This window comes from Rhinoraja longicauda, chromosome 23 (assembly GCF_053455715.1).
Source record: "Rhinoraja longicauda isolate Sanriku21f chromosome 23, sRhiLon1.1, whole genome shotgun sequence".
NCBI classification, from domain to species: Eukaryota; Metazoa; Chordata; class Chondrichthyes; order Rajiformes; family Arhynchobatidae; genus Rhinoraja; species Rhinoraja longicauda.
The window spans coordinates 8,369,347-8,506,344 of record NC_135975.1 but is presented as its reverse complement, the minus strand read 5'-3'; the positions used below and the strand labels follow the sequence as shown (position 1 = coordinate 8,506,344).

Sequence of the window (136,998 nt, the reverse complement as noted above, 5' to 3'; positions counted from 1 at the left end):
AGTTTTCAAAAGGAAGAATTGATTCACACACAAAGCCAGACACAAATTGTCAACATGATTTATTTACAGGTCTGCAAATAAAAATTACAAATCAATCTTGTCTTTAAGTTAATTTCACTCTCTATGATTAAAGTTTCTTTATTGGTTCAAGGCCAACCACCATCTTCACACCTTGAGCAATAAATGCTGTATTTTCAGTAGGTAAAATTGAAACAAAAAAGTTATTTCTCATGACTAAGAACATAATAAAATATTTAGAGTGCAAAGCAATAGCCCTTTGAACAATTGAGGGCATGCAGCGTAGGTTTACTAGGTTAATTCCCGGAATGGCGGGACTGTCATATGTTGACAGACTGGAGCGACTAGGCTTGTATACACTGGAATTTAGAAGGATGAGATCTTATCGAAACGTATAAGATTATTAAGGGGTTGGACACATTAGAGGCAGGAAACATGTTCCCAATGATGGGGCAGTCCAGAACCAGGGGCCACAGTTTAAGAATAAGGGGTAGGTCATTTAGAACTGAGATGAGGAAAAACTTTTTCAGTCAGAGAGTTGTGAATCTGTGGAATTCTATGCCTCAGAAGGCAGTGGAGGCCAATTCTCTGAATGCATTCAAGAGAGAGCTAGATAGAGCTCTTAAGGATAGCGGAGTCAGGGCGTATGGGGAGAAGGCAGGAACGGAGTACTGATTGAGAATGATCAGCCATGATCACATTGAATGGCGGTGCTGGCTCGAAGGGCCGAATGGCCTCCTCATGCACCTATTGTCTATTGTCTATTATTAGCCTGGGGTATTTTTGAAGATAAACCATGAGCTTCTCAGCTAAAGATGAACCAGACAGTTGCCTTTAAGTTCCTGTATATGCATTTGAGCTATACATTTGCCTATTAAAGTGACTGACTTGCCTATACTGGATGAGGCCCCTTCTGCTTTTGATTGTGGGAAAGAGCTCTTTCAAGCCAATGAGTGTGAAGCAATTTATTTTTATTGCTATTTGCACAGGCACAATTCTGCAGACCTGTTTGGCTGGTTTGGGTTGAATACAGAATAGCCCAATCCCTCAGTTCTTTTGTAATCACTTTTGTACCTATCCCCTTCCCCCACGTCCCCAGCCCCCAGCCTTGTCCAAAACTCTGCAAGGCGATTTTTAATCCTTGAGGAACACATTTCAACATAAATTGGGAATCATAATTGGTACAAATAGTAATTGGTGACTAATAGCTCACAGTCTATCTAATACAGTCTTTGCCATCCCGAAATCTCATGAAACAATGACAATTCTTAATTCATTGAACAGTGGAGTGGTGAGCTAACTCGAACAAAAAGTCTTCAACAATTAGTATTCAACAGACTCAAACATGGTGTTCTTTGTGTCCTTCAGTTCTGGTTTCTTTCACAGTTCTGATTTTCCATTGTTTCAACCCAGATCCTTGACTCTGACTTTGTTGCTCTTTCCAAACAAAAAGGACTTGATGTTTCAGTTGGCAAGGCTCTGGATCAGCTTTAATAGATTGAAGGGTAGATAATGTCACCATTTCAAAAAGGACAGAGAATTCCAGACCATCACCTGACATTAGTGGTGGGAGAACAGTCTGAAGAAGGTTCCAGACCTGAAACATCACCTATCCATGTTCTCCAGAGATGTTGCCTGACCCGCTGAGTTACTCCAGCACTCTGTATCGTATTGGTGGTGGGGGAATTGCTAAAATCCAACGGTATACCAGGAGGGCATTGGCTAAACATTGCGAAGATCAGTCTAAGTCAGCATTGATTTAGGAAAGGGAAATTATGCTTGACAAATTCCCTGGAATATTTTGAGGATATAAAGCGCTAGAGGGGTTTGGTTCCCAGAAAACAGTTTGCACTGAGATTTGCTGTAACGTGTCGAGAGTGGTCAAGATAAGTACCTAAATGGATTTTTTAAAACTTTCAGCAGCATAACTGGTATATAAACACAGTACTCAAAAGGTCATAAGGTCATAAGTGATAGGAGCAGAATTAGTCCATTCGCCCATCGAGTTTACTCCACCTTTTAATCATGGCTGATCTATCTCTCCCTCCTAATCCCATTCTCCTGCCTTCTCCCCATAAGCTTTAACTCCCGATACTCAATATTATATTCAATATTATAGTATACAATATGATACTTATTATAAGAAAATAACTGCAGATGCTGGTACAAATCGATTTATTCACAAAATGCTGGAGTAACTCAGCAGGTCAGGCAGCATCTCGGGAGAGAAGGAATGGGTGACGTTTCGGGTCGAGACCCTTCTTCAGATACTTATGATACTTATTATACTCAATAGATAATATAATTAAACAAACACACAAAAGAAGATCAATATATAAAAAACCCAACATAATGCAAACAAACATAAAGCCCAAAGTCCCTAGAACGACCAAGGTAGTCATAGTTCGGAGTTTATAAGGTCATGGGTGATAGGAGCAGTACTAGGCCATTTGGCCCATCAAGTCTACTCCGCCATTCAATCATGGCTAATCTATCTCTCCCTCCTAACCCCATTCTCCTGCCTTCTCCCCATAACCCCTAACACCCGTTTAGTTGGAGTTCGTAGTGTTCAATAGCCGATGGTCGTTGGGAAGTTGTTCCTGAACCTGGCCGTTACAATTTTCAAACTCCTGTACCTTCTTCCCTATGGCAGGAGTGCAATAAGCGCGTGGTGGAGGTCCATGATGATGCTGGCTTTTTCAGACAGTGCCTCCCATAGTCCGCTTTGATGGACCAGGCAGTGTTCACCAATTTTTGTGATCTCCTTCGTTCCGAGTCATTCGAGTTGTCGAACAAGGCCATGATGCAATCAGTCAATATGCTCTTTACCGTACACTTGTACAAGTTCAAGAAAATATTCATCGATTAAAGCTGCATCATTGTTGCATATGTCGAAAAAAACATGAGTTGAAATAGATGGTGCTTAGTGTTCCTCCCAGGTTAGAGCACGGTTCCGTTGCTGTGAACTGCAAATCCATCTGCTAGTTGTACAACCAAATGGCCTCTGCATAAGTCAGGCGTTCCTAAGCTGGAGTGAACCTGTATTTACAATTTTGTCACATAAATTCTGCAAGTATGAATGTTATTTCTTATTCCAATTTTAGGTAGTGATTTATGAATTCTGTAAGGGTGAATTTCCATTGTCAGATCCCCTGTTATGTGAAGGTCACCTGTATAGGTATTGGTGAAAGTGGGAGGAGCAGTAACCAGTTGATCAAAAGTGATGGACGTGATGAAAGAAAATCGCCAGTTAGCGACAGAATTGTCTCTCGGTGTCAAGTTTGCATTTTGGGAATGTTGTCAAGACTTTGGAGAGAATGCAGACTGAATTTAACAGATTAGCACCAGGGATGAGAGTGCGGATGCTGAAATATTCCTTAGAGCAGAGGAAGTTGAGGGAACATTTAATTGAGAAGCTCAACATTATAACAAGGTGGTGATAATCAGAGAACAGACACAGGAGAGGTGCTAATCAATGGGTACAGATTTACAAAGGAGTCTAGGGGGCAGAACCCAATGTCTGAACCTAATACCCAGAACCTAATGTCTTGGTACATTAATGGGATTTCCTTAATGCACCAAGATATTAGGTTCTGGATGCACCATTTTAGTAAGTGACTGAAGACACTTCTAACAGTGAATTGAATAAATACTGATAGAAAAATAATGATTTGTAGGCTATTGGGAAAGCACAGGGAATTGGAGAGCCCACCAAAAGAGCTGGCACTGGAAGAAAAGGCTGAATAGTAGATGATTCTGTGATTCTAAATCTCTTTAGCAACAAAGAGGATGTCACTCAAGTATTACATGACATAGATAGATTATTACTTCGCAGCTGAATGAGAAATTAGGAGCTAAACAGAGAAGATGTAAACAGTAAATTTAAAAAATAGAAAGATTATGTAGTGCAAATTGATATATATTTGATATAACCTAATGGATTGACTGGTAGACTCAAGAATGCTATAATGGGAGAACTGGGGAGGAGAGGCGTGAACTTCTTGCTTTATTTTTAATCTTGACTGTTCTCGGATGAAACACTAGAGTACATCCAAGATACCGTTGTTTAAATGTTAAGGTGTTTTGACCAGAAGAGGTGTAAGATCAGCAGCAATTCCAATCCACTCCGGCCTGAAGGATGCCTCATACTTAAACACCTTTAAGAAAGGTGAATTTGGCAAAGTAAAGTTTGAAAGGTAGATAACCTCCCCACCAGCAAGGTAAGCAGCCCAGAATCCAAACGTACCAATGGTCATTATGGTATGGTTGCAGTGAGCAAGAATGGCAAAGTCTTTCTGCGGCTTTGCTTCATTCCCATCTCCTGAGAAATAGACATCCCCTTTCGAGGCATCTATATTCTTCCGACACCATTCGATTCCATTGCTTACCACTATGAATAAAGCATTCTTGTATTTATTCCTGAAGTAGGACATGGCTTGTTCCAAGTAGCTCTTGTCTCCAATCACACCTTTCCACGTGTTGGGCATTACATGGACGTAATCTCCTCTTCGAACATGAACGCCAATGTACGTAACGTTTTGGCGTTCTGCTGTTATATTCCATAAATACAAGTTGATTTCATTTGCAATGAACTCATGAAAAGAAAATTCACGCGAGATTTCTTCACGGATGTGGTGGTAGAAAGTCCAAGAAACTGGGTATCCTGAGAATTTAATATAATCTCCTGAGATTTTTTTATGCTTTTCTTCCATCCAATCAGAAAGGTAGTAGTTTTTCCAAGGAATCTTAGCCACAACCTCTTGTGTGAGAGTGGGGAGTGTGATCTTGAAGTTCTGAGGCAGGTAATTAGCCATTCTTGGGCACATGTAGGCTTGCTTTCTGTTTAATCTGGCTAAAGCAAATAAGGTTGCATATTGCCCCATCTGATTGCCAAACCTCCCAGCTGGGGAAATTGTCCACATGCCTTTAGAAGATCTGATGGCTTTGAGTACCTCATAGTCCTCATTCTGGACACACTTTGAAACTTTAATGGTGTTTTCCACCATGGTCATATTTTCCAACTGTTTGGAAAGATTCCTTCCCAATAATATTGACATATTGCTTTCTCGATAAAAGGCCATGAGACCAAATATATGTACAATGAACAGTGAAAGGGCTGAAAGGAGAAGCAATTTTAGAAAGCATCGTGGCTTGGAATTGAATGAATTTGTACAAGTATGTGCAAAGTTGGCCATCTTTGCAATCTTACTGTTATTCATCTGCTTTGGCTCTCAGTTCAAATGAAACTTCCATCAAAGTCCTAAAAGGAACAAAGAAAGAACATCAAATGTTTTGCAAAGTTAGCTCAATTCTGCTGCGCAACTCCCAAGGCAGCAGATGGGCTTTCCTGATGCCAGTGTAAAAAGCACATTAACTGTGCATTAGCAAACTTGCTTTTCCTGACTTGCAAGGAATCCAGTAGTTGAACTGTCCACAACAGATGGAGTTCTCAGTTCAACCACAGGGTTGGAAACAACTTATTTTCACTTTTCATTGATTCAGATTTATAAGGGGAGTCTGTATCCCAGTTAGCCAAGTGAGTTTGAATTGGGGTCCATTCCATTGAACTATTGGAATGTTAGTTCAATGTTAAAAGCAAATGTTTGAATGGTGGAAACCTTCCTTGCAAGTGAGTGTCTGTTTCCCATTACAAGCTCTTCATTTAGCCATGCAGGAATGGGAGGAAGACATTCAGAAGTTCAAGACTGTTCTCTTATTGAATGAGGTTAGGTGTAACCTGTGCCAAAACCCCAATCCACCTAATCCAGCTCAACATCCTTAACCCTATATTTGTCTAGCAAAAATATATCATTTTTAAAATCTAAAGTGCTAAGTGAGCTGGCAGGTTTGGTGACAGAGAGGGTCAATATTCAGTCTGAAGAAGGGTCTCGACCCGAAACGTCACCCATTCCTTCTCTCCTGAGATGCTGCCTGACCTGCTGAGTTACTCCAGCATTTTGTGAAATAAAAGTCAATATTCTACCAACCCTTACTTTGGAGAAATGTTTCTTAACTTTTCCCTTGAAATGTCTGGGTTTAGTCGCCCATTTATCCAATTAATTTCTTCTGATGTCTATCTTTCTAAACCCACCCCTTTACGATTTAATCTTTACTATTCTAGGAAACTAAAGTCCGGTTTATCATTTAACCCTTGTAGTTAAAAACCCTTAGCAGCATTCTTGTTAAACTACAGTACATTCCGTTCAAGATCAACATATTCACATGGAATAATATTCCTTCACTTTTGATTCCAGCCCTGGGTTAGAAATACTGACCACTATAAGATCATCCCTCACCCTCCTGCGCTCCAAGGAATAAAGTCCTAGCCTGAGCTACTTCTCCCTGTAGCTCAGGCCCTCAAGTCCTCGCAACATCCTCATGAATCTTCTCTGCACTCTTTGCAGCTTAACAACATCTTTCCCGGGACACAGAAGGGATAGCAGGCAAGTAAGTAGTCTGGAGGGGGAAACTCACACAGGCCGGCCAGAGATTGGAGCTGCCTCACGCCCATGGAAGCCTCTCAATCAGCAAAGCCCAGACTGGTGCGATGAGTTTGGATTGTACACGCCCAATTTTTTTTCTGTCAGTAAAACTCTCACAAACTGAACACAATACTCCAAATGTAGCCTCCTCAACGTCTTGTACAAATATAACTTAACATTTCAACTTCTATAGTCAAAACCCTGACTGATGAAGGCCAATATGCCGAAAGCCTTCTTCACAACCCCATCTACCTGTGACGCTGCTTTCAAGAAACTATGTACCTGTTTGACTTCATACACTTCACTTCCAATTTCCATCCTGCCCTTAAATATACCTGGACTATCTCCGACATCTCCCTCCCGTTTCTGGACCTCACCATCTCCATCGCAGGAGACAGATTAGTGACGGACATTTACTATAAACCCACTGACTCGCACAGCTATCTGGACTACACTTCTTCCCACCCGGACCCCTGCAAAAAGTCTATCCCCATCTCCCAATTCCTCCGTCTACGCCGCATCTGCGCCCGGGATGAGGTATTTCACACTAGGGCGTCAGAGATGTCCTCATTCTTCAGGAAACGGGGCTTCCCCTCTTCCATTATAGATGAGGCTCTCACTAGGGTCTCTTCTACATCCCGCAGCTCCGCTCTTGCTCCCCCTCGCCCCACTCGCAACAAGGACAGAATCCCCCTCGTTCTCACCTTCCACCCCACCAGCCAGCGGATCCAACAAGTCATCCACCTATGGCGAGTCCGAAAACTTGTTGGTTGCAGAAGAAGTTTATTGCAGCCGCAATATTCGAATACAGAGTTAAACAACAAGGTAAAGGACAACCATCAAAAACTTACTGTCTTCTTCGAAGACTTCGCCGAACTGAACATTTCGGGCGCCAAAAGCGCACATGACCACGCTGGCCAATCAGCGATGTCGCTCCCTGGACCAATCCCCATGGTCGCGTTCACACGTGACCTCGCTGGCCAATCTGAGGGTTCGACGACTTGGACCATTCTCTATGGTCGCTACATGACCCCCCCCAGAACCCGAGGTACGGAACCTAGCAGGGAGCCGGATTTCGCGACCATAACGAGTACGGAGAGGGACAGCCTGAACCACAGGAGCCGGGGGTTCCGGACTTGGAGGAACTGCCGGAACGGGGGGTCCTGGAGGAACTGTCGGAACGGGGGGTCCTGGAGGAACTGCCGGAACGGGGGGTCCTGGACTGAGCGGAACTAACGGAGGTCGGCCTCTCCTAGGGGTTTGACCGACCAGGACTGGTTGATCCGGATCCAAGTGTGCAGGTTTGAGCCGGGACACCGAGACGAGCTCACTCTTGCCGCACATGTCTAAGGTGATGGTAGCCGTTCCCTTACGCAAAACCCGGAACGGCCCTTGATAGACCCTCTGCAACGGGGCGCGATGGGAATCTTTTCGCAGAAAAACAAACTCACAGTCCTTCAGGGAAGGCGGTTCATGTACCATGGGACACCCATGACGTGAAGTCGGAACTGGAGCCAGGGAGCCCACCCGTGCCCGGAGAGATGCTAACACTGATGGGACTGTAGGCAGCTGGTCTGAAAGGTCCGGAAACAAATCTCCGGGTACTCGAAGTGTCGAGCCAGAGACTAGCTCCGCGGACGACGCACCGAGATCTAGCTTAGGAGCAGTCCGGATGCCCAGAAGAACCCAGGGGAGCTGGTCTACCCAGTCCGGGCCTTCAAGCCTTGCACTGAGGGACGCCTTAAGTTGACGGTGGAACCTTTCTACAAGTCCATTTGCCTGGGGGTGATATGCAGTAGTGGGTTGTAACTTGGAACCGTACAGTTCTGCGAGCGCGGCCCAGAGGGACGAAGTGAACTGCGGCCCCCTGTCAGTGGTAATAACTGCCGGGACCCCGAAACGAGCTACCCAATGGAGGGCCAAAGTCCTGGCACAAGACGCTGACGAAATATCAGACAATGGGAAAGCCTCTGGCCACCGGGTGAACCGATCCACCACCGTGAGGAGGTGGGTGTAGCCCCGGGAGGAAGGCAAAGGCCCGACTAAATCCACGTGGATGTGGAAAAAACGAACTGCTGGGACCTCGAAATCCTGTACGGGGGGCTGGACATGGCGCTGGACTTTAGCGGTCTGACAGGGAACGCAGGAACGCGCCCAACCCGCTACCTGTTTCCGTAGGCCATGCCAGACCAACCGAGCTGCTACCAAAGCAGAGGTGGAGCGGATGGACGGGTGCGCCAGCCCATGAATAGCATCAAAAACCCGGCGCTGAAGGGAGGGCGGTACTACCGGCCTGGGACGGGGAAGAGAAACATCGCACCAGACTTTTGTGCCTTCCGACCCGCAGGCTACCTGAGCCAACTTCAATCCCGAAGTGGTGGACTGGTATGCCGAAGCGGTATCCGCTAGAAGCTGTGCCTCCGCAAGCTCCTGGGGATCCACCTCGCAGTCCACCGCCGAAATAGGGGAAAAAGCAGGTCTAGACAGGGCGTCAGCAACGGCATTAAGCTTACCCGCGACATGACAGACATCGGTGGTAAATTCGGAGATAGCAGTCAGGTGCCGCTGCTGGCGGGCCGACCATGGGTCAGACAATTTGAAAAATGCAAATGTTAATGGTTTGTGGTCCGTAAAGGCCACAAATGGGCGGCCCTCAAGGAAATACCTGAAATGACGAACAGCTAAATAGAGGGTCAGAAGCTCTCGGTCAAATGCGCTATACTTCAGCTCAGCCGAATTTAGTTGCCGGCTGAAAAACGCCAAGGGCTGCCAACGGCCACCGACCTGCTGCTCCAAGACCCCGCCCACCGCCAAGTCAGAGGCGTCAACCGTCAGGGCCGTGGGGGCGGAGGGGCTCGGGTGGACCAACATGGTGGCATCTGCTAATGCTGCCTTAGCTGCTGTAAAAGCCGACTCTGCGGCCGGGGACCATATCAACTCTACTGGTTTTCCCGCAAGGCACTGGAAGAGCGGGCGCATGACCCGCGCAGCTGCCGTAACGAACCTATAGTAGAAGTTAACCATGCCTACGAACTCTTGTAGTCCTTTTACTGTGGTGGGCCTGGGAAATGCCCGGATAGCCTCCACCTTCTCGGGCAAAGGGGAGGCGCCGGCAGGGGTAATTCTGTGCCCTAGAAAATCAAGAGAAGGAAGGCCGAATTGACACTTGGAGGGTTGGATAATGAGCCCGTGGTCTTGGAGCCGCTGGAACACAGTCCGCAAGTGGACCTGGTGTTCCTGCACTGAGGGGCTGGCGACCAGGATGTCGTCTAAGTAAATAAACAAAAAGGGTAAGCCCCGACCCACACGGTCCATCAGTCGTTGGAAAGCCTGTGCCGCGTTCTTTAAACCGAAAGGGATACGCAACCATTCAAACAACCCGAACGGAGTAATCGTGGCGGTTTTCTGTATGTCCTCCGGACGCACCGGAATCTGGTGGTATCCTCGCACCAAATCGATTTTGGAGAACACCACCGCTCCTTCCAGCCCAGACGAAAAGTCCTGTAGGTGCGGTATGGGGTAGCGATCAGCCGTGGTGACAGCATTGAGACGCCGATAATCGCCACATGGTCTCCACCCCCCAGATGCCTTGGAGACCATATGCAACGGCGAGGCCCACGGGCTGTCGGACTGACGGACAATTCCCATTTCCTCCATCTTCCTAAATTCCGCCCGTGCCACCACCAGTTTGTCTGGCGGTAGTCTCCTGGCCCGAGCGAAAACGGGAGGGCCCTCGGTGCGGATGTGATGGACCACGCCGTGCTTGGCCGAAGGCGTGTCAAAACGTTGGATGAGCAGCTCTGGAAACTCCGCCAGGATCTCAGCATACGAGTCAGGGGCCGCGACGACGGCCTGGACAGTAGGGCTGGGCGGGGAGGCGATTGTCGGAGCGACGGGCTCCTTGCCGGCGGAGGGTTGGAGGTCGTTACCGCGGACATCAGGGACCAGTGAAAAAGCCCAGAGAAAATCTGCGCCCAGGATCGCTTGTCTGACGTCTGCTATGATGAATGGCCATTCGTACGTGCGGAGGCCTAACACAAGGGACATCTTCCGTATCCCGAAAGTGCGAATGGGGCTGCCATTAACCGCGATGAGGGTGGGACCTATCTTACCCGTTCTGGTTTCGAGGTCGGTCGGCGGCACTATACTGACGATGGCTCCCGTGTCCACCAAAAATTCTATGTCCGTGAATCGATCGTGGACGTAGAGGCGTCGGTTCTGGCCAATCGTAACTGCCCCTATGTACGATCGGCCGAGGCATTTCCCGCGAAGGTACAAGGTGAGCGGCAGTTGCGGGATTCGCTACCCCATCGTAGGTGATAATAGCACCAGCCGCGCTTGTGCGGATCTTTTTGGCGGGCTTTCGGAGAACTGGCGGGAGACGCGGCGCCATCTTGATGTCGCTGTGGCGTGGTCACTGATGTCGAGACCTTGTTGATCGAACCGCTTGCCTTGTTTTTAGCCACTATGAGCGCGTCCGCTTTCGCTGCATATGCTTCGGGGTCCTTAAAAGAACAATCCGTGAGCAGCAGTCGGACATCCTCAGGAAGCTTCTCTCGGAATGCCTGTTCGAACATAAGGCAATCCGTATGCTCACCGGCTAGCATCATCATTTCGGCCATGAGAACGGACGGCCGTCGATCTCCGAGGTCCGGTAGGTGCAGAAGTCTTGCAGCGCAATCATGCCTATTAAACCCGAAGGTTCGCAGTAACACTTTCTTCATGGCCTCGTACTTGTTTTCCGCAGGCGGATTAACGATGAACCGCATCACGCGTGTGGTCGTCTCCGGTGATAGAGCGCTGACGAGGTAGTAGTACATCGTCGAGTCGTCCGATATCTTCTTTATATGAAATTGAGCTTCGGTGTGGACAAACCAAGATTGCGGTGAATGTGTCCAAAACAACGGAAGGTGAACGCTTACCGCGCTTAACTCCGGTGTGCCAGGCGCGGCAATCAACAACGAGGCGTCGTGTCCCTGCATAGTCGGTGATCGTGCAGATCACGTCGGGGTCACCAATATGGCGAGTCCGAAAACTGGTTGGTTGTAGAAGAAGTTTATTGCAGCCGCAATATTCGAATACAGAGTTAAACAACAAGGTAAAGGACAACCATCAAAAACTTACTGTCTTCTTCGAAGACTTCGCCGAACTGAACATTTCGGGCGCCAAAAGCGCACATGACCACGCTGGCCAAACAGCGATGTCGCTCCCTGGACCAATCCCCATGGTCGCGTTCACACGTGACCTCGCTGGCCAATCTGAGGGTTCGACGACCTGGACCATTCTCTATGGTCGCTACACACCAACATTTCCGTCACCTACAACGGGACCCTACCACTGGCCATATCTTCCCATCCCCTCCCCTCTCTGCGTTCCGCAGAGACCGTTCCTTCAGTAACTCCCTGGTCCACTCGTCCCTTCCTACCCAAACCACCCCATCCCCGGGCACTTCCCCTGCAACCGCACGAGATGCAACACCTGTCCCTTTACTTCCCCCCTCAACTCCATCCAAGGACCCAAACAGTCTTTCCAGGTGAGACAAAGGTTCACCTGCACCTCCTCCAACCTCATCTATTTCATCCACTGCTCTAGATGTCAACTTATTTACATCGGCGAAACCAAGCGCAAGCTCAGCGATCGCTTCGCTCAACACCTGCGCTCGGTCCGTATTGGCCAAACTGAGCTCCCGGTGGCCGAGCACTTCAACTCCCCCTCCCATTCCCCGTCTGACCTCTCTGTCATGGGCCTCCTCCAGTGCCATAGTGAGGCCCACCGAAAATTGGAGGAACAGCACCTCATATTTCGCCTGGGCAGTTTGCAGCCCAGTGGTATGAACATCGACTTCTCCAACTTTAGATAGTTCCTCTGTCCCTCTCTTTCCCCTCCTCCTTCCCAGATCTCCCTCTATCTTCCTGTCTCCACCTATATCCTTCCTTTGTCCTGCCCCCCTGACATCAGTCTGAAGAAGGGTCTCGACCCGAAACGTCACCCATTCCTTCTCTCCTGAGATGCTGCCTGACCTGCTGAGTTACTCCAGCATTTTGTGAATAAATACCTTCGATTTGTACCAGCATCTGCAGTTATTTTCTTATATTGAACTCCTAGATCCCTCTGCTGGACAACACTCCCCAGAGCTCTGCCATTACATTTCACTCCTCTTCTTATCTGATATCCTTTTATCTCCTTTTCATCTCTAGCCTTTGTCACTTAGTCCTTCAATCTTCCAATCAAACCCACCTCACCTGCATTCACCTATCACTTGCCAGGCTTTGACCCATCCCCACCTCTCTGATACAGCTTTCTCCCCCCTACTACCATCAGTCTGAAAACGATTCCTGACCCAAAACGTCGCCTGCCCATTCCCTCCACAGATACTGCCTGACCCGCTGAGTTACTCCAGCACTTTGCATTTTGCTCAAGCTTCCAGCATCTGCAGTTCCTTGTGTCTCCCAAAAAAGATCCATAGCTAGTTTAAAAGGAAAATTGTAAAAGAGATCTTGCCTCAGGGAAGATCCTTCTGCTGTCTCTGAAAAACTCTGCAGCCCAGGCAACACAGCACAAGCTGAAGGTGATCCCGATACAGGTGTAACAGTGAACACAATGGCTTCTTATTTTCACACCAAGGTGCTTATTATATGGGCAGTGGGGTGCAATGACTGCACAGGCATTGATGCAGTGGCTGTTCAACACGGATGAATGATTTACATCCAAAGATGTACAGGTATGTAGGTTAATTGGCTGGGTAAATGTAAAAATTGTCCCTAGTGGGTGTAGGATAGTGTTAATGTACGGGGATCACTGGGCGGCACGGACTTGGAGGGCCGAAAAGGCCTGTTTCCGGCTGTAGATATATGATGATATGATGATGATAAAAAAAACTTTTCAACCTGACAGAATTATATAAGATTACTAGACCAAGTGGACCCGTTGGGCCCAAACCTCTCCTGCATTGATGCAGCACCCTTCCTCCCTCCCCCTCCCCTCTCCCCCTCCCCCCCTCCATCCTCCCCACTCACCTCCCCCTCCCTCCCTCCTCCCCCTCCGTCCCCCCTCCCTCACCCTTCCCTCCTCCCCTTCCCCCTTCCCCTCTCCTTCCCCTCCCCTTCCCCTTCCCCCACCACCCCTTCCCCTCCCCCCTTCTCCTCCCCCACTTCCCCTTGAAGATGGGTTAGACATTCAAAACCTTTTTCCGATGATAACGATATAACAAACCAGAGTAAAGAGTTTTAAGGTGTGACAAAGGAGTTTGAATGGAGATATGAGTGGTGAGTCTTTATTCACACTGAGAGAAGGTAGCATGCCCAGAATGTTCTGCCAGAAGATATGGTGGAGGAAGATACTTTCACGTCATCTAAGAGACATTTAGATGGAGACTTTAATTTAGTTTTGGGCCCTTCATCCCGCCGAGTCCGCTCCAACCAGCGATCCCTAACACTATCCTACACACACTAGAGACAATTTACAATTTTACCAAGCCAATAAGTCTACAAACCTGTACGTCTTTGGAGTGTGAGAGGACCCCACACAGGAGAAAACCCACGCAGGTCACGGGGAGAACATACAAACTCCATACAGACAATACCCTTGGACAGGATTGAACTCAGGTCTCTGGCGCTGTAAGGCAGCAACTCTGCCGCTGCGCCACCGTGCCGCCTTGAAAAGGCAAGCATATAAATGTACGATCCTATTGCAGGCAAATGGGATGAGTGTAGATGGGTAAATCGATTGGCATAAATGTGGTGTGCTGTACAACTCTGTGGCTCTAAGACTCTGTCAATGTGAGGGATGTTCAGGGTGGAGAATTCCCTCAAAATCTGCCAATGTTACACCAGTCAAAGGGATTTGCACATTTGTGTTTCTGAGTACGTTAAATATCATTGGTTGCATCAAATCGAAAGATTTTTGGCTACTTTTGAATGAGTGAACACCTTCACACCTGGCAGTGTCCCTCAGCACTCATTTACATTGCTGCTCTGTTCCATTGCACAGAGCTTTCCTGAATTCATGATTCCCACTGAACACAATGTAAGATTAAATCCTTCTTCCCAACACTAGCCACCCAGCTGCAGAAACCCATCTTCTGCCTTTTCATCTCTGGTCTTAGTCTAACCATCTACTTATCGAAAAATCTAGTCAAAATCTTTTGTATTAACCTATTACCTGCCAGACTTTGTCCTGCCTTCCAGCTTTCATGCCCCTCCCCCCACAAACAGTCTGAATAAGGATCCAAACCTGAAACATCACCTGTCCATGTTCTCCAGAGATGCTGCCTGACCCGCTGAGTTACTCCAGCACCTTGTGTCTTCTTCTGCAAAATAAAAATCTACTGGATCCCCCTATACATTCAAACAAGTCAGCATGAGCTATTGGACATCAGAACAGAGCATCAATGACAATGATTACAGGCTTCTGTGGAACTTTACAAACCACTTCATTCGTAGTTTTAACATTACTGCCATCTTCATTTACCACATTTCTTTCCTCTCTGCCCAGTAAAAGCTTTTGGAATGCTGAACTTTCTCAGTCCCCTCAATTACAGTGCATTCAGAAAGTATTCAGATCCCTTCACTTTTTCCACATTTTGTTACGTTACAACCTTTTTAAAAAATGGATTAAATTCTTTTTTTTAAATCATCAATCTACACACAATACCCCAGAATGAAGAAGCGAAAACAGGTGTTTAGAAATTTTTGCAAAGTAATTAAAAACGTGTGTGTGTGTGTGTAGGTTAATTGGCTTTCTGTAAATTGTTCCTGATGTGCAGGGAGTGGATGGGAAAATGGGATAACAAAATGAGTGTGAAAGGGTGATTGATGGTCAGCGTGGACTCAGTGGGCCTAAGGGTTTATTTTCATGCTGTATCGCTAAACTAAATCTAAACTAACTTGCGTGATTTTGGGATGTGGAAGGAGACTCAACGTGGTCACAGTGAGAATGTGTGATCTCTACCCAGGCAGTACAAGAGGATGGGGTTGAATCCACGTCGCTGCGATATGAGGCTGTGAGCTGCCCCACAGTACTGGGAAGCTTATTGCAAAGAATGGAAAGCCAGGTTTTTCCATTGGCCCTTTGCATGCTTGAGATCCCTAGTTTCTCTGTATTCCAATAAAACTGGCAGCTGAAAAATGATTGTCTATTTCTGAACCTTAGCACTTTGGAGAGTATCTGCTCCAAATTAATCGCCGACATTCAATGAGTTTCTTTTAGTCACCTTTTGGTGCCAAGTGCATTTCAGATTTTGTTTTATAAATGTGAATGTTAACCGAGCAAAAAGTTCCCAACAGAAACAACGAAGAATAAACAGGAACTTTCTTTTATTAGTCATTGCAATTTTATCAGTACAGTTAGAGTTTGAGAAATAGAGAGGGAGAGAGGGAGTAGAAGAAAGAGGGAGAGGGAATGAGAACAGAAATGAGTTGGAGGGAAATAGACCAGGAAGAGAGATGGAAATAGACTAGGGTGAGAGAGATGGGAAGATGAAAACACGTGCAAGAAACAGAAAACTGAGAGAAAGAGTGAGATCTAGATGGTGATGGTAATATTAATAAAGATAATTGCTGGGGAAGGGATGAAGAATTGGACGCAAAGATGAGCCAAACTGTGAAAGAAGTAGATACTGAGGTAGAAATGCAAGTAGGTGAAAGAAATAGAGTCAAAGTAGAGAGAAAAGCAAGTGAGAAATTAAGACAGCATTGAAATGAAGAAAGAGGAAGAGATAAACATAACAATGAGAGGAAAACTGAAAGACAGGGATAAATGAAACAATGGGGGAAAGATGTGAGAGAGAAATAGAGTGAATACTGAGATAGGAAAACGAGAAAAGGGCGGAGATGAGAGAATTATCAAGTGGGAAAACTTGACTTGCATCGTGCTTTGAGCGGGAGAATGCAAGTCGAGGTCAAGATAGAAACATAGTGTCAGGGAGATGTCTCAGGCTGGCCACAGTCATGGGTCGAGCTAAAACAACAACAAGTGAAATGGCGTGGTTTTAAATTCTCAAAACATATTGAAATATACCAACATAACCTTGGACAACATCTTATCAGCCAGAAGCATTGTGAATTCTGGGAAATGAGAATAAGCAGGTGGGGAGAAGAAAATACATGTGGGATAATAACATGTTTAACCAGGTGTTGTGTCCTCGCCAACTCTTACTGGTGAAACTTAGTGGAGTAATTATATTGTGGGAATTACACAGCAGGGAGACCAAACTCACACAAGGTACAGAGCAGTTCATTTATCTTCAATATTAATGTCAGCCAGATTAGATTACACCAAGGAAGAGATTGTTTATAAGCAGGCCAGTGAAAGGCGGTCCTTTTAGCCCCTATGTCCTCTTGAAAATGAGAGCCCTGTTGGTCCTCAGTGCCTTTCTCCTAGCTGTTTATAGCAAGAAGACATTCATTGGGTGAGTACTGTTTTTGTGGGGCATGAGAGTCTAGTCAAAGGATGAAGAAATCCAGTCTTCAGTGAAGGAACTGGCACCTCGTTGCATCATGTTGAATGATTGTTCGTGCACTCACTGTGGTTTTAGGCCCATTACTAATAGTTTTCTGGTAACCTGCAAGGTTCACTCACACCGACATCCCCACCACGTCTACCAGCCCCATGTTAGGGTGAATTTGATTAATGGCCACAGAGACAAAAGAGAAAATCCAATTCTTCTCCAGAGAACAAATTCCATTCTAAAACTTGCTGGTGATTCACACAAGACCCTCTGACCAAATTCACCTGACCTCTCCCCACCTCACCCACCCACCACTACAGTGTGAAGCCATATCTCACCCCAACTGTAGTTGTTTGTACCTCCATTAGACTTAGACACAGTGTATTGATTAACTGAGAGAGTCTCATTAACATGAACATCAACATTTAACATGAAGTTTGAGGTGATTTACAAATTTAATTTGTCTTTTCCTTTGCAATGTTTATGGTTAGGGACAGTGTGAGATTCCATCTTGTACTCTAGAATTTGTATTTTCTGGGGGGGGGTGGGTGGGTAGGAGAGAGGTACTTATTGATGGGGCAAGCTGTGTATGTATTATTTTACATCCAGTACTTACTAATGAAATCTTGGAAAAATTGGTGAAGATGTTGCGTTCTAAGAATAGGAATTATGTATAAAGCCTTGTCTACATATCGTAACTTTGAATATATAAAGAAGAACATGAAATAGAAGAGATGATTGTTCACCTGCCAAGTTAAAGTTTATCATTCTAAAATGAGGAAGGGGAGCAAGAAAGTCGGTTCACTGTGTGCAAACTCTGTCCTGAATGCTCTCTTTGCCTTATTGAGGCAGACCTGTCATGTAATTCTGCCAATACTGACTACAAGTAATACTGCATATTTTCAGCCACTTGACAAAAATGGTCCCTGAAGTGGTGCAATAAAGAATTTCAATTCAGTTATGTTCCATTTTTAACCTTTCACAGTGACCAGGTTTTTCGGATCACTACTAGCAATGAGGCACAGCTTAACCTGGTGAGCTCCCTCCAGGAAGAAGACCATCTGGATGTAAGTTAACATGCATAAATAGAAATACATTGAATCATCATTAATTAATGTAAATTAAAACGAAAACATTAAAGTTTGCTTTTTCTGCTTAATCGGGAACTAGACATTGATTTGTTTCACTTCTCTAGTCCTGACAAAAAGGTTTTTTTCTCCCTCCACAGAATGCTGTTTGAACTGTTGAATAATTCCAGGTGTTTGTGTATTTATTTCAGATTTCCACACTTGCAGGTTTTTATTTTTCACTAACTTGTTTCCATTTTCTTTCAACCTCACTTATATGGAGAGGATGTTTCCACTAGTGGTAGAGTCTAGGACCAGAGGGCACAGCCTCAGAATAAAAGGACGTACCTTTAGAAAGGAGATGAAGAGGAAATTCTTTACAGAGGGTGGTAAATCTGTGGAATTTATTGCCACCGAAGGCTGTGGAGGCCAAATCAATGAATATTTTTAAGGTGGAGATTGAGAAGTTTTTGATTAGTTAGGGTGTCAAGGGTTATGGGGAGAAGGCAGGAGAATGGTGCTTGAGAAGGAAAAATAGATCAGCCATGATTAAATGGCGGAGTAGACTTGATGGGCCGAATGACCTTATTCTGCCCCAACAACATGAATTTATGAACTAATGACTTGTTCTGTCATCTTTGATGCTTTATTCTCAGCAAAGCAAAAACACTTTACAGGTCAGGTCAGGTTAGTAAATAAAAATCACAAATAAGATGGACCAGTGAAGTCTTCTGCTCTACACCTCCTCCCTCCTAACATTAAGTACTGGAATAATGGTGATTAGGTTGAACTGTTGGAATAAAAGATTCCTGGAAACTTTTTTTAAAAAAAAAGTACAGTAATATTTGATTTACCGTACAGCCATACTAAAAAAAGCAACAAGACGCACAACAACATACAAGTCAACATAAACATCCACCATTGCGGATTCCCCACATTCCTCACTATGGAATGCAATAAAGTCCAATCTTCTTCCCTCTTTATTCTCCCGCGGTCGGGCAGTCCAACCATCCGCAGTTGGTGCGATCGATGCTCCCACAGCCGGCGATCGAAGCCGCCCCTTCAAGGTGATCGAAGCCCCCCCACCCCCCCCCGGTCGGGACGATGAAGCTCCTGCTGCTTGGAGCTCCCGAAGTCGTCCTCTAACCAGGGACCGTGAGCTCCACGATGTTAAAGTCTGCAGGCTCCCGCGGTTGGAGCTGTGGCCGAACCCCGGCAGGGATCGCGAGCTCCACGATGTTAAGTCCTGCAGGCTCCCATGGTTGGAGCTCCTGAAGTCGGTCCCCAGCAGAGGCCGCAGGTCATCGATGTTAGGCCGCAATGCGGACGGCGATACGATACGGAAAACAATTTGCATCTCCGTTGAGGTAAGAGATTTTAAAAAGTTTCCCCCAACCCCCCCCACACCACACCACACCCCCCACATAAAACAAGCTAAAGAACACTAACACATACATTTAACACATACTATAAACAACGAAGAAGGAATGGACAAGACAGACTTTTGGCGAGGCAGCCATTGCTGGCGCCACCCGTTTTTTCCGGAGTATTCTGGGCCTTTTACAAATAATATAAGGCCATTATAATCAGCGATTTAGTCTCATTCATTTCCCCAAGTCATTTACAAAATTTTCTGCAAAGTTTTGCTGTTATCCATTATTGACTCTCACTGGAGATAATCTCCCTTCTTCATTTTATCCAATCCCTCATAATCTTGGAAAAGTTTACCTACTTATGCTGTCGCTTTTTGCCACTCTAGTTATAGAAACCTTGTGTTTCGAGTCTCCCTCCATACTTTACCCTCTCAACTGTGATACAAGCATCAACCTACACGATACATTTTCCATCACCTTGACTGCTCCTCCCATAGTGAATAGCTCAAATGACACAATATTGAACAGGACTAGCCAAAGGAAAATGAAACAAGGCTTTATAATTCTATTACCAATATCGGGGCTTCCTGAGATGTTTTACAAACAACGGAGTAGGGTCTCGACCCAAAACATCACCCATTCCTTCTATCCAGAGGTGCTGCCTGTCCCGCTGAGTTATTCCAGCATTTTGTGGCTATCTTTGGTGTAAACCAGCATCTGCAGTTCCTTCTGCACAATGGAGTATTATTGCTGTGTTGTCACTGTAGGAATATGGAAAGTGCAGCAAGCAATCTGCACAATTCGATAATCATCACAAGTTCTGTTTAATTATTGTTCATCAAGCCATAAATATTTGCCAGGAGTAATTAATATCCACCTGAGAGGGAGATGTGGACTTGGTTTAATTTCCTACTCAAAGAACACTTCAAACAACAAAGATAGACGCAAAATGCTGGAGTAACTCAGTGGAACAGGCAGCATCTCTGGAGAGAAGGAATGGGCGATGTTTCGGGTGAAGTCCCTTCTTCAGACTAGAGTCAGGGGAAAGGGAAATGAGAGATATAGACGGTGATGTAAAGAGATATACAGAACAAATGAATGAAAGATATGCAAAACTAATGATGATAAAGGAAACGGCCATTGTTAGCTTTTTGCTAGGTGAGAACAAGTGGTGTGACTTGGGCAGGCAAGAGATGGAGAGAGAGGGAATGCCAGGTTACATGAAGTTAGAAAAATCAACCAATAGCAAATAATTCTCTTAGTACTGCAAGGAATGTGCCAGTGTGGATTGCATAATGCCTTGCACGAGGTCAACATACATTTTTATAAACTTTTAACTTGGTTTCAAATGGACGGCCCAGTGAGAAATTCTGCTGTGATTCAATGTGTTGCATTTATTGATTTGTATATTCAGTGCTCGAGATACAAAAAACAAACATTCCATTGTTTGCCGACTTTATTTTGCTTCTGCTAGGAGTCCACATCCAAGTCAATAACTGCTAGTTTCTCATCATTAGGTCGATTTCTGGAAAGAATCCAACAGCCCTTCACTACCTATTGACATCCACGTCCCGAGAGAAAATAGCCAATCAGTGAAAGCTTTTCTGGAGCTCCATGGCATTGATTACTCTATTTTGGTTGAAGATCTCCAGGTATTGTCATTCACCTGATGTCTATAATGAATTGTGCCTCATGTTTATCGTTCTGATCTGGCACAGACTCTGCCATTGCTGGGTAATATTAGCATGAAATTGCTAATGATCTGCTGTTGACTTTTCAGGCACTATTGGACGATGAGCAGAAGGAAATGTTGCTGTCTCAGCATAAGGAGCGTAGCACCCGCATGTTCAACTATGCTGCTTATCATACGTTGGAGGAGGTAAAGTCAAACAACAAATCCAAAAAACAGAATATTCCATTTATAAAATAGTGATGATTTTTTAAAAATCATCTCACTCCTGGATGACATAGATGATGCATGTGAGCATAATGCCCCAAAGGAAAGGCACTGATTTCAATTTTGCTCATGTGATGGACTGACTTCATTGACCTCCTCTACAAAACGCTCACATTGGCACTCTTCTGTTTCCACTGCATTAGTCAATGTCAACCATGGGTGTTCAAGGGACATGAAGCTTTCATGAATTCTTTATCCTGAGATCACACATTCATATATTTTTTACTCGGTTTCAATGATTACTCGGCCTGATGATGAATTCTGCTGAGATTCAATAGACAATAGGTGCAGGAGAAGGCCATTCGGCCCTTTGAGCCAGCACTGCCATTCAATGTGATCATGGCTGATCATTCTCAATCAGTACTCCGTTCCTGCCTTCTCCCCATACCCCCTGACTCCGCTATCCTTAAGAGCTCTATCGAGCTCTCTTGAATGCATTCAGAGAATTGGCCTCCACTGCCTTCTGAGGCAGAGAATTCCACAGATTCACAACTCTCTGACTGAAAAAGTTTTTCCTCATCTCCGTTCTAAATGGCTTACCCCTTATTCTTAAACTGTGCCCCCTTGTTCTGGACTCCCCCAACATTGGGAACATGTTTCCTGCCTCTAACGTGTCCAACCCCTTAATAATCTTATATGTTTCGATAAGATCCCCTCTCATCCTTCTAAATTCAATGCTCCACATTTAGTTGTAGGCAAATTCCAGCTTTATTTGGAAAATCTTGTTGCTGCCATGTTGTCAGGGGACCAGAACTGACCTCTAAACCAAAATAGTGACCCTCTTCCAGCTACTTTTATGCATGGTGGGCAGTGCATATACGAAGCGAGCTGTCAGTGGAAGTAGTAGATGTCTGTACAATTACAGCATGTAAAAGACTTTTGGACAGATACGTGGAGAAGAAAGGTTTAGCAGGATATGTGCCAAATGCAGGTAAATGGGTCTAGCTCAAACAGGCAACTTGGTCAGCATGGACGAGTTCGGCTGAAGAGCCTGCTTCCTTGCTGTATAACTTATAACTCTACTTTCCAGCTTCTCAGTGGTTGATTTCAGAGATGCGTTGATCTCCATTTTCTTGACTGGGTAGATATAGTCAAAGAGTCATCGAGTTATGCATCACGAAACAGGACTATCAACCTAACTTGTCGATGCTGAACAAGTTGCCTATCTTTGATAATCCCATTTGCTTTCATTTGGCCCATATCCCTCAAAACATTTTCTATTCACATACCTACCTAAATATCTTTTAAATATTGTTAATTGTACCTGCCTCTGGCTTGTTGCTTCAAAGGTCCCCTTTAAATCTTTCCCCTCTTACCTTAAATGTATGCCCACTAGTTTTAGACTTGCCTACCATGGGAAAATGACTGTGATCATTCAACCTATATGCATCTCTTATGATTTTATATACCTCTGTAAGATCATTCCTCAGCCTCCTATGCTCCAGGGAAAAAATACCAGTCTCTCCTTACAATTTATGCACTCCAGGCCTGGTAACATCCTTGTGAATCTTTTCAGCAATTGAGCCAGCTTAATTACATCCTTCCTGTAGCTAGGCAACCAGAACTGCAGACAATACCCCAAGTACAGTCTCACCAAGGTCTTGCACAGTTGTAATATGACGTCTCAGGTGTTGTATTCAATGCCTTGACCGATGAAGGCTGGTGTGCCAAATGCCTTCTTCACCAGTGCCGCGACTTTCAGAGAACTATACCTGTACTGGGATTTCTCTTTGCTAATACATTCTTCAGGGCCATGTCATTTACCATGCAAGTCCTGCCCTGGTTTAACTTACAAAAGAGCAACACATTGTGCTTGCCCGATTTAAATTCCATCTGCCTTTCCTTGGCCCCCTTTCCCAGGGGATTTCAACTCGCTTCTAATCTTAGATAACGCTTTTTACACTGACCACTATACCACCAATTTTGACATCGTTTGAAAATGTACCAATCATGTCAAATCAAGTCAAGTCAAATTTATTTGTCACATACACATACACGATGTGCAGTGAAATGAAAGTGGCAATGCCTGCGGGTTGTGCACATTCTCATTTAAGTAGTTAATATAGATAACAAACTACCGTTGACCCAGGGTCAATCCATACGGCACAGACCTCCAATCTGAAAAAAACAAGTGTCCACTGCCACCCTCTGTCTCCTACCACCGCCAATATTGTATCCAATTGGCTAGCTCTCTCTGGATCCCATATGATCTAATGCTATAGACCAGTCTACCATACAGGGTCTTGTCAAAGACCTTGATAATGTCCAGACAGACAATGTCTACTGCCATGCCCTCATAGCCCTCTTGGTCACCTCTGCATAAAACTCAATTAAATTTGTGAACTGTGATTCCCCATGCACAAAGCCATGCTGTCTATCCGCAATCAGTCCTGGTAAATAAATAAAGACACAACATGAGCCACCCCCCAGTCTCCCAGTACTTGACCCGTGACTAAAGATGATGCTAATATCACTGCCAAGGCCTCTATCTTCCCACAATGTCTTAGGATACATCCTTGGTCAGGCCTCAAGGATTTATTCACCTCCCTACACTTCAAGACCACCAGCACCTTCTGTTTTGAAATTGGGATAGGTTTCAAGGCATCAACATTCTCTTCCTTGAATTCCACAGTTTCCACGACCTTCTCTCTGCTAAATGTAGCTGAAGAAAATTAACTCAGGCCTCACCCATCCCCATAGATGACCACATTGATCCTTAAAGATGTATTCTCTACCCAGTTACCCTTTTGGATGATCCAGGGAAACAACACAAGGTGAACTTCTTGGGTAAACACAAAGTGAACTGAATAATGCGCATTATCTCTTCCCCAGATCTATGCATGGATGGACACATTTGTGACTTCAAACTCAGGTCTTGTCAGCAAGATACAGATTGGAACCACATTTGAAAACCGGCCCATCTACGTCCTCAAGGTTGGTATCAACTGGTGCTGATTCACCAGTGAATCATGTGACATTTCAACAGAACCCTCACCTCATCTGACAAACAAATATGACTAAAATTCACATAAAGTTTCCACAGTGATGAAAATAAAGTTTCCATTGTGTGCTCTCTAAGCTGCCTGAAGCCACTAATTAACTGAAGTGTAGGAATCAGGCTTCAAATTAGACCTGTTTTATGGGTGCAAAACAGTTGCAACAAAGGTATACAACGAGAGACATTGTGGACTGCCAAAGTACTCTGGAAGCACCCAATCTGATTTTGGATTGAGACACCTATCCACCGTTCTGTTATGACCATCTTGAACATATGGTCAATTGAACAAAATATTGGAGGCCACAGTAACCATCTGGGCTCATTTTGTACCTCTAAATGTTTGACGTCAGTATTAAAAGTGACTTTCTGCCCCTCAGTTCTCAATCCGTATCAGTATTTGACTCACAACACCAGGTGCTCAGACCTTTAGACTAACTTTCTGCATCAAAAACCTTTTTTGAAAAAGGTTTCAAAGGACATAACAACCACTGGTTGGACCTTATTTGTTCAGCTGGTCATGGCACCAAAGAGCTCCGGTAGATTATTCACTTGTTCTTGAATTGTGCTTTGCTCCCAGTCAAATGGACGGACACACTGATATATACTAATACTATCTGTTTAAAACAAAAGCAGTCGTCATTAACAACTCTTTGTGACATTGCCACTCCCCTGTCTTCCCACAGTTCAGTACAGGTGGCATCAAGCGGCCTGCTATCTGGATGAATTCTGGAATCCATGCTCGCGAATGGATCACTTCAGCGACTTCTCTCTGGTTTGCCAACAAGGTATGGTGCAGATGAATGTGATTGCAATTGTGCATTTCTAACAAGACTCTCTTCCTTGCCATTGCTTTACTTCTGTACAAAGTAAATACCCATCATAAGGAAAGGATGGAAGCAAAATGGGTCCTAAGCTCTATACTCCATCACTCATGTAACTTCAACAGTACCTAAGAAAGACACTGGAGTAACTCAGCGGGTCAGACAGCATCTCTGGAGTAACATGGATAGGTGACGTTTCAGGTCAGGACCCTTCTTCAGACTGATTGCAGGAGGGGCGGGAAAGAAAGCTAGAAAAGAAGGGGCAGGATAGAGCATGGCCAGTAATAGGTGAACAAGGTGAGGGGGTTATTGGATAGGCTGAGTTTACAGTTTTAAGGGTGATCTTAGAGAGCTATAACAGGTATGGAAGGTAGCGCTGTTCAATCTACTGGGAAATGCCTGTGTGGAATTCAGATGCGGTGATTCAACTTCACAGCTGAATAACCTCCTGACATCCACAACAAAAGCACAGGTACTGAGATTATGAGTGGCAAAAGAATATTGCCAGCCAGAGAATAGTGCAGTAAGAGAGGGATGGGGTGAATTTAGAAGGAACACCAGCTGTGGAAAGATCCCAACACTTAACAACAGTATTTTATTGTGTCTTTTATTAAGGTTGCCAGTGAGTATGGCAGTGATGCCACTATAACTTCACTCCTAAATACAATGGACCTCTACCTGGAGATTGTTACAAACCCCGATGGTTTCCATTTTACCCACACTAATGTAAGTACTATAAACAAGAAAGCAAACTAATACTGGTGTGTAAGTCTATAATGCAGATTCTGTAAAACAGAAAAATGATGGAAAAGAGGCAACTTAAGATGTTGTCCTTTCAACAAAGAAAAACCCTATTGATATTCAAACGCTTAAGAGCAATGATGTTGGAGCTTTGCAACAGAATATTGTTTTGTTCTCCCTTCTCCCTGCACTCCTTCTCCCTGCCTGTCTGCTGTCTCAGACAGAACCAAATTGTTGTAATCTTGCACTCAATACGGTGTAGAGCTTTCAATCCCATAATATCTCCATCCTGAAGATCACATGCATTCACTTCCTTGACATTGTCTGTTTCAGACTCTCCTTCGGTCACTGAACCCCATTGGGCAACTCCAAACCCATTTTCAGCCTCTCTAGAGGTGTAGAATGTTATAAATCAAATGTGATCAACCAATAATTCTTGCCTCCATTATCACCTGTTTTCCAACACCTCAGGTTGAAGTTAACTGAAGCATCTCATATTTCACTTGGGCAGCTTACAGTCCAGTGGTATAAATATTGATTTCTCTCACTTCAGGTAGCCCCGGCATTCCTCTCTCTCTATCCCACCCCTACCCAAGTCGCACTAGCTTCTCATTTTCACCCTCCAAACAGCTTACAATGGCCTGTTTCCTTTATCATCATTACTTTTTTGCATATCTTTCATTCATTGTTCTTTATCTCTCCACATCACCGTCTATATCTCTCATTTCCCTTATCCCTAACCAGTCTGAAGAAGGGCCTCGACCCAAAACGTCACCCATTCCTTCTCTCCAGAGATGCTGCCTGTCCCGCTGAGTTACTCCAGCTTTTTGTCTCTATCTCCAATAAACCTACAAACCTGCACATGTTTAGAGGAAACCGGAGTACCCAGAGGAAATCCACGAGGTCACTGGGAGAACATGCAAACTCCGTACAGACAGCACCCAAGGTTGAGATGGAACCTGGGTTTCTGGAGCTCTACGATCTGCGTCACTGTGCCGTGGAGCAACAACTGAAAGCTGGACACTTTTCCTTGTCACTGCTCTGCCATAGCTAGGAGACGGCTTTCTAATCTGTGAAATGGTTTCCAAATCAGCAGAGAGGAAAAAATAACTTTCCATTCAGAGATGCATGGACAGCCTTCATCAGCATTAGTTACCTTCAAAAATAAAAACAGAGAATTCTGGGAATGCGCAGTAACACCCGCAGAGAAACAATAATTTTTCACATTAAAATCCTTATGCTGTTTCTGGCATTTTCTTTTGAATTTCAGATATTCTAGCATCTGATATTCTTTTGAAATTCAATAGATTTTCAACTCAAGCTCATTGCAAAGCATTTGGCACATCCTGAAATCATGAAAAGCTCTGGGCAAACATTCTATCTTGTTTTATTTGATTACCGACACAGGATTCTCTTCTCCTTAGGCAATCCATGGGATCAAAAATGACTTGTTTCCACACCATCTCTGAGAGATCTCAGGTGACTGATGAGGCAAAAGCGGCAACTGGAGATTCTCTCATGGCTGGGGAAAGGAAGTGCCCAACTTCCCTTTTTTTGGTGGGCTTCTGAAGCATGGACTCAGTGCCACCCTAAAAGCTCTTCTAATTTTGAGGGATCATTGGGCAGGATTTACTGTGGTTCGATACTGATTTACTGTACTTCAGCAAACAAATCAATAATGATGCAGACTGGTACGATTTAAAAAGCCATGGCAAAACTGAGTTGGAATTGGGAAATTAAGAGTAGGAAGGTAAACAAAGAACAACTTTTTCAACCCAATGGGTTACAACAATGTGAAATATGTTATCAAGAGAAGCAGCTGAAGACGGCAAAACATTTTCCAGTTGTTTGATAACCAGGGTGAGATGCAGTGCCTGTGGAATGGGAAACGTGGACCAGAAAAACTGAATGGATCAGGAGAAAATAATTCAACCAGACAGTAGATTTGGCCCTGAAAATTGAATCGGGGAGAAAAGATTGTAAGGGGAAAATAGTTTCTGAAATTTAATAGATAACTAGACAAAGTGGACAAAGTTGGGCCCAAACCTCTCCTGCATTGGTGCAGCACCCTGTCCTCCCCCCCTCTCTCCTCAACCCCCCATCCCCTCTCCCTTCTCCCCCACTCCCCCCTTCCTCCTCCCCTCCCCCTCCTCTCCTTTTAAACTTTAAAATGTGAATAACTTAAAAAATATAATACCGATTTCAATAAAACTACCGTTTTGGCTGAAGTTCAGTCACAAATAAACAAACAAACGAGTGTTTTAGTATTTAGATGGGAAGATGGAATTAATTTATATTTTAGAAACTGATCCAATAAATATTATAATATTTTTTAACAGAACCGCATGTGGCGCAAGACCAGATCAAACCATCCTGGTGCCCAATGTATTGGTGTTGACCCAAATAGGAATTTTGATGCCAATTTCGGAGGTAAGATTACATTGAATAACCTGATGTGGCATTTATATAATGAAACAACAACTCCAGGACAGTCCACATGTGATGTTTTTAGATTTCATTGCATCTATATTACTTTTGCAGTTGTTCAGCTGTATAATGAGTAACAAGCAGAGCTTTTGTGGTTATTTCATGGTGCACAGATCAAGGCCAGTGAGTGCAAGGATCCAGTTCCTGTCCAGCCCAGATCCCGTGGACAAAAGAAGCCAAGCTAAGCCAAAGCTCATTGTTCACAGCTAAGCAGCAAAATGATTTACAGACTGAAATAATTATTTCCAAAATCTATTCAATAGGTTTCAATGGTTTATTTGAAATTTATTAATACCTGGGAGTAGAATTAATTTGTGATCCAACGGCAGTGTTCAGATTAGATTTGAATATTATTGAGGTATTTAAGTGAACGATGAATGAGCAAAAGATTTATGAGCAGAACAGATTTGAATAACTTATTATCAACTCATGACCCCAACACAACTCTCCACTATGCAGCGCCATTTGCAGAGGTTCAGCACCTGGTCACTATCAAGCTTCGATGAAGGGACCTCTAACTCTCTCCTGCCTCAAAACTAGTGAGTTGCCAGGTGGGACAGACGTTGTTCTGGCAGCTGATGGATGCTGGTGACTTAAGAGAATCACCCGAGCTGTAAAGTTAATGTCGGCAATGACATTTGGCAGATGATGTCAGCACTGGTCCAATTGTGATTGCTGGTCTTGAACATTATTTGCCTTCGCCCTTTGCCTAAATATTTCATTGTTCTTGAAAACTGAGATTGCAGAATATATATGTATGGAATTTTCAGTTTCATATTACTTAACATATCCATCCATTCCCCTTTAAAAATAATATACTGTCAGAGAGCAAGAAAATCTTAAATAAACCGGGGAGTCATGGAGAGGACCGACCTGTCAGAGCCGAAAGGGGTGAGGATTGAGAATGTATATCTACACGAGTTCAATCAAGCCATGCAGAAGTATTGAACACCTATCCTTTTACCTCTTTCCTTCTCACCATCCAAAGCAAAAACACTCCTTCAAGGCAAAGTAATGATTTACTCGTACTTCCTCCAATTTCATGTATTGTATTCAGTATTATATTGTATTTCTTTTAACTTTGAAGAAAACAAATCCAGAGTGGATAATGGGTTTGCAGAATACTTCAGTCTACAAGGAGGCCCTGAGCTTCAGGTCACCAATCACTTTAATTCTCCACCTTGCTCCCACCATTACTTCTGTCTTTGCCCACTTACACAGTATCAACAAACAATAATATAAGATTAAGGAATCTGACAAAGCACATCATAACTTCAGGATTCAAGATCGAGTCTGCAGATTCTACCATGAGCTATTGGGTATTTAATTCATTCTTTTTTATTTCAGATTTCCAGCCATGTTCTGTATCTTACAGTTCTAGTATTATCTTTTTTTTCTGCTCATTTATTTCCTTCCATTTACACCACCTTCAGACACATCAGCTGCAATTAACAAGAGTTCACTATCCCTCTCAGTTAGCACTATCATAATTTGCCTTATTCAGTTTTTCTCGGTTTCCCATCACAGATGCTCCTTTTTTTTCTTCATCACTTCCAATTTTCTACATTTTAAACAACATTTAAAAGACATTTGGACGGGTGTAGGGATAGGAAAGGTTGAGGGATATGGGCCAGGTGAGACTAATGTAGATGAGGCATCTTGGTCAGCATGGGCAAGTCGGGCTGAAGGGCTTGTTTCCGCGCTGTGACTCTATCTCTATAACTCTAACCAATCCTGGTGAAAGAAAATCCATTTGAAATGTGAACTGTTTCTCTCTTCACAGACACTATCCAACGCTGAGTATTTCCAGTGATTTTCTGTTTTTAATTCAGATTTCATGCATCAGCCATATTTTGTTGCATTTTAGAAAGGCTTCAATCTTCATTTTAATTAACAGGACCTGGAGCCAGTAGCATGTCTTGCTCATCCACGTACCATGGACCTTATGTCAATTCTGAGAAAGAAGTCAAAGCCATTGTTGACTTTGTCAAAAGCCATGGAAATTTCAAAGTCTTCATTGATGTTCACAGCTATTCCCAGCTCTTACTTTTCCCTTATGGTTACACCCAAACTGACCCAAAGGACTATGATGAGCTGGTAAGTCACAGTTTGCTCTACAGATACACCTCTTGGCCCAGGTTCCATTATCAGCCAACTATCTATTTAACTTTTGTTGTCCATTAATATCATTTCTTATGTCTTATTCCGGGGATGTTGACATTGGACCTGTTCTTATTTTCTATACAGGCAATATGTTGTCTCTTTATGGGAAAATAGATATTAAATTAGATCTAAAACAAGATGGTGATGAAATTTTGGAACAACATAACCGATAGAGAAATATTCTATGGCTATTTTATATCTGATTCTTAAGAAAGCTTGTGATAAACATGCAAACTAATGATTAATCATGCCAGGACAGCATTATGGAATAAAATAAAATGCTTGATTGAAATTCAATGTAAAAGGAGGACAGATTTTTACGGTTATCATTTGGATCGGAATAATTGACAAGCAACATAGCCAACATGCAGCAAATACACTTCTGTAGTTAAGGGAGAATAAACAAAAATTGGATAAGGGGTTAAGTGGAACATAGATCCATTAGAAAAAGGGGTCAAGACCTCTAGTAGTTCAATATATATTGAGCAATACTGTAATTATAATAATCAAAGGATAGCTTTATTTACAAAGCCACTAAAACCTAGAGATTAGAGAACATTCGGAGAATAATCTTCCCAATCAGCCAACCACAAGAATTCCATAATTTCCATTGGCAGGCTATGGATAAAATTTAAAAATGATATATGATTTCGTAATTTAATATTTGGTAAAGGTTGTCTTACATTCGTTGCAAAAGCGAGTTCATTTATATTATTGCGGGTACAAGTTAATTGGAACCTATTTACCCAAAGAGAAGATTTGAGGAGAAGGTTGATAAATGGGATTATTCTGTATTAACACGTTTTGCCTGCTCTTAAAATTGTCATAATTTGCATGTATATTTGATTAAATAGAAAAGAAAACATTTCTTTCTACAGTTAGAGCTCAGCAAGAAATCCATAACTTCATTGGCATCAGTGTACGGCACCAAGTACAGATATGGACCCATCATTACAACAATCTGTAAGTATATATCCACAGGGATGAACAAAGGCAATCAGATTAAAAAAGATTTGTTACAACCTTTGCCGAAAGTGGCCAAAATAATAGTTTGTAAACTTCCATGTTCCTGCAAAACTGGGCAAGTACTTGCTACAAAGCTTGATAGACATGTGCAGAAGATATATTATGATAATAGATTTGGACCATGTCCTCAACCAGATTGGCAAAAGAACTGGTTTATTCTTGGGCACATTATATATTAAAATAATTTTAAAAGCATCCAACATTCTCAAATGTACCAAGTCTTAAATATGAAATAGCATTTCCATCTCTTCTTATGTTACATTTCTAATGACAAGGAGGAAGGCCAAACGGTCTATCAAGTCTATGCTAGCTGCCAGAAAAATTCCATGTCACCCAATATTCTCTGTAACCTATTCTGTCTAACATAGCCATCAAATCTGTCCTGAAGTTCCTGCCACCTACCTATTTTAGGGATCGTTTTCACCAATTAACAATAAGAATGACAAAAAGATAGAGAATAAATTATAAATATAGTGACAAAGGGCAAATTCAAGATTATATAAAAACGAAAGATAAGATCAGAATGTGTCTTGACAATAATTCATGCTGGCATGATATTAAGAAATTGGAATAAAAGTATTTGATGTTAAAAATTCTTGGAATAACCATCTAGACACAGGTTAAGTCAAAGACATGTTGTTCTACTCACCATTAATCAGGTCAAATTTATTGTCATAGCCACACGCACAGTGAGGTACAGATATAATAAAACTCTTGCTTACAGCAACCTCACAAGCACACATTCAGATAACACACAAAACTGTCATTTATACAGAAATTACACAGAAATTCTACAAGACAGTGGAAAGAAAAAGACTGCAGTGCAGTGAAAAAGATATTTGTGCAAAAGGCAATTAGAAAGAGATGGTCCCTAGTGTTCTGTTATTGAGGTAGGATAAATGTTGTATAGGAATTTTTAAAGAAACTGATGGTTATACGAAAGTAGTTGCAAAGGTTTGATACTTAAATTTTTTACAATAACATCAAAGATAAATCTGGCCATGGCAATTGCATGACTAAATTAATCTCCAATTTACAACCCCTTGCATAGATGAAAATTGATGAAAATACTAGGTTGATACCAAGTCATCAATATATTTATTTCTAATGTTCTTCCATGCAAGGTAATAACTCTGTACCAGGACTCCAAAATTCAATACAGCTCTAAGGAAATACAAGTTGTTATTTTAGTGAAATGATGGGTATACTCGTTTATTTTAATTAATCATCTCAGACGCTCAAACATCCTGCTGGAAGCTTAAGAACCAATTTTCCAATAAGCTTATTTTTAAAGTTTAAAAATAAGAGTTGATTTAATCAGTGATTATACCATTGTGTCACCTAACATAGGTATTAAAATGCCACAAATTCCATTCTATGTTACTTTAAAAATTTCAAAAATTCCAATTCAAAGTTTACGAATAAAGACTTCTTAGCAATGCAATAACTATTACAATTGATTGCAGAGTCAACCAAAACGTAAATCAAACAGCACTTGTAACTGCTTTATTTTGTTTGCGGGTAGAGCTCAATATCCTTTCCCCAATGTCATCCTGTACAAGTCCAGCAGGTCATGAGATTTCAGTTACTCAAACAGGTATGTAGGCAACTTCTCCCAGAAATGGCTGCACTGTTATTGAAATTGTTCTATTGGGCCAAGAAGCAAAGAGAAGTGGACACTTTCACTGCGACAGAATGTTTCTCAAATTCACCAGAGGAAATAAGGAGATTGACTGCAATCTATCCTACGTTAGAAGGAAGGATAACAAATTCCAATTGCCCAAGTCTCAATGAGCTGTGATCAGTTTCTGACTCTTAAATAGGCCAAATTAGACATCTTTAAGAAACAGTTAGACCGGTAGATGGAATGGGCAGTTTTGGAGGGATGTGGACCAAACGCTGGCTGGTGGGACTAGTGTAGCTGGGACATGTTGGTCGGTGTGCGCAAATTGGGCCGAAGGGCCTCTTTCCATACTGTATTACTCTATGACTCTATCTTTCTGTAAAAAGGGATCTGCACAGGTTGTAAGTTTCTCTTCTTACTGAAACCTTCCCCGCTTTCAGGCGACCATCAATTAAATTGATTCTCTCATTCCAACAAACCACCACTATTCCATCTGACACCCCTTAACAAAATTACTTTTGTGGAAGTACAGGATGTTGGATTTTTCCCCAGAGCAAGATTATTGATGGGTAATCCAAAGACCAAATGTCAGAAGCATAAACCAGACCGTACCAACACAGACATGGTACATCATGGTAAACGGAGTTCTGTTACGACAATATTTAATCATGCGATAGTTAAATGTAAGTACTTTGTTTCCCCATTAGATCAATCGAGCGGTTCCTCCATTGACTGGGCTTATGACTACGGCATCAAGTATTCTTTCTGCTTTGAACTGCGTGACACGGGTCGTTATGGTTTCATTTTACCAGCTGATCAGATTATTCCAACAGCCGAAGAAACCTATCTGGGACTGATTGACATTTTCAATCATGCCAGCCAACATCCTTATTAAAATAAATTTTAAATATTGCTGCAATTCCACTCCTAGGATCTTATGCATCAGAACTGATTTTGATTTGTTCTTTTGAATAAAACATGCAGAATTTGATTGCTTTTATGGCTATTCTTTGCTATGAATCTCACACGGTGAACAATTGTGAAACACAGAGTGAAACTTTATTCTGCTTCTGTCAAGATCTTGCAAGATCAACATTTGTTTCCTTTTAGCCTTGTCCAATTTTTCTACATGCAGTGAAGCCACAGTTTCCAGACGGTAGCATGCTAAAGGTGTTTGTGTTGTCTCTGGAATCTTACTTTGTGTGCAGCGTGGTCTTTTTAGCCAAGTTGCCGTGCGTATCAGAGAAATCATGAAATAACTAAGTGGCAAATCAAACTCTGGAGAGAGTATTTTGTTTTCATGACATAGGTCTAATTTTATGTTGATACAGAAAACTGATCGTGTAAATAATAGAAAAAAACGTATCATACTATTGTCGCCTTCTTTGTGGAAGTAACACTTTCACATTCAGTCCCCAAATCTTTTTATTTTTGGGCACTAAAGGAATTGGTAAGTCTCAACTCAGCGCCCACAGTGATCCAAGATTCGGAACTTCAGATAATTACAGGTCTTTTCAATCTCTTGGACTGAGGCAACAACTGCTGAATTTAGGGTTTTTGATCGAAGGAAATAGCATTTCAGCATCAATCCTATCAATCAGTTTCAGAAACTATCCATTATATTAAATGAGATCATCTCATTCGTCAGAATACTAGTGTGTTTCGCTTAAATACAAACAGTGCAGACATTACTTCAAATGTGATCTTATCTGTATATTCTCAGCAAAGTCTCCTTCTCTTGTACTCCAACCTTTTGGCAAACCTTTCTTATTGGTTGCTGTATCTGGATAATTATTTCCTGCATTTCTTCAACCAGATTCCTTTGATTTTTCTCGGCTTCAATACTTACTGTTCTCGTCTGTTTTAAAAATATATGTTTTCCTTGTCATCCTTCCAAAGTGAATAGCCTCTTGGTTTCTCATAATGACGTTCTAACTGCCACGTTTTAGTCCACTCATTGAACCTGTATCCATTTGCAAAATCTCCAATTTCTCCCTAATCTCATTTTCTCATCAAGCTTTGTATCGTCAGCAATCTACCAATCTGAACATTACACATTTTCCCCATCTTTTAGGCAATATTCTATCCACACTGATACCTTACCTCCAACCTCTAGAGTTGGTACTTGTTTTGTAACACTCTAATCAAATGCCTTTAAAATAGCCAGATATAGTACCACCACGGCTTTCTGCTTTCCCCCCCGTTTTGGTCCCATCTTTAAAATAGTTAATAGATTCATTATCCCAATGTCCTTCCTAATGTTAACATTGCCTCAATCTGCATGATTTAAATGCTCTGTCACATTCATGATAAGGGATTGTGCCACTCTGCAACCTACAAATACTAATTGTAAGAAAATAACTGCAGATGCTGGTACAAATCGAAGGTATCTATTTCACAAAATGCTGGAGTAACTCAGCAGTTCAGGCAGCATCTCAGGAGAGAAGGAATGGGTGACTTTTCGGGTCGAGACCCTTCTTCAGACTGAAGAAGGGTCTTGTCCCGAAACGTCACCCATTCCTTCTCTCCTGAGATGCTGCCTGCACTGACGAAGGGTCTCGTCCCCGAAACGTCACCCATTCCATCTCTCCTGAGATGCTGCCTGACCTGCTGAGTTACTCCAGCATTTTGTGAAATAGATACAAATACTAATTGATTTGTTTATATAGCGTAATATTATTTTTTGCCTCCTTTTGTAAAAGCAATATTGTATTTGCTCCCTTAAAATCTGTTGGAACAATTCCAGAATCTAAGAAATTTTGGATGATCTGTGGAATCGTGGAACTCCGCCATTGACTAGCGGAGTTCCATCAGGGTCGGTGCTGGGGCCGCTACTCTTCATGTTGTATATGAATGATTTGGATGAGGGGATTGAAAGCTTTGTGGCCAAGTTTGTGTATGATACGAAAATAGGTGAAGGGGCAGGTAGTTTAGAGAAAGAGGGGCTCTGCAGAAGGACTTGGACAGGTTGAGAGAGTGGGCAGAGAAGTGGCTGATGGTTTATAATGTAGCAGTGTGGAGTCATGCATTTTGGTAGTAGGAATAACGGTGTAGACTATTTTTTAAATGGGGAGAGAATCCAAAAATCAGAGGTGCAAAGGGACTTGAGAGTGCTGATGCAGGATTCTCAAAAAGTTAATCTGCAAGTCGAATGGGTAGCAAACTAATGCTAGCAATTATTTCAAGAGGGCGAGAATACAAAAAAAGGGATGTAATACTAAGACTCTATAAGGCAACGATCAGGTTGCATTTGGAATATTGTGAGCAATTTTGGGCACCATATTCGAGGAAGGACATGTAGGAACTGCAGATGCTGCTTTAAACCGAATATAGAAAGTCTGAAGAAGGGTCTCGACCCGAAATGTCACTCGTTCCTTCTCTCCAGAAATGTTGCGTATCTCGCTGAGTTACTCCAGCATTCTGTGTCTCACTGAGGAAGATAGACACAAAATGCTGGAGTAACTCAGCGGGACAGTTAGTACCTCTGGAGAGAAGGAATGGGTGATGTTTTGGGTCAAGACACTTCTTCAGACTTATGTCAGGGGAAAGGGAGTTACGTAGATAAGAAAGTGGTGTGAAAATGGGACAAAGGGAATGGAGATCAAGAAAAATGTAGAATAAATCATTGTTAGCTGGGAGAAGGTACAACAAAACAAACAGATAAAATGTAGTCGGAGACAGTAAGACTGGTCGGAGAACCGGGAAGGGGGAGGGATGGAGAGAGGGGAAGCAGGGTTACTTGAAGTTAGAGAAGTCAATATTCATACCGCTGGGGTGTAAGCTACCCAATCGAAATACGAGGTGCTTTTCCTCCAATTTGTACTGGGTCTCACTATTACAATGGAGGAGGCCCAGGACAGAAAGGTCAAATTGGGAATGGGAGGGGGGAGTTAAAATGCCGAGCAACCGGGAGATCAGGTAGGTTCAGGTGGACTGAGCAGAAGTATTTAGCGAAATAATTGCCGAGCCTGCGCTTGGTCTCGCCGATATTTAGGAGTCAATAGACAATAGACAATAGGTGCAGGAGTAGGCCATTCAGCCCTTCGAGCCAGCACCGCCATTCAATGCAATCATGGCTGATCACTCTCAATCAGTACCCCGTTCCTGCCTTCTCCCCATACCCCCTCACTCCGCTATCCTTAAGAGCTCTATCCAGCTCTCTCTTGAAAGCATCCAACGAACTGGCCTCCACTGCCTTCTGAGGCAGAGAATTCCACACCTTCACCACTCTCTGACTGAAAAAGTTCTTCCTCATCTCTGTTCTAAATGGCCTACCCCTTATTCTTAAACTGTGGCCCCTTGTTCTGGACTCCCCCAACATTGGGAACATGTTTCCTGCCTCTAATGTGTCCAATCCCCTAATTATCTTATATGTTTCAATAAGACCCCCCCCTCATCCTTCTAAATTCCAGTGTGTACACCTGGAACAGCGGATACTCTAGATGAGGTTGCAGGAGGTGCAAGTGAACCTCTGCTTCACCTGAAAAGACTGTCAGGGTCCTTACACAGCGTCGAGGGGGGACGTAAAGGGACAGGTGTTGCATCTCCTGCGGTTGCAGGGGAAAGTACCTGGGGAAGGGGTGGTTTGGTTGGGAAGGGACGAGTTGACCAGGGAGTTGTGGAGGGAATGGTCTCTGCGGAAAGGGGTGGAGATGAGAAGGTGTGGCCAGTGGTGGGATCCCGTGGAGGTGGCAAAAATGTTGGAGGATCATGTGCTGTATGCAACAGCTGATGGGGCAGAAGGTGAGGACTCGGTGTCTCTGTCCCTGTTACGACTGGGGGAAGGGGGAGCAAGAGCGCAGCTGCAGAATATCGAGGAGACCCTAGTGAGGGCCTCATCTATGATGGAAGAGGGGATTCCCTGTTCGCTAAAGAATGAGGATATCTCCGATGTCCTGGTATGGAACACCTCATCTTGGCGCAGAGATGGTGTATACGGAGGAATAGGGGAAGTAGGGTGGGAAGATTGTGGTCTAGAAAGCTGTGGGAGTCAGTGGGGTTATAATAAATGTCAGTTGATAGTCTGTCTCCTGTGATGGAGACGGCGAGATCACGAAAAGGTAGGGAGATGTTGGAGATGGTCCTCGTGAAGCCGAGTGCAGGATGGAAATTAGTATCAAGGAGTTATACAGCACAGAAAAAGCCCTTCCTCAAATTATCCATCCAGCCCAAGTTTCCTACCTGACTGAGCTAGTTCCATTCGCTCATATCCCTCTAAACCTTTTCTATCCTTGTTACCTGTCCAAATATCTTTTGAACTTTGTATTTGTAATCTCCTCTCCCATTTCCCATAGCAGTTTATTCAACGTACCCACCATGCTGTGCAAGAAGTCTCCTTGAAATCTCCCCTTACCTTAAATCCAAACCCTATAGTTTTACTCTCCTACGCTGGGAAAGTTACCATTTCACCTGATCTATGCCCCGGTGATTTTTTTACACCTCTACAAGGTCACCCCTCAATTTCCATCACTCCAAGGAAAAAAAACTCAGCCTATCCAGTCTCACTTTATAACTCAAGCCATCCATTACCATCCCATAACTCTTTTCTGCTTAATGACATCCTTCCAATAGCTAAGTGATTAGAACTGCACACAATTTCTCTGTGTGGAATCACTAGCACCTTCTACATGTCATCCTATCAATTGTACTCACTACCCTGAACAACGAAGGCAACTGTGCCAAACACCTTCTTCACCACCGAGTCTGTCTGTGTCGTCACTTTCAGGGAACTATGTACATGTCACCTTAGTCTGAATTAAATTGGATTGGCTAATCCTCGGCCTACTTTCCCAGTTGATCTAGTTTGTGTTGCAATCTGAGATAACCTTTTTTGCTATCTACTTTCAGTGCCATCTGCAAATTTTGGTGTCAGCTGCAGAATTACTGACCATGCCTATGGAAACAGCTCCTTCATTCCAGCAACTCCATGCCGATCACTGATCACCCATTCTCACTGGTTCGATATTATACCACTTTCGTATCCACTCCCTACACACTATGTCCATGTAGACAACATCTACTGCGTTGCCCTCGCCTCTCCTCATATTTTTTGCATTAGCTTTACTACAATCTTCATTTATTCTTTGACTAATTTTCTCCTCAATTGTGTTCCCACTGTTTGGATGCCAGTGACTTACTCTTTAATTCCACCTTTTTTATTTCCTGTTTTTGGAGCAAGATCATTCACATCTTGAATCGTCTTGTGATTTCATCAACATGCTTTCATTGTTATCCCTGTCCAAATCTAGGTTGTTACCTACTCTGAGTGTGATTGCCTCTTGGAGCAAGGGATGTTTTGGTTTCTCCGTTACATTACAATATCTGAAGTTCAGACTCCGAGCCAACAATTTTAAGCTGGTTCATCAAGATACAAACAGTTCTTGCACACGTGATACTGGGGCTCCCACTAGTCTTTACCATAGTTTACAGTTATAACACATCAATTTAATTGCTTTCCTTATGAACCCCATTTTCTATATTGAATTAGCTGAAGTTTCTATTCATTTCATATTTAGCTTCACTTACTTATACCTACCTTTCAGTCAATTTCAGAACAAAAATAAACCACGTCAATAAACATGAAACAACATTTTAAATACTCACTGCTTTAAACTTACATGAACCACCACAAATATTGGAGGCACAATGTCACACCTCTAATCCCCTGTATTTAATGCCCATATTGATCAAATTCCCACATTAGCACTGTGTCACATTGAAGTACACACTTGGATAATTTTTAATGGTCTCCAGTTTGGATTATGCAGGCCAGTAACAGTGTCAATACCACAATTCAGGAGAGATTGACTGTTTCAATATCACACTGATCAAATTTCCTAACAGAGCCAAGTGAACAAATCACCCATGGCAAGAGAACACCTGGTTCTCTTAATAGAGGCAATAACTCTGAAGTTACTGGGCTATAACAGCTAAAATGAAACCTCACCTTAACAACACAAAAAGGTCATTAAATAGCCATGCAAACATTTCATAATTTAAAATATTTTATTTAAAAATAGATATACAGATTTTTCACTTTTAAACCTAAACCAACAGCACTTGATTAACTGTGCCACAAGTCACAATCATCCAACTAACTTTCAAAGAACCAAGAAACAAGAGTGAAATACGAGGGATACCATGTCCTTCTGAAAATAAACTGTGCAGCTTTTATAACTCTCCGATCTGCTCCACATTCTGATTATGGTGGAAAAACCTCTTGACATAGTATAATGAAAATTGTTGCAAAAAATCAGATTGAAGCTCCATCATGCTGTCACATCCGATTCTGCAGTGCACAATTAACTAAAAGGGGAAGAGATATAATGTACACCCACACTCTCAATGAAGGCAGTGTCCATCTACTGGATGTAAATGGCAAGGCACAAGTAAGAAATGCAATAGTTACTTCCCTTTTTTTCTGGATGAGTGCAGTTCTAACAAGACTATAGAAACTCACTGCTCTAGGCAAAGCAGCCCATTTGCTTGACACATTACTCACCAATACCAACATTCACTCCCTCCACCACCAGAACTACAGTTCTGATAATCTGCAAGATGTTCTGCACGAACTCCCCAGGAGTCTTTAATAGCATTTCTTAAACTTTGTGATCTTTGCCATCTAAATGGGCAGCAGGATAAATGGAAAAACAGTAAATCAAAATTACCCTCCGAGACACTTACACCAAGACATGGAACTCTCATCCATGCAGTCAAAATCCTGCAAGTTCTTACCCATTCTTCACTTGGTCAGTTAGGGATGAGCAATAAACACTGGCCTTATTGGCACTGCCAATATACCAAATTTATAAAACTAGCACATGGTATTGAAATATGAAGAGAATTTCAAAGCAAGAAACTGTTTTGTAATGACTATAGAGCCCAATGGTGTTCAATAACTATTGAAGAACATTTGCACTACCATAAGGATGACAGAGCTAGTAGCACATAAAGAACATAATTGACTAAAAATCAGGTTAAGATAGTTCCAAGACTTGATTTCTAATTAGTAGTCTTTGCTTTGAATTATGGTGACAAGGCAAGGCTTAACACTGCTGGTGGTCCTAGGTGAAAGGAGGGAATTAATCGCCCACAAATATTCTTTAAGACTGCACTTAGACTTAGTGTATATATATCATCAGTGCTCTTTTAGGCTTTCCCAACCCTAGTTCTAGATGTCAAATAATACCACACTTTAGAAAGCTTGACAGTGTTACCACACTTTAGAAAGCTTGACTTCATTGGGCTCTATAAACATTTCAAAATGGTTTCTTGCTTCAAAATTCTCTTTTGATTTCAATACCATGTGCTAGTTTTATAAATCACTGAGGACTTATATTTCTGACTTTGCTTTCGTACTTTCTGCCGAGTGTAATTGCTGGTAAGGATAGCTTTGCAAAACATACACAAAAGATAGAAAATATTTAAAGCATTTTCTAGCGATTTTGTCATGCCACTGAGTCACCACAAGTCATGACTGAGGTTATGCAAGACCATTCCCAGCTGGACAAAACACAGCTTGATTCATAACCTTTACATCCAACAGTCGTGTACACATTTACAACTCTTGTGCTCATTTGCCTTTCAACACTTTTAGCCAAAATTACTAAAATATGATTGGTTTGCTGAAAACAAGCATGCAGGGTGAAAATCTGTCTTCATAATTTCTGCTAGCCTTTCCAGTCCCAGGTTCATGTAGAACAGAGACAGAAAGTGCAGGCAACTTCAGTGTTAATCATATATTCAAGTATAAACATCAGAAGAATGTGAAGCTGTGTACAGGAAGGAGCACACTGACATCAGCATTTATTTATTATATCGCCAATGTATGTGCTGCTAATACCAGTCTTCTAAAATTGAGGCATCTGAAGGTTATATTCTTCAAAATTACATTTTCCATTAAAAAAATAATGCAACCTGTGCATTAGCAGGGAAGATAAATGATAATCGATCACAGAATTGTCTCAACATTCTCCCATTGAAACAACCACAGAGCAATATAGTAAAGAATCACTTAGTTACACAATTACAACATAATTTTATCCAAATGTTCCTCCACGATAGTTTGTTTGTAAAAATTAAAGTTGTGCAAAATGTGCCCTTATGTTTAGAATAGCCAACTAAATGGATTTCAAGAACTCCTTTGGGGGTAGTTAAAATAAACTAGCCCATTTATACTCTCTGTACATGTAAATCGGTTGCCAGATTGACAGGAATCTAGACAAGAAACTCACAATAAAATTAGTACAGGGTCATGGATAACTCAGAGACAGATAACTGATGGATGAGGTTCCCAAAGATTCCCCCCCTCCCCCTCATATGACACAGAACAAAATCCTTCCTTTATTGAAAAGACTTGTAGAAAGCAATTGTACCAGAAGTGCAGTGGGAAACTCTGTATATCCTCTAATTGCTTAGTTGTGGCGTGGGGGGTAGGAGGAATGGCAAGCTCTCAGAGCCAACGATTCACAGCACACATATCTATTACCATACCAAGAGCATTTTTCCGTAGTCCTCTGGACCCATAGGAAAAAAAATACAACACTCTCAATGGTATGAATTACATGCAAAATGCATAGTTTTTGCCAAAATGTATCAATATTGAGAATCTATTGTTTTTAAGGCCTTGATGCTTTGTAACACATGATTATTACATGATTATTACATCAGTAATTCCCTACTTCTGCTTTAATGCTTTTTTTTGTGGAGTTGAATGCTATAAATTAAATACATATTTTAAATCTTATGATATTGAATATCATAATGTTTTTACTTTCCACAACATATGAGCTATTGTTATCAACTGTGTTCATTAACTGATATTGCACCAGTTTAATTTTTGTAACCGAATGTCATTCATGCATGTTCTCCAGAGACCCATAGCACGATAGCAGCTGATAGTAAAAACAGTCAAAACAAGACTCAGGTTTAAAACAATTGAATAAATTATATTCTGCCTCTTATTTCCATGGCTTATTTTGTATACTGCTTGCCCGTGATCGAGCACTAATGGAGCCAACAATAGAAGAAGCATAGCTGCCAGATGTCTTCAGCTGTGTTCTTGAAGATGAAAGGCGGCTGAAGTTGCCTAAAAAAACATTAAATGAGCAAGGATTACAATAGTTCCACTCTTTACAAAGTAGTATGAAGCTGGAAAAATCTCAGATTGGACAGCACGTAAATCAAATCTGAGTATGCAATAAGCATATTTAGTGTAACAGTAAACGTAAATACACTTTAATGCAATATTACACTGTAGGAAAAGTTAGTGAGTTTAGAGGCTGATTAGGACTGAAATTCATTTGACCTTTACACAGGTGTCTTAATTCTTCCTCAGACATAGCCACCAACGCAATTTCCAAAATAAAACTTCAAAAAGAAATTATCAAAGCCACTGCCAGACATGTTACCATTTGAAAACTTACTGACAGTTTAAAAAAGTTGCGCAAGTACAGAAATAGCAGAATAAGTTCCAAACAGATGCAATATTTAAAAAAAAGATTGCTATCATTTTTGCAGTGGCAGCTTTCTCTCCTCTGATGATTTAGAGTTCAAATCCCATCCTAGAAATTGGGGAGCATAATCTAATTCAGCATTCTAGCAGTGTTTAAGAAGTATTTAATTGTAAGAGGGACTGTCTATGAGAAAAGATTTTAAATCTATGCCTTGTCTGTCTTCAGGTGAATGTAAAAAATATCTTGACACTCACAGTGAAGGTATTTCCCCGTTGTCCCAATCAATATAAATCCTTTAAGTACAATTGAATGAAATATCTAGGTGTTCACTTACTAGTTTATGTGAGCTTACCACATACTAATTGGCTGCCACCTTTCATATTTTAAACTTGTGACTACATTTATTTGTCTGCCTTTACTGTGGAGAAGGACATGGAAGTTAGCGAGTTCAGGGGAGGAAGCAGTGATATCCTGGAGCATATCAACATTACAGTGGTGGTAAGAATAGGAAGGCAGAGTATTATCTGAATGGTGTCAAGTTAGGAAAAGGGGACGTACAACGAGATCTGGGTGTCCTAGTGCATCAGTCACTGAAAGGAAGCATGCAGGTACAGCAGGCAGTGAAGAAAGCCAATGGAATGTTGGCCTTCATAACAAGAGGAGTTGAGTATAGGAGCAAAGAGGTCCTTCTGCAGTTGTACAGGGCCCTAGTGAGACCGCACCTGGAGTACTGTGTGCAGTTTTGGTCTCCAAATTTGAGGAAGGATATTCTTGCTATTGAGGGCGTGCAGCGTAGGTTTACTAGGTTAATTCCCGGAATGGCAGGACTGTCATATGTTGAATGACTGTAGGCTTGTATACACTGGAATTTAGAAGGATGAGAGGAGGTCTTATCGAAACGTATAAGATTATTAAGGGGTTGGACATGTTAGAGGGAGGAAACATGTTCCCAATGTTGGGGGAGTCCAGAACCAGGGGCCACAGTTTAAGAATAAGGGGTAGGCCATTTAGAACGGAGATGAGGAAAAACTTTTTCAGTCAGAGAGTTGTGAATCTGTGGAATTCTCTGCCTCAGAAGGCAGTGGAGGCCAATTCTCTGAATGCATTCAAGAGAGAGCTAGATAGAGCTCTTAAGGATAGCGGAGTCAGGGGGTATGGGGAGAAGACAGGAACGGGGTACTGATTGAGAATGATCAGCCATGATCACATTGAATGGCGGTGCTGGCTCAAAGGGCCGAATGGCCTACTCCTGCACCTATTGTCTATTATACTTCTAGAGGCCAAGGCAGATATTTCACATTTCTAAATTAACCATTTAAAAATAAGTCAGGGTTGAAATATCTTTTAGATAGACACAAAAAGTTGGAGTAACTCAGCGGGATAGGCAGAGAAGGAACGGGTGACGTTTCGGGTCGAGACTCTTCTTCAGACCCGGCATCAAATATTTTTGATGCATTCAATCTCATGTTCATAAAACAGCCCATTTATATTCTTACATCCACCAGAAAGGAACTTCGGCTTTCGACGTAACATGGACGAATATCAATGAGGTAAGCCTGACCCCTTTAGAAATACATAGATATGTCAGCCTGGATTCTATATTCTAAATCAGAAGACAATGTGCTACAAAATATTGACAAACTGAAAATGCTTTCAAAAGCTCTATGTCATCAGATGGTGTTTAGGGATCTATATGTAGGAAAAGTAATTTAGGTAATGCATTGAACGAGATCATGGCCATTCGGTGAACAAACGCACTCTCTCTCTCTCACAATGGCTTTAGCTAACAAAAATGAAATTGAGCTCAGATTTAATATTAACAAATCGTACAGCATCAACATTCCTTTTGCAGAAGAAAGTTCCAAACTTCTATCATCATTTGTGCATAAGTGTTTCTTTACTTCACTGATAAAAGACCTAGACCTATTTTTGTTAAATAATTCCCCCTATTCTTTCTATTAGCCACATTAATAAATCATTACAATAATTTTCTATGGTTTCCTTACTGGATACATTGGATGGTACTAGAATCTCATCCAGGTAATGCCGGATCTTGTTTAAATCAGCTTCAACCAAGCGGAACTTATCTTCTGCAGGGTGTGGTGGTTCTTGAGCAGTTGATCGCCTCTGACGAGGCATTGGGACAACTGGAGGTTGGCACGATGGTGGAATTGAACCTGTGGTTAGTCCTTCTGGGAACATTTGTGCAACTACTTTCAGACCTAGTAAGACATTAACATGATAATGGTTGAAGTCTGCAGTTGTATTCTTGTTCACAAGTAGTATTTCAACATTATAAAAACGTGAAGAGCATAGAAAACACCCCCCCCTCAAAAGTAACATTCTGTTAACTTACCTGGATTGTACACAAAGTCATAAAGCCAGAATTATACAGCACGGAAACAAACTGGCCAATTTGCCTCCTGAGCTAGTCCCATTTGCTTGCGTTTAGCCCATATCTCTCTTAGATTTTTCTACACATTTATGCAAGTAGTACTATATTGGGCATGCTTTTGATCATGCACGAACTTGCTTCATCACATGGGAGTCTCTGCACATCCTGCTCATAGCTCACATTTCCCTCCAGTTTTGTGTTGTCTGCTGACTTTAAATGTTACATTTAGTTCTTTCATCCAATATGTTTTATATATTGTAAATATTTGAGGCCCAAGCACTGATCCTTGCAGGACCCTACTTATCACTGCTGCCACATGGAGAAACATCTATTCATTCCCAATCTGTTTCCCGTTTGCCAAATGATTCTCTACAAGTGCCAACATATTAACTCCAATTCCCTGTTCTTTAATTTTGTACTCATGTACAACATTCGCAAAACCATCAGTTTTTCCTCCCACATGAATTTTACTTGTTACATACTGAAAACATCCCCACAGATTTGTTAAGCATGATTTCCCTTTCCTGCACCTGTACTAACTTTGTCTATCATATCATATCATATCATATATATACAGCCGGAAACAGGCCTTTTCGGCCCTCCAAGTCCGTGCCGCCCAGCGATCCTCGTACATTAACACTATCCTACACCCACTAGGGACAATTTTTTACATTTACCCAGCCAATTAACCTACATACCTGTACGTCTTTGGAGTGTGGGAGGAAACCGAAGATCTCGGAGAAAAGCCACGCAGGTCACGGGGAGAACGTACAAACTCCTTACAGTGCAGCACCCGTAGTCAGGATCGAACCTGAGTCTCCGGCGCTGCATTTGCTGTAAAGCAGCAACTCTACCGCTGCGCTACCGTGCCGCCCGTCCGTCTAATTCTGCTAATGCTTTCAAAATGTTCAGATTTACATCTTTTAGCATTTCCCTTGCTACTGATGGAATCTGACTGTTGTGATTAGATCTTTTGTTTCTCCTTCCATGTGAAATTGTTTCTAATTTCAACACTTTCATATTATGTGAGCTACATAAACATCTTGTTTTAATGCACATTTTACAAGCTAAAACATATCACTGTGCTCCAAACCAAACCTACAAAGATATGTATGACGTTAGGCTTTATTTAATCATTTTGGTATGCAAATCTCTCCCATAGGGATATGCTCCACTAAACCCAGAGAACTTGCGGCAAAGCTGCCAAGGGAAGCCCCTAGAGTTTGCGGTGATTGAGTACTGAGATGCTTAACTCTTACTTATGCAGCCAATGCCTACAACTTATTTAATAAGTTGGATTTTGAGATGAAATTTTAGGCAAGAAATTGTAAGTGAAATTTAATTTTGGTTGGTGAGCACATAAAATACATACAACATTGCCTTGCTTTGTTAATATTCAAGTGTATTCAACTGTTCTATTACGTCATGCTGAACAGGGTGTTAGTAGTCACACACTCACCTCCTGACAGCATGAAGAGATTCTCAAAACTTCTCTCACACAACGTTGTAGCAGCCAGACGAGCTATTCGCTCGTCTTCATCATAAAGAAGAATGATTTTCCCAGGTGCATTTTTCTAAGTGCAATTGTTAAGGCAATGAAACTGAATATTATCATTAACTGCAACATAACAACTGACTGATTTACTTTCTGCTGCAATCAAAACAGGTTGGAGAGGAAGGGGGAGGGAGGGGGTGAAGAGTGAACATTTAAGGGAGAAAACAGGTAGGTGTCAAAAGAACAGCTTATATATGATTATTTTGCACTTTGAATCAAATTTCTCTCCTCAACTACCACAAATTTCTGAAGTTCATTTAATTGAACATTGTAATATAACAGATGATGTTCAGCCGAATTTAAAGGCTGCTAGAATATTCCCATCCCCAGTGGGAACCAATAGCTTCACTAGTGCTATTTGAGTACCAATGTTAACTATTCCACCACCAACAACTTGGGTGTAATGAGATGAGATGCAAATGCATTTTACTAATTTCAAGTGGACCCGTTGGGCCCAAACCTCTCCTGCATTGGTGCAGCACCCCCTCCTCCCCCCCACTCAACCCTCCTTATCCTCCCTCCCCCTCCCTCCTCCCTCCCTAAGAGATAGATTTAAACTTTAAAATGTGAATAATTAAAAAAATATAACCGATTTCAATGAAACTTCTTTCATTAGCATCAAAGGGATGACAGTGAGTAAAGTGGGCCTAAAATTGTCGCGCTATCGTGTACCGTTTTGGCTGTAGTTCAGGAACAAACAAACAAGAGTTTTAGTATATAGATAACATATATGAGGTGAAGATTGCAATGTTTTACTTTTAAAAATGGAATAAAGACGATGTCATTCCTGTTGGGCTATAGCATAAAACTGCCCACAACTTGCCATTCAGATAGTATCATTGATAGGAAGCACAAAATTAGGTAAAATGCCTACTTATGTTTGCTATGGCTGGATTCAAGATCAGATTTTAATGTCCAAAGAAATAAAGTGACAAATTGTCAGATAAAAAAGGGAAAACGAACAGACAGACTGAAAAAAAACTTTCCATTTCTTTGCAACTGGAATAGTCGGAACAATCTTGCATTCAACTTGGGAGTGTGGCTCAATGCCCTTTAATCTGTGCTGCCAGGGTTTAATGTACCTAAAACTTATGAAATGAACATTGGTTGGCTATAACAATTTCAACTGAAAGAATTTAGGGAGTCTTAATTAATTTAATTGCAAAACATATGTTGTTGGACTAATAAGCATAAATTTGGAATCTCATTCAATGATCACAAGGATGGCAAATGTGCAAATGTTCTTATTGGTGCAGTACTTCCTCTTCAGGTGAGATTCGTGTAGAAGGGCAGTTGTGCTGTGAGTAATCCTGCTATTTTGGATCATAGATTGTTCAGACTTTGGAAAGGACAATCCATTGGTACTGTGTACCAACCATAAATAATAGTTTTACACTGCATTCAAGTAATTCCATCTTTATCTTTACCAGAAAGGAAGAAATTACCAAATTATTCAAGACCAAGCCCGAAAGTCAATGAAACACAGTTCAATTAAGCAACTCAGCCGTTCGGAAAAGGGAATGGTAAACTATTATAGTTGTTAATGAAAATCTAACTTCGCAATCTGGCCATTAATTTAAATATAAAACACAATTTGGTAAAAGGATACATATTCCAGAATCTCCTTTGTGTAAGGATTCATAGTCCTAGATAACATTGCTACAGGATAATTGTAGGCTGCAAGAAAAAAATAAAACAATTACAATCTCTATGGGCTGAGAAGTTTTAAGTAACTGTTACTTTACAACAGGAATTACAGCAAAGTCTTTGGATTTTGGCATGATACACACAAAATGTATGTCACAGTTTTGCAACACACTTGCTTAACCTACAAAAATGCAATTCAAGAAAAAAAAAATCAGCGGGCTATTTAACCTCATGATGAAGTCAGTCATGGAAGGGGCATTGTAAAAGTCAAGATAATAAAGGATTGAATCCCAACAACACTGCTATTTCATATATTCCAATTTCTTGAGGGCAAATGATTTACATGATACTAAATCTCTGTCAGCTACTGCAAGAGGTTGCAATAAAATGCTATGCATTTGTTTTGATGCAGTTTCAGATGCTTGAAGTAAATATTGGGAATTGAGGTAAAACACCCACGAGTCCCACTGATTTTAACCTCGTCTGAAATGTATTAGCCTTCAACTGCGGATTCCTGAAATGTACTGCAGGGAGACAAAGCTTTGTGTTAGAAGTGCAAATGCATTGGGTATGACCTTGTGCCCCATTCTTTATTTCATGCCATGTGTGGAGTCGTGATCTACATCTAAAACAATACACTTTGTGTTACCAAATAACAAACGGGGAGCGAAATAAAAGATAGATTCCATAAGTGGGTTGGAGCCAAATAATACCTAATAAATGAGGATAATTGTTTACACATTCTTTACCTACCACAGAAAGCATAGATCACATTGCTTCTAAATTTTATTAACTGTAAAATAATATGATTAACGAAACTCTTACATTGGACAACTGTACTGATATCTTTATGCATTACCTCCAATAACATGACACTGATCATAAGCATCACGATCTCGTACATCCAATAACAGGAAAGGGCAGTCTGGATAAGGTCTATCTGTTTTTTTAGGACATTCAGAGGGCTTAGAGTGAATCTCTTTTTGATTTCTCTCCAGGTCTATTTCCCCAACGCCACTTATGACACTTTTGAGAGAAATATGAAAATGGTCAAATCATAAATCATCAGACTTCAATGCAAATATTAAAAACGAATAATTCAGAATAGGTCAATTTAAAGAAAATACAATTGAAATATAAAAATAACAGACAAATTTGCATAAAGTAATAAATTTCTCAGAAATCTCCACAAAATCTCCTAACAATTTATTTAGTAAAGAAACTATCTAATGTGGAATTGAACCAAAAAATAATCAAGAATGTTCCCATAGAAAAGAAAAATACAGCCGATGATGGAAATCGGATACAAAAACAATATGCTGTGAATACTCAGATCAGGGAACCCTGTAAAAAGAGAAATTAATATTTCGTCAGCATGCATTTATCAGAAGAAAATAATTAATGCTTTAAGATGTAAACAAAAGAGCCAATGTAAGGTGCAAGGTGGAAGAGATTAAATGCCAGTAGTGGCAGTTCAGATCAAAGAAGGTGGCAATGGGAAACAAAGGTTTCAAGGAAGTGCAAAAATAGAATTATTTCCAAAATTGGGTAATAAATACTGGAAATCTGAAATAAGAATCCTAGAAAAGCTATTAATCTGAAACTGTTCAATTGAAGCATTGGGCTTTGAAAGTCAGAAGACAAGGCATTGTAGCTCGAACTTTAACAGAAAGGTTTAGGAGGCCAAGGATACTGGCAGCAAAATTATATGTATACAAGGCTACAAGGCCTGTGCTAAACTCCACGGGAGCAAAGATAAAGGAAGTACAATTACTTGCGAATGGGCGTTTTTATATGCGCAAAAGGAAAATAGGCATAAAATAAAAATAAATTAATTTCTGATCCTGATTACTTTCGAGTCCTGCTCAAAAAGTCTACTTTTGTGCTTGTCACGAAAGGACAAGTTTAGGCTCAGCACATAGTCAGATAGGTTTTGATTGTCCCTAACCTAAATCCACAGATGAAGACTGAGCAATGAGATAAAATAAGAGTAGGTACACTGGCCTCTAGCCCAGTAAAGGTCAACACCTCTCACAGGAGCTTGGAAATTTTGTAGCTAAATCAGCGGTAAAATTTTGCTAAATAAATATTAAGCCCAGCTTTCTTTAAATCTGTCCTGAAAAGTCCCATCTTCAACTTGAATAAAACAAAAAAGTCAGTTTCATTTTGCACTATCCAACATGAATTCTTAACAATATCCCAACATAGATCCTGATTTAATTTCAAATTTGAACAATGCACAAATTTTGAAAAATAGTCGTCATATATCTAATGTTTACACATGGATTTTCTTGGTAGCCATACAAAAATGAGAATATAAATTTAACGCATCATGTGGGACTGACCACAATGACGGTTCTTGTTGAAAAGCAAAGGAATCTATCCCTTCCAGGTATAAAATCATCCTGCAAATTAAATCCAGTATTATACTGTTTTTTCTTAAAATTACGAATAGTTTATTATTTGCTAAACCAAACTATAATTCCTAATTTTAAGTTTTTTCCTAATTTTTAGCCCGGTGCAACTAATGCTACGTTACAGAGAAAGAATTATAATCATGATCTTTTTTCAGCAGAGCCAGTCTTACCTTTGGAGGGTGGAACGAGCCGTAAATGGTTTTTCACCAGACCCATCATTACTTATTATATCAACTGGAGATTTCTGTAGAATTCCCACTGTACTTTGATCATTAGAGGCCTTTATTGCATTCAGCCCTGGCTCAGCTGCAGAGACCACAGAATTCAAATCTGAAGGGAACAACATTGAATTCAAATGCAGAAAGTATGGGAGATGAAAACAAGTAGAATACATGAGGGAGAATCATTCAGTAGATACAAAATGCTGGAGTAACTTTGCGGGACAGGCAGCATCTCTGGAGAGAAGGAATGGGTGACGTTTTGGGTCGAAACCCTTCTTTAGACAGATGCCAGGGGAGTGGGCGGGACATAGTTAGAGATAGAGATTCTATCTCTGTCCCACCCACTCCCCAGACATCAGTCTGAAGAAGGGTTTCGACCCGAAACATCCCCCATTCCTTCTCTCCAGAGATGCTGCCAGTCCCGCTGAGTTACTCCAGCATTTTGTGTCTACCTTCGATTAAGAACAGCATTTGCAGTTCTTTCCTACACAGGGAGAATCACTCGCTGTGGTGTATTTGGGCTTCCAGACCCAAAAAGAAGTTTGAGTACAAAATTAAAACATATGCGACTGGGGTAATATATTGATACAGAAAGACATACTGGGTAACATACTGGAAACAGGGGGTCTTGTTCCTGATGGCAAAAAGTGTTAGGTGGTGTGCCACAAGGATCAGTGTAGATACCATAAAGCTAAGGAAGATTGCAAACCGTGAGGGGGTTGCCCAAGTCGCCTTGGACAGCTATGGAGAAAGTGCAGATTGAAAAATGCAAGGACCGCAACAAGGTAGATTGGAAGATTCAAATTTATTTTTAGCATTTGAGTGGTTGATTTTCTCAAGAGTCTGATATTAATAGTGAAGAAGCTTTTGCTGAATTCATCAAATATACTCATGGAGGTAGATATGCTTCTTAATTCTATAGTGATCATTGAATATGGGGAGCATGCAGGAACAGAAGATTTAAATAGATGATCCGTCTTACTCGTACTGAATGGTGCAGCGGACCCAAAGGGTTAAATGGTCTACTCATGCTCCTATTATGTGTTTCAATATTTGCATTTCACAGCAGATTTCTCATTGGTAATGAATAGAAAACCAAAGTTAACAGATGTGATGTATCATCCATTATTCTGCCCTCCTCTAATAAGAAACATAAAAAAGTAATTGCCAAAATGTTAGTAAATTATTTTGTGGATAGTTCTGTATTCTACTTATAATCTATACAAACCCTCCTCCCGGTGCAGTTCTTCAAACACCCCATTGTCCTGATCATTCACGCAAGCCACCTGTAGCACCTGGATTTATCACAAAAGTAAATTAAAACGTGTAATAAACTTTCTGAAGAATAAATATATTTGTTAATGAATTCATTTTTATAGCTACAAATGGTGAAAAAAGTTGTGTATTTTGCATTATATTACACATGTAGACCATAAGTTTCATTTAGAATTCAGACTACATCATAAATCAAAAATGAAATTCGACTGGTTCACAGCTTTCTTTGGAAGATTAGATTTATAATTATAAAAATATTCCTAATTTTGTACTGTTTAATTCAGATTTGATTTGGAGATCTGAGGGATATCCCTTCTTAAATTACACCTGTCAATTCTAAGGAAACAGAACAATAACTATGCCTTATCTAAAATAAATAGGTTAGGGTTTTAGTCAGTGTCACAAACCATTTCCTTACTTATTCACCCTCAATAACTTTCAGGATGAAAGGTAGATGCTAATAATATTAAATATTACTAATGTAATCTTATAGAAAAATTGGTGTTCCTCTAGAAAATAACACAATTATATATTTCAAATACAAATTTAAACTCAAATCGAGGCTGGATCCTCTGGTCATAGTTTATATAAGTGGCTTGCTCTCCCCATAATAAAAAAATGCACTTACCAATTGGGCAAATGTTGTAACTTTCAATCTTTTGAATAATTCATCTCTTTTATATCTGTAATCTTTTGAAAACAATAAAATTGTAAGAGTGCAAGCACGAGAAATTAAGACGGCGTTTGCAAAATCATTTTCTTTTGGACCTAGTACAATCTTTGAAGTGTAAAAGATAGCATCCATGATCCAGATGTCATGTGTTGCACGGGACTATAGAAATTTAGAACACCTGAGCCAATTGTTAAATATTTAGTAGAGACAAAATACTTCATCTGTTATAATTCTAGTAGTTTGATAAAGTGATGTTTAATCACAATTATACACTAATGTGGTTTTCCAATCCATTTCTGTATTTCTGACCATCCGTCAGCTCTGAGATCCATACAACTTCACTGGTCCATTTAACAGAATTTACTGAAAATCAATCAATCCAGTTCCAAGCATGGGAAAACATCCATGACATCAAACAAACACTGCAATAAAAAAAGAAACTCTGAAAGCCATTTGAAAATTGTTATGGCCTTTCTTGTCGGTATCTATTACATAATTCTTCCCCTCAAGTTGTGCTACGAAAATATAGTAGCATTTAACAAATATTACACTCATAGAACAGTGCAGCACAGGAACAGCCCGTTTTTGAGCACCACGTCTGCGCCGTCCCTGAAGCCCATCTAACTACTCTCATCTGCCTGCACATGGTCCATGTCCCTCTATTTTCCCACCTCTTCGTGTGTCTGTCCAAACATTGCTCTGGTATCTACTTCTGTAACATCCCCTGCCAACGCATTCTCGGTACCTTGTGTGTAAAAAAACCCGGCAAATCTCCTATAAAAACCGGCAAATCTCCTATAAATTTTTTCCCTTTATCACTTTAAACATATGCCTAAGAGTCTTTTTCCAAGCTTGTAAATGTCATTTACAAGCTTGGAAAAAGACTCTCTCTCCTATTTATTTCTCTCATAATTTTATATAGTTCTATCAGATCGCTCCTTAGCTCTTGCACTCCAGAGAAACCAATCCAAGTTTGTCCATTTTTTTCCTTGTAGCCAATGTTCTCCAATCCAGGCAACATCCTGGTAAATCTCTTCTGCTCTCTCTTCAAAACCTCCATATCATTCTTCTAACTAGGAATCAATCTGAGTTTGTTCATTTTTTGTGTTAATATATTACTAGCCTTCTTTGAATATTTTTATATGCTTGTTCAGGTTCCACCAAATGCAACTGCACTTTTCAGCTCAATTACCCCGTGATAACAAGTTCACCAAGCCTTTTTTCCTCTCGTGCAATATTTTATACCTTAAACAATTTCTTATCCGAGAAGAATTAATTTGGGGAAGGGGTGAAAATCATCACTTACTTTTTCTTAAATCTTCAATTTTTTCCATGTACTTTGAAAGGCTATATCCTGCAAAAATAAAAAAGTTTAAATCACGGCACGTTGGGGCAATGGTAAAGTTGCTGCCTTACAGTGCTAGCAGCGTCAGAGATCTGGGTTCAATCCTGACTACAGGTGCTGTCGGTACGGAGTTTGAACGTTCTCCCCATGACCATGTGGGTTTTCTCCAAGATCTTCGGTTTCCTCCCACCCTCCAAAGAAGTACAGGTATGTAGGTAAATTGGTTTGATAAATGTAAAAATTGTCCCGAGTATGTGTAGGATAGTGTTAATATGCGCAGATCGCTGGTCAGCGCGGACTCTGTGGCCCGAAGGGCCTATTTCCGCGCTGTATCTCTAAACTAAACACAAGAGAAATAATACATTCAGATGATTATAGCTTAATCAACCACATCAAAATATTCTTCAGAACAGACCAAGTATAAGATTCCCTTAAAAGCATCAGACTGTTAAACACTACCTCTAATAGGCTCTGAAATATACAGTGCCCTCCAAAATGTTTGGGACAAAGACCCATCATTTATTTATTTGCCTTTGAACTCCACAATTTGAGATTTGTAAAAGAAAAAATTCACATGTGGTTAAAATGCACATTGTCAGATTTTATTGAAGGCCATTTTTATACATTTTGGTTTCACCATGTAGAAATTACAGCTGTGTCTATACATAGTCCCCCCATTTTAGGGCACCATAATGTTTGGGACACATGGCTTCACAGGGATTTGTAATTGCTCAGGTGTGTTTAATTGCCTCCTTAATGCAGGTATAAGAGAGCTCTCATCACCTAGTCTTTCCTCCAGTCTTTCCATCACCTTTGGAAACTTTTATTGCTGTTTATCAACATGAACAGAAATACAGAGACTCAAGATTTCAAGATCAGTTTATTGTCACATGTGCCAATTAAGGTACAGTGAAAAATTGAGTTATCATACAGCCATACTAAGTAAAACGCAACGAGGCACACAGCCACATTAAAATAAAATTTAACATAAACATCCACCACAGCGGATTCCACATTCCTCACTGTGATGTAATAAAGTTCAATCATCTTCCTCTTTGTTCACCCGCGGTCGGGGCTGTTGACCCATCCGCAGTCAGGGCTGTTGACCCATCCGCAGTCGCCACTGCCGACTGTCCGAAGCCCTCGCATCGGGATGATCGAAAACTCCCGCGTCGGGACGGTTGAAAAACTCTCTGCGGCATGGAACCCGAGTCGACCTCTTCTTACCAGAGACCGCGGGTTTCACGATGTTAAAGTCCACAAGCTCCACGGTTGGAACTCTCCAGTCGATCCCAGGCAAAGGATCACAGCTCCGTGATTATTAAAGTCTGCGCCGCGCCGGCGGCATGAACCCCAGGCCAGTCTCCAGGAAAGGCCGCCAACTCCTCGATGTTCGGCCGCAGTGACGACGGAGATACAATACGGAGAAAACTCACATCTCCGTTGAGGAAGAGATTGAAAAAAACTTTCCCCAACTCCCCCCTCCCCACCACATAAAACAAACCAAGGAACACTAAAACATACTTTTAACACATACTTAAAATAACAAAAACAACAGAAAGGGAGAAAGGGCAGACAGACTGTTGGCGAGGTAGCCAATGCTGATGGCGCCACCCGGTGGATCTCCCTGCATCTTGCAGTGTAGCCACTTTTGCACTGTTGCGTGCGTTTTCGATCATCCCGATGCGAGGGCTTTGGACAGTCGGCAGCGGATTGTTCAACAGCCCCAACCGCTGGTGAACAAAGAGGCTACACTGCAAGATGCAAACCACTGGTTAGCCACCAAAAAAGGATGGCTAGGTACAGTTTGCCAAGAAGTACTTAAAAGAGCAACCACAGTTCTGGAAAAAGGTCTTGTGGACAAAGTATGGAGAAGAGAAGGAACTGCCCAAGATCCAAAGCGTCCCACCTCATCTGTGAAACACGGTGGTGGGGGTGTTATGGCCTGAGCGTGTATGGCTGCTGAAGGTACTGGCTCACTTATCTTCATTGATGATACAACTGCTGATGGTAGTGGCATAATGAATTCTGAAGTGTAGACATATCCTATCTGCTCAAGTTCAAACAAATGCCTCAAAACTCATTGGCCGGCAGTTCATTCTACAGCAAGACAATGATCCCAAACATACTGTTAAAGCAACAAAGGAGTTTTTCAAAGCTAAAAAATGGTCAATTCATGAGTGGCCAAGTCAATCACCCGATCTGAACCCAATTGAGCATGCCTTTTATATGCTGAAGAGAAAACTGAAGGGGTCTAGCCCCCAAAACAAGCATAAGCTAAAGAAGGCTGCAATACAGGCTTGGGGGAGCATCACCAGAGAAGACACCCAGCAACTGGTGATGTCCTTGAATCACAGACTTCAAGCAGTCATTGCATGCAAAGGATATGCAACAAAATACTAAACATGACTACTTTCATTTACATGACATTGCTGTGTCCCAAACATTGCCCTGAAATGGGGGAACTATATATAAACACTGCTGTAATTTCTACATGGTGAAACCAAAATGTATAAAAATGACCTTTATTAAAATGTGACAATGTGCACTTTAACCACACCTGATATTTTCTATTACAAATCTCAAATTGTGGAGCACAAAGGCAAATAAATAAATGATGGGTCTTTGTCTCAAACATTATGGAGGGCACTGTATATGCGCGTGACACGGTGATGAAGCGGTAGAGGTGCTGCCCTACAGCGCCAGAGACCCGGGTTGGAACCTCGACTACGGGTGGTGTCTGTACGGAGTTTGTACGCTCTCCCCATGACTGTTTGAGAGAGTTGTGAATCTGTGGAATTCTCTGCCTCAGAAGGCAGTGGAGGCCAATTCTCTGAATGCATTCAAGAGAGAGCTAGATAGAGCTCTTAAGGATAGCGGAGTCAGGGGATATGGGGAGAAGGCAGGAATGGTGTACAGATTGAGAATGATCAGCCATGATCACATTGAATGGCGGTGCTGGCTCGAAGGGCCGATTGGCCTCCTCTGGCACCGATTGTCTATTGTTTGGATTTTCTCCAGGTGCTCCAGTTTCCTCCCACACACCAAAAGCAATCAGGTTAATTGGCTTTGGTAAAAATTGCAAGATTACACCAGACTTAATTATTCCTGCACAGTCCTGATGATCTAAAAATCGTGACATCCAGATTCAGGGACAGCTTCTTCCCAACAACCATTGTAGTTGAACGCTACAATGGCTTTTTCCCCACACTATGTCTGTCATCTACTTCTGTTCCATTATGTCCCTGTACTTCCCTGATCCCCAAAATTATGGACCTTCAAAAAACTCACATTTTAATCTTTGCAGGATTGGCAGCTGTGTTTTCTAATACTAAGACTCCACAATGGAAATCCCTCCCCGAACTTCTTTAGTTTCTCTTTCTTTTAAGATTTTTCTTGAAACCTACATCATTGATCCAGCTGTTGATTATAGGACCCGAAATCACCTTAAATAATAATAATAACTTTATTTATATAGCACTTTTCATGCAATTGAATGCAGCCCAAAGTGCTTTGCACCAAAACAAGCACAGGTCTAAAAGAAAATTAAAACAGTAAGGGTAGTTAATAGCATACAAAGCACAAATTTATATAAAAATATAAAATTGAAAGTGAAAAAGTACAAAGGAAGTAAAATCAGTTAAAAGCTTGATTAAAAAGATAAGTTTTTAGCTGCTGTTTAAAAATGTCAACTGAGTGGGCATCTCTCATAGCCCTGAGTAGGATATTCAACAGTTTGGGGGCGTAATTGTCACTGAAAGTAAGCATGCAGGTACAGCAGGCAGTGATGAAAGCTAATGGCATATTGGCCTTCATGACAAGAGGAGTTGACTATAGGAGCAAAGAGGTCCTTCTGCAGTTGTACAGGGACCTAGTGAGACCACACCTGGAGTACTCTGTGCAGTTTTGGTCTCCAAATTTGAGGAAGGACATTCTTGCTATTGAGGGAGTGCAGCGTAGGTTCACTAGGTTAATTCCCGGAATGGCAGGACTGTCATATGTTGAAAGACTGGAGTGACTGGGCTTGTATTCACTGGAATTTAGAAGGATGAGAGGGGATATTATTGAAACATATAAGATTATTAAGGGATTAGACATGCTAGAGGCAGGAAACATGTTCCCGATGTTGGGGGAATCCAGAACCAGGGGCCACAGTTTAAGAATAAGGGGTAGGCCATTTAGAACGGAGATGAGGAAAAACTTTTTCAGTCAGAGAGTTGTAAATCTGTGGAATTCTCTGCCTCAGAAGGCAGTGGAGGCCAATTCTCTGGATGCTTTCAAGAGAGAGTTAGATAGAGCTCTTAATGATAGCGGAGTTAGGGGATATGGGGAGAGGGCAGAATGGGGTACTGATTGTGATCAGCCATGATCATGTTGAATGGTGGTGCTGGCTTTGAAAGGCCGAATGGCCTACTCCTGCACCTATTGTCTATAATTGAAAAAGGCTGCTTCACCAATTTTCTTATTGGTACGGCATTGAATGGCTAACAGGCCAGCATCAGAAGACCTGAGTGTTCGAGTACGGGCATGGGGAAGGAGGGACCAGCTTAATCCTTGTCTCTTCTGTCACCTCCTCACACCTCCTAATCCATTTAGGGCTTTATATACAAGAAGGAGGACTTTATAGTCTATCCTGGATCTCACAGGGAGCCAATGAAGGAAGCATAATACTGGGGTGATATGTTCCCTTTTCTTGGCATTTGTTAAAAGCCGGGTTGCGGCATTTTGATGGAGCTGTAACTTGTTGGTGGATTTTGAAGGCAGACCAGTAAATAAGGCATGACAGTAATCAGGTCTGCTTGATATGAAAGCATGTATGAGTTTTCTTACAGTCATGTTCAGTTAAGGAAAGTGTCAATATTTTTTGTTTGGTAAAGCTTCTTTGTAGCATCTTTGGGATGTTTTTGCCACATTAAAGAAAACTATAATGTTATTGCAGTAAATATTTATCTGCTAATTGTTGTAAGATTATAAATCATTACAATACTCCTGTCATTTTTACCGGTATCAATCCGAGCTCGGACATATCTGTATTTCGGATTTGGTACAACTCTTTTCTTCAGAAACTAAAGAGAGGGAAAAAGATACAATGTCAAAAATAATTACAATAAAACTACAAAAAGACCAGACTACAAGCCTGAACTTTGGGCTACATTATAAAATCACAAGGGATTAAATGTCCAGGTGAAGAGCTGAACAGAAAGAACCTTGATCTGGGGGAGCAAGAAATTGGAAAAAGGAAAAGCACATCCAAGGGAAGGAGTGGCTTGAAGTACAGAGGAAAGGGGAGGGAGGGCAATAGGGTGAAGGGGGCAAGGAAAAGGGTCAGAAGGACATAGGATGAAAATCTAAAAGAGCTGGAAAGATAGGTATGTAGTGACAAGTGTATTAAGGGGCATGAAGAGACAAAAAGTGGAGGTAAATAGATAAATGTAGGCCTACAAGAAATGAGGTGTGAGAAGGTGACAGAAAAGCAGAGAAGTGAAAAAGTAGGAGGGTGAAAGGTTAAGGGTGAGAGCAGTGGCCTATGCAGGGAATAAGATGGATTACGGCGTAATATCTGAAGTTTGAAGAGGTATAGTTGGAGCAGAATGGGCTGAATAAAGAGACAAGGATTAAGCTGGTTAAAGAGTGAAGGTTGAAAAGGATGGCAAATGTTGCAGTTGAACACCAAAGTAAAGACCTGAGCAAAAGCAGATTGGGAACAGCTACTTGCAGCGATGTCTATAAGATGTCATTCAAAAGGAAAAAAATGAGAGGTTTAGGACCAATGTGTTTGTAAAGGTTGAAAGATGCCCAAATTCCCAGGGCCTTATGACTTATATACCAGGCTGCTCTGGGAGAAGACTGTTGAGGCCTTTAAAGAGATTTTTGTTAAATCTTTACTGAGCACAGAAGAGATACGAGATGTCACTGAATAAGGAGAGATGACGGGAGTTAAGGCTAGAGGCTGAAGACTTGGGGGGCGGCGGGTTGTAGGTGAATTTTATCTAGGTGGGTAGAAACAAAAGAACTGCAGATGCTGGTATAGCTCAAATGTCACCTATGCATGTTCTCCTGAGATGCTTCCTCACGTGCTGAGCTGCTCCAGCACTGTGTCTTCTTATCTAGAGGATTTAAGCAAGCGCAGCAGGAAGATGAGATGCAAAGGGTGTGACAAAAGGTTAAATGGGTTCTACAGCTGATCACTGCTGCTGTGTGGTTGACAGTGGGTGGGATGTTGCAGATGCTGAGGGTGGGATGTTCACTGACAAGGGTAGTTGGGATGTTCACTGACAAGGGTGAGTGGGATAACCATTCAGGAGTAAAGCCAAATGATGGTGTCGAGGAACAGGGGCCCAGCTACTGACTACTGGGACTGGGCGTGTTGGATTGCAGCCCTTCACTAACTTGGGGGGGGAGTGGGCAAGGTGGGCCAACGGTTTAAGAATAATGTCTGTTGAGCGTGGAATGTTGCCTCCCTTCACTGACTGGGGGTGGGGGTAACGTTCAGATGTAGAGGGGCAGAGGGAGGAAACCTGCAGCTGGTCACTGGTGGGTAGAATGTGGGGTGTTGTGAGTAGAAGATGGCATGTTGCAGATGTTCACTGACCGAGGGGGTAACTACTTAGGAATAGAGCCAGTTGATGTGGGGTGTGTGGGCAGAGGGTAGGATGTTGCAGCCCTTCTCTGTCTGGGAGGGGAAGGGCAACAGTTTAGTAGTGAGTTGAAGGGAGCAGAGGGAGGGGCCCCAAGGCTGGCCACCAGGCTTGAAATGCTGTGGGTTGTGGGTGGGATTTTGAAGCCCTTCACTGACTAGAGGTTCAGGAAGTAGAGCTAGTCGATGTGGGTAGAGAGAAGAGCCCTGCAGATGTTGACTGGGGCTGGATGTGGTGGGTAGAATGTGGGATGTTGCAGTCCTTCATGAACCAAGGATTCAGGGGGAGAGACAGTTAATGTAAAGAGAGGGGCCCAGGCACAGGGACGGAGATGCTGGGGGGAGGAGTTGAAAAATATTGCAGCTCTTCACTGACCAAGGGTTCAGGAGTAGAGCCAGTTGATGGGGGTAATGGGAGGGGCCCTGTTACCAGGGACGAGACACTGGGGGTGGGATGTGACAGATCTTCACTGACCAGGGGGTTCAGGAGTAGGGCCTGGGAGTGGCCCAGGCACAGGGACTGAGATGCTGGGGGTAGGGGGTGGGAAGTGGCAGCACTTCACTGACCGGAGGTTCAAGAGGAGAGCCTGTTGATGGGGGTAGAAGGGGGGAAGCTGTTACTGGGAATGAGATGCTGGGGGTCGGGGAGGGACGTGGTAGTCCTTCTCTAACCAGAGCCAGGTTCAGGGGTAAAAGCCAGTTGATGGGGGTAGTGGGAGGGGGCCCTGTTATATAGAAAATAGGTGCAGGAGTAGGCCATTCGGCCCTTCGAGCTGGGGGACGAGATGCCGGGGGTCGGGAGTTCCGCAGCGACACCAGATGCAGGGCGCCCTCAGCCTCAGGGGAGCGGCCGGCACTCGGTTGCCATGTCCACCCCGGACAAAGCGCCTCCTCCAGACCGTGCCGACAGCTCGCAGCCACAATGGGGGGCTGCCGGGACCCGCGCAGGCGAGGGTCTGAGCATAATCATCACTCATACTCACCTCGGGATTGCCGATAGACTTCCTCAGTGACATGTTTACAGCGATGGGCTCCCCGACGATGAATCTTGAACCATTCGCCGCGCCGCTGGAGCTGGCGGCAGCGGCAACCGTCGCCGACATTCAAACAGTCCCCCCATTGGCTCGTGTCTTTGAAAGCGGCCAATGAGAGGGCGGCTTATTGCGAGGTGAGGCGAGCAGCCGTTGCTGGTGGAGGGAGGCGGCGGTTGCCCTGGTGACGGCCGCCATGCCGCCTGCCACACTCCTGGCAAGTCTGTCCACCACAAGGATCAAAGGATTAAAACGATTATAATTATTAATTATTATTACTCCAGGATCCGAGCTACAGGGAGAGGTTGAGCAGGTTAAGATTCAATTCCTCGGAGCGCAGAAGGATGAGGGGTGATCTTATAGAGGTGTATAAAATCATGAGAGGAATAGATTGAGTAGAGGCAGAGTCTCTTGCCCGGAGTAGTGGAACCGAGGAGTGTAGGAAGGAACTGCAGATTCTGGTTTACACCAAAGATGGACACAAAATCTTGACGAAGGGTCTTGACCAGAAACGTCACCCATTCCTTCTCTCCAGAGTTGCTGCCTGTCTTGTTACATTTAGAGCATTGTGTTCAGTTCTGGGCACCATGTTATAGGAAAAGATGTTGTCAGGTTGGAAAAGGTACATAGAAATTTACGAGGATGTTGCCAGTTCTCGAGGGTTTGATCTATAAGGTTAGAGCAGGCTAGGACTCTATTCCTTGAAGCACAGGAGGATGAGGGGTGATCTTATGCAGGTGTATAAAATCATGAAAGGAATAGATCGGTTGGATGCCCAGAGTAGGAGAATCGAGAACCAGAGGACATAAGGCCGCATTTAGAGCGTAGGAAGCAAATGCAGATGCTGGGTTGCACCAAAGATAGACACAAAATGTTGGAGAAACTCAGTGGGACAGGCAGCCTCTGGAGAGAAGGAATGGGGGACATTTCAGGTCGAGACCCTTCTTCAGAATGATGCCTGGATTTGAGGCTTTTTAGCTACAAGGAGAGGCTGGACAGATGTGCATTGTTTTTTCTATAACGCCAGAGGTTGAGACATGATGGCATATATAAAATTATGTGAGGTATATATACAGTCAGTCAGAACCTATTTCCCAGGGTGGAAATGTCAAAGACTAGAGAGCATAGCTTTGAGGTGAGAGGAGCAAAGTTTAAGGGAGATGTGTGGGGGAAGTTCTTTTACATGTAGTGGTGGGTGCCTGGAATGCACTGCCAGGGATGATGGTGAGGTCAATTATGATAGAAACATAGAAAAAGAAAACATAGAAAAAATAGGTGCAGGAATAGGCCATTCAGCCTTTCGAGCCAGCACCATCATTCAATATGACCATGGCTGATCATCTAAAATCAGTACCCTGTTCCTGCTTTCCCCCCCATATCCCTTGATTCCTTTAGCCCTGAGAGCTAAATCTAACTCTCTTGAAAACGTCCAATGAATTGTCCTCCACTGCCTTCTGTGGTAGAAAATTCTACAGATTCACAACTCTCTATGTGAAAAAGTTTTTCCTCACCCGATAGTGGTATTTAAGAGGGTTTTAAATAAGACATGGGTATGCAGGGAATGGAGGGATATGGATCAGTGCAGGGCAATGCGATTAGTTTAACTTGGCCTCATGTTTGGCACTGACTTTGTGGGATGAATGGCTTATATTGTTCTATGTATACTGTAATTTTGGTCCTGGTGCTGTAATTCTTTGTTTTTCAAACCGAGTGTTTCCTGGGATTATTTTAGGGCAAAAAAATACTAGCTCTAATGCAAGACAGCATGTGCTGGTTCTGTCATACAGTACGGGGCCAGCAGGGGGGAGGTTTGTTTGCTCCAGATGGCATGGGGATGGGAAAGGAGGCGGGGTAAGGGTAGCGTCAGCGACGACGCGACCCGGAGACGATAGTGTCCTCCAGTGTGACGGGAGTTGAATATGAGAACTCACCTGAGTGCAGGTAAGCAGCGTCTTACACCCTGCACATCTACTGGCGGTCGGAGCAATGCGCATTACCCAGGAACTAAACTACGCAACATTTCCACCTTTTAGGATAATAATGACCGTTCTTTTTACTTTTTTTTTTTGCAATCATGGTTGATACTTAAAGCAACTCAGTTTTGTGAAAATAAAATTTTCAATTTGTTTACATTATGTTAAAGCTTTTTAAACCGGAGTTTCACGAAGACGCAGACTGTTTTTTAAAGATGGAGTAAAGTTAACACCGATTATGTTAATACAAATCTGAGTGATGAAGAACTGTACTAAAGACAGACAGGTACTCGGGATTTAGTGGAGAGCTGCAAATGAATGCAACGCAGGCCGTGGATCAAACTAAGTGTTATTCATTCGAGACATGCCAAGATGTTAAATTATGAAGTGTCATAACTCAGCCTGCACTTTACGTTCAGCTTTACTTGCTGATTTAACTTCGAGCATTAAAAGTTTTCCTCTTTGAACTTTTAAGTTTTAGCCATAATGTGTCTACAGAATTGGGAAGCTTTGCCTGTAGGGGGCAGGAGATTTACGTAATGTGCTGAAGGCAATATTCTTGCAGTTTAATTCCATTGTGTGTTCTTACCCCCAGTTTGCATATCAGTCTGCAAAGAAATCCCAGACAATTTAGTTGGAAGAATCCCAGTGTCTTTTATCTGTTCTCTTTTTAAGGATGAAAGAGTGGTGGATCCAAATTGCACTTCTTGCTGCACCGCTAATAGCAGTCTACCTTCATCTTCCTCCCCCTATTCTCTCACCATCTCTTTACTCATGGAGAACAGCTGGAGCATTCTTCACCTTCAAAGACTACCGCATATTTTACAGAGGTGAGTCTTGTATGGTAAATTGGGTTGATAAATGGCAGCCCAACACTGGAGGTTTCAATGGATCGCAGCAACTCTGAACATTCCTGCTGTAGTTAAAATTGGGATAACTGCAGATGCCAGAAATCCAAGAAAAAACAAACAATGCTGGGAATATTCAGCATGTCAGGCGGCATGTGTGGGAAGAGAAACAACCAAAGTTTTGGGATGAAGTCCCTTCATGAAAACAGGGATGTATAGGAAGGATTTGCAAATGCTGGTTTATACCGAAGATAAACACAAAGTTCTGACATAAATTGTCACCTGGCCTTTTTCTTCAGAGATGTTGCCTGATCCGCTGAGTTACATCAGCACTTTGTGCTATCGATGAAAACAGGGAAGTTTGTTAAAAGGGAAAAGAGAACATGGACGGATACTCCTCAAAGTGTCATAATGTGGTCTTTTCTATGCTTTGTTTCAGATTCCAAGGGTGCTTTAGGGAGTTCTGATATTGTGATACTTCTGCATGGCTTCCCAACGTCAAGCTATGATTGGCACAAGGTAAGGGCACAATAGGAACATGATAGGATTTGGACAGGAATGTTTTCACCTTGGTTAGGTTTATCGTGGGTTGGAGGAATTTAATTTGAAGAATGGGTGTTTGTGTTATGAATAAAGTATTGCATTCTCATATGGAGAGAATTCAGTTTAATTCAAAAAAGGGTGGAGAGATCCTCTTACATTTTTAGCATATCTAAAATCAAAATGTTTTGATCAATGACTCTTGTTACTGCACTTGCTACAATGCCATCTACCCCCTGTTGGTCATTGCACATATGTCCAACGGGATGTGTTAAAATTGGCCAGGACCATTTCCCCTAATAGTTATGGTAAACCAATTGACCATAATATCTACCATGATATATGTGTGTGCGTGCGTATATTATGTGTGTGTGTGTATAATACTTTTAAACTTTAAATTTGAGCTAGAATGTATTCAAAGGGATCTCTTTAATTGAATGATTTCCCCTTTTAATAGCTGAAATGTGTTGCTAGACTGTCAAAATATATTGTAGAATAATGGAGATCACTAAGGGGATTATAACAACCTTTTTATTTTAGATCTGGGAAGGCTTGAGGTTGAGGTTTAATCGTGTTATCGCAGTAGATTTTCTTGGCTTTGGATTCAGTGATAAACCTGTGAGTATGCAGTCTCTGAATTGTAGTGTCAAGCACCAAACACAGTGGTTGCCTACATATAAAAAATACTGATTGGAAGATGTCTGATCTAAGTGCATATGTCATTACATATATTGTTATGTACTTTAACAGAAGTTTGCTCAGTTTTTTAAACGTTTTTGATCAAGATCCATTTCCTCTTCTCTAGAGGCTGCACAGATACTCCATCTTTGAGCAGGCAGATATTGTCCAGGGACTAATGGCAGAACTGGGCCTAGGTCAACAGAAGATCAATATCCTGGCTCATGATTATGGAGACACTGTAGCGCTGGAGCTGCTGTACAGGTTAAGTTCAGTCGGGTTGGGACTGGGGTGCAATCCTAACTCAGCAAAAATATTGTGTATTTTCTTAAATTTCCATTAATTGCTCATTTTTCTCTTGAATAGAAAATTTGCCTTTTGAGAATTTCTGCTTAAACTGTTTCATTTACATTAGCAGTCTTTCTTGTACATAGTGCAGTGTTTTATGGTGTATTCTGTACAAGTGCTTTCAATTCTGTCTCATTCTATTCTTGTATGATGTCCTGCAAATCTTTTGGATTATGATAAGGAATGAGATCATGCATGATTTTCACCTTTCCTCTGAGGCAATCTTAAAGTGTTACTTGAGAAATTGGAGATGCTGGAATCTTGAGCAATTAAACGGGTCAGGCAGCATCTGTGGAGGGACTGAACAGACAACATTTCAGGCGAGGAGCCTTCTCAACCCATAACACTGTCTATTCATTCCCTCCCCAGATACTGCCTGACCCACTGTGTTCCTCCACCACTTGTGCTTTGCTCAAGATTATAAGATCATAAGTGATAGGAGTAGAATTAGGCCATTCGGCCCATCAAGTCTATTCTACATTCAATCATGGCTGATATATCCCTCCTAACCTCATTCTCCTGCCTTCTCCCCATAACCTGTTACACCCGTACTAAGATCGGCGAGATAGGTCTGTAATGATGAGCAAAAACACTGATCAAAGACTGAGCAGAACTCGGCACCCGAAGACACAAGGAACTGCAGATGCTAGAATCGTGAGCAAAAAACAAACTGCTGGAGAAACTCAGCAGGTCAGGCAGTCTGAAGAAGGGTCTTGACCCAAAATATTGTCCGTCCATTTCCCTCCAACGATGCTGTGTGGCCCGCTGTGTTGCTTTAGCTTTTTTTTTTTGCTCAAGAACTCAGCACCTCCTGTACAAACGGATGCAACTTCAGTGCTGTTAGCTTATCCATTTCAGAGACCAGCATTTAGAGCCAGTGCTTAATATGTCTATGTAATCCCATTATTGCAAATGTCTTGGTTTCAGTGATTATCTCTCCTTTGTGTTAGATCTGAACACGGTAATCCTGGACATCTGATAATTAACAGCCTGTGTTTGTCAAATGGAGGTATTCAACTATTTTGTTAACTTATTTATAAATCTGTTTTTTTTTAAAGTTACACATTTTATGGATGATGGTTTATCTCATTCTTTACATTGTTTCAGGAATTTTTCCAGAGACAAACCACCCACGATTTCTGCAGAAGGTATTATTTATGGATTAAAATAAACAATAGTATTAAAAGTGTTTGGAACTATTCAATGGAAAGAAGGCTGAATGTGCCATATCTATGATTTGGAGAAGTATGTGAAGGATAGAAGAAAGTGTTGATAGGGTAAAGTGAATTAAATAGAGTGGGAGGAGTTGGACCATAAATGCATGCATTGACCATTTGTATTTCTGCATTATAAACAATGTACACAATGTAAACAATGGTACTAGGCTGAGAATCTTCAGGCAGTAAAACCACAGCAAGAAATAGATCATCTCGCAGGATGCAAAGTAATTGCATTCATTTTATAAGTTATAATTTCATACAGTTTGGTCTCTGCATTTCAAAGAGGGGCGTGCTAGTATAGCAGGAAATGGAGAGAAGATTCACCAGGTTGGTCACTGGGGTGAAAGAACTGAAGTATAAAGAAATATTGAGAAGGTGGCAGTTTAGAAGAACAATAGTTGACCTTTATGAAACATGCAAGGTGCTAGAGAGGATTAACGGAGTGGATGCTGAAGGGACGATTTCCCTTATTGGAGTATCTAGAACAAGATGGTATAATTTCAGAATTAAAGATTTCCAATTTCAGACGGAGCAATATCTTCTCTCTCAGAGTGATGAGTCTGTCGATTCCCTACCCCTGAAAGATGTGAGGGCAGTGTCGTTGAATAGAATGAAAACTGACCCGTTCCATCTCAAGCTTATGTTATAGACAATAGACAATAGGTGCAGGAGTAGGCCATTCGGCCCTTCGAGCCAGCACCGCCATTCAATGTGATCATGGCTGATCATTCTCAATCAGTACCCCGTTCCTGCTTTCTCCCCATACCCCCTGACTCCGCTATCCTTAAGAGCTCTATCTAGCTCTCTCTTGAATGTATTCAGAGAATTGGCCTCCACTGCCATCTGAGGCAGAGAATTCCACAGATTCACAACTCTCTGACTGAAAAAGTTTTTCCTCATCTCTGTTCTAAATGGCCTACCCCTTATTCTTAAACTGTGGCCCCTGGTTCTGGACTCCCCCAACATTGGGAACATGTTTCCTGCCTCTAATGTGTCCAACCCTTTAATAATCTTATACATTTCGATAAGATCCCCTCTCATCCTTCTAAACTCCAGTGGAGACAAGCCTAGTCGCTCCAGTCTTTCAACATATGACAGTCCCGCCATTCCGGGAATTAACCTAGTAAAACTATGCTGCACGCCCTCAATAGCAAGAATATCCTTCCTCAAATTTGGAGACCAAAACTGCACACAGTACTCCATGTGCGGTCTCTCTAGGGCCCTGTACAACTGCAGAAGGACCTCTTTGCTCCTATACTCAACTCCTCTTGTTATGAAGGCCAACATTCCATTGGCTTTCTTCACTGCCTGCTGTACCTGCATGCTTCCTTTCAGTGACTGATGCACTAGGACACCCAGATCATGTTGTACGTCCCCCTTTCCTAACTTGACACCATTCAGATAATAATCTGCCTTCCTATTCTTACCACCAAAGTGGATAACCTCACACTTATCCACATTATACTGCATTTGCCAAGCATCCGCCCACTCACACAACCTGTCCAAGTCACCCTGCAACCTCATAGCATCTTCCTCACAGTTCACACTGCCACCCAGCTTTGTATCATCTGCAAATTTGCTAATGGTACTTTTAATCCCTTCATCCAAGTCATTGATGTATATTGTAAATAGCTGCGGTCCCAACACCGAGCCTTGCGGTACCCCACTAGTCACTGCCTGCCATTCTGAAAGGGACCCATTTATCCCCACTCTTTGCTTTCTGTCTGTCAACCAACTTTCTATCCATGTCAGTACCCTACCTTCAATACCATGTGCTCTAATTTTGCCCACCAATCTCCTATGTGGGACCTTGTCGAAGGCTTTCTGAAAGTCGAGGTACACCACATCTATTCTTTTCCTCTTTTCCTCTCCCCTGTCAATTTTCCTAGTTACATCCTCAAAAAATTCCAGTAGATTAGCCAAGCATGATTTCCCCTTCGTAAATCCAAGCTGACTCGGAACGATCCTGTTACTGCTATCCAAATGCTCCGCAATTTCATCTTTTATAATTGACTCCAGCATCTTCCCCACCACTGATGTCAGACTAACTGGTCTATAATTTCCCATTTTCTCTCTCCCTCCTTTCCTGAAAAGTGGGATAACATTAGCTACCCTCCAATCCACAGGAACTGACCCGGAATCTATAGAACAGTGGAAAATAATCACTAATGCGTCCACAATTTCTAGAGCCACCTCCTTAAGCACCCTGGGATGCAGACCATCAGGCCCTGGGGATTTATCAGCCTTGAGTCCCATCAGTCTACCCAAAACTTTTTCCTGCCTAATGTGGATTTCCTCCAGTTCCTCTGTCACCCTAGGATCTCTGGCCACTAGAACATCTGGGAGATTGTCTGTATCCTCCTTAGTGAAGACAGATCCAAAGTACCGGTTCAACTCGTCTGCTATTTCCTTGTTCCCCATAATAAATTCCCCTGCTTCTGTCTTCAAGGGACCCACATTTGCCTTGACTATTCTTTTCCTCTTTACATACCTAAAAAAGCTTTTACTATCCTTTATGTTATTGGGGGAGTCCAGAACCAGGGATCACAGCTTAAGGATAAGGGGGAAGTCTTTTAGGACCGAGATGAGAAAACATTTCTTCACACAGAGAGTGGTGAGTCTGTGGAATTCTCTGCCACAGAAGGTAGTTGAGGTCAGTTCATTGGCTATATTTAAGAGGGAGTTAGATGTGGCCCTTTTTGCTAAAGGGATCAGGGGGTATGGAGAGAAGGCAGGTACAGGCTACTGAGCTGGATGATCAGCCATGATCATATTGAATGGCGGTACAGGCTCGAAGGGCCGAATGGCCTACTCCTGCACCTATTTTCTATGTTTCTATGTTTCTATGTATTGGCTAGTTTACCCTCGTACCTCATCTTTTCTCCCCGTATTGCCTTTTTAGTTGTTGAGCAAACTCATGCCATTAAAATTGAGAAATGATGGCAGGAATTGCGAACGATAACTAATTAACGCACAACTATAACAATGTTCTGACAATAGAAAGTGAATAAATATTCCATATTCCAAACAAGATGTCTCAATGGTCACTGATGTACTCCAGGTATACAGAGAAAGGTGTTTCTTTTTTTTTTAAAACAATAAAAAATGGACAATCATTTCTAAATTAATTTCTTGATTTTCTTTACAACAGTTACTCAAAAACAGTGGTTGCCTTTCACCAATCTTCACCAGACTTATGAACTACTATTTTTTCTCAAAAGGGTGAGTGAAACTATGTGGATGTGACATGACATGGATCCAGCATTTACACTCTGAATAAGAATTGAGCAGGTTGTCCATTTAATTTTCCCAACCCAGATACGAATGGCATTACAGTTTCAGCTTTTTGCACAAATAAAACAATACTGATTTGAGCTTTCTGAATTGCTATTATGTACAGTAAATACTTTCCACAACCTTTGTGGTAATTCTTCCTTCATTCACCAGCTTTAAGCAGGTAAATATCAGTGAAGGGAAAAATACTGCAGGCACGTTGTCAACATGGCTCAATTGGACGCTTGTCTGTTGTTGGAAGCTTCAGCTTTAAAACCCATACCAGCATTTAACATAAAATGGAGGCTAACAATTCAATATGGAAGGATCTCAACTGATTCAGTCTTTAGAAATTGATGTCATATATCAGTCAGACCTACATTGCCCATCACACTATTCGCTCCTCAAAAACCCTCGGCAGGAACCACCAAGGAAAAGATTAGCCCACACTTAGCACCTATCCCATTTGATAAAATGGGTGATAGATGACCTCCATCAACAAACTTGGTTGTTGAGATTGGTCATTCTGAGAAAGAATGACAGAGGACAGGCTTGATCCTCCAGTGAACATTAATTGTATTTTTTATGACAGTCCAACAGTTTCCATGGCCACTTTATTGGTACTGTTTTTTATATTTATCATTCATGGAATTTTGGGTTCTGGTGATATTTCTTCAAGGGATTTTTCTCCTGGACTATTCTAGGATCAGTGCAGTGTTTGGACCTCACACACAGCCGACAACTGCAGAATATTGGGACATGTGGACTGCTGTCAGGATCAATGATGGAAACCTCGTCATGGACAGGTGAGTCAAGTGCCAGCCACTATTCAACTAGCTTGTTAAGTTTTCAACCAACAGCTATATGTCAGGAACTCAGTGGGTCAGGCAGCATCTGTGGAGGGAATGGACAGATGACGGTTCAGGTAAGTACCCTTCTTCCACAGATGCTGTGAGTTCGTCCAGCAATTTTTACTGCTCCAGATTCCAGCACCTGCATTTTCTCGTTTTCCAACTATGTATCAGGCCGTTGCTGGGTCAGAAGGCTTCAGGTATAAGTTTGAACATCCCAGAATGACACTTTCATCATCTCTCAGATGATCAAACTGCAGATGGTAAACAGAGTTTTATGGGATGTGTAAAACTGTTAGTTTCCCCAGTTGTAGGGTGTAGGCGGTTTTGTCTGATGTTGATTTTTAAAATGTTCAAAAGCAGCACAGTGGTGCAGCAGTTGAACTGCTGCCTCACTGTACCAGAGACCCTGGCTACAAGTGCTGTTTGTTTGGAGTTTGTACGTTGTCGATGTGACCACTTGGGTTTTCACTGGATGCTCCATCAGTGGTCGGCGTGGATTTGATAGGCTGAAGGGCCTATTTCCACACTGTATTTCTAAACTAAACTAAAATCTGTGATCTAGGATCACAATCTATCCACACATAGGAAATAATCTGGCCAGGCATTACTTGCTGCTAATTTTATACAGCCTCTTTACCTGACTTCAGTTTATTGCTATCTTTCTGTACCTGTCACTGTACCCACAAGAAATAATAGTCATTGACGTTTTCTGCTCAATAAATTTTGTCTGATAAATTTCTTATCCTCTCTCCCTACTGAGCCGATAGTGTGTTTAAGAAAGGCAGGAAACTACTAAAAGGTGGAACGTTAGTTATGTAAATTAATGATGATGTTAGCACAATAGAGAGAGGTGACGAGGAAGCAATTTGGAGCAAAACCAAACTGCAGGAGGAACTCAGCAAATTGAGCAAAACCTGTACAGGGAAAGGAATTCTGGAGGAAGCCGCTGATTGGTGGAAGCGGACTAGAGGAAGCAGCTGATTGGGCGTAACCCCGGGGTTGTAATTCTGCTTTTTGTTCGTGCTTTTAGTTAAGGGTTCTGTGAGTTCAGGGTTCAGTGAGTTAAGGGTTCAGTGATTTAAGGGTTCAGTGAGTTAAGGGTTCAGTGAGTTAAGGGTTCAGTGAGTTAAGGGTTCAGTGAGTTAAGGGTTCAGTGCTTTTTAGTAAAGGTACAGTTTAAAGGATTAAGAGGGATTTGATTTAATTTGGGGGTAAGACATGTCAGATGAGATCGGCCCCACGGAGTGCTCATCCTGCAACATGTGGGAGATCAGGGATATTGTCGGTGTCCCTGATGACTACATGTGCAGGAAGTGTGTCCAGCTGCAGCTCCTGGCAAACCGCATTGAACGGTTGGAGCTGCGGTTGGACTCATTCTAGAGCATCCGCGATGCTGAGAAGGTCGTGGATAGCACGTATAGTGAGTTGGCCACACCACAGGTAAAAGATAAGCGGACAGAAAGGAAACGGGTGGCCACTAGCCAGCGTAGCAGTAGGCAGGTAATGCAGGAGTCCCCTGCGGTCATCTCCCTCCTAAACAGATATGCCATTTTGGATACTGTTGGGGGAGATGGCTCATCAGGGGAAGGCAGCAGCAGCCAAGTTCATGGCACCGTGGGTGGCTCTGCGGCAAAAGAGGGGAGGAAAAAGAGTGGAAGGGCTATAGTGATAGGGGATTCAATTGTAAGGGGAATAGATAGGCGTTTCTGCGGCCGCAAACGAGACTCCAGGATGGTATGTTGTCTCCCTGGTGCAAGGGTCAGGGATATCTCTGCGCGGCTGCAGGACATTCTGAAGGGGGAGGGTGAGCAGCCAGTTGTCGTGGAGCACGTTGGCACCAACGATTTAGGTAAAAAACGGGATGAGGTCCTACAAAGTGAATTTAGAGAGCTAGGAGATAAACTAAAAAGTAGGACCTCAAAGGTAATAATCTCTGGATTACTACCAGTGCCACGTGCTAGTCAGAGTAGGAATAGGAGGATATTTCAGATGAATACGTGGCGTGAAAAATGGTGCAAGAGGGAGGGATTCAAATTTTTAGGACATTGGAACCAGTTCTGGGAGAGGTGGGACCAGTACAAACAGGACGGTCTGCACCTGAGCTGGAATGGAACCAATGTCCTAGGGGGAGTGTTTGCTAGTGCTGTCGGGGAGGATTTAAACTAATGTGGCAGGGGGATGGGAGCAGGAGCAGAGAGACAGAGGGGTGTAAAATGAGGGTAGAAGCAACAGGTAGCAAGGTGAAAAGTAAAAGTGGTAGGCAGACAAATCCAGGGCAAAAATCAAAAAGGGCCACTTTTCAACATAATTGTATAAGGGGTAAGAGAGTTGTAAAAACAAGCCTGAAGGCTTTGTGTCTCAATGCAAGGAGTATACGTAATAAGGTGGATGAATTAAATGTGGAGATAGTTATTAATGATTATGATATAGTTGGGATTACGGAGACATGGCTCCAGGGTGACCAAGGCTGGGAGCTCAACATCCAGGGATATTCTATATTCAGGCGGGATAGACAGAAAGGAAAAGGAGGTGGGGTAGCGTTACTGGTTAGAGAGGAGATTAAAGCAGTGGAAAGGAAGGACATTAGCTTGGAGGAAGTGGAATCGATATGGGTAGAGCTACGAAACACTAAGGGGCAGAAAACGCTAGTGGGAGTTGTGTACAGGCCACCTAATAACAGTAGTGAGGTTGGGGATGGCATCAAACAGGAAATTAGAAATGCATGCACTAAAGGTGCAGCAGTTATAATGGGTGACTTCAATCTACATATAGATTGGGTGAACCAAACTGGCAGGGGTGCTGAGGAAGAGGATTTCTTGGAATGTTTGAGAGATGGTTTTCTAAACCAACATGTCGAGGAACCAACGAGAGAACAGGCCATTCTAGACTGGGTATTGATTAATGAGGAAGGGTTAGTTAGCAGTCTTGTTGTGCGAGGCCCCTTGGGCAAGAGTGATCATAATATGGTAGAGTTCTTCATTAGGATGGAGAGTGACAAAGTCGATTCAGAAACAAGTGTTCTGAACTTAAAGAAAGGTAACTTTGAGGGTATGAGGCGTGAATTGTCCAAGATAGACTGGCGATTGATGCTGAAAGGGTTGACGGTGGACATGCAATGGAAGGCATTTAAAGGTCGCATGGATGAACTACAACAAGTGTTCATCCCAGTTTGGCAAAAGAACAAACCAGGAAAGGTATAGCATCCGTGGCTAACAAGGGAAATCAAGGATAGTATTAAAACAAAAGATGAAGCATACAGATTAACCAGAAAAAGTAGCATACCTGAGGACTGGGAGAAATTCAGAGTCCAGCAGAGGAGGACAAAGGGCTTAATTAGGAAAGGGAAAATAGACTATGAGGGAAAACTGGCAAGGAACATAAAAACAGACTGCAAAAGCTTTTATAGATATGTCAAGAGAAAAAGATTAGTTAAGGCAAATGTAGGTCCCTTGCAGTCGGAAACAGGTGAATTGATCATAGGGAACAAGGAGATGGCAGACCAATTGAACAAATACTTTGGTTCTGTCTTTACTAAGGAAGACATAAACCGTCTGCCGGAAATAGCGGGGGACCGGTGGTCTAATGAGATGGAGGAACTGAGGGAAATCCAGGTTAGTCGGGAAGTGGTGTTAGGTAAATTAAATGGATTAAAGGCAGATAAATCCCCAGTGCCAGATAGGCTGCATCCCAGAGTGCTTAAGGAAGTAGCCTCAGAAATAGTGGATGCATTAGTGATAATTTTTCAAAACTCTTTAGATTCTGGAGTAGTTCCTGAGGACTGGAGGGTAGCTAATGTAACCCCACTTTTTAAAAAGGGAGGGAGAGAGAAAACGGGGAATTATAGACCAGTTAGCCTAACATCGGTAGTGGGGAAAATGCTAGAGTCAGTTATTAAAGATGTGATAGCATCACATTTGGAAAGTGGTGAAACCATCGGACAAAGTCAGCATGGATTTACCAAAGGCAAATCATGTCTGACGAATCTTATAGAATTTTTCGAGGATGTAACTAGTAGAGTGGATAAGGGAGAACCAGTCGATGTGTTATATCTGGACTTTCAGAAGGCCTTCGATAAGGTCCCACATAGGAGATTGGTGTACAAACTTAAAGCACACGGTATTGAGGGTTCAGTTTTGAGGTGGATAGAAAATTGGTTGGCGGACAGGAAGCAAAGAGTAGGAATAAACGGGTCCTTTTCGGAATGGCAGGCAGTGACTAGTGGGGTACCGCAAGGCTCAGTGCTGGGACCCCAGTTATTTACAGTGTATATTAATGATTTGGACGAGGGAATTGAATGCAACATCTCTAAGTTTGCGGATGACACGAAGCTGGGTGGCAGTGTTAGCTGCAAGGAGGATGCTAGGAGGCTGCAGAGTGACTTGGATAGATTAGGTGAGTGGGCAAATGCATGGCAGATGCAATATAATGTGGATAAATGTGAGGTTATCCACTTTGGCGGCAAGAACAGGAAAGCAGAGTATTACCTGAATGGTGACCGATTGGGAGAAGGGGAGATGCAACGTGACCTGGGTGTCATGGTGCACCAGTCATTGAAAGCAAGCATGCAGGTGCAGCAGGCAGTGAAGAAAGCGAATGGGTTGTTGGCATTCATAGCAAGAGGATTTGAGTTTAGGAGCAGGGAGGTTCTGCTGCAGTTGTACAGGGCCTTGGTGAGACCGCACCTGGAGTATTGTGTGCAGTTTTGGTCTCCTAACCTGAGGAAAGACGTTCTTGCCTTAGAGGGAGTACAGAGAAGGTTCACCAGATTAATCCCTGGGATGGCGGGACTTGCATATGAGGAAAGACTGGATAGACTGGGCTTGTACTCGCTGGAATTTAGAAGACTGAGGGGGGATCTTATAGAAACATATAAAATTCTTAAGGGGTTGGAGAGGCTAGATGCGGGAAGATTGTTCCCGATGTTGGGGGAGTCCAGAACCAGGGGTCACAGCTTAAGGATAAGGGGGAAGTCTTTTAGGACCGAGATGAGAAAACATTTCTTCACACAGAGAGTGGTGAGTCTGTGGAATTCTCTGCCACAGAAGGTCGTTGAGGCCAGTTCATTGGCTATATTTAAGAGGGAGTTAGATGTGGCCCTTTTTGCTAAAGAGATCAGGGGGTATGGAGAGAAGGCAGGTACAGGCTACTGAGCTGGATGATCAGCCATGATCATATTGAATGGCGGTGCAGGCTCGAAGGGCCGAATGGCCTACTCCTGCGCCTATTTTCTATGTTTCTATGAATTGATGATGTTTCAGGTCTGGGGCCTCCAACAAAACTGAGAGTAGAGAGGTAAGATGGCTTGTGTAAAGGAAAGGGGTGAGACAGGGGCTGGTAGGTGTTAGGATGAGCAAAGAGGGGTGAAGGATGACTGGTGAATGGAGCCAAGTGAGGGAGGAGTGGAATTCAGAGGCAGGTGAATGATGGGTGGAAGCTGACAAGGAAAGAGAAAAGCAGATAGAGCCACAATTGTCAAAAAGGTATAACAATAATATTGGGGGATGTTCGAAATGGCAATAAACAGGCAAAAGAACAGATCTATCTAAAATGAATTGGCTTGATACCTTAAGGGTTAGGTCAGTGGAAAACTAAAGGCAGGCACTTGAGGGGATATCTCAAAATACACTAAATAGATACATTCAATTGGGAAAAATAAATCCAAAGGAGGACCTAGCATCCTATGTTTAGCTGAGAAAAGATGGTAAAAGCAGTGAATGTTCTTATGGATATTTTAAAAAGAAAAGTTAATGGACTGGGCATCAGTCCTGTAGAAAGTGAGTCTTGGTTCTTAATAATGGAAAATGCGGCGATGGCAGATAAATGAAATAGGTATTTTGCATTGTCCTTTGCAATATACATGCATCAACCCGGAAATAATTGTAAATTGAAATTGGAAGGGAGAACCTTGAAAGCTACAATCATAAGGAATAGAACTGAGCAATGTTGGAGCTGCAGGTTGACTAGTTCTTGGAACCTGGTGGGATTTTATCGGAGGATTTCAAGAGTAGTGGCCAGTGAGTTACGTTTGCTTTAATACTTAAGATTTCCAGAGTTTGGGCACGTTTCTATTCGATTGAAAAATTGCACATGTAATTCCTTGATTTAGAAAGTGAGGAGATAGAAAGCAGGAGACTACAGACCAATTAGTTTAATTTCTATCAAGGGGAAAATGCGAGAATCTTTTATTAAAGATGATTATTGCAGCATCAATAAAAAATAAAGATAAGCTGAATTTAGCATGGTTTTGTGAAAGGGAGATTAAGTTTGACCAATTGGATCTTGAGGGGTCTTGACAGTGGGAATGTAGAGAGGATGTTTCTTCTCATGGGAGCAGTTAGAACTAAAGGTCAGTAATGAAAATAAGGGGTTGTCCATTTGAGACATAAATTTCTTATTTTTCCTTATGTTTGAAAGTCTTTGGAACTCCTCCTCAAGGGGTTGTTGATGTAGTTTTGAATATTTTTGAGGTAACGGTAAATATATTTTTGATGAACAAGGTTCTGCTGAGTGTAGAGCTAAATTTACAATCAGATTAGCCAGGATCTTATTGAATAGCAGTGTAGGCATGAAGGGCTGTGTGACCTACTTCTACCATATGTTTGTAAGTCTCTTACCATTTATCCCAGCATGGGGATCTGCAATGCCCCAGAGACTAGATACACTAGTACCATGCTTAGCATTCAGTATGCCTTTCCAGGAGGGCAACACTTGTGGAATTTGTACTAAGAGTGCCCCTTATAGCATTATATACAGTGATGTGTTACTTTCAGTGACACCATATCAAAAACCTGACACAAACCCCTATTTTCCAGTCATAAATTGCTCACATTTGCCTGTGGAGAGGCTGAATGTGAAGGATGAAGTTGGGCAGGCTAGGGTTAGTGCTGCATCCTCTCCGTGTTGAGATGTGGGAACACAGGGATTTGTGTCAAGTTCCTGTATGGTGTAAATGGACCATTGCTGAGCAGAGGTGACACCAGCTGTGTGTTGTTAGACTACCTGGGTTTTAGGATCTCTCCCCTCCTCTCTCTCTCTCTCTCTCTCTCTCTCTCTCTCTCTCTCTCTCTCTCTCTCTCTCTCTCTCTCTCTCTCACTTTCTCGCTCTCTCTCTCTCTCTCTCTCTCTCTCTCTCATTATCTCCTGTTGGATGTAATGGAAGATGCCTCACCTAACCCTGAGATTTCTCTGCTGTAAGAAGCTCGGGAGAGCCAGCAGCTGCCGTCACGTAAGACAACATGAATTTGATGGAGCAGGTGCTGCCAGTCCTTGCCCTGGTCCTTGCTCGCTGTGACTATCTGAATGCTGAACAACTGTACCTCATGCCCACCAGCACCACCTTTCACAGGCTGCCTCTCCGCATTAAGTTATTGAGTGGAGAATTCCAAACATTTATCACTCTGAGTGAAGAAGTGCCTTCTCAATCTTGTCCTGAATGGCCACCTCTTTTTAAAAATAATTTATTCCCTGGTTTTAAACAACCCAGCATGTGTGCATCGATCCTTTTGTGCCCTGCAAGAATGGGTTAAAAAGGAATTGAATAAATGATTGAATATTAATTTTCTAGTTTAGTTTAGCGATACAGCGTGGAAATAGGTCCTTTGCCCATCGAGTCCTCGCTGACCAGCAATCCTTGCACATTCACACCATCCTACACACACTAGGGACAATTTACACATACACAAAGCCAATTTATGTCTTTGGAGTGTGGGAGGAAACCAAAGATCTCGAAGAAAACCCATACTGGTTACAGGGAGAACGTACAAATTCCGTATTTTCCTTTTAATTTTCCTCTCCGAATTGTGCAACTGGGAAAAGTCCCAGTTACAGTGGCTAATGTAGATTGCTGCCTCTATAAATGCAAAGCTGAATATCTGTATGGAATTGGATTAAGGATTGGTAGGTTAAGTACAGATAATCCAGTGCTGTCAGCAAACATGTTTGTCCCTGCATTGCTGGACCTTGCAAATATGCTCAGGCATGTCTGGTCAAAAATGTGCAAATACTGACAATTCGAATTAAGACTATGTTGTTGCAAAACATTTTATTACAGGTAATTAAATTGGTAGTCTTTCATGAAGCAGAATCTTCTGCCTTCTATAATTGCATCAAATCTTGAAAATGAAGTGCTTTTTGTTGATGGTGACTGAGTTTTGTAATGGTCTTGTGTAAACTGGGGGAAGGTGAAATATAAGATTGTAGAATGGATGTAGGTGATGAGGGAAATTAAAATGTGTAAGAAGCAAGCCCTCTTAAATACTCATGATGAAGAGCAGCCTTAATGGTATATCTCCAGTTCATTTTGTCCTAGCTCTGTCCTGACTGCAGGTATAACATTCTATAATTTAATGCTTTTTCAGTATTTTACAGTTCATCAATCAAAGGTGGACGTACAGAGATCGATGGGTAGGAGCCTTGATTTCTACATCTGTTCCATGTATGTTGAACAATGTTTGCCTTTTATTAATAGAGAAACGTTTCTAAAACTTATGAGAGTTGTTTACAAATAATCATGCACCATTAGTCTCTAACACCATTTGTTTCTGTTTGGCATCTGCTGCTCACTCTAGAGCAGGGGTGTCAAACTACCGGCCTGTGGTCCGCATCCGGCCTGCGAAGGGGTCCAATCCGGCTCGCGGGATGATTTGGGGAAAAGCCAGCGCTGTTAGATTATACACAGAAAGTGAGTTACATGACCACTTAAACTTGCAGAAAATATTAATTTTGCGCAGAAGGAAAAAGCAAGTCTGATCTGCAGCTGTTACCTCCCCACTCCCCAGCTCCCGGGGGTGAGTGGAAGCTACGCCCATATCCGGCCATGCGGTGACGGGGGTGGGAAGGTGCTGGCGCTGGGGAAGGCGGGGAGTCTCAGCGTTGTTGTGGGCACCAGGAGGTGCCTGGGCTGCCGCCACAGAGACCGCCACCGTGTACCTGAGACCCAGATGAGTGTGGATAGTGGCTGGTGGGAAGTCGCCGCACTGTGAATGGGGCCGCAGCCAGCGATCCAAAATCTGAGCTGCTCTCCAGGGCGAGGGCTCTGGGTTCGGGTCAAGGTTGGGTGGGATGTGAAGACGTGCTGGTAGTAATGCGGGAATAGGGAAGAGAAGGTAGTGGTAAAGGAAGGGGGGGGGGTGGCAGATGAGGGAAGGGAGGGTTTTTAAGGATGAGGAAGGGAAGAGAGGGTGTCGAGGGAGAGGAGTGGGGGAGTAGGTGGTAAAGAAAGGAAGTAGGGAAGGAGGAGGTGAGGAAGGGAGCAGATGAGAGAAGGAATGGTGTTTGGGGATGAGGGAACAGAGGGGATTTAGGGACGAGGTAAGGAAAGAGGATGAAATAAGGGAGGTGAGTGGGGGAGTAGTTGGAAGGAAGGAAGTGGAGATGAGAGAAGGAATAGGCTGTAGAAAGGGAGAGGGCAGGTGAGGGAGAAGGTGAGGGTAGGGAAGGACATGAGAGGTGAGGGGAGAGGATGTGAGGGGAAGGAAGACATAAGGAGAAGGATAGGGAGCGGGGCCTTCAGGTGAGATGATGGACAGACCATCTATCACCATGCCAGGTAGCTGCTGTTTGGCTGTTCACCACCCAGTCAGCCCATGGTGGGCAAAACATAAACACTGAAGGAAAACTATAAGGCAGGGGAACGGAATTCGGCCATTTAGCCCATCAAGTCTACTTTGCCATTCAACCATGGCTGATCTATTTTCTCTCAACCACATTCTATTGTCTTTCTCCCTGTAACCTAATGAAGACCTATCATTCCCTGCCTCAAAAATACCCAATGTCTTGGCCTCCACCGCTGTCCGCTGCAATGAATTCCACAGATTCCCCACCCATTCCTCCTCATCTCCATTTTGAATGTATGACCTTTTATTCTGATGCTGTGACCTCTGGTCCTAGACTCTCCTATTACTGGAAATATTACTTCCACATCCACTCTATCTAGGGCCTAAATACCAATCATAAAAGTAATGCTTGCTAGGCAATCTTCTTCATAAGAAACAAAATTCGTAAAGTGAAACACTTTGTAGTTATAGCAGAGACTGAGAAACATGAGAGAGCAGGTTGAAAAAACAAAGGCTGTGGGAGCACGGGCGCGCGCGTTCGCACGTGCACAACTGATCTGGCCCGCATGAAGTAGCATTTTCCCCATCCGGCCTGTGACCTAAAATGAGTTTGACACCCCTGCTCTAGAGAATTAAGCATAAAGACCTCGACTGACTGACCAGCACAGCATTGATGAAGCAATTGAATTGACAGAGGCTTTTCCGATAAAATATTATAATGCAATTAAGTTCTCGGGTAGACATAAAATTTTATGGTGCTGATTTGAAGAGGAAAGTTATCTTCTGTGTCGTGGCCAATATTTATCACTAAGATAGATTATTTAGTCATTAGCCCAATGCTTTTATAGAAGAATATTGTGCACAAATTGGCATGTCTGCTCCCAGAAATGTTTTGAAAGCTATTTAAGGCCTGCCCTTGGGTTTACTAGCTGTCAGAAACTGGATGCTTCTTATGTTCTCTTAATATTTGTAAAACATTCAAACCAATAAAATGAATATTCAACTTTTAAACATGATTAACTTTTTAAAACATAATTAAATGTATTTAACATTTAAATTAAAAAAAGTTAATGCTCCTGTCCAGACTTGTCTTTAATGTCAGTAGGTCTGTGGACTTTGTGCCAGGATAACCTGGTTCAAACCTGCTTGTGGACGTTTGTGCTACCCTACTCATGCATGAGCAAACTCTATCTAGAATTGCCAGCTAAAGTGGCAATTCTGAGCTATTTATCTTCTGTATTAAGGCTTAAAAATGATGAGAAAAAGAATCCAGGATCCTGCTCTCAATCGCTCTTCAATGAACTTTCACTAGTTTGGTCAAAGTTGCTGAGTACCTCGAGGATGCCTTTTTGTACAATTGTAGAAATTTAAGTTTGAAATATTAATGTATATTATTGAGTTCCTATTACAAAAAAATCCAATAGTTTCTAGTTTCACTTAATTGGAATTAGAGGTCGATAAATGGTGGGGTATTTTGTAAATGTAACCAGAGTGTTGCTGGTGTAACACAAAAAGGCTGTCGTTCCCTTTAACAGACATAGTTCCAAAACACACGAGACAGTGTGACAATGTCCTATTCTTTGTTACAGTACATTTAATCTATGGACCGCTGGATTCTGTGAACCCTTATCCTGAATTTCTGAATCTTTACCAGTAAGTTTTGTTCTTTTTTCTGCCTGTATTTCCAATTCGCTTAACTAACTGAAACCAGAATTGACTGAGATGATAAACTGAAGCTCTGTGATAGAACATAAAAGATCCTATGTCCCTATTTTGTAGAAAAGTAGGATGCATAAAATTATTTTAGTTATCCCTCATCCAACATCACTATAATTGACAATCAGACCTGACTGCTGTCAGTGTGATTTTGCTGTTCTCTGTCTTGTGGCAAGAATTGCCTATGTTATGGCTTTTAATTATCAGCAAACAGCTTTAGGGCATTTCAAAGTTTGCTATATAAATACAAGACATTCTTTTTGTAGCTAGTTTAGATGTATTATTGTCACATTTACTAAAGTACAGAGAGAAGTTTTGGACTACAATGCTGAGAACTATATTTTAGATTTTGTATTGTACTTGAGTTTGGCTTGATTGCACATATGTGTAGTATCTGTTCCAGTGTTTGTTTGTAGGAGAACAGTAGAGACTGTTGGGTGACAAGTGGAACCAAATAATGGAAGGATGATGGGATGATGGAACCAAGTGGTGGTGGAGAAGAGGGTGGGGGGAGGGGGAGTGTTGAATGGGAAAGATGAACTAAGGGGGGAGAGCATGTGGGTGGATTTGTGGTTACTCAAAATTTGAAAATTCGATGTTCAAACAATTGGGATGTAGACAATCCAGCAGGACGTGAGGTATTGTTCTTGTACAAAAAATACAAAATGCTGGAGTAACTCAGTGGGTCAGGCAGCATCTCTGGAGTATATGGATAGGTGATATTTTGGGACCCTTCTTCAGATCCCAAACACAGTTTGTTGTGTGGTTCTTCTAGTTTGCAAGTGGCCATTCTGTAGCAGTGGAGAAGGCTTGGGACAGACAGATTGGTGTGGGAATTAAGTTTACTTTGGGGTTGTTAAGTGAAGGAGTAAATCAGAACTGTTGGATGAGCTGATGTAGAAAGATATTGTTCACTCTAGACAATTATTTTCTTTCAGGACATTGGTACCAAAATCAACAGTGTCAGTCCTTGATGATCACATCAGCCATTATCCTCAGCTTGAAGATCCTGTGGGATTTGAACAAGCTTACACTAACTTCATCAACTCCTTCTGAAGTTTTCGTGACAACTCTGGACCTTGACCAATGAATGTTCACCAGCTTCTTCTACATTACAGGAATTCTGGGATCAAACAGTAGGCCAACAAACACTTTAATCCAACACGTCTGACAGATAATGACAGTGGTATTACATTCTGTTTTGCTTAAACAACATTTTGCAATTGCCATCTGAGAGCAGATGGGAATTCTTTTGAATGAGTCGTAGTGGAAAGGCTGTCCATTCTAAATATGAAATTTTGCAAATCACAGCAGATCAGGTCAGTATTTTGGATGGCACTTTCTTACATGAAATGTAAACTTTGTCTTTAAAATGCTGGTTGAGCTACTATTAATTTTCAGCATGTATTCTGCTTTAGGGTTTAGCTTACTGTAGTACAGGGATAAATATTTCACTGCCTGAACGTGTAACAATTTAGCATGTTGATTTCTTGAAAGGTCCATCTGTTGGATGCTTAATCAATTATAAATCACTCATTTTACAGATAATTAATGGGCAAATATTTTAAAAATTGGCAAATAGAACTCGAACAAATTAAGAGATTTTTTGGGCAAGTCAGATGATAGTGGTTTCTTCTGATTATTCTGAAGGATTTGACAAAGTATATGCAAAAGATGAAGATAATCAATGATAAATCAAGTAAAGAGATTTTGGGAGAAACTGCTTCACTGAGGTTAGCAGTCAATGGAGTTATGCATTCTCTGCACTTGTGAGGAAAAGCTCAGTGCCAGGACAGTCTGTTGCTTCCTAAATTTATTTTCCGTCCAATTCCATTTTATCCCTTTCACTCATGATCGAGTTAAGTTAAATTCATGTCACCTAATTTTCAACACAAGACTAAATTTAGTTATAAAGATTAGGTTTTTGTTGGTTATAGTTTTCTAAGGAAGGTTGTATTTGGAATACAGGAAGTATCCACTGGATTGATTTCTGTATGGGTGAGGCTAGATTGTCATTTTGAGCAGAGTAAACAAACTGGACCTCTGCTATATAGTTGAGAAGGATGAGGTGATCTCATCAATACATGCAGTATTCTCACAGGGCTTGACTGCACATTGCAGGGGTGCTATAAAACTAAGTGATGCAATCTTTCAGGATAGAAGTGAAAATAATTTTCTCTACCCAACATGACAAAGTACAGGGAGTTATAGAAAGAAAATGCAGAAGATAAAAGATCAGTCATGATATTGCTGAATGGCAGAATTGGTGTAAAGGGGTGATTGAGCTAGTCCTGCTTTTAATTACAACAAAAAAAATTAAGGGGTGATAATAATTTAGGTCTTTAGCAAGAAAGTGTATCCATTGGTTGTGGTGGATTGGGTTAGGCAAGGAGATCGAGTACAAAGGAATGTAACCCTAGTTACATTCTAGAACAAAAGTTACCTCTCCTGCCTTAGTTTAATCATAAGATTGATAAACAGGTCACAGTCTACCTGAATGGTAGAACAGGGTGTTGGTTGTAAGTGTTCTTTGTTCTTCTTTGTAATCTTTAATAACTCACACTTCTCATTCACCAGTAAAATCTGATTTGAATTACATTGCTAAGCAGTTAAAATGAGTGATCTTTTGTTACTGAATTAAAATATCTACAGGTACATAGTTTATAATGCCTATGAAAGAAGACAAAGTGCTGAAGTAACACAGCGAGTCAGGTAACATCGCTGGAGAACATGGATAGATGATGTTTTAGGTTGGGACCCTTCTTCAGAGTGATCTGGTAAAGTTAATGAAATCAATGAGTTCTGCATGGGAGCAGGAGGCCGCAACGCTGCAGTCTTCGATGTAGCAGAGAATAAGTTGAGGGATGGTGGCAGTGTACGTTTGGAACAAGGACTGTTCGACATAACCAACAAAAAGGTAGGCGTAGCTGGGGCCCATGGCTGCAGCTTTAACTCAAAGAAAGCGAGAGGAGTCAAAGGAGAAGTTGTTAATGGTAGGGACAAGTTTTGGCAGTCGGTGGAGAGTGTTAGTAGAGGAAAACAGATTAGGTTTCTGTTCAAGGAAGAACCAGAGGGTCTTGAGTCTTCCTGGTGGGGGGATGGGGGTGTAAAGCACAGTAGAGACCAGTCTGCCTGACTACAAAGCACCTCCCTTGTCAGCAGGTTTCATAACATTGTTGGGAATGTTGCTGAGGGAGCAGAGGATTTTGCGTTCAGAACAGGTGAGATTGGAGTGGGTAGGGGGAGCAGAGAAATCAAGGCATGATGTTGGAAATAAAAAGGTCCAGAGAGGGTAGAAGACCAGCATGGCGAGTGTGTAAGGAGGAGGAATGTTGGACATGAGAAGAGGCGATTACTAGGAGGCAGAGAAAAAGGCCTGGAGGAGGTGGTGACGAATAAGTGCTCGACCTCACGGTGCATTTGCTGCAGTTGGTGCATGGTGCGAACCAGTGGTGAATTCTCTGGCCTTCAGGCAGTCAGGAGCGTGGCTGAGTCGTGGACAATTGTTGGAAGGATTGGTCTGGAGGCAGGCGAGCTTGTGATCCCTGGTGGAGATCAGGAAAGCAAGGTAGTGCTTGTTGAATGTGTGGATCCAGGAGAGGATAAACTGATGTTTAAGTCCATTGCAGGTCTGGTTGATGAGGCCCAGAGCTGCGGGAGAGACAGAGCAGGGGCCTGCTGGTGCCAGCATATGGCAGAGTGTGTAAAACGCAAGACACAGATGGAGAATCGGTGCGACAAGCTGTGGATTGCGTGCAAGTACCTGAAATCCTGATTGGACCGAACTGGGAGGCCTATAAATGGAGCTGGAAGCCAAGAGGCACAAGATAGTGGTGCAGACAAGTGGTGAAGAAAGATATGTGGCTGAGGTAATGAGTCTGGCTCAGGGGAACCACAAAGGGAGAACAGTGAGAGAGTGTCTCGAAGAACTTGCTCCAGAGAGAGGAGAACTTCAAAGTGGGCATATCTGGAGGATATTTTGTAGTGGAGCAGTAAACTGGATAGGCATAGGTTATAATGCCTATGGTTGTTTTTTCCATGTATATAAAAAAACAAGTCCATTCTGGATTTTAACAGAGTTTAAACTCTTTCTTTGGTACAAATCTTTTCCTGCTTATTAACACCATAACTGCACATCAATATCAAAAATGAGCTGACATACATTTTCAAAATGTTAAACTGCTTAGTCAGCCTGTGTTCTAGAAAGTTAGGTCAACATTTCAATATGCTTTAAGGTTAATATTCTAGGTGGGATCCTATCTTTTAAAAGTGAAACAAACTCCTTTAGTTTCTAATTCAGATTAATCAGATAAGATACTTGATGACTTAGAAGATACACAGGATAAAAAAGCAGAATTTAATGCCACAGCTCCTTGAGGTTCTTGCCTATTTTTCACAGTATTTTGAGAGTAGCATTTCATTGATCATGGTTTGGTAAATCCATGTTACTTTGAAATACTTCCCCAATTTTACCTGCTCACTTAAACTCCCAGTAATTGTAAACTGAAACTTCATACCTCCTTCACTCTTGTTAATTTTGTGTGAGATCTTTGCCCTTTGTAGAGGTTAAAGTAAGGCAAATAAAGCATCCATCTGCTAATTTCTGTTTTTTTGAAGATCTTTTATATGTGGCAGGATGGTTTAGATTTTGCTCATTGGTGGTCTGTTTTCTCAGTCAACATGGTATTGCATAACAGTGAAAATTCACTTTCCATTAATCAAAGCGATGTGTAGATAACATTTTTCAATACAAAACTTTATATTACTTTATTTAGATGAACAACTTACTTGACACAACATTTCAAGGATAGCCAAAATTGAACAATGGTATCCATCAATACAGTAAACTCCAGTAATACAGCATGTTTGTGACTTTGGTGCTGGACTATTGAGAACAATGGTCATAGTGAGTTTAAATGGAGCATGGGTACCAGGGTGTGAAAAGGGAACACAGGACTCAGCACCTGGAGAGCTGGAAAATGAACCAATATATCATTGTTGTTTAGTGGATTATTGGAGGTTTACTATATTTAATTTAAATTATAATGAAACCGAATGTACAACTTTTGTACACAAAACTAAACAGGTCAAATCTTTCTGTAAATTTTCACAAAATTATTCTTTAAAGTAAATGATAGTTTTTAATTGCTTAACATTTGACACACTGTAAACATTTGTAAATATCATAGATTGAAGGAATATTCAGTCATACTCTGCATATACAGCAACACCTTGCTGATTGTAATTCAGACATCAAAAAGTGCACTTTTAGGATTTTTCCTTGCCTTTATTGCAATAACTATGAACTGATTTAAAAAATAATAATTCTTAAGGGAAGATAATGGTACATTTGGCTTTAGGATCTCCAGACGTTAAAAATTTAACACTTACAAATCACATACAAAAACAGCCCAAAAATCAAATTTCAGCAACATTGCTGTTCATGGGTGGTTCACCCATTGGAATTTTGCTATTGACTGGGGTCCAACAATGCTGCATGACAGTATTTAACTTGGTGCAAACTGAAAATTCTCTCCTGAAATCCCAGTTTTAACATTTTAAATATTATTTTCAATTCACTCTAATTTAGTCTCCATCAGAGTCCAGTAAGTAAAATATACAACATTTCCTAATGGGAGAAACTGAAATGGATTAAACCAGTGTGAACTTAACCAACAGAATTCAGAATAACATCCACAGCCATCTCTATTTTACTTCGGACAGTCACTTGCATTGTTATTCCTTCCGCCATTACTAATCTGGCACGTACAAGGACATCATAACCACCTCTGAAAACACCTGCAATTAGATGAGCATAAATATATTATTTTATTTCTTCAGGAAACGGGGCTTCCCCTCCTCCATTATAGATGAGGCTCTCACTAGGGTCTCTTCTACATCCCGCAGCTCCGCACTTGCTCCCCCTCCACCCACTCGCAACAAGGACAGAATCCCCCTCGTTCTCACCTTCCACCCCACCAGCCAGCGGATCCAACATATCATCCACCAACATTTCCGTCACCTACAACGGGACCCCACCACTGGCCATATCTTCCCATCCCCTCCCCTCCCCTCTCTGCGTTCCGCAGAGACCGTTCCCTCCGTAACTCCCCGGTCCACTCGTCCCTTCCTACCCAAACCACCCCAACCCCGGGCACTTTCCCCTGCAACCGCACGAGATGCAACACCTGTCCCTTTACCTCCCCCCTCAACTCCATCCAAGGACCCAAACAGTCTTTCCAGGTGAGACAAAGGTTCACCTGCACCTCCTCCAACCTCATCTATTGCATCCGCTGCTCTAGATGTCAACTTATTTACATCGGCGAAACCAAGCGCAGGCTCGGCGATCGCTTCGCTGAACACCTGCGCTCGGTCCGCATTAACCAAACTGATCTCCCGGTGGCCGAGCACTTCAACTCCCCCTCCCATTCCCAGTCTGACCTCTCTGTCATGGGTCTCCTCCAGTGCCATAGTGAGGCCCACCGGAAATTGGAGGAACAGCACCTCATATTTCGCCTGGGCAGTTTGCAGCCCAGTGGTATGAACATCGACTTCTCCAACTTTAGATAGTTCCTCTGTCCCTCCCTTCACCTCCTCCTTCCCAGATCTCCCTCTATCTTCCTGTCTCCACCTATATCCTTCCTTTGTCCCGCCCCCCTGACATCAGTCTGAAGAAGGGTCTCAACCCGAAACGTCACCCATTCCTTCTCTCCCGAGATGCTGCCTGACCTGCTGAGTTACTCCAGCATTTTGTGAATAAATATATTATTTTAATTTGGTTTCCAAAATAACAGAATCCAAGGGTAAATGCTCATGATCTAACCTATTCCTGCATTATTAGAAGGAAACAAGAATGATGTTATAGACAAAAAAATCAATTCATTTCTATTCCCACACAAAAATGTTTAAACTGATTATTTTGTGACAATTAATCTGTGTTTCACATACATATATAAAAGAAAAGTAGGCTAGACAGTAGATTATTTCCTACAGAATGCTAATTTTATTTCTCCATTGATAGAAATTAGGTAGGAAATTTTGCTTCACGTGTGTGGAATGAAGAAATAGACTCCTTGATCTGTCATGATGGAAGAGAATTGGCTAATAGAAATAATTTAGTTTTCAAATCTTGATCTTGAGTGCATGGCAAAAAAGTAATGTGCAAGCATGAAGACAAAAAGTAACATTAATGCAAGAGTTTGGGATAATTATTTTATGGAAGTTAAAATTGGTATTAAAAGACAAAATGATAGGAACACTAAAATAGAGGATTGGAATGTGGATAATGTTTTAGGAAAATGTTCTTTGCATTGCACAATCCATGAATCAAGGGGAAATTGCAACTTGTATTTAATCATTACACCACTCCAAACTTTTAAATTCAAACAAATTAGGCTGGACCATTGAGACTGTCCACACTTATGATTTTTTCACATCTTGTAGGGGGAATGAAGGAATGCTAATTTGATGTTTTAATTTTAGTAATTCCATCCATGTTCTTCAGCTTTACTCCAGTAGTTGCCAAAAACGTTATGTATGCTTCAATCATCTGTACTCAATGATTTTGATACTTTTGATAGATTTTCTCCAGACTGCAAATTCACCTCTATCCAAAGCTCAAATGAATATCTTCTCACCTTAAAATTCCCTACCCAACACCTATTCTCCCTGTTTCATGCTTTCCCAACACTTCAAGTTTAAATCCTCATTATTCCTTTTAACTTATTTCATGTACTTATTCCAATCCAATGCAAGTTCTTCCAGTTGCAAAAACCTCTAAGGATTATGCATTTTCCAACGTTGGTCTCTTCCTTCATTCCACATTCCTAGTTTTCCTTTGCTGTCGGATCCAATTTCTGCAATTTCCATCATAAACCTCTCCAATTATATTCACTTCAAGGTATTTCTCATATCTTTAACCAACCTTTCTATCGACTTCATAATCGGCTTCTCTGCCTTGATTTTCATTACTAACTGATTACTTCTGTAAAGTGTCTTTTCGATATTTGTTAGATTAAAAGGCAAAATAGTCTTTAAATTATTAGCCTAAATGAATATAGTTTAGAACTGGAATGCACTTTAGCTTTTAGTTTAGACACTAAGAACACAAGTAAAATATATTTGAAAAGTTAAGCTCTCAGCCTTTGTTTACAATATTATGTTTCAGAAGAGTTCCCTGGAATTATAGAAGAAACATACCTGCCAGGTAGAGAGTGTGGGTGTTTTTATTTGGCAGTACCTTATCTGATCTTTCACATGGCTGCATACCGAGGATACAAATTATATTATTCACAGCCTCTTAAAGAAAGAAACAAGAAGATTAATAGTTATTGTAGACACAAGGAACTGCAGATGCTGGTTTACAAAAAAAAATAAAAAATGCTGGGGTTACTCAGTGGGTCAGGCAACATCTGTGGGGAACATGGATAGGCGATGTTTCAGGTTGGGACCCTTCTTCTGATACATGGTTATTTATCAACAATATTCTGTGCTGAATCACTGGACAAAAACTCAATCAAACCCAGGGCTATAGGAATGCTCCCTTACTCATGATGGGATTTATATTTTGAACTTGGAAACAGCTTAATAATATTTACCATGCATATTTTTTATTCATTCTATCCCTGAGATTTAAAATGACCAGATGGCATGTGAACACCACTAGTTTTATCCCAGGATTTAAAAATGTATCCTGAATGGTTTTAAACTTTCAGTTAAGAGCACTTTACTGATGTGAATTTTTGTTTCCCACCTTACTTGCGCCTTTTTTTTTTTTTTACCATTCACGCAATGGATTGGTCCTTGGAAGCTTTGCTCCTTTTGCTCCAAGGATATTCTGGGGAAGAATTTTCTTTGAATGCTCCTGATCCCTGCTATAATTTTGAAAGATTGATAATTCTCCACAAATGCTGCTGTTTAGTTTAGTTTAGAGATATAGCGCGGATACAGGCCCTTCGGCCCACCGAGTCCACACCGACCAGCGATTCTCATACATTAACACAAGCCTACACACACTAGGGACAATTTACACTTATACCAAGTATACAAACCCAAGCTAATTAACCTACAAACCTGTACGTCTCTGGAGTGTGGGAGGAAACTGAAGATTTCAGAGAAAACCCACACAGTCACGGGGAGAACGTACAAACTCCGTACAGGTAGCACTCATAGTCGGGATTGAACCTGGGTCTCTGGCGCTGCAAATGCTGTAAGGCAGCAACTCTACCGCTGTGCCACAGTGCCGCCCGCTTTTTTCTCATGACACACATGTATAAATTCTGCATATATGTTATAATATCCACAGGATTGTACTTGTTTGCCTTTTCAACCACAATGTTTATCTTAATATTTCACACATAGGATTGCACAAAAAACAGTAAGTTCCCTTTTTGAAGTTCCTATATATCAAATAAGCCCCACATTTGAAACCAGTCCAATTTCCACAAATGTTTTACATTTAGAACTGGTTATTTCATTGCTGCACAGGCAAGTTCATCATATTAGACAGAATGATAGACACTTTCTCCCATTTAATTGACTCATTGGTTTATTGCACTACCTTTGTAGAACATTGCTAGGTTTAAACCTCAGTCTAAGCTAATCTTATCTAGAGTGGCAAATAATTTTCTCAAAATTAACATGCAAGTTTGGACTTAAACATAGGGAAAAAGATAAATCTGGGAGAAATCCTTCCCATACACAAAGTGAAGAGTCAGATAACTGCAAAATGTATCGTCTGGGTTCACATAAACATGACATTGGAATACAATTATTATTGGGGGAACAGGATTGAAGAATAAATCAAAAGATAAGTGGGAATAAAGTAGTAGGCTGCAATAAAGGATCAACTTCCAACTTGCCCACTTACCATCCAACGTCTTCACAGAAGACAATGCAAATGTTTCTTCTTTCTGAAACTCATCCATTTCATCCCAAGCAACTATAAAATTAGGCTTCAAGACCTTCAGTATGTGATCAGAAACAGTCACTTCCAAGTCTTCTAACTAAACAGCAAAAGAATTGCAGTAAGTTGGATTCAATCTTGTTTATACAAATGAGCCACTGTCGATCTCACTAATGGATTCGACTGTCAATTTATTACTTCTATTAAATGCACAATGAGAAGCCAAATAATTAGGATTCTTCTTTTCAGTTTTTTAGCCAATATACCAAAGTTTATAAGTTTATCCCTTTTGGAAGCACTTAAACTAGTTTGGCAGAATGATGGGACCCAAAACAGTAATGAGGCAGATGAGAAGGCTGAAACTTAGAGGAAAGCACTACTGTGGATGACACTATTGAATACATATACATTAAGGATGTATGAAGGGTTTCTGCAGATTTTGTTTTGTGTATATTTTTTATTTTGAATGAAGCTTATTTTTGGAAAAAGAGTCGTTAAAACTTGAAGGTACCCCATTACAATCTTTCTCTCCTGCAACACCAACCTCCCCTCCTTATCCCCCCCCTCCCCCACTCCCTTCCCCTGAACCCTGGGTGACCTTGCATTAACTTCCTACATTGCCACCACCAAAAATCCTTCAACAAGCTTTACAATTCACAACTATGTATTTATTTTGGGTTCACACCTGTTTCAATCCAACCATCTGTCTATATCAGGGAACCCCCTCGTCTGAGGTCATCGGTGATTTGTCCAGCCCCCTCTTCTCTCCCAGTTTTCTTTCCTGCTCCTCCCTGCAATCAGTCTGAAGAACGGTTTTGATCCAAAACATCACCTATCCATTTTCTCCAGATATGCTGACTGAACCGCTGAGTTACTTTAGCATTTTGTCTATCTTTATCTCTAGACAAAATGAACGCTATCTTTCACTTGGAGAAACTTGGTTGTGTTCGTCAGCGATCATTGATCCTAGCCCCAGGACATCACTGCCGTGACTCAGGGCAGTGCCCTGGATTTTGGTTATCTTTGGCTGTTTAATCATTGACCTTCCTTCCATAATAATGTAGAAATGTGCATGTTTGCTGGTGATTTGATTCCATTTGCTATTCCTCCACAAATTATGTAACCCAGACCTGCATGGTGCATGATCTAGGCAATGTTCTAAGTGGTTAATAAATGACTTTGCAGTATAAAAGTGCCTGGCAATAGCCATCTTCAACACGAGGCAGTTGAACTATTTACTCTTGACGATCAATAATATTACCATCGCTGCATCCCCACCATTAATATCTTAGGAAAAATTCAACTCGACTAATTGCACAAATATCATGACTACAATAACAGCTCAGAGACTAGGTACCCTTTCATAAGTGACTCACCCCCGACAACAAGGCCTTTCCACTATTAACAAGGCACAAGTGAGGAGCATATTGAGATACTCTCCACTTGCCTGGATTCGTTCAGCACCAACAACTGTTAGAAGCTTGACACCATCCAGGACATAGCAGCCCCCTTTATTGGCATCTCTTCAACCATCTGAAACTTGCGTTCTGTGCACCTCCAATGGTTAATGGCTGTAGTGTGCACTCACTATAAAATATACCCCAGATACGCATCTAGGCTAATCTGACAGCCTGCTGCCTCTACCCACAAGGACAAGAATGGTAGGTACATGGGAACACCACCATCTACAGGTTTGTCTCCAAGTTGCACAACTTGGGAATTTATCAACCATCCTTCATCACAGCGAGGTCTAAATCCTAGACCTCACTATTCAGCATGACTGGGAATACTTTCAGAAGGAGGGCAGTGATTCAAAAAGGCAGCTTACCACTACCTTCTCAAGGACATTTGGGGTGGGAGCTGTTAATGATGCCTAGATATCAAAAATGAATTAAATCAATAATGTTTTTGCTCAATTAAAAGCATTCAAATTCAGAGCCTTAATCATGTGGACCACTAAAGAGAAAGATTCAATGTGGGTGGAGATGGAGCAAAACGCTTGTAAAAATTTGCCTTTAGAATCACTCCCATTTTTAAACGAGAAGGCCCGGAAGAGGCTCAGGATGGGCAACGAGTGGATTAGGGTAACAATGAAAATCTGGTCAGCGGTAAGAAAGAAGCTGAAGCTGTCAAATTCTGTAAGCAGGGCTACTAGAATAGCAAAAAACCCAGACTTTGTACCATCTACCATGGACTCAGGATTTGACAGATGGGCTGACAAAGGGCTAATATACATAGATCAAATGTTTCAGGGACAAACAATGAAAATATTCACACAACTTCAAAAAGAATTCAATTTACCTGCTCATGACTTTTACAAATTCTTACAGCTAAGAGATTACCTACAGAAACATCAGGAATGGGAGAACATCTGCAAGACTCCATCTAAATTAGAGGAAGTGTTGTGGGGGTTCTCGGAAGACAAGTCAAAAAAAGGGATTATATCAAAAATTTATGAAGCACTACAACATGAATCCAATGAGAACAACTTACATATCAAAGAAAAATGGGAACTGGAAGCGAATATCATAATATCAGAAGAAGGGTGGGAGGAATCATTTAAAGAGGGACATAAACTAACTAAGAGCCCAACATGGAGGGAATTTGACTGGAAAGTTAAAATGCGTTACTTTTATACTCCATTCATTACAGCGAAATATAGTAATACAACTGATTTATGTTGGAGGGAGTGTGGAGAAGTTGGGGACTCCACTCATATATTCTGGGATTGCCCAAAAATACAGGATTTCTGGAAGAATATTCAAAAGGAAATTAAACAGATTATGGGCATTAACGTCCCTCTGGAACCAGCACTTTACATTTTGGGTATAATTCCTGACAGTATGATAGATAAGAGTTCGAAACATTTACTGACAATCCTGCTGCTGATAGCAAAGAAGACGATAACAACCTCTTGGTTGAAACCACAGCCTCCAAGCATAATGCAATGGAGAGATAGGGTAAAAAATGTGTATATAATGGAAAAAATCACAGCAAGGTTACAGTTGACAACAGACATGTTTGATAAAAGATGGTCATTATTAATACAGGCAATGCCGGGACTCGAGTCTCTTCCGTTTTTGGGAACTTAAAGTAAGGGTATTTACAATCAATATGCATCTCCTATGTTTGTTTAGTTTGTGTTTGTATGTATGTAAAAAAAAAAATAATAAAAATAAAAAAGAAAGTAAAAAAAAAAAAAAAAGCATTCAAATTTGTATACTCTTCTTTGCGATTCCATGCATTAAAGTTCCCGTTTTATATCCAACCTGTCTATTCCTTCCTTCCTTGTAGTTTGCGATTATGTTTTTGTAATGAAACACTTCCAGTCCCAAAACAAGGTCGATAACCTTGAAGCACATCTACTTACCACATACTCATCATCATAACCTTCAGCTTCTGGTAGTCCTGTACTGGGGCCATAATCCTTCATGACAAATTTCATTGTACAACTGAATGTACAGGAGACTAAGGAATAGCAAAAAACAAAATTTCAGAAGAGGGCAGATGTTGAAAATTTTAAATTAGCAGCAGTTAACTGAGTTTGCTTTCAATCACTGAGACAGGGTTTGAATCCAACTGAGGAGACTGATAAAAATCTCCAGTCTATACTGTAGACACAAGGAATTGCAGATGCTGGTTTACAAAAAAAGATACAGAGTGCTGAAGTAACTCAGCAGGTCAGTGGCATCTCTGCGAACATGGATAGATGACATTTCGGGCCGGGACACTTCATCAGACTAATACAATCAGTCCAAAGTACCTTCAGAAACAGATTGAAGCATGGTCCAGACCCGATACATCACCTATCCATGTTCTCCAGAGATGCTGCCTAACTCGCTGAGTTACTCCAGCTCTTTGTGTCTTTTCCAGTTTTTACTGGTTGTTGAGAGTTCCAAGAAAAAAACACCTGAAGCATTTTTAACCAAATTGATTGCAACTAAGTGGGTACAAAAAAGTGATCCAGCACTAATTGGCATTCTCAATCAATGATCACTAAAAACAAGTCCTATGGCATTGAAAGGTGTAGAGTGCACTATCATCAAAATGTAGGAAGAGCCTTACCTCTGCATCTAACCAATTTGGTACAAGTAAAACTGAGATGTTGTACATGAATTGCGTGCCATCATGAAATCCTTTCTCTTAAGAGAAAAATAACCTTTTTCACCAGCACTCTCTACCACCACCAAACTGCAGGTACACGAGTTGTTTTCGTATTCCCCAAACCACATACCATCTTATTCCCAGACAATATTTACCTGCTGTGGGATCATTCTCAGGTATCACCACCAGTGTGTAGCAGGTGCCAGGTTGGTTAAAGCGAAGAGTTGGCACCGGCACAAAACAGCCCACATCATATGCATCCGAAGGCTCCACCTCTATGGTGACCTTCTCTAGTAATTGGTCATTCAGGGTATTGGTACAGTCAAACTGAATGAAAGCAATAAGGGACACAGAATGAATTAGTACAGCTGAGTTGCTGGTTGGCCTGCGCATATTAAATAAAAAATATCACTTTCTAATTCCTCATTTGGTCACACAGGTTTCATCGAGTTCATTGCAAGTGATGGCAATTGATGCCTGCCCGTTTGCTGAAAAAACTCATTGTAAATGTAGTTAGTACATTAGTGATGAAAAGCCACCAGGCTTAAATTTATTTGCAAAATAACACATTATTTGCACGTGTTCCAAGAACTAATCCTTGAAAGCAAAAATCTATTTTCTGCTCAAAGTTTATCTGCCAATGTGTGATATGCTGTGGAAACAAGAAGCCATTACATTACTGGCTACAGAGACCTCCACTTTTAGAACACCAGTACCATCAATGTAGTGTAAGCCTAAGGCTGTTAAGTAGAAGTCCATAAATTGACTCAGATGCATGAGGAACCAAGGGCCTGCTGTTGGGTACTTTGTAGATATTATTTTCCTTTACATTTAGTAAACTGAGAATCTAAAGATAAAATATTTTCAATGCTTCCTTATATAATTAAGCCTCCTTTGTCTCCACATTTGATTGACCATTAATTAGTAAACACCGAAGTATTATAAGACTGACAAATTTATGACTGGTTGAAATCAAGATGACTGCATTTTAAGGAAAGTTATACTAAAACACCATCAAATGTGCTGTACTTACAATCATTTGAGAAAAAGAATTAAAAAAGAAACCATATTTGAGAATGTTTTTTAAGAATTAAGTAGAGATTTAAATGTAAAATAATTGAAAAGCCACCTTTTAAAGATATTTAGTAGCAAGGAACTGCAGATGCTAGTTCATACTAAATGCTGGAGTAACTTAACAAGTCAGGCAGCATCTCTGGAGAACATGAATGAGTGAATTTTCAGATCAGGACCCTTATTTTTATCTTTTTATACAAACTATATATTTTTAATAAAATATTTTAAAAAAATGAATCAAATATTTTTATAAATTATTTTTTAATATATAAAATATCTTTTAAAGATTCCTTTCTACCACATCACTGATTACCAAACATTTTGGGCGAGAAATGACTATAATGTATGTCACGTTATGTTTGGTCCATTTTCCCTCCAAAACAAGATGTGTTTTGCCCTTGTTGGAGACCCTATTCAATTTTGGATGAATAATATATTTATTTATTGTTTGGTTGCATTAATGTGCCTGTGAAGCCAAAGCAAAGTCTCGACCCAAAATATCGATAATTATTTTCTCCCCAGAGATGCTGCTCGATCCGCTGAGTTCCTCCAGCAATTCGTTTTTTTGCTCCAGATTCTAGCATCTGCATTCTCCTGTCAATCTCTGCCTTGATTATACTCAGCATCCGCCTCTAGAGCCCTCTCTGGTAGAGAATTCCAAAAATCCTCTACTTTCTAACAAGGAAACTCTGTCAAGAATGGCACTCCTTTTATTTTAAATCTATGAACACTGACTCTTGACACCCCTGCTAAGGGGAACATTAACTCCACTGTTAAGGGTCTTCAGAATTTTTGCATGTTTCAATCAGGTCACCTTTCATACTACTTTAATAACACAAAAGAAAACAGCCCAGTGTCACAATTTTCCAAAGATTCAGTACCGCGTTTTACTTCAGATTCACAGTCATGAACTGTGAGCTTTAAATTCATATTTCAACGTAGGGTTCAAATGCCAAAGACATTAATTACCTGAAAAACCATATGATTTTGGAATGTGTGCTTGATACAACCGACCACATATTCAGTCTCTGGTTCTGTGAGTTGTATGAGTGGTGAGGATTTGAAGAGTGGGCCAAGATGTTTGAATTCTGGAATAGCTGCAAGCTGTTCTGTGTGCAAATATTGCCGATTTAGAAAAGAAACAAAAGATGTCACATGCAGTCTGTAACTACTTATAAAGAATTATAAAGCTTCTCATGACATTTTTGGCAGAAGTCCTTGCAATTGTTTGTCATCTGGAAGAGCCTATGCACTTGTCTTTCCACTCCTCGTCCTTCATGGAACCTTCTGTCATTTACTCAAACATTCTGTAGCAGCGAGTTCCACATTCTAATCACCTATTAGTTTCTCTGGAATGTGATATTGGATTTATTGGCAACTAGTGGTGGTCTCATCTACAGGTAGAAACAGATCTGTGCATAATCTATCAATCCCTTTCATAATCTTGATGACTTCCAGCAAACAACCTCAAAGTAATTGCTCAGCTAAGGTTCTAGCTAAGATAGTTATGTTTATTATTGTCATGTGTACCGAGATGGAAGATAAAAGTAATCTGGTATCAAGATACCGTTCTTCAGTGTGATTGCATTTTTATAATGTAAAATTCAGAACTATTCATAATACTATTCCTAGTTTGGGCCAACTGGATAGGATGCAGTCAACTTGTATTTTACGTATCCTGATAATATACAAAGTTCCCAGTTTACATAGGGGTTCCATTCTCAAGAATTGTCTATAAGCCCATTTCTAATTAAGTTAGAAACGTATGTTTTCTGTGGCTACCCATATCATATTGCTCTACACACACTTGCTATAAATCTTTAATTTAATTGAAAAATCTCTATTCAGTAAACTATTGGAATATGTATTGTATCCTGTCATTAATGAATATCAAAACATTTTGTTATTGTTATTACGGTCTTAACAATGTTTTCAAAATGCATGGGAGACTTTCGTAAGTTAGGTCATTTGTAATCGAGCCCCTGTAGCTTTGCTGCACCTTTCCTGGTTACTGGCCCATTTTCAAAGTCAGAAAACCTTTCAATATAAAAATAAAAAGACAAAGAATAGGGCTCATAACCACAGAATCCTACACAGTTATGATAAGAAAATATTACACCAGACATCCACTGAATGGATTTATGCCTTAATAATGGCCTGCAACAAAACACATTATAAAATGAACAGAATAAAGCAAAATTAAAATCAATTTTTAGTCAGTGTTTATTGTTACCTTGGAAAATGTCTTGGTGCAATGGCGTAATCTTCTCTTGCTGTTTATTGGCAAAAATGGTCAAATCTGCAAAATTACACAAAGTAAAAGCAGTTTATTCTATACTACTTTCAGCAGCAAACTAAGAATACAAGCAATATCATAAGCATTATCAAGCTCTGCATTATCTCACTAAATCATTCTGAGAGACATACTACAAATGTTTAATTTAAACGAATGTTATAAAAGGACATATTAATGTAGTAAACTGTCCCTTGTACTGGATCACCCTAAACTGAATTATAAAGTTCAGAGAACATGTTGTCTTGATTCCCTGCATAACTCTGTGCTACAAGTTTTACCGTGAAGGTTGGAGAGAAGCAGCAGCCAGAAGCAGCGAGAGCGAGTATTGGCTGGAAGTAGGTGAGTCAGAGGGAAAGAAGATTTTAAAAGAACGCAAAAGGCCCAGGTTTGAGTAATTTACAAATTAGCCCGAAAGTAGTTGATCAGGTAACAGATAAAGAAGTGCAGCTGTAACAGACAACTGCCGCTTTTCAATCAGTAAGGCCGAAAAGCTTAATGCAAACTGATTTTGAATGTTGCACCTGTTAATCTTATCTGGAGGAACTACAAAACCAGAAAACGAAACTGCTAAGAATGAAAATCCTGCCAAATGAAGAGTTCTATTTCACAAAAGATAAGGGCTATATGCTCAAAATTGTTTCACTCGGTCAATCCAATTTTCAAAGGCACAGCTGAATGACTTGGGATGGAAGATGATAGAAAAGGCTTGCTATTTACCTGTAGTTACATCAACACTTGTTATACAATAGTAATAGTAAACTGCAGGTCACTCTGCAACTTCCTACCAGTTTTCTGCTCAACATAAACAGCATTGGCTAGGGGTACAGACTTCATGTCGAATGGTTTATCTGAAGGTGCCAAGGTATAGTGATGCAAAGCTCGCTCCAGTCCAGGAATAGATACAGACAAACCTACAGAAAATAAGCGAAGGCAAAACACTGTTTTGGAATTTAAATGTCAATATGTTGGACTGATATAAAATATTTTGAAATGCCACATTAATTTTAGTCTGTGTTCAACTGAGAAAAGCTGGCTGCATCAAAAACAGAATAAATATATAGATGATAACATTGTGGTAACTCCCCACAAAAGTCAAATCTTTCATTTTCCCAGCTATGCCAGGAAAGATCATGACAGTCAGGTAAAACAGTGCTAGAAATTAGAGGAAACTGAAGCACAACATCCTAGTGGTGAGCTCTCTGGTTGGACATTACTCTGAAGGTTTCATTATGGCACATCTTCCTTCCTATTATCCCAGTACCAGGTTCTCCTCACTGGTGACATCGTACAACAATCTCACATCCCACCATCTTCTCACTCCAATTAGAAAGCAAACAAGATTCTTGGTTACTTGATTGATGTTTAATCAAGAATAATCTTAATCATTTTTCTATATCTCAAATATTTTTAAAGCAAGTGAATGCATTTACATTTTTGAAGTTTCAATTAAATTTCGCAAATTTCGCTTTTCAACTTTCGCCGGTTGCTTTTAGAGTGTTGGCATATTTTGTTTACGTGAATACATTCTACATTTTCTACTCTTTTTTATATTTACAGCAAAAACTATCTGCGTAAACCCGTTCCATTAATTAAATCATCCCACCAGTCGACGTGGTAAGTCCTAAATCACTGAAGATTCCTTTCAGCAACAATGCAGGAGGCAGCTTTGGTTTTCTGGAATCGAACACCACAATGACCCTAATGCTATATTTATCAACCACTATAATACTTCATTCAATGGTCAGAAGTTAATTGATGTTAAAGAGGGAGAGGAAAATCTATTACATTCACCAAACACCTAAAGTTAAGGTGGTATACATATTTTTCAATAAAGTGTACTAACCACTAGAAATATAGTTTGCGTTGAGAACTTTCTGCCGTTGTTGTAATACATTCACATAAAATGTTGCACGATCACGGACTTCATCATCACAGTCTATCATGCACCTATGAGGTGGGAAGTTTGAGATCCAGATTATATTTTGTCAATCAACGGCTAAAACAATGGGAGACTTAACAAGCAGTTTAATGATCCAAACCAAGCTTCTGGAAAAGAATAAACTAGCTGCATCATTCAGTTAGTTGGTAAAATACTTAACAAATTACAGTTTAACAATAACACGGTTGAACATTTTAGCATTGCTGATTTAGAAAATAATTTGAACAAACTGTAATATACAATATCGTTAAAATGTCTGGAATTACAGAAGGGTAGGATTATATAATAACAGCTAACAATCTGCTCTTTCTTTTTTTTTAATGGATATATTACAAAAAGACAATTTTTCATAATATCTGCAAGGTTAATTCTGTTTCCCAATGCTTTTACAAAAATGAGGATTTTTTTTCCTATTATTTCCATGATCCAAATGTCGTTCAGTGCTCACTGAGACAGTTGGATGACTATCCTGGAACAAGTATTTTCCTTATTTCTCCAACATGGTTGAATAATAAGCATAAAAATAGGAGATCATTTAGGACACAGAACAACCACTCCAGTCCTACTCCACAATCACTTCTATTGCAATATTACATTCTCTGTTCGGTACAAACAGATTTTGTGGAAAAGTAACAAATAAAAGCTTCACTCTTAAATCATAATTCACTGAATTTTCAATAGTTAAGCATCAACATGCTTGGAAGCTCTACAAGGACATAATTAACCATCTAAACTCTCCAGTATAAAACCAAGGAAAACCCTGACTTGGTTTTATACAAACCCAGTTTTGTATAAAATCAAGGAAAACCCTGACTGGATAGAAGGTGTACTTCTCACCTCTGTAAAAGAACTAAGACACTTGGAAACAGCTCCTCATTTTGTGCTCCAAGTTTTGCTAATGCCGTGACAGCAGCTGTAGATATAAATGTGATAACGAACTGATTAAAAGCTCACGTAACAGTAAAGAGCATTAAATATCATATTGAACTAAACTTAGGTCGATTTAACAATGTCAATTGTAATCTAAGCACTATCTTCAGTGCTCTGATCAACTGAGCTATGATTTAAAATGATAAGTATTATCAAAACCAAGTGGTGCTGTAAATGCAAAACTTTTTTTTTAAAATGGCCTCAAGAAATCTTGGTGTGGGACAAAGGTATTGACAAACATGAAAATAAACTGTTTAAAGCACTAAACTAAACTGAATGCAGACAGGAAAAGGTTGGATAAGAGACGAATAGATTAAAAAAAAAAAGTCTTGTGGCTCAAGAACGTTCAGAAACAATAGATCTACCACCACTACCCTTTTTTGCCTGACTAAAATTATTTTTCTTTTAAAATAACTCAATGCTTGTAAATCAGGGAAATAGCTGTAAGAGACTCTTTGAGGGGTATGTACAATATTGCTTACTTCAGTCCTACTCAGGTTCCCTTCCTCACCTGTTCCTCGGGTACATCATTGATTGCATGTGGATCTTAGAGGGAAGGAATAACTGGGCAGTACTTAGTTGTTGGCTTAGAAGTTGGGGGAGGAAGGATCTCCAGAGGAAATCTGGGAATCATTGGCTTAATGTGGTGATGGGGTCATGGTCCGGAGGGAGGTGATGTGATGTCCAAAACCTAGCATTTAGTGTTTGCAAGGAAGAGGTGTTTTTCAAAATAAAACTCTGCTCTTATCTGCAGGTTTGGTGACAATATTGATCCTCAGTGAGTACAGAGCTGCAAGTTCAGAGACGAGTGAATAGAGTGGAAAAATTGAGACAACCAATACCACAGCAGCATCTTACAACATATAGATGGGGAGGGATCCAGGTGGAATGGAAATTCTGAATTCAAGAGAAAGGATTCAAAGGTGAGACAAAGAAATAAGTATAAAGGCAAAGACAGTAGAAAAAGAGCTTTGGAATTTGCTCTTGAATTCAATGAGAATAGCATATAGAAGGACTGTGGAGGCCTCAGCTGGTGTCTGATAGTGGAGTCAGAGTGAAGGGGATCAGAAAAGTCACTGAAAATAAGACAAAGTGGGTCTAACTGCATTGCGTTTGCCTAGAGGCATGGACTCAATGAACCAAAAGGCTGCTACCTTTCCGTGATTAGAAAGCATGATTATCTGATTATCCCTTGCTTAACAGGAGCTTGCAACTCAAGGAGAGATGGGGTCAGAGGAAGGAGAAGGAGGATCTAGAGAAGCGTTTGAATTTGCACTAAACCTGGATGCATTTTGGGAACCAAATATTGGAAGGCTTTTCTGCCAAATAACGACCTGCACTACAAATCAGAAAGTATAGGACACTATCGTGGGCACGTGGTGCACATTCTGGACCTTGTCTGCTCCACTGGACTAAATCTACATCACCTCTCTGGCTCCGACCCCACCCTCTCTGATCACTTAGCCATCACCATGTTCGTCAACATTCCCACCCCAGCTCCAAGGCAAAAACGCAAAATCAACTTCCGTAAGCTGAACTCTGTTTCACCTACTTCGCTCTCATCCTCCCTCTCTGAAATAATGTCCGCCTCTCCCTTCGTTGACCTCCACAGCCCCTCTGACCTCACTGACTACTACAACCACACTATCTCCTCCTGCCTCGACCAGCTTGCACCTATAAAAACCAAAACAGTTTCCTTCACCCACTCTGCTCCCTGGTTTACCCCCGAACTCCGCATGATGAAAACTCATGCCCGCCAACTTGAAAGACACCGCAACAAAACAGGTCTCACAATTAACTCCCAAGCCTACAAAGACCACCTGCAGCACTACAAAGATGCCCTCTCCCGCGCCCACTCCACCTACTACTCTCAAATAATTCACTCTGGCTCCGGAAACCCAAAAGCACTCTTCTCTACAATAAACAAACTCCTCAGCCCCCTGGACACCATCTCCCAATCATTCACAGTTGACAAATGCACCGCTTTCCTTTCATTCTTCCAAAGCAAAATAGACAGCATTTACAGCACCTTAACCACCAACGCACCTGCTCCCCCTCAAACCACCTGCTCCCCCTTATCCTGTCAACCCCTGCCTCAGTTCTCCCCAGTCTCCACCACCGACCTCTCTGACCTCTTCACAGGAATAAAAACTGCCACCTGCTCTCTGGACCCCATCCCCTCCAGCTTTGTCAAGGCCTGCCTTCCTGCTCTCTCTCCACTTATCACTGCAACAATAAACTCCTCCCTGTCCACTGGCATCGTCCCGCCATCCCTCAAAATCGCTGTTGTCACCCCCATTCTGAAAAAACCTGGTCTCAACCCTGACACCCCAAACAACTTCAGACCAATCTCCAACCTACCCTTTCTGTCCAAAGTTTTGGAACGTGCTGTAGCTTCCCAACTCAAATACCACCTCTCTACCAATAACCTGTATGAAACTTTCCAATCCGGATTCCGCTCCAACCACTGTACTGAAACTGCGCTCCTCAAAATCACAAACGACCTTTTCCTCTCCTCCGACGCTGGTAACCTCAACATCCTCATCCTACTTGACCTCAGCGCCGCCTTTGACACCATAAATCACTCCATTCTCCTCACCCGACTTGAAACCTCCTTTAACATCACCGGCACAGCCCTATCCTGGTTCAAATCTTACCTCTCTGACAGGCACCAGTTCATCTCCATTAACAACTGTAAATCCCCCACCGCTCCCCTCCCCCAAGGTGTCCCCCAAGGCTCAGTCCTTGGCCCCCTCCTCTTCATCCTCTACCTGTTCCCCCTTGGTCAATTAATCCGCCGTCATGGTCTCAACTTCCACTGCTTCGCCGATGATATCCAGCTCCTCATCTCCACCAAGTCAATCTCCACCACCACACACTCTACACTGACAAACTGCATCACTGAAATAAAATCTTGGCTTCAATCAAATTTCCTCAAACTCAACTGCAACAAATCTGAAATCATCATCATTGGTCCAAAAACGCTCACCAAATCCACCCAAAACTTCATCCTCAATATTGATGGTCTCCCAGTATCCACCTCCCCTCACATCCGCAATCTTGGAATCATCTTTGATCAAACCCTCTCCTTCGACAAACACATCAAACACATCACAAAGACAGTCTTCTTCCACCTCAAAAACATTGCCCGTCTCCGTCCATCCCTCTCCTCCACAGCTGCAGAAACCCTCATCCACGCCTTCATCACCTCCCGTCTGGACTACTGCAACAGCCTCCTCTATGGCTCACCCTCAAAAATCATCAGTAAACTTCAATACATTCAAAACTCCGCTGCCCGTCTACTCACCCACTCCCCGATCCGTGACCATATCACCCCCGTCCTTTACAAACTCCACTGGCTCCCCATCCCCCCAGAGAATCCAGTACAAAATCCTCCTCATGACCTACAAAGCCCTCCATAACCTGGCCCCATCCTACCTGACTGACCTCCTCCACAGGCACACTCCCACCTGCACCCTCCGCTCTGCTGCTGCCAATCTCCTGTCCCCCCCCATCCGGACCAAACTCAGATCCTGGGGGGACAGGGCTTTCTCCATCGCTGCTCCCACCCTCTGGAACTCACTACCCCAAACCGTCAGAGACTCCTCCTCACTCACCACATTCAAAACATCACTGAAGTCTCACCTGTTCAGCATTGCCTTCAACCACTGAAGGTCACCTCACCTTCTGTCTCCTTTTTCTGTTCGTTTACTTATTTATCTATTTATTCAATTCTCTATGTTCTAGAAATCCCTGTAAAGTGTCTTTGAGTGTTTGAAAAGCGCTATATAAATGTAATGCATTATTATTATTATTATTATTATTATTATCTGTCAAAAAGCCAATGTGGGAAAAGGAAGGAGAATTTTTTTTTTAAACCAGCATTGATTCAGCCCTCAGTTCTTTTGGATTTTATGTCTAGCAGTTGGACTTTTTATTGGGGAAGTCCATGGAATGTAGGGAGAATAAATTGGATTTGTGCAGGATTAATATAAATGGCAGCTTGTTGTTTAATGTGGGCTAGGTGGGTCAAAAGGCTTGTTTCCACACTGTATGACTCTATGACCCCTGGGATGGCAGGACTTTCATATGAAGAAAGACTGGATAGACTAGGCTTATACTCGCTGGAATTTAGAAGACTGAGGGGGGATCTTAATGAAACATATAAAATTCTTAAGGGGTTGGAGAGGCTAGACGCGGGAAGATTGTTCCCGATGTTGGGGAAGTCCAGAACCAGGGGTCACAGCTTAAGGATAAGGGGCAAGTCTTTTAGCACCGAGATGAGAAAACATTTCTTCACACAGAGAGTGGTGAGTCTGTGGAATTCTCTGCCACAGAAGGTAGTTGAGGCCAGTTCATTGGCTATATTTAAGAGGGAGTTAGATGTGGCCCTTATGGCTAAAGGGATCAGGGGGGTATGGAGAGAAGGCAGGTATAGGTTACTGAGCTGGATGATCAGCCATGATCATATTGAATGGCGGTGCAGGCTCGAAGGGCCGAATGGCCTACTCCTGCACCTATTTTCTATGTTTCTATGTTTCTATGACACTGTTCCCATCGCTGGTTCAATACAAGGACACAAAATGCTGGAGTTACTCAGTGGGTCAGGCAGCATCCCTGGAGAACATGGATAGGTGATGTTTCGGGTCAACTTCAGGCTTTATAAACACTAACGAAAGAAAGCTAAACAAGCAGCACACTTACCGGCTCTCACTGCTTCATTCTCCAACACTATTCTGTTGAATATAAATCGAATGTACTTGGAAGGAACTGGAGTCCTATGTGCTTCACTGCCCAACAGGTGAAGTATACGAGTGGCAAGCACTGTGTGCTCACAGTCCTCGATAAACTCACACAAATGGGCTAGGCCGGTTTCTTTACTCTGTGGATTCTCTTCGATTACATTAATTATGCAATCAACAATGGCGCGCTTGTACTTAAACCCACCCTAGGCAAACAAATAACAAATATACAAAACATCATTTTATACAATTAACACAGAAGTATACAGATTTTTTTTTCTCTTATGAATATATTGCAACTTTCAACATTCAATTATTCTCAGCTTCAATGCAGTGCAAAAAGAGGAAGTAGATTGAACTTTATTGCCTTCCATCACAGTGAGGAATGTGGAATCCACTGTGGTGGATGTTTATGTTAACCTTTATGTGGTTGTGCGTCTTGTTGCTTTTCACTTAGTATGGCTGTATAATAACTCAAATTTCACTGTACCTTAACTGCTTCATGTGACAATAAACTGATCTTGAAAATGTATGTATCAATAAATTATGCATATACATAATGTACAATGTCAAGTTAACAACTCACCTCATCCCTCAGCATGGTGGATAGGAAATTCATCATAACACTGTGTTTGCGAGGATATTTCTGGCAAAGTACGCTGATCGCCTCTACCACAACCACCTAAATAGTAATTGCATACACAATTGAGGTAATGTTGTGATTATTCCCTCCACTTCAAAACATTTAACAATTTATTTCCCATTTCTTGATATTTTTCCAATATCGATATTCCCGACAAACTTAATGTCAAATGAAGAACATGACAGGACCAATGCTCTAAATAGACATTTTCTTTCTAATTGGCTTGAGACTAACAAAGCATTTATATTTTGAATATGCCAATTAAAAATGAATTACAGATTGATTGCTACAGTAGCAAATTTATTCCTGAACTGATACTAGCCCTTCAATTTCTTCATTCAAAGTTGGTGCTCTATTTTAGCCAAGATGTTAGTGAGCACCTCTGCCGAGAATAACATTCTCTAACAGTATCCTGTGGTATGATTTTACAAATCCATTCTTCAAAATGTTCGTAGAAAATATACAGACATTTCCTGATTAATGTAAATGCCAACTTACGCAAACTCACGCAAGCAATTCTTTAAACCCAATGCTTTATTTCCAAGTTGTGCATCGAGGTAGTCTTGGTAGCAATATGCTACTGCACATGCGGCTGTTTCTGCAAGCCTGTCAGCTGTTCTCCTGGATGCTCACATGTGGTCTCCATGTTGGAGCTCCTACGCTGTCTCCACGTCGGAGTTCGCAAGCGGTCTCCACGCGGAGCTCCCACGTTGTCTCCGCATTGGAGCTCCCACGTTGCCTCCGCATTGGAGTTCCCACGTTGTCTCCGCATTGGAGTTCCCACGTTGTCTCCACGTCGGAGCTCCCACGTTGTCTCCACGTCGGAGCTCCCACGTTATCTCCACGTCGGAGCTCCCACTCGGTCTCCACGTCGGAGCTCCCACTCGGTCTCCACGTCGGAGCTCCCACTCGGTCTCCACGTCGGAGCTCCCACTCGGTCTCCACGTCGGAGCTCCCACTCGGTCTCCACGTCGGAGCTCCCACTCGGTCTCCACGTCGGAGCTCCCACTCGGTCTCCACGTCGGAGCTCCCACTCGGTCTCCACGTCGGAGCTCCCACTCGGTCTCCACGTCGGAGCTCCCACTCGGTCTCCACGTCGGGGCTCCCACTCGGTCTCCACGTCGGGGCTCCCACTCGGTCTCCACGTCGGGGCTCCCACTCGGTCTCCACGTCGGAGCTCCCACTCGGTCTCCACGTCGGAGCTCCCACTCGGTCTCCACGTCGGAGCTCCCACGGTCTCCATGTTGGAGCTCCCACTCGGTCTCCACGTCGGAGCTCCCACTCATTCTCCACGTCGGAGCTCCCACATGGTCTCCGCGTTGAATAGCAAATTTATGCATGCGCAGTAACACTTCCATTTCTGACTTACAGAACATCTGACTTACGTATGGATCTGCGCAAAGTAACCCTTACATAAATCAGAGGTGGTCTATAATCTGCTTTAAAATTAACACTGAACGCTGTGAGACATTTAAGACCCTGAACTGAGAGCGAGGAGTTTTATTCCCTTATGTTCTGAAGATCCATTGCAGGACTAGGTTTTACCTTAAATTCGTCTGATATTTCAGACACAAAGGTAGATATTTGTTTCATGTGTCGATCTACGCTACCCTCACTGCCAGTTTTCAATAGCGTAGTGATGGCTAGTGTGGCAATGCTGCGGTTTGAGTCTGTGATCATGTTCTCAAGGTCCAGATTACAGGCAGTCACAGCAGATGGATGCCTCATTGCAACCTTACAAGAAACAAAGACAAAGATCCAGAGTTTAACAAGTAGTTTCCACATATTCCTTAAGTCTTCCTTAAGACCATTTTTTAAAACCAAACTAAATCAAAGAAACATCCGCTGGATTTTATTACAATTACAATATAACTGAGTTAAAATTTTTTAAAAAATCCTATTCTTTGTCCATGCCACAACATTCTGGCAGGCAGGTTTACTAGTGTTACATGTGTGGGTTTAAACTAAGTAGTGGGGGGGAGGGTTTGACAAATTGGGAATATGAAGATGGAGTTAAAGAGGAAGCGAATACAGGAGAAATTGCAAAGGACTCTAGAATAAATGGGAAGGAACGCTCTAGATGGGATAAGAGAGTAAGGTCAGGGCCAATGGTGAGAGGGGAGGTGAATACCGAAGTTAAAGTGTTGTATTTAAATTTCGCGAAGTATAAAAAATAAAGTGGATGAGCTTGAGGCTCAGTTAGACATTGGCAAGTATGACGTTGTCGGAATTACAGAAACATGGCTACAAGAGGACCAGGGCTGGGAACTGAATATTCAGGGGTACACAACGTATAGAAAAGACAGACAGGTGGGCAGAGGGGGTGGGGTTGCTCTGTTGGTAAGGAATGATATTCACTCCCTTGCAAGGGGTGACATAGAATCAGGAGATGTAGAATCAGTATGGATAGAAATGAGAAATTATAAGGGTAAAAAGACGCTAATGGGAGTTATCTACAGGCTCCCAAACAGTAGCCTCGACATAGGGTGCAAGTTGAATCAAGAGCTAAAATTGGCATGTCGCAAATGTAATGCTACGGTGGTTATGGGAGATTTCAACATGCAGGTAGACTGGGAAAATCAGGTTGGTACTGGACCCCGGGAAAGGGAGTTTGTGGAGTGCCTCCGAGATGGATTCTTAGAACAGCTTGTACTGGAGCCTACCATGGAGAAAGCAATTCTGGATTTAGTGTTGTGTAATGAATCTGATTTGATAAGGGAACTCAAGGTAAAAGAGCCATTAGAAGGCAGTGATCATAATATGATGTTTTAATCTACAAATTGAGAGGGAGAAGGGAAAATCGGGTGTCAGTATTACAGTATAGCAAAGGGGATTACAGAGGCATGAGGCAGGAGCTGGCCAGATTTGACTGGAAGGAGACCCTAGCAGGGAAGACGGTGGAACAGCAATGGCAGGTATTCCTGGGAATAATGAGGAAAGATTCTAAGGGGAGTAAGAGGCACCCGTTGCTGACAAGGGAAGTCAAGGACAGCATAAAAATAAAAGAGAATACGTATAACATAGCAAAGAAGAGCGGGAAGCCAGAGGATTGGGACTCTTTTAAAGAGCAACAGAAGATAACTACAAAGGCAATACGGGGAGAAAAGATGAGGTACGAAGGTAAGCTGGCCAATAATATAAAGGAGGACAGTAAAAGCTTCTTTAGGTATGTGAAGAGGAAAAAAATAGTTAAGGCAAATGAGGGTCCCTTGAAGACAGAAGCAGGGGAATTTATTACGGGGAACAAGGAAATGGCAGACGAGTTGAACCGGTACTTTGGATCTGTCTTCACGAAGGAAGATGCAAACAATCTCCCAGATGTTCTAGTGGCCAGAGATCCTAGGGTGACGGAGGAACTGAAGGAAATTCACATTAGGCAGGAAATGGTGTTGGGTAGACTGATGGGACTGAAGGCTGATAAATCCCCAGGGCCTGATGGTCTGCATCCCAGGGTACTTAAGGAGGTGGCTCTAGAAGTCATCGACAATTGGTGATCATTTTCCAATGTTCCATAGATTTAGGATCAGTTCCTGTGGATTGGAGGGTAGCTAATGTTATCCCACTTTTTAAGAAAGGAGGGAGAGAGAAAACAGGAAATTATAGACCAGTTAGTCTGATATCAGTGGTGGGGAAGATGCTGGAGTCAATTATAAAAGACGAAATTGCGGAGCATTTGGATAGCAGTAACAGGACAATAGACAATAGGTGCAGGAGGAGGCCATTCGGCCCTTCGAGCCAGCACCACCATTCAATGTGATCATGGCTGATCATTCTCAATCAATACCCCGTTCCTGCCTTCTCCCCATACCCCCTGACTCCGCTATCCTTAAGAGCTCTATCTAGCTCTCTCTTCAAAGCATTCAGAGAACTGGCCTCAACTGCCTTCCGAGGCAGAGAATTCCACAGATTTACAATTCCCTGACTGAAAAGGTTATTCCCCATCTCTGTTCTAAATGGCCTACCCCTTATTCTTAAACTGTGGCCCCTGGTTCTGGACTCCCCCAACATTGGGAACATGTTTCCTGCCTCTAACGTGTCCAACCCCTTAATAATCTTATATGTTTCAATAAGATCCCCTCTCGCCCGTCTAAATTCCAGTGTATACAAGCCTAGTCGCTCCAGTCTTTCAACATACGACAGCCCCACCATTCCGCGAATTAACCTAGTAAACCTACGCTGCACGCCATCAATAGCAAGAATATCCTTCCTCAAATTTGGAGACCAAAACTGCACACAGTACTCCAGATCAGCCATGATTGAATGGCAGAGTAGACTCGATGGCCTGAATGGCCTAATTCTACTCCTATAACTTGTGAACAGTCTAAAAACATAACAGAAAACCCGAACGCTTTACACAAATATTGGTTTAACAGTTTAAAACATTTTCTAACAGTGCCTATATCTGTAATTAAAAAAAACACCTGCAGACTGCAAACTTACTTTGTTGAGAGTTCTTACAGCAGCAAATCTCAAAACTGGTTTGGAAGAACTACAGAAAAGTTGGAGCACTGTTTGAATAAAAATTCAGACATTAAGACAGATAATTTAAAACTCAGTAAAGATACAAGAAAATGGTATTAGCCCTAACAATTTTGCCCTTTTTAAATGGATGATGTTCTGTCAAAGACTGTAGTGTTAATTATTTCCTTTCTCAAAGCAGTCAATTTACTGTAAGAAATAAATCCAAACCAGTAACCCACTGAATTTCTCAAATGCAAATTTATTAACTGATAGTATACAGGAGTCATCAAGATCCGAATGTTCATCCCTTATCACTCTGGAGAAAATAGTGTAAGTGGGATTCTTCAGTCACTGAGTGGGAAAGGTACTGGCACTGTGCTCACAGGTTTAGATTTCCTGGATTCCAGCAACTCATTAAGGTTCCTCTTAAACAATCCTTCACAAATCCATGACATTTACCACCAAGGGGAGCAGGCATTTGTGTATGCAAACACCCATGAGCTCCCCTCTGAGTAGCCCTTTGTATCTTCTTCTTTAATAAATTTCCTTTGGGAAGGAATTTCCAAAGTGACTTCCTCTGGTCCCTTCCTCTAAGTTTTGTGTACACATTGTTAACATGCAAGGGCCCAGCTCACTGCATCTCGCCATTCATTTTATCATGTTAACCAGGGAAAACAATTAAATCCATTGTCCCTGGTGAGCCAGCCCAACTTTCTATTCACACTAATGTGTTACCTCCTCTGCCCCAAGCTTTTACTTTCTGCAATGACCTTTGATGCAGCACTTAATCAAAAGTCTGCAACGAACTCCAATAAATTGGTTAAACATTTCATTTTTTGACTTTGCCTGACTAACTTGAAATTTTCCAAATGCCTTGCCATAACATCTTTAATGATCATTTTAACATTTTCCCCATGACAGATGCTTTGCTAATGGGCCTGTGGTTTCCTGCTTCCTTTACCTAAATGTAGTGAATTTGGGGGAAATTAAAGCCAATGCATCAACCATGTCACTAGCCATTTCTTTTTTGACCATATAGACCCTGAAATCCCCTGCGATGAAGTTCAATTCTCATCAACTCCTCCCAAATGCCACCACTCGCAGGTGCACACAATTAACAACCTGCAGGTCTTTTTGCAATGTGGGAGGCACTGAAGTACCTGGAGGAAACTCACATGGTCACAAAGAAAGCATGCAAACTCAGCTTTCAGCACCGATTGTCAGCAGTTGAACCCAGTTGCTGGAGCACAAATCCTCCTAAATGTCTGCCTGAGTATCTTGATTTTACATTGACCGAGTATTTACAGCGAATCTCATTAGCTTGAAGATCTGAAGCCCCTGATGTGTATTCATACATTGCACCCATTAAAATAACTATGTCTAAGATTTTTAATTTTGGGGAATCATAAATTTTGTGCTACCCTGCAGTAATGGGGTGCTCTGTATACCAGAAACCTGTATCTAATCCAGGAGATTAATTTATGTAAAGTACTTACCTGACACTGCAGGTGCTAGTCCCCTGGCAGTGCCGCTGGGAAGCTGGACAATGGCCGATGCTGCTTCATAGACAACCATTTCATGTTTGTTGCGTAAACAGTTGTCCATGAAATCAAACAAGGAGTTGTTCTGCCTGTTAGGTCATAAGAATTCCAGGGTCAGTATCAATTAATTAGCAAAGTGTGCATCTCTGGATGTGATAGAAGTGCTGAAATCTATGGGAGCGGTTGGGACAAGGCATGTAAGCCTTTCTTGTTTTTTCTTAGTTGGTGCTTCCAGAAACAGGAGTCACAGCCTCAAAATAAGGAATCAACAGAGATGAGAGCTGTTTCTTCATATGGAGTGCAGTAAATCTTGGAATTTTCTCCTCAAGAACTCTGCGAGGGTTCATTTACTCAGTATATTCAAGATAATGATTAATAGGCTTTTACAAATGCTGGGATCAAGGGATATTATGTTATTGCAGGAATGTGAAGCCAAGATAAGATTTCAATCATGATAAAATTAAATGAAGGAACCACCATAAGGGGATGAATGGTCTACTTCTCGTTCTGTTTTTTTGCAATCTTCATCTGAATAGTGATTCAAAGAGCAGTTCTTTGTTGGTGTACACTCTCAATTTACTTATATAATCTGTAATGAGCAAAGATATTTGCAGATTTAAATTGGTTATCAGGGATGTTGGTAGTGCATGACAGTGCAAACATTATTACCTTCCTGAGCAAAATGGTTATTTGGTTTCCCACTGCCATGAAATTTTGCAGATTTATTAATGCAAAAGGGGCTCCTTACAAGATGCTGACACAGTAGCAAAATAACAAGGTACAAATCCCAAACATTTCAACAATATTAAAGATAATTTTCCACATGGGTATTTCCTGCAAGCATCCTGACTAATTAGAAATCCAAAGACTACAGAAAAATAGTGTCCAGTGTGACAGACACAATGTGCAGCATGTGCCAGAACTTCTGACGTGCTGTTCCCATAGAAAGAACAGCCAAGAGATGACCATGTAGCTGAAGAAATCAGTTTTGAAATCCCAACACTATTTTATTTCATCCTCTATCTCCTTCTCGTAAGTTATCCTTCATCTTACGTCACAACTGGTTAGGTCTGGCAAACAGGAAATGCTAGTTTTCTGAAATTATTGGATTTAATATTGAATAACAAGAGCTGAGACACAAGATGAGATGCTGCTCCTTGAACTTACTTTGGCCACCAACATCATCAAGGGCCAGCCTCACCCTGGTCACTCCCTCTGCTCCTCTGTCCCATCAGGTAAGAGGTACAGAAGTTTGAAAGCACACACCTCCAGATTCAGGGACAGTTTCTTCCCAGCTGTAATCAGGCAACTGAACAATCCTCTCCTCAACTAAAGTGCAGTCCTGGTCTCTTATCTACCTCATTGAAGACATTTGAACTATCTGTAACAAGGACTTTACCTTGCACTAAATGTTGTACCCTTTATCTCTACACAGTGGATGGCTTGATTGTAATCAATATTTTCTTTAATTGGATAGAATGCAACCAAAAGCTTTTCACTGTACCTCAGTACATGTGACAATAAACTAAACTGAACTGAAATAGCGCAGGGGAGTATGAGACACAGATGTCATGATGAAAGTGTACGAGGAATTAAAATAATAAACAACAGAAGTACAGAGACAACCGGCAGACTGAATGGAAGTGTCTGCAAATCTCCAATGTTTAGTCTCACCAATGTTCAGAGAGACCAGGTTGTGAGTACTGTATGCACTACACTGAAATGGAAGTTCAAGTCGATTGCTATTTTATGTGGAAGGACAGCTGTGACTTGGGTAGCAGGAAGGATATATGCCGAATAACCAATAGAATGTGGAATATGATAGGATGGTAAGTGAGGACAAGAGTAATCCTATTATTGCTCTGGCTGTGGAAAAAAAGGTTAGCACAGAGGTGAAAGAAATAGGGTAGATATGACTGAGCCTGGCAATCTTCATTACCATTGATGCTAAAGTTTTTGGTCTCTGATTTTAATGAGGAAGCAGGCACAAACAGTAACTTTAAATTCAATTCTACTTTCAGCTGGCCATATCACAAAAAAATTAGTTATGGTAAAATGTTTGGAGCTAATCCTCCCAATTAATATCAAAACAGTACAACCCACATGATTGCTTAGGTATCAAAAATTAGACCCCAATTTAATTACCAAACCTAGAATTTTACATGCTTAACATATTAGATTGTTAGATTCTGATCCCAAAATGGCCAATTTTAACTTGCTGCACAATCAAGTTAAGAATGTAAAGTGGAGAGGAATGTAGAAAAAGAAGGTACTTACTGACTATTGATCTCCTCAAGGAGTTTACTTGTAATGCGGATCAGCATGCAAAGGGCAAATGGGGACTTTAGGCAACACTTGGTGAATTTATTTATCATTTTTGTAACGGCTAAGCGGTCCGTCTTTCGGAGATGAAACAATAGACCTACGGCATGGTACTGTAATTAAAGTAAGGATGATAGGGAAACATTAGATTGAAGCATTGATAACAAAAATACACACATACTCAGTGACATCTCTTTCTCTATGTCTCTTATCCCCTTCTCTCTCTTCATTTTCCACAGCAATTCCAAATTGCTTACTAAGACACATCATGAAAAGGACAAATGTGGAAAGACTTTCATGCGTGGTGCTCCTGCAAAAGAGCAGAAATATGCATGATGTATCTTAATTTCAAGATGGAACAGGTATGTAAAATAGTAGAAGTGAAACAAGGTAATCTGCTGGGTATCTGGTAAGGATCAGGTCTATTGGTGATTCTCAGTGAAGCTTTTTCTATTTAGTGAGCAGTCCTAAATATTTTGCAACTCCCACAATTTACCTTACTCTAGGCAATTAAAACTAAACTGTTAATATTTTTCACACCTCCCCCAAAGTGTCTCTTTTTTAAAACCCCCACCTTGTTCTGATTGTGACTTCAAACATTTTTATCTCAAGCAGCTTACCTGTACCATAATGTTGTCACTGGAAACAGCTTCTTGTACCTCATTTACCCAGTGCTTCACCGTATCGTAACTTGTAGATGCAAGATGCTGAAGATCCATAAGAAACAAATAAATGGCTGTGCATTTCAAAGACTAACTTTTAATATGGATTTTCCCTCTAATTTTTTTTAGAAATATAGATTGCTAGGGAACAGTTAAAAATGGAAAATGCTAACTTGTAATCATCACCCATGGTCATTATTCACACCTCTGCAATAGCAAAAAGTAAGATTACTTGCAGTTAATGAGAAAGAATCTCTGGCCTAAAAGCTCTTTACAATGTGTTAAAACCCAAATGTGGATGATGACCCTCTCCTCCTATTTCAGATGCGGATCCAATCGTAATTTTCAAACCTTCACCCAAATTTTCAACTAAAGTTAAGTAACTAAGTATCAAAATTGATACTTTCAGTGGAATGATTTTGTGCCTGAATGCTTCAAAAGACTGAATGCCAAATTCCAGTGAAGCAGTTTTGTTCTCGTCATGAGTCTCTCTATTGCTCACCAAGTCCCATAAACCAATCTTTATTTTTAAGCAACATAATGGCACAAAATATTAACACACGGTTATGTCGAGATGTACAATAATTAAATGTTTTTTTCCCAGGATGGAAAATTCAAATTGCTGAAGGGCATAGCGATAAGGTGAGAGGGGCAAAGTCTAAAGGAGATGTGCAGGGCAACATTTTTTCTTACACAAAGGATGGTGATTGCCTGAAATGTGCTGCCAGGGCTGGTGGTTGATGCAGATATAATAGTGGCATTTAAGAGGCTTTTGGATAGGCATACAGATATGCAGGAAATGGATATGGATTATGTGCAGGTGGATAAGAGATGGTTTTGGCATCAAGTTCAGCAAAGACATTGTGAGCCAAAGGGCCTGTTCTTGAGCTCTACTGTTCTATGTTCTATGATTATTTTGAACACCCTTACCAGAGAGGAGACCAAGGCAGAGCTGGATACACTGGCCACTTTATCCACAATAGCTTGTTTCATATAACGTTCTATCCCCTGCAACAATGTAATCTATGGACAAAATAACAGCCAAGCATTTTAGAAAGCATATTTTCTACTGTCTTCATCAGTTGCCATGCCACAGGTGCCATTCACACTGTATTGAATTTTTGTAAGTACTGAAGCAGTATTAGTATATTATTGTGTAGGAAGGAACTGCAGATGCTGGTTTAAACTGAAGATAGACACAAAAAGCTGGAGTAACTCAGAGGGACAGGCAGCGTCTCTGGAGAGAAGGAATGGGTGATGTTTCGAGTCCAGACCCTTCTTCAGACTTGAATCTGACAGGCTGCCTGTCCCACTGAGTTACTTCAGCTTTTAGTGTCTATCTTTAGTATGTTATTATTGTCATGTGTACCAAGATACAATGAAAACCATTTTTGTGTGCTACCCTGCTAAATCAGAACACATGAATACATCAGGTAGTGCAAAAGAGAAAATAAACAGGGTGCAGAATATAGTGTGACAGCTACATAAATGTCACTCAGCTGGTAACTCTAATCTGAGTATGCAGACTGTGTATTCAACCTCCACACCGGACCTCCACATTCCAGGGAAAGAACGTAGAACCATTCTTATCCAGATCTCAGTGGTACATTTCCCCACGTTGCATTAGGGCATAGAAATTGAAATAAAAAGCACAAAAAAAGACCAGCTGGTCTATTAAGTCTACCCTACGAAAACAAATGCAAGATACACCCTCACCAGTTTAAAATTTGAATACCACTTTCAACACAGTAAAATAATTTTAATCATTCTCAAACAAATTTTGATAAATAACTACAGAAGATATCAGAGCAGATCATCAAAATGAGATAAAGAGGAATAGATTTTTTTTTAAAAGGTAGAGAGGCTTGGGGATAGAATTCAATAGTTCAAGAGGGCGACACGGTGGCACAGTGATAGAGTTGCTGCCCTCCAGTGCTTACAGTGCCAGAGACTCAGGTTCAATCCTGGCTCTGGGTGCTTTTCTGTACGGAGTTTGTACATTCTCCCCATGACCTACGTGGGTTTTCTCTGAGAATGTCACACTCCAAAGACGATCAGGTTTGTAGGTTAATTGGCTTGGTGGAAATGGAAAAATTGACCCTCGTGTAGGATAGTGTTAATGTGCAGGGATTGCTGGTCGGTGTGGGCTTGGTGGGCCGAAAGGCCTGTTTCCGCGCTGCATCTCTAAAACTAAAAACGAAAGTTTGCGGCCTCGGCAGATGAAGACATCGCACCAGAACGATTAAAATTAAAGACACACAGAAGCCAGAATTAGTGGAGGACAAACAACTTATAAAATGATACGGCATTAGGGAAAGTGATGTGTGGATTTGAAAAATTAGATCAGAATTTAAATTTAGTCTCTAGACAGATAATTTCCAACAAAGGAGATTAAAATCCTTTGCAAAAAATGCAAGTCTATATATAAAACAAACACAATTAAACTTAACAGTGGCTCCCAAAGACAATGAAGCAAAGATCATGGTGCAGCAGCAGTTACAAATGGCTTGTGTATATGTGTCAACATATGTATCCATCTCCTGCCTGAACTTATTTTGCTTCCTTTTTGAAAGGAAATTTAAATTTTAAAAACACTGCTTTAATTCCACGTCTACTGTACAACTTCTTTGATTATGTACTTGAAGCACTCAGAAGCACTAAATTCAGTTTTGGACCTTCTGCTCTGGGTCACGTCACTAGTCCTAGCTTAAAGTTTTATGTCTGATTTTTGATCAAAATAGCTGTCACTGTTTCTAGGCAAGTTTCAATACATAATTCATGTTGGCTTCATTCTAATCTTCCAACAGTTATATGTTTTTTTTCTTAGAGTCCATACATACATCTGTAATGCGACACAGTGCCCTTACTGCTGGCCCTCGGTACACATCATCCTTCCCCGTCATATCCTTGGTCAAACTGGAATACCGCAAAAAACATAAATCAACATTATCTAAATAGAAAAAAACTTTTAAAGATGAAGGCAATGTTTCTAAATTATATAATGGTTTAACGTCTTAATATGTCCATGCATTCTGATATTGCAAATACACCTTTGGTAAGTAGTACAGTGAGATGACCTCCAACATACCCATTTTAATCCCACATTATGATAATATTTACGTCTAAGATTGTGTAGACTGTACTCACAATCTTCTTTTTTCTTTTACAGGTTATGAGAAATAGGAATTTGTTATAATATTAAACCTTGTTACGTTTAGTGCACTGTCCTTTTTACTGTTTTCTGGAATTTATGCAGCATCTCTGGAGAACATGGATAGGTGATAAACTAATTAATTTTAATCAAAAGTCCTATATTCATTATTAAAAAAAGCATGGCAGATAATATTTAATTGCAAAAGGTAATTTCACTTTTGTATTCTTACCTGCTTGTGACTATTATCACATCTTCTGAAATGTTAGCCATCTCCTTAATTGTCAAGTAACACATTCTTCGCAGGGTTTGCTGTATTTTTTCCCCCCACAAAGAGTAAAGGGTTTCAAGAAATAAGAAAAAACACAAAAATTCAAAAAAGGTAGGAATATTAAAGACAAGATTCATACAATAACTTCATACATTCACTCGCCCCCCTGCAGGACCTATACATCAGGAGGTGTAGATCGAGAGCAAGCAAGATTATGAGGGACTCCTGCCACCCCAACAACGGACTGTTCCAGATGCTACGGTCAGGCAAGCGCCTCCGCTGTCACGCTGTGAAAACGGAGAGGATGAGACGGAGTTTCTTCCCACAGGCCATCAGGACTGTTAACTATTATAACTCCAGGGACTAAATTTTGTCTTCTCTGTATTAACTTTAATTTATATGCTGTAACTGTAATTTTTTTTTGCACAATCCGCAGGCATTGCCACTTTCATTTCACTGCACATCGTGTATGTGTATGTGACAAATAAACTTGATTTGACTTGAGCCAGCTTCAGCATTCAGTAAAGATAATGGCTAAACTTCCACACCAATTCCACATTCCTAACCTACAACTATTACCAAACTAGTGTGGTTGAGCAGATTACTGGCGTGCTAATGCTGCTTGATAGTACCATCCACAACAGTTCTCATTTCGATGCTGATGGTTGCGAGCAGACTGATTAGGATGTAATTAGCTGAAATGGACTTGTCCCGTTTTTATATGAACAGTATATATCTGAGTAATTTTGTGCTTGATCAGGTATAGACCAATGTTGTAACTACATTCTAATTCCCTTATAATAAAGAATAACATAACCTTTAACAATTGTACACTGCACTTGAATATTACATTTGTACATTTTGTACATCTAACTCATTCTGAATACCAAATTTATCCGTCTCTTATATTCTGTGGTTCAACTGCATCACATTTTTTAATTGTAATTTCTCACATTCCACTGCATCTGCTATGATCGTGCTCCATCACGTAACCAACGTCTTTGCAGACTCTTTATGTTGTTTTCACACCTAGCTTTCCAAATTAGCTTTTCATCATTATAAAACTTGGATAAATGATTTTCTATGCATTGTGAATAAACAAGGCCCCAACACTCCAGGAGTCCCCCCTGCCATTATGAAATGACTAGCCTATTCCTACTCTTTGTTTTTTGCTCAATAATCAATTCTCAATCCATTCAAATTTATTTCCCACCCACCTCAATTAACCATGAGAAAAATATTTGGGTAACAGAAAAATTAACACCATCCTAAATGTAATATATTGTTTTGAAAGCAGTATTGGAAGCACTAACTCTGGAAAGCTGCAGTGCAAACCAAGTTCACTGACAGCATGCTGTCACCAACCCAAAATATTCTATAATACAAGAAACGAAAGGAGGTGCAAAAATGCAGTATTAAAAGCTACACTTCCGCAAAAAGAAAAGATTTAAAAGAATTGTGCAAACCAGAGTTTGAAAGTAAATTATTTAAATACACAATTTCAAAACAGAGTATGCTTTCTTAACAATAATTAGTTTATCAGTCTGGTAGCCATTGAGCAACATTTTAATGACCAAATCATAACAAAAACAATTAAACATTTTCTTCACAGTCTTATTCCAAAGATATAACACTTACATCGTTGCACTGAAAGAGTTTGGTCATTGCAAAGAAGGCTTCTGTGGCTTCTGTTGTTCCAAAATGTTCTCCCTCAAAAAGATTAAATTAAAAATTAGCAGAAACAGTCAGTTGCTCAATTATCCTGACAAATGTTCCACCTGCTGTTTATTTTGAATATTGCACCTGCAACTTCGTTCCAGCAAGTGACAGTTCTCATGTTCTATTCACCAATTTGATTTTACCACAATGTCCTTGCCAATATTTATCCTTCAATCAAAATATTGACACCAGACCAATTGATGGTTATCTCATTATTTGCACATTGTGTGAAAATTGGACAATTTATATCTAAACAGCTAATTGGCCGCAAAGTGTTTGACGATAACCAGAGACCATGAGCAAGTGTTTACCATTAATACTGTCACTGACAATGGTCTACATGTATCCCTCTTTCAGGAAATGACGTATTAGGTCTCTCTGTTCTAAAGCACTCCCGTGTGCCCGGCCATTCAATCCAACCCTGATATAACTTCCCTAAAAGCATCACTTTTCACTTGTCTGAATTAAATTCAACCTGCCATTCCTTTGCTTGTTTTCCCCAGTTGATTTAATACCTGTTGTAACCTTAGGCAGTCTTTTTCATTGTCTGCTAAACTACCAATTTTAGTTCATTTGCAAATTTATTTTACGAACTAAATTCTCATTCAAATCGTTAATCCCTACAGATTCCTACTGGTCAAAGGCCTCCAATCTGAAAAATATGCATCAACCACCATCCTCTGACTCCTTCCACAAGCCAATTTTGCATCCAATTGGTTAACTCACGCTGGATCCCATGTGATCTAACTATCTGGACCAGCCTACCATGCAACACCTTGTCAAAGGCTTTGCTAAAGTTCATGTAGACTACTTCTATCCCACTGCCCTGGGTCAAAAGTTGTCGTAATTGATTCCTTTCAAGTTACAGAAAACACCACCTATGATATATTTTCCACTCTAAAATAAAACATGAGATATCCTTAATTTTTTTAGACATTTTAATGGTACTGTAACTATTAGAAACATTTCTAATGTATTGCTGTATTCATCCTTAACATTGTGAATGTAAATCTGATTGTTTGTTAGACAGGTGCCTTCTTACCTGGTTGAGCAGATAGAGGATCTTTGTAAGGATCTGTAAACATCTTCTTGGATTCAGTGGTGTTTCATTGAATATACGGGCCTGTTAACAATTAAAATAATCAAGTCAAGAATGTTTAATTGTTATATGTTCTGAAACAGAACAATTAAATGTTTACTTGCAGCAGCACAACAGATATGTAAACATAGTACTCTCTAAAATCCATAATAAACAAAAGTTCATTGTATGTACATTAAAAAAAAAAACAATTTTACAAACCAACTCAAAATCATGATGTTATCATCATGTTAACATTTTATGACAGGGTGAAGAATGCTGCTTATCCTTGAAGAACGTGCTAACTTAACCACTGTCATTGAGTATTTCTCCTCTGTATTTACCGAGGATACAGTACGATGGAGGAACTTGGGGCAGTCAATGGAAGTGTCTTGAGAGCAGTCAGTGCTATCGTTGAAGAAGTACTGAAGGTACTGTCATGTATGAAGGTAGACAAATCTCCAGGGCCTGATCAGATATATCTAAGGACATTGTGGGAAACTAGAGAGGAAATTGCGGGATCCCTGGTTGAAATTTACGGCTCGTCCTTAAATACAGGAGAGGTGCCAGAAGACTGGAGGATGGCAAGTGTTGTACCTCTATTCAAGAAGGGCTGCAGGGAAAATGCTGGGAACTAAAGGCCGGTGAGCTTAACATGTGTCGCTGGAAAGTTTCCAGAGAATATTCTGAGGGATAGGTTATAGAGGCATTTGGATGGGCAAGGGCTGATGAGAGATAGTCAGCATGGTTTTGTACATGGGAGGTCGTGTCTCACAAATCTGATTGAGTTTTTTGAAGACATGACCATGACCAAAAAAGTCAATGACGGCAGAGCTGTAGATATTGTATACGTGGATTTCAGTAAGGCATTCAACAAGGTTTTGCATGGTAGGCTGCTCTGGAAGGTTAGATCGCATGGGATCCAGAGAGAGTTGAATGGATAGCAAATTGGCTCCATGGAAGGAAGCAGAGGGTAATGGTGGAAGGTTGCTTCTCAAACTAGAGGTCCTGAGCTTTCGGGAGATGTTGAGTAGGCTGGATCTCTATTCCTTGGAGAACAGGATGAGGGGTGATCTTATAGATGTGTATAAAATCATGAGAGCCTACTGGAGCCTACCAGGGAGAAGGCAATTCTGGATTTAGTGTTGTGTAATGATCCTGATCTGATAAGGGGACTAGAGGTAAAAGAGCCATTAGGAGGCAGTGATCACAACATGATAAGTTTTACTCTGCAAATGGAAAGGCAGAAGGGAAAATCGGAAGAGTCAGTATTACAGTATAGCAAAGGGGATTACACAGGCATGAGGCAGGAGCTGGCCAAAATTGACTGGAAGGAGGTCCTAGCAGGGAAGACGGTAGAACAGCAATGGCAGGTATTCCTGGAAATAATGCAGAGGTTGCAGGATCAATTTATCCCAAAGAGGCGGAAAGACTCTACGGGGAGTAAGAGACACCTGTGGCTGACAAGGGAAGTCAAGGACAGCATAAAAATTAAGGAGAGGAAGTATAACATAGCAAAGAGAAGTGGGAAGACAGAGGATTGGCACGGTAGCGCAGCGGTAGAGTTGCTGCTTTACAGCGAAAGCTCAGGTTCGATCCTGACTACGGGTGCTGCACTGTAAGGAGTTTGTACGTTCTCCCCGTGACCTGCGTGGGTTTTCTCCGAGATCTTCGGTTTCCTCCCACACTCCAAAGACGTACAGGTATGTAGGTTAATTGGCTGGGTAAATGTAAAAATTGTCCCTAGTGGGTGTAGGATAGTGTTAATGTACGGGGATCGCTGGGCGGCACGGACTTGGTGGGCCGAAAAGGCCTGTTTCCGGCTGTATATATATGATATGATATGATTGGGACTCTTTTAAAGAGCAATAAAAGTTAACTAAAAAGGCAATACGGGGAGAAAAGATGAGGTACGAGGGTAAACTAGCCAATAATATAAAGGAGGATAGCAAAAGTTTTTTTAGGTACGTGAAGAGGAAAAAAAATAGTCAAGGCAAATGTGGGTCCCTTGAAGACAGAAGCAGGGGAATTTATTATGGGGAACAAAGAAATGGCAGACGAGTTAAATCGTTACTTTGGATCTGTCTTTACTGAGGAAGATACACACAATCTCCCAAATGTTCTAGGGGCCGGAGAACCTTGGGTGATGGAGGAACTGAAGGAAATCCACATTAGGCAGGAAATGGTTTTGGGTAGATTGATGGGACTGAAGGCTGATAAATCCCCAGGGCCTGATGGTCTGCATCCCAGGGTACTTAAGGAGGTGGCTCTAGAAATAGTGGAAGCATTGGAGATCATTTTTCAATGTTCTATAAATTCAGGATCAGTTCCTGTGGATTGGAGGATAGCAAATGTTATCCTACTTTTTAAGGAGGGAGAGAGAAAACGGGTAATTATAGACCAGTTAGTCTGACATCAGTGGTGGGGAAGATGCTGGAGTCAATTATAAAAGACGAAATTGCTGAGCATTTGGATAGCAGTAACAGGATCATTCCGAGTCAGCATGGATTTACGAAGGGGAAATCATGCTTGACAAATCTACTGGAATTTTTTGAGGATGTAACTAGGAAAATTGACAGGGGAGAGTCAGTGGATGTGGTGTACGTCGACTTTCAGAACGCCTTCGACAAGGTCCCACATAGGAGATTAGTGGGCAAAATTAGAGCACATGGTATTGGGGGTAGGGTACTGACATGGATAGAAAATTGGTTGACAGACAGAAAGCAAAGAGTGGGGATAAATGGGTCCCTTTCGGAATGGCAGGCAGTGACCAGTGGGGTACCGCAAGGTTCGGTGCTGGGACCCCAGCTATTTACGATATACATTAATGACTTAGATGAAGGGATTAAAAGTACCATTAGCAAATTTGCAGATGATACTAAGCTGGGGGGTAGTGTGAATTGTGTGGAAGATGCAATAAGGCTGCAGGGTGACTTGGACAGGTTGTGTGAGTGGGCGGATACATGGCAGATGCAGTTTAATGTAGATAAGTGTGAGGTTATTCACTTTGGAAGTAAGAATAGAAAGGCAGATTATTATCTGAATGGTGTCAAGTTAGGAAGAGGGGATGTTCAACGAGATCTGGGTGTCCTAGTGCATCAGTCACTGAAAGGAAGCATGCAGGTACAGCAGGCAGTGAAGAAAGCCAATGGAATGTTGGCCTTCATAACAAGAGGAGTTGAGTATAGGAGCAAAGAGGTCCTTCTACAGTTGTACCGGGCCCTGGTGAGACCGCACCTGGAGTACTGTGTGCAGTTTTGGTCTCCAAATTTGAGGAAGGATATTCTTGCTATTGAGGGCGTGCAGCGTAGGTTCACTAGGTTAATTCCCGGAATGGCGGGACTGTCGTATGTTGAAAGGCTGGAGCAATTAGGCTTGTATACACTGGAATTTAGAAGGATGAGGGGGGATCTTATTGAAACATATAAGATAATTAGGGGATTGGACACATTAGAGGCAGGAAACATGTTCCCAATGTTGGGGGAGTCCAGAACAAGGGGCCACAGTTTAAGAATAAGGGGTAGGCCATTTAGAACGGAGATGAGGAAGAACTTTTTCAGTCAGAGAGTGGTGAAGGTGTGGAATTCTCCGCCTCAGAAGGCAGTGGAGGCCAGTTCGTTGGATGCTTTCAAGAGAGAGCTGGATAGAGCTCTTAAGGATAGCGGAGTGAGGGGGTATGGGGAGAAGGCAGGAACGGGGTACTGATTGAGAGTGATCAGCCATGATCGCATTGAATGGCGGAGCTGGCTCGAAGGGCTGAATGGCCTACTCCTGCACCTATTGTCTATTGTCTATTGAGAGGAATAGATTGGATCTCTTGCCCAGGGTAGGGGAATCAAGGACCAGAGGATATAGGTTCAAGGTGAAGGGGAAAAGATTTAATAGGAATCTGCGGGGTAACCTTTTCATACAATGGGTGGTGGGTGTATGAAGCAAGTTGCCAGAGAAAGTAGTTGAGGCTGGGACTATCCCAAGGTTTAAGAAACAATTAGACAGGTACATGGATAGGACAAGTTTGGAGGGATATGGACCAAGCACAGGCAGGTGTCGATGGGACATGTTGGCTGGTGTGTGCAAGTTGGGCCGAAGGGCCTTTTTCCAAACTGTATCACTCTATGACTATTTAATTTTGACTGTTGATGACACAATCCTGAATAGGTCCTGTTTTTAATTTTTAAATACAAAAAATGACAAAGAAAAAGAGTGTAGTACCGTTAATATGGCAAGCCAATTAGAGGGAAGTCTGAGGGATAAAGCAAAGATATGAAGTGAATGTCCTTTTACGTTTTTAAGGCGGCGAGAGATATTGAAAACATTATTCCCTCTGGTACGTGATGCAGGAACCAGAGGTCATAGATACAAAGTCATTGGAAATAGATTTTGAATGAAAAGAAAAACTAATTTTTATTTTAAAGTTTTAAAGATTTAGAAGCCTGAGAAAGTGGGTGAGACTGAATCCATGGACAATTTAAAATGGGAGTTGAGTGCATAATTAAGGAATTTCTGGTTTCAACTAAAATGAACTAAGTGACCAATCACAATGGCTCTCCCAAAGCACCGTTGAACACAACCAGCTGAATAGTCGGTGTTTCTATTTTGACTATTTATGTTGCTAAATCCATTATGATTATTAGCCTTGAAGGTGTATTTTCATTTTGCTCTTTTTCACAAATTGTACTACACATGTTCTCCCTTCCTTGTTTAGCCTGCATTTTGCAAATATCCATCCCTTAGTCCTCCTTCAGGCAATATTAATTCCCTGGCGGATCAGGGCCAAAATATTTTCAGACATATTCTTCGAGTTTTGATGTAATCGACTTGCCTCTTGAAGGACGACACTTTTTTCCAGTTGCTGGTAAGGATTACATCCACTTCCTAAACAGAATACAAAGAATGATGCATGGACAGCTTGTGATTAGTAATGTGCAATGTATTAACTGATTAAGTGCTGCCTGACCTGCTGAGACTCCAGCATTTTGTGAATAAATATCAACAAATATATAAGCTCACAATTCACGTTGGAATGATTCACATGTCCTCAGTAGAGTGTCATTGTCAGCCTGTAAACATTTTCAAAGATCAACAATTCTACCATGTGGTTGGGTTTTTTTTCCCCCTTAATCAAAAGTATTTTGGAGAGGCTCGACACCAAAAGCTGGAGTAACTGTCTCAGCAGCATCTATAGAGAGAAGGAATGGGTGACATTTTTTCGGGTCGAGACCCTTCTTCAGACTCAGCGGGTCAGTGTCCGGCTGGGAACTGAAACTCTCCCCCACAGACCCTGCCTGGCCCGCTGAATGTTGCTCAGTCACCCCTACCCGTTCACGCGGGAAGGTGGTGAAGTGCGACCACCGCAGCTGGTGATGGTAAGCAGGCAATCGTCCACCCCCGCCTCCCAGCGAGGGGGGAGGCGACAACAAGCGACGGGGCCTACGGTATTTCTGACTGCGCCCGCCATGAATCAAAACCCCGCCGGCAATCGTGGCTCGAAAGAGTCGCCACTCACTGACCCATCTCCTCGTTTTTCTTGTCGAATTTCTTCATAATTTCACACAGAAACAGGCGAAGAGACTGCGAGGCCCGGCGTCGCCAGGGAGACGGCACCCGCCCACACCCTTCACTCACTCACCCCTCCCTCCCTCGGCTGTTGCAGCCGGGTCACCCCGGGACGACTGACGGGCTGCGTGCGGCAAGGCCACTCTGCCCCTTCCACCAACCGGTACCTCACTATCAGATGTAAGGAATAGTTAATGGGTGCAAACTCAGGCGGCTTGAGCTCCCCGTTCCTCATTTGAACCAAATCATGTCTAATGTAAGACCTCAATTCTATATATTTTTTTCTCTCTGCTGCTCCCTGATTCTTTTAATATTTAGAAATCTAGCCATCTTAGTTTTGCACTGAGCCCTTCCAAATTAAGAATTCCAAAGATATTTTATTTTCATTTCAGTCTACAATGAGCTTCCATTGACTTTAAACATGTGACCTCTAGTCCTAGTCATGCGAGGCACCCTCCTTTGCGTCTATCCAATAGACAATAGGTGCAGGAGTAGACCATTCGGCCCTTCGAGCCAACACCGCCATTCAATGTGATCATGGCTGATCATTCTCAATCAGTACCCCATTCCTGCCTTCTCCCCATACCCCCTGACTCCGCTATCCTTAAGAGCTCTATCTAGCTCTCTCTTGAATGTATTCAGAGAATTGGCCTCCACTGCCCTCTGAGGCAGAGAATTCCACAGATTCACAACTCTCTGACTGAAAAAGTTTTTCCTCATCTCTGTTCCAGTCAAGTCTTCTAGGAACTTTCAATTAAGTCATTATTTTATGATATGGATGATGGTCATTAAGGCATGCTACCTCAGTATTCTTTGCCACTGGGATGGTAATGGTTTTCTTAAAACAGGTGGGGGACCTCAGAATGGAGTAGACAATAGACAATAGGTGCAGGAGTAGGCCATTCAGCCCTTCGAGCAAGCACGGCCATTCAATGCGATCATGGCTGATCACTCTCAATCAGTACCCCGTTCCTCCCTTCTCCCCATACCCCCTCACTCCGCTATCCTTAAGAGCTCTATCCAGCTCTCTCTTGAAAGCATCCAACGAACTGGGCTCCACTGCCTTCTGAGGCAGAGAATTCCACACCTTCACCACTCTCTGACTGAAAAGTTCTTCCTCATCTCCGTTCTAAATGGCCTACCCCTTATTCTTAAACTGTGGCCCCTTGTTCTGGACTCCCCCAACATTGGGAACATGTTTCCTGCCTCTATTGTGTCCAATCCCCTAATTATCTTATATGTTTCAATAAGATCCCCTCTCATCCTTCTAAATACCAGTGTATACAAGCCTAATTGCTCCAGCCTTTCAACATACGACAGTCCCGCCATTCCGGGAATTAACCTAGTGAACCTACGCTGCACGCCCTCAATAGCAAGAATATCCTTCCTCAAATTTGGAGACCAAACAGCACACAGTACTCCAGGTGCGGTCTCACCAGGGCCCGGTACAACTGTAGAAGGACCTCTTTGCTCCTATACTCAACTCCTCTTGTTACGAAGGCCAACATTCCATTAGTGAGAGGTTAAAGATGTATATGGATACCTCCGCCAGCTGGTCCGCACAGGTCCTGAGGATGTGGTTGGGGGCTCCATCTGGGCCAATTGATTTCTGTGGATTCATTCTCAGGAAGGCTGATGTTATGTCAACTCTAGTTTAGTTTAGTTTAGACATACAGTGCGGAAACAGGCCCTTCGGCCCACCGCGTCCGCACCGACCAACGTTCCCCGCACATTAACACTATCCTACTACTAAGGACAATTTGCACATACACCAAGCCAATTAACCTCCATATCTGTATGTCTGGAGTGTGGGAGGAAACCGAAAGAAACCATTGGTACTTTTTTTAACTCATTCTAACAATTATTTTCCTTCAACTGCTTATCTAAGTCCCTTTTGAAAGACATTAACTCTATTTCCTAGATTATAACTACTCTGCACAAAAAAGCTTTTCCAAATCTCCACATTGTATTTTTTTGTCTAAATCTTTAAATTTGTGCCCCATGAATATCTGATTCCCAGCAAAACCTAGCTTCAAATGTTTATCCTAATCCCTTTTGAAAGTGTAATTGGACATCCTTCCACTTTCCTTACAGTACATTCACAATCATAACAATTTGCATTAAAAAATCTCCTATTCGTTCAAAACCCTTTATGATTTCCAACATTTCAATGAAAGTTCTTAATCATCTGTACTTTGTGAAGAGTTCTCCATAATCTGCATAGTTGCAATTTAGAGAGGCTTACATCCTCTCTAAGCCTTTGACATTCCTCAACAACAATAACTTGCAATTATATCGCTTTTTTACTGGAGTAAATCATTTTAACATGCTTGACAGGAATATTAGCTGTTGTTATCTCCTCTCAGGCTGACAGCATTCATGATTTCACCACTTACACTGTAAATGCTTTAATGTTGCCTGTCAGCTAGCCAACTCTACAAATTTAAGGTATCTGAGTACGTATCTGTTGAAGGTTGTCCTTCAAGTCCATCTGCTGTTTCTGTCACTGAAAATGAGTAGGTTTCCATTGACCTTGCAGTAGATTCCGAGAACTACATAGGCACAACAGAACAAGAAGTGAACGGTGATGGTTCCATTTTATTTGTGTTGACTGGTTGTTAATTTGGTTTGGTCATCTTCATCAAATATGGTTAAGCAGATACTGAAATGATTAACAACCAGGAATGGCAATGGAATTAGATTTTTTTTCCTTTATTTTGTTTACTTATGGATGCGAATATGTGACAGGGCATCAATTTGTGACTATCTGTAATTGCCCTTGAATGGTACCTTGGTTAAAAACAAGGTCAGCAACAGTAAAGCTCTTTGACCATCAGCAATTAATCTATTAGCATCTCCATATTAATACACACCAATGATATTTTTAGTTATCATTCTTGATATACCTCAGACTCTTTCTCTTAGTTGATATATCACCATCTCCAAAACCCATAACCTCTACCACCAAGAAAGGTGTAAACCTGTAGCTACTAATTACTGTTTAGATTTTTTTTTCCATGTGATTTTATGTTCTCTAATGAACACATGGATGCACTGCACAAAACAGCAATTTTTGCATCAGCTCCATGATAAATTTAATAATTCTTCCCGAAGAAGATATTGCCATTAAAAGGAAATGTTATTCTGAATTGCAAAGGCAAGTGCATCTGCTCTTAATATAAGATTTGTTCTTCTCCTCATCTCTTTCCATATCTTGAATTTCGAACAGAAAATCCATTTAATAAATCTACTTTTCAGGGAGAAATACTTGCCCATTCGGACACAAATTTCAGAAAGGGAAACAAGCAAGAAAATTATATCTGAAAAGTCCAACTGGAAACGTTGTCTATCCATTCTCTCTACAGATGCTGCTTAACCTGCTGAGTTCGTCCTTTGTTTTTTTGCTTGCAGAAAATTAAATCATTTGCTTTTAAGTCTGAAAATTAAGTCCCAGATCATGTCACTTTAAGTGTATTTCCACTCCTGCACACTCAGATAAATTCTAGATTATTGGAAATTAAGTTAGCCTGTGACTTTTTGTTTTTGCTGATCTATCTAAATGGTTGAGTACAATCAGTTGAATTATCATGGTGCATTGGTTCAATTAGATTTGGAATTACAGTATTATGAGGTCTTGTCAAGGCCACTTCAAGAGCTCTTTGTATTGGAAAATGGACCTTTATGTTTACATGTTTACATTTTTACATAACAGTAATGACAAGAGATTTTTAGTTTATTGGCACAATAACATAACTTCTAGCTAGCTCAATATTTTACTCCTGCAAGTAGATCAGACGGAAGTAGAAGCAATAAACCTAAATAGGGCTGAGACCACTATCCTTGTTGGCAGATATGCTGAGGTTTTTTGACGAATGCTTCCATTAGAATGGCAGGGGAATGGGGTGTTTAAGAACAGATTCGGATGGGAGAGAAGCAGAACTGGAAACTATTTTGGAAAATTAGTGGGTCAGGAATGCAAGAAAACAGGGGTAGTAAAATATACCAGAAATATGTCTGGTTGTATATTTATATATAAATGCAAGGCTTACAATGAGTAAAGCAGATGAACTGAAGGCACAGATAGACATGCCGAAGTGTGACATTTTTGCTAATACTGGAAAAACCCTAAAATGGAGTATTACTGGTTTGGGTTTTTCAGTTTAGGCAGAGATCAGGTACAAAACAAGAGTTTGGTAAAATAAGTAAAGGAAGCAGTCATTGCTATAACAAGGACTGATAAGAAACATCAAATGAGTTTATGTAGATTGAACTAATCACTCTTGGAAGTTAACAATATACTACTGAAGAACAAGGAAGTGCAAGTTTGTAGGCACCTTTCTGACAAGTATAAGCACCATGTTATCAGAGGGAATTATAATACCCTAACATTAGTTGTGATATAATCATGTTAAACAAATAGAAAACACAGAATTCATAAATTGCACTGTGGACTACATTGTTAGTCAATAAGATTGGGGTGGTGGTATGGTATTGTGCCTCAGTTGCAAATGCACAAATTCACAGAGAGAGGCTAACAAAAAGATTGCAAGATATAGTTACATAAAGCTTTTGATTCAATTGAATAAAAAATGTAGCTGGCTGGCTGAAGCTGCCAAATAAAACTGTTTAGTCTGCATAAGAGTAGTTATTAAGCCATTATCTTTTTGTGTTATTAAACAGACTTTCCTTTTGTAACCTATGATAATATTTTGTTGATTTGATCCTTAATATCACCTTATTGTACAATTCCAGAAAGCTGCTGAATACATTTGGGCTAATAACATACTTTGAAATTATTCAGGCTAACATAGCTGATAGTTAATAGGTATTTCTACCAAATTTAAATTGCTGATAGTCGTACTCCTGTGTTATCACATGAGATAATTGAAATGATCTCACTTTCTATATGAATGCAGCAAATGGTGGGCAGAATATTTACTGTAATTTTGCTCTTCTAATTCATAAAAAGGGGGTGTTTTACTTTTCTTTCACAAAGTAGTCTCCAGATCAGCACAATGATTCATGTGCACAAGAGGGCATCAGAGAACGAATACAGAGGGTGAAACAGAAATAAAATATTTTAGTTTAAAAAAAATCTTCAGTCTGAAGAAGCATTTAGTGCGGGACCCTCGAAAATGCATATGCTACTTTTGCTACTCGATTAATCCTGCAGTGACAGTATGTAAGCAATGCAGATGCTAGAAATCCAAAAACAAAAATAGTAAATGTTAGAAGCATTCTGCAAATCAAACTGAATTTATGGGATGAAAAACAGTTAAGAACCCTTCACCTGAACTGAGAAAGTGAGAAGTTGCAGAGAGAGGAAGGTATGAAGAAAAAAAAGACAATGTCTTTGATGGGATGCAAAGTTATCAAGGTTAACTATTACTTTAAAATTCAGCAATTAAATACTTAAAAGATAAAAAGAAACAAATTGGAACAGAAAGCTATAACCCCACATCTATATTATAGAGAAGGTGGTTGCTTGAAATTGTTAAGTTACTGATCTTCAGCCTGGGTACTCAGCCAGAAGACTCCAGGTCTTAATACTGAAGATCAGTAGTTGCTCAAGTTTACGTACATTTGTTGGAGTAATGTTGGAGCTCAAGAACAAAGAGGTTAGAGATGGTAGAGAGAACAGAAAATTAAAGGTGAAACATCATTTCATTTGCACATACAATTTAGTATATTGCATATGTTTATAAATGTGGTTTCCTCTATATTGTAGAAACCAAACACAGATTGATCAGCACCTCTGTTCAGTCCACCATGGTGACTGCGAGCTTCCAATTGCCAGCTGCTCCATTAATGTGGCTGTAAGTTTCCATTACAATTTATTTTGTGTACCTTGGCAATGTTGAAGACAGTCCTCTCCACACCTCCCTTTCTTTGCAACACACTTGTTTTCTTACATTACCAGTTCTGATGAAAGGTCGTTGACCTGAAAATCTGATTTTGTTTCTTTCCCTCTGGTTGCTGCTTAACCTGCCGAGTACTACAGCATTTTCCATTTTTGGTTTGTTTATTTATTAGTGCATTTTGAATATTATATACATTGCAGCCAAAAGTTATCCATGGTGACTTTGTGTTGTTTAATTAGACTTTTAGATATCCTCTCAACTTCAGTACATCCATGGGTATTTGTATGGAATATTTTGAAGGATCAGTGGTCTGGATATTAAGGTGTCCTGTTTGTTGCCCAGACTAGGCAATCCATTTTTTGTTGTGGGCTGATAAAACTAAGTAGGTTGGTAGGTCTTTTCAGAGGATAATGAACAGTATTGTAAATGCATTTTCCAGACTGGGGGAGTATTTTGTATAAGAATATTCATACTCAAATGGGATATTACAATAATCTGATAATTTCATCGTCCCCATTTCCAATAATATATTTTAAAAATCCTTATTTTAATTAACTGAAATTAAATGCCCCAGCGCCCATGGTGTGATTGATGTCGATCTCCGATAATTAGCAGGTCCCTGTATCATTAGTCCGATAACGTAATTATTAGGTTATTGTTTCCTGTTGAGAACTAAAAGTAATGGGTGTTATGCATATATTCCTTTTAAAATCAGGAAAAAGGTTGTCTTGTAAAATTCTACTGCCAAAATACAGCAAATATAATTGCAAATCTGGTTTAGTGTTAGTTTGAATCACCTTTTTTATATGCTGTTTTAAGTTCCTGTATTAGTCCCCCATGATAGGTTGGTCTACATGGTATTCACACGAGCTGGATAATTGGCCCT

General features: G+C 41.4%; 5 protein-coding genes across 6 annotated transcripts; 2 read left to right on the top strand and 3 right to left on the bottom strand.

Annotated features, from left to right (window-relative positions):
- Window positions 1-4,091: 4,091 nt before the first annotated feature.
- LOC144605073 (galactoside alpha-(1,2)-fucosyltransferase 2-like) lies at window positions 4,092-5,213 on the bottom strand. Its single transcript, XM_078420119.1, has one exon. The coding sequence runs from the start codon at window positions 5,211-5,213 to the stop codon at window positions 4,092-4,094; it is 1,122 nt and encodes a 373-aa protein (XP_078276245.1).
- Window positions 5,214-16,843: 11,630 nt separating this feature from the next.
- On the top strand, window positions 16,844-34,181 carry LOC144604756 (carboxypeptidase A1-like). The gene is made up of 11 exons (XM_078419387.1): window positions 16,844-16,908; window positions 17,933-18,014; window positions 20,905-21,039; window positions 21,168-21,266; window positions 24,177-24,278; window positions 25,026-25,127; window positions 25,779-25,889; window positions 28,244-28,334; window positions 30,289-30,488; window positions 31,433-31,517; window positions 33,912-34,181. The coding sequence occupies exons 1-11, from the start codon at window positions 16,844-16,846 to the stop codon at window positions 34,097-34,099; spliced, it is 1,260 nt and encodes a 419-aa protein (XP_078275513.1). The 3' UTR covers window positions 34,100-34,181.
- A 6,059-nt stretch (window positions 34,182-40,240) lies between these two features.
- Window positions 40,241-62,936, bottom strand: cep41 (centrosomal protein 41). 2 transcript variants are annotated; one of them, XM_078419536.1, is made up of 11 exons: window positions 62,807-62,936; window positions 60,189-60,252; window positions 55,148-55,195; window positions 53,797-53,858; window positions 53,122-53,188; window positions 51,843-52,002; window positions 50,115-50,281; window positions 49,218-49,285; window positions 47,513-47,627; window positions 45,665-45,880; window positions 40,241-43,291 (listed from the first exon to the last, which is right to left on the bottom strand). In XM_078419536.1, exons 1-11 carry the CDS (start codon window positions 62,924-62,926, stop codon window positions 43,164-43,166), a joined length of 1,215 nt encoding a protein of 404 aa, XP_078275662.1. In that variant the 5' UTR covers window positions 62,927-62,936; the 3' UTR covers window positions 40,241-43,163. The 2 variants fall into 2 exon arrangements, with proteins under 2 accessions (XP_078275662.1, XP_078275663.1); XM_078419537.1 differs by having other exon boundaries at window positions 51,843-51,978.
- Window positions 62,937-64,741: 1,805 nt separating this feature from the next.
- Window positions 64,742-86,500, top strand: mest (mesoderm specific transcript). Its single transcript, XM_078420118.1, has 12 exons — window positions 64,742-64,795; window positions 65,503-65,657; window positions 66,115-66,194; window positions 66,756-66,833; window positions 67,021-67,157; window positions 68,192-68,250; window positions 68,349-68,389; window positions 71,613-71,683; window positions 72,439-72,540; window positions 80,946-81,022; window positions 83,732-83,795; window positions 84,797-86,500. Exons 2-12 carry the CDS (start codon window positions 65,504-65,506, stop codon window positions 84,912-84,914), a joined length of 981 nt encoding a protein of 326 aa, XP_078276244.1. The 5' UTR covers window positions 64,742-64,795; window position 65,503; the 3' UTR covers window positions 84,915-86,500.
- A 2,105-nt stretch (window positions 86,501-88,605) lies between these two features.
- On the bottom strand, window positions 88,606-130,306 carry copg2 (COPI coat complex subunit gamma 2). The gene is made up of 24 exons (XM_078420116.1): window positions 130,206-130,306; window positions 129,518-129,570; window positions 124,660-124,740; window positions 123,537-123,608; window positions 121,860-121,939; window positions 121,317-121,392; window positions 119,407-119,499; window positions 118,435-118,521; window positions 117,770-117,927; window positions 115,448-115,581; window positions 113,931-113,998; window positions 111,036-111,224; window positions 109,434-109,529; window positions 108,810-109,053; window positions 104,013-104,088; window positions 103,080-103,183; window positions 102,022-102,147; window positions 101,174-101,239; window positions 99,910-100,049; window positions 98,022-98,193; window positions 97,133-97,230; window positions 93,727-93,862; window positions 92,058-92,156; window positions 88,606-89,657 (listed from the first exon to the last, which is right to left on the bottom strand). Exons 1-24 carry the CDS (start codon window positions 130,237-130,239, stop codon window positions 89,527-89,529), a joined length of 2,613 nt encoding a protein of 870 aa, XP_078276242.1. The 5' UTR covers window positions 130,240-130,306; the 3' UTR covers window positions 88,606-89,526.
- Window positions 130,307-136,998: the final 6,692 nt, after the last annotated feature.

What these genes read in the sequence shown, in the direction of transcription:
- LOC144605073 (XM_078420119.1), bottom strand. Translation starts at nt 5,213, where the DNA reads ATGGCCAACTTTGCACATACTTGTACAAATTCATTCAATTCCAAGCCA.
- LOC144604756 (XM_078419387.1), top strand. Translation starts at nt 16,844, where the DNA reads ATGAGAGCCCTGTTGGTCCTCAGTGCCTTTCTCCTAGCTGTTTATAGC. An exon ending in AGCAAGAAGACATTCATTGG is followed by an intron (nt 16,909 to 17,932) that starts GTGAGTACTGTT and finishes AACCTTTCACAG; the next exon opens with TGACCAGGTTTTTCGGATCA. An exon ending in ACCCATCATTACAACAATCT is followed by an intron (nt 31,518 to 33,911) that starts GTAAGTATATAT and finishes TTTCCCCATTAG; the next exon opens with ATCAATCGAGCGGTTCCTCC.
- cep41 (XM_078419536.1), bottom strand. Translation starts at nt 62,926, where the DNA reads ATGTCGGCGACGGTTGCCGCTGCCGCCAGCTCCAGCGGCGCGGCGAAT. An exon ending in AGAACTGCACCGGGAGGAGG is followed by an intron (nt 52,003 to 53,121) that starts GTTTGTATAGAT and finishes TGTTCCCTTCAG; the next exon opens with ATTTGAATTCTGTGGTCTCT. An exon ending in TCTCTTCATGCTGTCAGGAG is followed by an intron (nt 45,881 to 47,512) that starts GTGAGTGTGTGA and finishes ATGTCTTACTAG; the next exon opens with GTCTGAAAGTAGTTGCACAA.
- mest (XM_078420118.1), top strand. Translation starts at nt 65,504, where the DNA reads ATGAAAGAGTGGTGGATCCAAATTGCACTTCTTGCTGCACCGCTAATA. An exon ending in GGAAACCTCGTCATGGACAG is followed by an intron (nt 72,541 to 80,945) that starts GTGAGTCAAGTG and finishes ATGCTTTTTCAG; the next exon opens with TATTTTACAGTTCATCAATC. An exon ending in GAATTTCTGAATCTTTACCA is followed by an intron (nt 83,796 to 84,796) that starts GTAAGTTTTGTT and finishes ATTTTCTTTCAG; the next exon opens with GACATTGGTACCAAAATCAA.
- copg2 (XM_078420116.1), bottom strand. Translation starts at nt 130,239, where the DNA reads ATGAAGAAATTCGACAAGAAAAACGAGGAGATGG. An exon ending in CTGCCTTGGTCTCCTCTCTG is followed by an intron (nt 118,522 to 119,406) that starts GTAAGGGTGTTC and finishes ATGGATCTTCAG; the next exon opens with CATCTTGCATCTACAAGTTA. An exon ending in TGAGAATGATCCCACAGCAG is followed by an intron (nt 97,231 to 98,021) that starts GTAAATATTGTC and finishes GCTATTCCTTAG; the next exon opens with TCTCCTGTACATTCAGTTGT.